This window comes from Panthera uncia, assembly GCF_023721935.1.
Source record: "Panthera uncia isolate 11264 chromosome B2 unlocalized genomic scaffold, Puncia_PCG_1.0 HiC_scaffold_25, whole genome shotgun sequence".
NCBI lineage: Eukaryota > Metazoa > Chordata > Mammalia > Carnivora > Felidae > Panthera > Panthera uncia.
The window spans coordinates 18,959,076-19,103,254 of NW_026057581.1; the positions used below are offsets into that span (position 1 = coordinate 18,959,076).

Consider the following 144,179-nt stretch of genomic DNA (forward strand, 5'->3'; position numbering starts at 1 on the left):
GAAATGATCTCATAATCGAATATAATAAATCAGAAGAAGAAAAAGAATGTATAAACAAGCTATATTTCCTAGGAGGTGAGAATTATTATAAAATAAGCTTATTCTTCTTAAGTGAATAAGGATATAAAAGAAGTGATAGAACCATAATACAAAGACCAAGAACTACAAAAAGGAAGAGGACAGTTGAGAAGAGAAATAAACAGAACTTTTATAAATCCAAATGAGGAGCCAAAGAGACAATTGGTGAACTGAATAATTGATCTGAAATAATAACCTGAAATGCAGGTCAGATTAACAACAACAACAACAAAAATGTAGAAAATGAGAGAGAAAAAAATAAGATTGAGAGATAAGGATGTGTCCAATAGAATAACCAACAAAACAAGAAAGAAAAAGGGGAGGCAATATTTTAAAATATGGCTAAAGATTTTACAATATTAAAGATAAGTAAGACTCTCTTAGATTATAGAAAATGGCAAGTACTAAACAAAATAAATATAATCTAATTACACCTAAATATGTGATAGTGAGGGGGAAAAAACATTTAAAAAAAGAAAAATTTCTTACAGCAACTAGATACAAATTACTAATATATAAAGAAAATCACTAGGCAGACAGGAGTCATCTTTTTAGCAACAATTAATGATAACATATGATGGAATTGGGTGCCTGGGGGGCTCAGTTGTTTAAGCTTCGGGCTGTTGATTTCAGCTCAGATCATGATCTCACAGTTCGTGAGTTTAAGCCCTTTGTTGGCCTCTGCACTGGCAGTTTGGAGCCTGCTTGCGATGCTCTCTCTCTCCCCCTTTCTTGCCTGCTCTCTTTCTCTCTCAAAATAAATAAATAAATTTTTAAAAAATATATCATGGCACAAAATGATGGAAAGTGCTTAGGTAAAATAGTTGAAAAGCTAGAATTTACACTCACCTAAAATATCCTTCAAGAGTGGTAGACAAATAAATATATTTTCAAATAATTAAACACTTGGAATATGTCACTCTGGCCAAAACACAAATAAAAACAGCAAAAATGATAGATGATGATAGATAGATTAGATCGATACATAAAAATAAACCTACTAGTAATTGAAAGGTAACTGAAAAAAGAAATTAATTGAAGAAAATTGAAACTAGAAGGGAAGAAGTGATGGTGTAGGGAGCAAGGAAGACTTCCATTTCCAACCAGAATGGGTTAATAAGGGAAGGATTTACCCTCCCCCTTAAAAACTAAATAACCAGAAAACATGTGTGACACAGTTTTTAAACGTTGGATGACAAGGAAACAAAGGAGGTAAATCTAACAAGTTTTCCAGCGGTCTGGAGAGAATTTCCAAGCTGCAGCACATAGTGGGTAGAAGCCCAAACAGCACACCATGATCTAGCTTAGTTGAGGAGACAGTGTGCAGAGTTTAGAGAGATAGAAGGCTAGGATTTGAGGCCAAATGTCAAGGAAGGAAAGAGAAAGAACTCCTCTGGAGGTCTGCAGAAGGAACCCCTAAAGATTTTGGCTAAGAACTGATACAGATAAGTGTAAGGATGCTATGCAACACCAGGAAATATTCCACCTGTAAGAAGTAGGAAGAATGGGATACCTGGGTGGTTCAGTCTTAGGTTAAGCGCCCAACTTCGGCTGGGGTCATGATCTCATGGTTTGTGGATTTGAAACCTGTATCCGGCTCCATGCTGACAGCTTAGATAGAGCTTGCTTCGTATTCTGTGTCTCCCTCTCTGTCATCTCCAACCCCGTTCATGCTCTGTCTTTCAAAAAATAAATAAACATTAAAAAAAAAACAAAAGGAGGAAGAACAATCCCTTTAAGCTCAAAGAAAGCTTAGAATGGTTCATTTTTTCAGTAGCCAATGTGGAAAGACATCCCAATACACAGAGCATTCAGTATATGTGCTGCCAAAGCAAGCACCCAAAGCACAGAGCATTCAGCAGAGTCCTAAAGAGCATATTGTTCTAGGAGTGAGGTCAAATTAGCATCAGACCAAAGACTTCTCTGGACCAAACACAACAAAGCTTAAAAGTAAACCTAGAAATAATAAAACTCTTTCACATGACTTAATTTCACCCTAAAACAAATCCCAGTAGCATTGAATGAAAGATTTAAAAAATCAACACCAACTAACACAAAATTCATTTCACCCAATATCTAATCAACAATTATTAGGCATGCTTTCTGCTTCTGTGGTAAGATAGAAGAGAAACTCCTCCCTATTCCTCCAGTTAAGAAATCCTGAACATTGCACATAAAACAAACATAAGAAGATTTGAAATGTCGAGAGAGAAGGCAGACCAAGTTGGGGTCCAAGGAACAACGCATCAATGACTTCCCTAGGTTTTCATTTGGCTTAACATATCCAGACTGGCCCTGGAGGATCCGGCAAACCAGAAATGCCAACAGACGCAAATAAAAAACAACAAAGCTCCAAGAAAATTCTGCTTTTTTTCTCTAGCCAAAGGATCAGGAAAGTGAGACCTTAGCAAGAATACTTTTATGCAAACACCAATCTGTTCCAACTAAACTCTACAGAGAAAAACCTCACTTCCACACCTTCCCTCAACAAATGCTGCGTTTTCACTTGACTGTAATAAGTTCAAGTTGCTGTAGAGTTTCTGGTTGAGGACACGAAAATTTCGTCACTGTCCAGTACTATTTCCTCATAATACGTAGAGACCGTATTGAGGACAGAATTATTTAGGTAAAATTATTTACAGTCTTTTTTCTTATTTAAAATGATGTGAGCAGAACATATGAGAGAAAAAATATAGATACAAACAAGGCATTCTAATATGAATCTAATATTTTAACATCAATTTTGGTCTAGGTTAATGATTCCTACCTTCTCAGATATAGAACATGCCTCGTCCTTTTTTTGAGTCTCATGATGTTTTAAAAATTAGATTCTATTAAAATCAATTTATTTTAATTTTTTAGTGATGCATGTAAAGAAGTAGGAAAATGACACATAAACAGAAGAAAATAAAACCAATTAAATATGACACAGTTGACATGATAGAATAGCATAGAATTAGTCTATGTACTCAATGCGTACAAGAAGGTATAGGTGTCCACAACATGATGAAGAGGGAAATGAAGGATTTTAAGAAAGACACAAGTAGACTCTTGAGATGAGTAATACAATATCTCAAATGGAAAATTCCTTAGGATGGAATTAACAGCAGACTATACACTGGAGAAGAAAACATTATTGAACTTGGATCTATAGCAATAGAAACTACCCAAGGTAAAACGTAGAGGAAAAAAGAATTAAATTAATATAGCATCAGTGATCCACGGAGCAGATCTAGCAGCACTACATATGTAAAAATAGAATCCCATAAAATACAAGGGAGCAGATGATATTTTTGAGACACAGGGAATGAAAATTTTCCAAATGGTATTAAAACTAAAAACCAACATGTTCAAGAATTTCATGAAACTCAAGCAGAAGAAATGTGATAAAGAGTATGCCAACGTGCATCATAATCAAATTTCTAAAAAAACAGTGATAAAGAAAAAAATACTAAAACCAGTTAGAGAAAAAGGATGCATTACATAAGAGGAAGTATTGAAAGAATGAGAATAGACTTCTTGTCAGAAACTATGTAAGTCAAAAGACAATGAAGAGACAACTTTAAAGTATAAAGAGAAAAACTGTCAGCTAAGAAATCTATGCACATCCAATATAATTTTCAAAAAAAAAAAAATGAAAGGAATAATTTTTCAGACTAACAGCAGATGAGTGAAATCAGCAGCATCAGTACTGCGCTACAAAAAATGTTAATTTCTTCAGGCAAAAATAAACTGAATTTGGATCTCAACAAAGGAATAGACAGTAGAAATGGTAAATATGTAGTAAATATAGAAGGTATTTCCTTTATTGATTAATCTAGTTAAAAGATAATTGGTACTTTAATGGGAAACCTAAAAATGAATTGTGAGATTTATACTATGTAGAAATAACATGTATAACAATATTGCAAAGGACTAGAGTATAAATGGTAGTATACTGTTGTAAGATTCTTAGACAATGTGAAGTGATATAATACATTTAAAGGTATAATGGGGTAAGTTAAAATATATACTGTTAACTCAACTGAAAATTGAATCATAAAAAAATAATCTACTAATTCAAAATAAGGCAAGAAACAGGGGAAAGAGAGCAAAAAAGAGATCAAATAGAAAGCAGAAAGAAGGTAAATTTAAACCTAACCAGTGATGGGGCGCCTGGGTGGCTCAGTCGGTTAAGCGTCCGACTTCAGCTCAGGTCATGATCTCGCGGTTCGTGAGTTCGAGCCCCGCGTCGGGCTCTGTGCTGACAGCTCAGAGCCTGGAGCCTGCTTCGGATTCTGTGTCTCCCTCTCTCTGACCCTCCCCGTTCATGCTCTGTCTCTCTCTGTCTCAAAAATAAATAAATGTTAAAAAAAAAAATTAAAAAATTAAATAAAATAAAATAAACCTAACCAGTGATGATCACATAAATGTAAGTGGTCTAAATATTCAACATAAAGGACACAGATTATGAGATTAGATTGCTAAAACCAAGCTCTATTTATATGATATTTAGAAGAAAGCCACTTTAATTATAAAGATACAGATACATAATACAAATATAGAAGCTTAAATAAGCTTCCCTGATTATCGGTACTTTGTGCGAATTATAAAACCCTGATGTCAGGAGGGTAATATATCCCAAGGGCAATAGAAACTTCATGTTTGGAATTCTCCCAGACTTTGCCCTTCCATCTCTTTCTTTGGCTTATTTAATGTACCCATTTCCTTTGCAAAACCACAACTGTGAATATAATAGCTTACAATGAGTTATAGGAGTTCTAGTAATTATCAAACCTGAAGTTGATTTAGGGAACCCCCTTGAATTTGCAGTTGGTGTTGGAAACCTTGGGAAGACTTGGAAGTATAAAGGGGCATACCCTCAAACCTTGAAATCTGGCAACTCCAGGTAACAACACAGAAGAAAGGTACAGACCAATATCCCTGTTGAATATATAGGCAAAATCTACACAACTTTAGCTAACAATTTTAAATATATATGGTCAATTGATTTTCAATAAAGGCACCAAGGCAAATCAGTGGAAAGAGAAAAGTTTTTTCAATGTGAGATCCTGGAATGATTAGAAGCCATATACATAAATAGATAAACAAATATCAACCATTACCTCTCAGAAGAGAACTCATATTGTATCATATAACCTAATATGAAAGTTAAAATTACAGAAAGTCTAGACAAAAACATGGGGAGGAATCTTTGCAAATTTAGCAAAGATTTCTTAGAATGAAAGACAGAAAAGCATAAACCTACAAAACTGATACATTGGACTTTATCAAAGTTAAACTCATCTGCTCTTCTAAAGATAACAAATTAAAAGACAAGCCACACACTGAGAGAAAATACATATAAACCATTATATATAGAAGGTTCATATCCAGAATATTAAAAAAAAACAATTACAATTCAATAATAAAAAGCTAAACAATGAATTTCAAACTTTAGGCAATAAATTTGAACTGACACTTCACAAAAGTGAATATATGGATGGTAAATAAACACATAAAAATGCTGTTAATCATTAGAGAAATGCAAATAAAAACAATTTAATACCATTACACACACATTAGAATGGTTAAAATTTTAACTCTGACAATACCAAGCATTGATAAGAACATTGATCATCTGGAACTCTCATTCATACCATTATAGGAATGAAAAATGGTCCAATTATTTTGGAAAATAGTAAGACAATTTCTTATAAATGTAAACATCACTTGCTAGACATGCTAATTATCAATGTACCGTCTTAATTTCAAATTCATCCTCAGTAGAAGGCACAAGAGAGACATTGCTGGAACAAAGGGGTTCTCTTCTTTGTTCTGGTCTGCTTTTTTAATTTTCTCTTGTTCTTGCTAAACAACACATCAGCAGCAACTATCCTGGGGGGTATCCAGTGGTGTATGCCCCAGGAGCATGCCCAGAACTTTCAACCCCTTAGCAACAACTTGGACCAAATTGCTGCCTGGCTATGGCCTTCTTGATGTGGACACGATGTTCTGAAGACCTCTTGCTCACAACTGCAACCCTACTGCCTCCGTGCACCTGCTCCACGTATTCAGCTCACATATACCCCAGAGCATTATATCCTAATCGATTGTCAACTATGGACCAGTTCTGACCACAACAGCCCAGTGAACGCCTTCACCGTCCAGTAGGCCACAATAACACCTTGCCGAATGAAGTCTAACTCCAACTTTGGTGAAGGCTTCCGTCTTTCAACTTTATCATTCTGTGTGTGTTCACCCTCAGTCCTAGAATACCCTTTAGAGTTCCCTTTACATCTATAGAGTTACTCTCCCATTAGAGCTCAATAATTCTTTATACTTCCACACCTTAAATTACTATGTGGTTTCTTCTTCTGATTGAACCCTGGCTGATATGCCATATGACTAGTTCACCTGCTCCTAGGAATTTGCCCTATGAGAGGCACGTGTAATTTCTATTTAGTAGCTTTCAAGGTTTTCTTTTTACTTTTGGTTTTTGGCAGTTTGACTAAAGGTGGTTGTCTGTACTTATCTTGCTGGAGTTCTTGAGTTTCTTGAATTTGTATACTTAAATCCTTCTGCAAATCTGAACATTTTGAGCTGTGATATGATATCTTCCAACATTTCTTCTCCCACCCCTCTTCTCTGCTTCCTGAACACTAATAACATATATTTTAAACATTTTGATATTGTCTCTGTAACAAGAGTCTGGCTCCACTTTTATGTTTAATTGCTGACAGCTTTTTAAACCAAGCCCTTCTTTTTTTCCCCTTGTATTCTACAAATGGATAAACTGGTAAGAAAACTTCCTTAGGCACTAACAGGAGACTCAAATCAGATCACCTTGAGAGGCCTGCCCAGCTCTTTGAAACAGCCTTGTTGTATAAATAATAAACTTTTTCATCCCATTTTGGTGTTTGTGTGTGTGGTTTCATCAGTCTTTGTATTTGGATCACATTTGGGGTGGTGGGTCCATCTATTGTTTTAAGATGGCTATAGCAGACTAACACAGTCTTGTTTATTATTTTTTCTTTGTCTCTCTGCAAATTAAATAATTTGCATTAATCAGTTTTCAAGTAAACTAACTCATGTTTTAACTCATATATGTTATCAAGACACTTAAGGGATTATTTCTTAATTTGAGGAATGTATTTTTCTGTTCCAGATGTTGCATTTAGTCCTTTTTCATAGTCTGTATTACTATCTTGAAGTTTACTACACTTTCTTTCTTATTTATTTATTTATTTATTTAAAGAGCATGTACAAGCATTGTGGAGAGGAGGGTCAGAAATAGAGGAGAGAGAGAATCCCCAGCAAGCTCCATACTGTCAGTGCAGAGCCCGATGCAAGACTTGAACTCACAGTGAGATCATGACCTGAGCTGAAATCAAGAGTTGGATGCTTAACCAACTAAGCCACCCAGAAGCCCTGAAGTTTACTACATTTTCATTCATTGTGAGCATATTACCCTTTACTGTCAACATACAGTTCTGTACCCAGTTAAGTAAGCTATCTTTCAAAATGAAGGAGAAATAAAGAGTTTATCAGTATACAAATACCACATTTTTTTTTTAATTTTTTTTTTCAACGTTTTTTATTTATTTTTGGGACAGAGAGAGACAGATCATGAACGGGGGAGGGGCAGAGAGAGAGGGAGACACAGAATCAGAAACAGGCTCCAGGCTCCGAGCCATCAGCCCAGAGCCTGACGCGGGGCTCGAACTCACGGACCGCGAGATCGTGACCTGGCTGAAGTCGGGTGCTTAACCGACTGCGCCACCCAGGCGCCCCAACAAATACCACATTATTATGTTGTGTACCTGAAACGAATATAATATTGTGTGCCAATTATACTTCAATTTAAAAAATAAAATAAAGGGGCACCTGGGTGGCTCAGTCGGTTAAGTGGCCGACTTCGGCTCAGGTCATGATTTCACAGTCCGTGAGTTCAAGCCCTGCGTCAGGCTCTGTGCTGACAGCTCAGAGCCTGGAACCTGTTTCAGATTCTGTGTCTCCCTCTCTCTCTGCCCCTCCCCTATTCATGCTCTGTCTCTCTCTGTCTCAAAAATAAATAAATGTTAAAAAAAATTTAAAAATAAAATAAAATAAAATTCAGAGACATCTGGAAAAAAATGAAATAAAATGGTAAAGAGACTATTACTAGAAGACTTTCAATAAAGGAAAATTTTATGAATTTATGAACAGAAGGGAAATGATCCCAGAAACTCTACTCTGCAAGAATTATTGATAAGCAAAAATATTAGAAAATATGTGAAAAAATATTTTAACAATTGATAAAAGGAAGACATAAAAATAACTTATAATTTAGCTGGACCTAAAATACTTGTCAACAATTGAATATAGTTTCATGAGCCTGATCAAAATTAATGTATTCTAAGATGTTCATATGGTTCAGGGGTAGGGAATAATTATTAATTTTCTTAAGCTTTGTTAAGAATGCATGTTAAAATAGCTAGGTTAAAAAATAGACATAGACTTTCCAAACATGTTGAAGAGAAAAAAAATGAACAAAATGAATAAATGGATGAAAATAAATGAAAGTAAACCAAAAGAAGGCAAGGAAGTGGAGAAACAGCAAAAGAAATGGCAAGATATAATGGAAAGCAAAACATGATTCAACGCAATCCAAATATGTTAAAAGTACAATAAAAGTAAATGGACTATACTGTCCAGGTCAATGATAAAGTGCGCCAAATAAGATTAAAATTCAAAATATTATACACTGCTTTAAAAAGACACACTTAAAACATAAGGACACAGAAAACCTGAAAGTCTAGTAATGGAAAAGAGATATAACAAGCAAATACTAGTTTATAAAAGGCTGACATAACTATGTTAGCACTAAGCAAGTTACACTATGAAGTCAAATGCATTACCAGGATAAAAAGGTTGTTAAATATTGGTAAGTGGTTCAGTTCACCAGGAAAATATAACAACAACAAACCTATACAATTCCTAATAATATAGCCTCCAAATACATAAAGTTAAAATTGTCAACTCCACAATCATGATGAGAGATTTTAAGGTAATTATAAAATATAAAATGTCAATAAAGGTATAGAAGATATGACTGTACAATTAATGATCTTAACCTAATGGTTATATGAAACTGTACTCTAGATTTGGAGAAGTTACATTCTTTACAGGCCATGTATGAAATATCTATGCTGTGGAACACTATGAGCCATGAGTTAAGCCACAAAACTAGTTTCCAATAATTTTAAAGAGTTTGTATCATACGTATAGATATTTGGTACAAAAGCTAAGGAAACGACACATATTTGGAAATTAAAAATACTCTTAAGAAACGTATTTCAAAGGAAAATTCACAGTGGATTTGGAAAATGCTTAAGATCAGTAACATACTGCAAATAAAAACTTATGGGATATGGTTACTAAAGCAGTAATTAGTGGGAAATTTGTAGCATTAAGTATTACATATGTAAAAGAGGACAGATTAAGCCGAGGGAGTATAGAAAATGTGTAATTAATGATATAGAAAACAAATATACTATAGAGAAGATAAAGTGCCAAAGGCTGGTTCTTTGAAAAAAATTAACAAATCATTGGCAAGAGTTATTATGATAAAAGGTAGATTCTTTAAACTGTATTAAGAATAAAACAGGAGATATGCCTTGAGAACTGCATAGATTGAACAGAAAATAATATTATAAAGAATTTTATGCCAGTAAATGTGAAAATGAGATAAAATAAAACTAGATGAAATGGATAGATTCTTCAAAAGTATAACTTACCAAATCAACACAAGAAGAAAAACATATTACTAGTTCTATTATCATTAGAGAAATTAATTCATAACTAAAACACTCCACACAAATAAAATACTAGGCCTGGATGGCTTTACATTGATCTCCACCAAACAGTAAAGGAAAGGGCATATCTAAGATCCCTCTCTCAGAAAATAAGAAGAGCGAATTATCTCAATTTATTTGATGAGACTACATAGGCTTGATGACAATAACACAAACACCACAAACTATGAACATAGTCAGCAACCTCACTCATGTATATTGATGCTGAACTTATAAAGTAAATGTCAGGAAATCAAACTCAACAAGAAGACTTGTTTCCATTGTTAGGGCTGCCATAACAAAGTACCACAAGCTGGGAAGTTTAAAACAACAGAAACTTATTCTCTCATAGGGCTGAAGGCTAGAAGTCTGAGACCAGTACCAGCAGGCCATGCTTCCTGCCATGTCATTAAAGGAGGGTGCTTCTTTGCCTCTCCTAGCTTCTGGTGGTGCCTTGACATGTGGCAGCATAACTTCAGTTTCTGCTTCCAGCTTCATGTGGCTGTCTTCTCCCTGTGTCTCTGTGTCTTCGTACGGTGTTCTTCTCTCTTAGAAAGAAAACAGTCAGACTGGATTAGGGTCTACTGTAATGACTTCATCTTAACTTGATTACATCCACAAAGACCCTACTTCCAAAGGTCATATTTATGGGTACCAGGGATTAGGGGCTCACCATCTTTGGAGGGGACACAATTTAACCCATAACAATGACCAGGTTGCGTTTACCCCAAGAATACAAGATAAGTTTCATATCAAAAAATTGATTATTGCAATTCATCACATTAATGGACCAAAGGAGCTAAACCTTATACATTTTCTTAGTATACGCAGAAAAAAAATGATAAAATTCAACATCTATCTGTGACTACTAAACTAAGGAAAAGAAAGAAAAACTCTAAGTCAACCGTGAACAGAAAGGAACTTTATAAACTTGCTAGATGAAGTAAACATAGAAAACAAATCATGTATATAATTACTAAAATGGTAAAAACAATCAAAAAATACTTGCTGTTCCCATTCATTTTTAATGCTTAATGGCTGTTTTAGCCAGTGTAGTAAGATGGGAAGAAAAAAAGAAGAAGACAAAAGAACTGGTTAAAACAGAAACAAAACTTATCATAAGTTACATATTATTGTTTTTTTCTCTTAAAGAAAATTCGGAAGTATCTACAGGTAATTTTTTTATATCAACGGTAGCATAAATAATTTTAGTGGATAAAACATCAATACAAAAAATTTACTTGTGAATGTTTACTTCAGCAACAATCAAAACTGTAATTTAAAAAAACCTGCACAATAGAAACAAAAATAAATTGTACTTAAACATAGGGAATATAGTCAATAATATCATAATAACTGACCACGCTACACAGATGGTGAGCATTGAGCAATGTATAGAACTGTCAAATCAATATGTTGGACACCTGAAACTAATATAACATTGTATGTTAATTACACTTCAATTAAAAATTAAAATTAAAATTAAATAATACTTAGAAATAAATTCAATTAAATATAAAAATGTTTATAGGGAAAAAATTATGAAGTTGTTTTGGAAGGCATTCAATATTTCTAAGTAGATAGATATTTCATATTCTTGAAGAAACTCAATATCATGAAGGTGTATATTTGCCCACAAATAATTTATAGAGAATTCAATACAAATCCTAACCGGATTTGTTACTGTTGAAGTTGATTTTACAATTTACTTGGAAGAGCATCATCTGGAAGAGCAAAAGCACCCAAATAGCCACCACATTTGGGAGGACTCTTCAACTAATGGATTTGAAGACTTATTAAAAAGTTATATAATTAAGATCCTGTAGTATAACTAGATAAATAGACTCATGGAACTAAACAGAAAGTCTAGAAATGAATCCAGGCAAAATGGGCTACACTGATTTATAACACATTTAGAGCTTGATATCAGTGGGAAAAGGATGGGAAAACCTCTATATTCATAAAGGTTCTGGGCATTTTAATTACCCCTATTGAAAACTGTTATCAGGTTTCCTACATCACTCATCTCTCTTTCTCTCTCTCTCTCACACACACACACACACACACACACACACACACGCAAATTAGCTACTGGTTGATTGAAAAATCAATGTGAAAGACAAAAGCATAAAACTTTTAAAAGATAACATAAGAAAGTATCTTTATGACTTATGGAACTATTTCATAAGCAAGACATAAAACATACAATCTACAAAGAAAAATATTGATAAATTGAACTCTATTAAAAATCGAAGATGTCTGATGACGAAAACTTATAAAATAAACATAAGTGCCAAGCTAGGAGAACATATTTGTAACACATAAAACTCAAAAGAAGTTATATAGAGAATAATTCAAAAACTCTTGTGAAATCAAGGTGAAAAACGCAAACAACCTAAGAAAAAAAGATTTGGACAGGCACTTTACAGAAGGGAAAAAAACAGCAATAGATGATAGATAGATGATAGGTAGGTAGATAGATGATGGGTAGGTAGATAGATAGATAGATAGATCGACCAAAAAAGTGTTCATTAGTAATCAGAGAAATCAAACTTAGGCATAATGCAATATTGCTTTATACCCATGGACAGAAAAGCAATTTTTGAGTTCAGACAATACAGTGATGGCAAAATGTAGAGCTGCAACATCTCCCACATACTGCTGACTGGCACACAAATAGGTACAATCACTTTGGAAAACAGTTGGACATTTCCTGGTCATTTAAACACGTCCCCACCCTATGATTCAGCAATGCCACTAGTTAGTAAATACTTGGGAGAAAGTCTTGCACATACATACAGGATATGTATACAAACATGGTCATAGCAGCATTGCTCATGGTCGCAAAACCTGAAACAGTGTAATATCAGTCAACAGAATGGAAAAATAACTTGTTCTATCATATAACTGAATATTAGACAGTAGTCAAAATAAATTAACTATAGGTACTTACATTAACAGATAAATCTCAAGAACATGACACTGAGCAAAGAGAGCAAGTTAGAGAAAATAACATCCAATTTTTTCATTAGATAAATCTCATAAACAAGTAAGACAAAATAATATATTATTCACAAAGATAGGACAACTATAAAGAAAGACAAGGGAAAGATGAATACGAAACCTTGGTTCTGTTACCATTTAAAGGAAGGGAGAATGTGCAGAAAATGAAATCAAGGAGGATTATAACAAAAAGAATACCAAAGCAATATTTTACTTCTTGAACTGGATAAAAGATTCATAATGACTGTCATTATTATTCTTTACACTGGACATCAATTTTTATGTATTCTTTTGTATGCATAATATTTAACAATAAAAACTTTAACAAAAAAATAAGAAACCAAGAACAAAAAACACATTTTGAATTTAAAAAAAAAAAGAGAGACTCACAATCAGACATTAAAACTTTTCTAAAATTATCAATTTTAGGAATAGGATTGGAATAGACAAACCGAAGGATTAGTACAGATAACCTAGGAATAAAAAAGAACCTAGAAACATGTATGTGGGAATTTGTGATCTGATAGAGGGGCATGGGAAATTTCTGAAAATAGGGTTCATTAATTAGAGATGGGAAAATACATACACAAAAAGAATGTTAATTTTTTTCTTGGCATAAATTACATCTCATCCTGTAGGACAGGGAGAGTGAGTGGTTAAGTGCCCCATTCCAATCCCTCCTCAGATACACTAGAATCCAAGGCCAGGACAGGTCACCTTGCCCCTCTACAGCTCACCTCACCCATCAGTAAAATGGGGATGATACAGTGATAGTACTCAACTCCTTGTCTTGTTAAGATTGAGTAAAATAATCCATTCCAAGTGCCTCCTTTGGATGAAAGCTACTTTAGCTTGCTTCCAAAATCATTTAACATCACGTTCCTGAAATTAAGAAGTTAATTTGATGAGGGGAGGGACACGGTTTTCAAAACCATTATTTGTTACTTTTCTGTCTCAATCAACAGCCTTTGAGTTTGAAGAGCTTGAAAGTAGCAATTATGCCTATTCAACATCATACATTCAGCACCTAACACAGAACTTGCCATGAGATAGATGCTTAATAAATATGCATTGTGTTGCGCTGGTTTGAATTAAGAAGTGAAGGGAAAGTAGCATTGCTATAAAAAGGGAAAGAGTCAACGTGGGTGCTGGAAAATGCCACAGCTTTTCAGGACTGTGTGGAGAAAACAAAGCAGTGTTTTAAAGGCCAAATTTAATGGATTCCCAAGGTTATGCTACTGTGAAATTATACTACTGTGAAACAGGAATTAGAATCAGTCAATCCAAAATGTAAAATACCATGGAAGATAAGGTAATAAAACATAGTATACTTTAAATGAATAGTCCAATTAGCCAAACACCAGGGAGAACTTAAATCAGAATGTAACTTTATATGAGCAGAACAAAGAGCAACTATTAATACTGACAAGTAAAAAGGACCAAAAAAAGGGGGGGGGGAGGAGAGGGAAGTATAGTAATTATGTAGTAATATGCCATCTCATAGGAAACCTAATCACCAAAGAAATAGTCTAATGCATAACATAACTCTTTCGCAAGATACTTAAATATATACAATCCATAATTAAAATAATTCAAATCAGCAGAAATCAAACCTACTGAAAAACCATATGCCCATTTTCAAAGAATAGTATCTGAACTAAATTAGCAGGTGTCGTAGCAGAATAAAGTTCGGAGCTCCTTAATTTTATAATACGTTGATAGTCACCGATTTAAAGTTTTAGCAAAATAGGCATAAAAGAAATATATCACTTAATTGGCATTATTATTGAAAATACTAAAGAAAATATTTTATTTTAAAATGGACATCAGAAACAGTGTTTCAGGTGACATAAAGGGTTTCATAATTTCTCATCTAAAAATGTGATATAAATATACTATATATAAAAATTTGTAGCAAAATTTTCAAAATACTTTGTCTTCTTTTAGAAATATATAGCCAAGAGGTTTAAATGTCAGGCGAATTATGATGAGATACTTCTTTATCCTCCAAAAAAGGATATTTTCAATTTCATGACCAAGAAGAGATTCTAAAAAGCTCTGTTTCTTTTTGCTTTTTCATTATCATTCCAAAAATGATTGACCGTATATCAAAACTGGATCTTCCCAGCTATTACATTTCACCATCTGGTTAACCTTATCAGTAAAGCACTAGAAAACAAACCTCACACATTAGAATTTCATCCACTCCGCAGAGTTATCCTGATCATAAAGAGTTGCCCAAAACTGAGATAAATTATTATGGAGACCAGAAATGGGTTACATTAACTATACATGATTGAATTCAACTAGAAGAATGGCCCCTATAACAAACCCTAAGGTCTAATGCTGCTGGTGGTGCATGTGCAGAACAGAAATGCTGGCCGTTCAGCTCATGTTTACCCAATACAGCATAAGTACACTTACAATATATCCAGATACAAAGACATTTAGAGTTTTTGAGTTTTTAGCAATAATTATGCCTCATCCGCAAAGGCATCTCAATGTTCTGTACCACCCACACGCACTTCTCCAATGTTTCCAGACCAAATCAGATTAGACACAAAAATGATCATGATCCTAGAATTATGTCAAAACTAATGGCCCATAAGTAACAGCAACAACTCATGAAAACTGTAGAATTGAGTTTAGATTTAGGACGAGAGCCCAAAGCACTATCCACACTGCAGTCCTAGGAAATACATACTTCAGCCTGAAGAATTAATAAAATGGTCCCAGAAGATTTTACTGAAATTAAATGGAAGATAGCACCCAATATTCCTATATCATTTTCATCTTTGCCTGTATTAAGGTCAAGAAAGAAGTGGCTTTACAAGCGAAAGGTGGCACAAAGAAATTATTTGTGATCTGAAATATTCTGGGGAAAACACACAAAGAAGGCAAGGTGCAAATGTGATAGTGAATGTTCGTGTTGTTTACTTTGGAGAATGCAATTATCATGGCTGTGGTTATGATTTTTGGTAGTTCAAAAGCTACCTTATGATTTCCCTACACACAATATGAAATTAAGTTTGGTGTTTTGCCCACAAGAGTATTCATGTCACTCCTGACAGTTTTTTTTTTTCTCCTTTCATTCCCACAGAATGCCAAGAACTTCCAAAATGCATTACCATGCAAATGTCTTGGGTGACTTTACTACACATTTATATTGCGAGGTAATCAATAAATTATTATTTCAATATTTATTGGAATCTCAGAATAAGAAAGAAGATAGATTACACAAATTCATCTTCTGTGATTAATGGATGTTCCAGCAGAAGGCATACACTGATGGAGTAGGTCAGTATGCAGACTATATTACTGAATATTTCAACCCGGGTTGTAAATATAGTATCTGTTTCTCTTAGGGACTGTCACACTGAGTGCAGTATAAAAGGCAATAAATTTCAACAGATTAATTAACTCTTTGGTTACTGGGGCTGTGTGTCACCTATCCTGGCACCTAATAAAAATTCCTTTAATGCCAAGACATAAAGAAGGGCCTCTTTGGAAATGAGTTATTAACAGCATTTCGTGAATAGATGGAGAAATTGTAACCGAGCCATTTAAGTGTCATAAAGTGCAGCAAAGGCTGCTGGAGGCCTCTGAGGGACGCCAGGCAATACCATAACAATCAAATCTGAGATGGAAGAGGGATTGAGCTGTCCACTCAGAATTTTTATATTGTCAAAGAGCAGCGAGGAAATAATGTGATCAAGAAGTGAATTAACCTTGTGTGTGAAAGAAAGGGGATGATCTGATGGAAAAGGCAGTAAAGTAAAAATCACTCCATAATGCCTGCATTGCAGGCGAGTCATGAGGGGCTCCTAATGTCTGCAGGCTGTCAGAGAACGGATCCAGACCTCTAAGTACTCTAAACCCATTACCTGCATTAGCCTGTAATTGGAATACATTTATTCATGCTTTTTGAGTTCTTCAGGGTCTACGTCGTGTATACCCACAGAGCATTAATTCCTATAAATGTTCTATCTTTGCAGACTCCTGCAAACACGTAGACAGTCCTGGGTGGGAATTAACATTCACTGAAGCAAGAGAGGAAGAAAGTGCTGGGCACGGGGTACAAGATCTGGATATACGCCTTCTATTTCATACTATATTGTTTCATTTGGCACCTTGGCTGCCTCCTCCAAAAATTCTTTGGATGCTTTCTGATGAACGTCTAGCTACCATGTTTTTCAGATTTTTAGATTTCAAGGCAAGAGTTCCGACAAGCAGAAAATAATAAATATCAAGTACCAACCAGGTGTGTTTTTATTAATGTTTGCGTAACTATCTTTCAAAATGTAAATTTCACCTTCTCACTTGAGATTGATTCTCAATATATGACACTTTTTATCAAGTTCTACAGAAAACCCAAAAGGCATATAGAAACAATGATATAATTTAAATCAATCATTTTCCCCCCTAAAGACGGCACCTTTATCCTAGGTTACTTACTGGAACCAAACCCAGCAAATATCAGGAAGTAGATGCCCGGCACATAGAGCAGGCACTGCTCTGAACACCTTACATATATTAACTCAGGTCACCTTGAAGACCATCCTGTGAGGTGGGTACTTTTATTACTATCTCCATTTATAAATTAGGGAGGCAGAGCACCGAGAGGATAAGGAAATTCCTGAAGGCCACACAGCTGATTTGAACCCCAACAATTTGTCTCTAGGTGTCTGGATTCTTAGCCACTTTGCAAAATTGCCTCACCAAAAACCAGTCACTAGATCCAGCATACTACTTAAATGACTCTCCCCAAACAATGAATATCCTATTTGCACTATAATAATTAATTAAGCTTTAAATTACATATGAGTGTGTGTGTGTGTGTGTGTGTGTGTGTGTGTGTGTTGTTCTCAGGGATTTTACACTTCAGCTGGTCTTCATTCCTTCTATATATCAATCATTCTCTTTTTCTATAAAGGAAAATTCCTATTAGCATCTAGATGTCTAGATGTGCTCTAGTCTTCTGACTTTTTCCTCTGTCTCCTGGATCCCACATCCCCTTAGCGCTTGCCTTTGCTCCTTCGTGGCAAATCTTCTCTAAGGAGTTGTATTTGCATGCTATCTCTACTTGCTCATGTCCTATGCATTCTCCAACAGAGAATTCTATTCCACTCCACAGACACTGCAGTGCTAAATCCAAAGGTCACCTTCATGTCTTGCTTTTCTTTGACCTTTTGGCAAACAGGACATAGTTAACCATTCCCTCCTTCTGTCTTTGTGTCTTCTAGGACACCACTGTCAGCCTCTCTCCTACCTCCTGCACTCCTGGGTTTTCTTGTACCCAGTTCTGAGATATTGAGGTTTTCAGATTCCCTCACACTACCACAAAAAGCAAGCAAGCAAGCAAGCAAGAAAGAGAGAGAGAGAGACCACATTCCATCTAGTTGCTTAAGCCAGAAATCTAGGTATCTTCTAAAGCCCCTGCTTTCTCCATCTCATTTGCCAGATGTTGGCTTAAGGGCAATATTTTATCCAGTTCTGGCCACCATGTGTGAAGGAAAGATTTTCCATATCTAAAAAACGACACACAGGAGGAAATGAAAGACATCTCTCATCCAGGTGATGGCTGACACCACAGCTACAGCTTTGTGGTTCTATGAGGAGACATCACTGACACGACAAGGAGGACAGCAGAAAGTGGCAAGTACCTGGGTACTGGATTGTCTCAGAATTGACCAATCCTGGAGCCGCTCTACATCTGGGCATCTTCTTATGTACTACAACACAATCCTCATGATTTAAAATGGTCTTAGTTGGATCTCATGTTATTTGAAGCCAAAAGCAATCTGACCAACACATTCCTTCTCTATCAGCTAGCTGCATAACAAATCACTTCAAAATTTAAGGGTTCAAAACAACAAGTGTGTATGTCTCACAATTACTGTGGGTCATGAAGTCAGAACTGGCGGTTGTAGACGGATGTGATGTTGACTAGGGCTGCAAGTCAACTGAAGGCTTGGCAGGGGCAGATGAATCTAATTCCAAAACGGTTCATTAAAAAGCATCACATTCACAACTTGGTGCTGGCTGTTGGTGGGGGCCTCAGTTCCTTCCCAGAGGGAATTCTCCACAGGTCGCTGAGACACAATATGGTAGCCAACTCCTTTCAGAATGATCAATCCAAGAGCAAGAAAACCAGCCAAGCGGAAACCATTCTTTTCTCTTTTTTTTTTTTTATGACTATGCCTCAGAAGTCACATGGTATCACTTCTGCCACATTCTATTCATTAGACGAGAATCCCTACGTTTAGCCCAGATTTAAGGGAGGAAATTAGGCTCCATTTTAGGAAAGGAAAAGATATGCAGACATATTTTAAAACAATCGCATGAATCTTTTCTCACTGAATTCTATTCCCAGTGATTTTCTTTCAACTCCTAGGATTTCCTAGATTCCTTTCTACCTCAGAGCTCTTACACATGTAAACATGATTGCTCCTCCCTTGAATTTCTTCCCTTCAGGCCCTTTAGGCTGGCCATCTCTTTCTCACATGGCTTCCTCATCACATTAGATCCAGTCTTAGCCTTTATAATACTTTCCACAATTTATAATTGTTTTATTTTATTGCATTTACTTTTTCTTTTCTTTTGGTTGGTCTGTATTCACTCACTGGAAAGTATATTTCCTTGATGGAAGGGATATCTTTGTCTGGTTTACCATTATACACCTCAGTGTCTAACACAGTATCATCTGACAGGTAGTAGGTACTCAAAAATTGTGAGTGAATGAATGAATACATGAATGAGAAAAACTTGGGTATGCGTCCAGAAAATATTTTTAAAGAGTGGCATTAGTACAACCATTCACAGGAAGATGTCCAAGGTGACAAGGTGCTTAGGAAGTTTAATATGGAGAGAGACATTATAGCTACATTTTGAATATTCAGAGGACTATCAATGGGGAAAAGATTAGATTTATTCTTTATGATTCATGGGCTATAATTAGAACGAATGGGCAGAAATTATGGGAAAACAGAGTTTAGTTCAATAAAAGGAAGGCCTTTCCAATAATTAGAGTTCCCTAAAACGTGAAACCTGTGTACTTATAAGAAAATAATCTATCACTCCAAATGTTCAAACATATGCTCTAAGACCACTTGCCTTCAATGACAGAGAAGAAATTCAGATATCAGACACCAACCGGACCAGGTGACAATAAGCTCTCATAGTACATTTTAAAACTCTGTAATATAGACCTTAACAAAATATATATTAAAAACTGTCATGTGGGGCACCTGGGTGGCTCAGTTGGTTGAGGGTCCAACTCTTGATTTTGGATCAGGTCGTGATCCCAGAGTCATGGGATTGAGTCCCGTGTCAGGCCCTGTGCTGAGTGTGGAGCCTGCTTGAGATTCCCTCTCTCTCTCTCTCTCTCTCTCTCTCTCTCTCTCTCTCTCTCTCTTTATGTCTCTCTCTCTCTCTCACTGTCTCTCTCTCCTTCTGCCCCTCTCCCCCACTCTCAATCTCTCTCTCTCTAAAACAAAACAAAACAAAAACAAAAAAACGCTGTCTAGCAAACATTTTTTGTGAGAAGGAACAATAAAATAAAAAACCATAGAAAAAACTTTCTATCTATACTCTCATACTTTTGGAGATCTTGATTATGGAAAATGAAATCTTTAATGTTTGGTTTTATAATAAGAAAAAGAGAATGTTTATTTTCCTTCTTTCAAATGTTTATTTAAATTCTAGCTAGTTAACATACACTGTAATATTAGTTTCATGTGTAAAATTTACTGATTCAACACATATACAACTCCCAGTGCTCATCACAACAAGAATACTCTTAATCCCCATAACCTATTAAACACATCCCCCTACCCACCTCCCCTCTGGTAACCACTGGTTTGTTCTCTAGAGTTAAGAGTCTGTTTCTTGGTTATCCTCTCTCTTTTCCCCACTATGATTGTTTGTTTTGTTTCTTAGATTCCACATATGAGTAACTTATTCCACTTAGCAGAATACTCTCTAGCTCCATCCACATCATTGCAAATGGCAAGATTCCATTCTTTTTCATGGCTGAATCATATTCCATTGTATATAGAAACCACCTCTTCTTTATCCATTCGTCAGTTGATGGAGACTTAGGCTCCTTCCATAATTTGGCTATCGTCGATACTGCTGCTATAAAGATCAGGGTGCATGTATCCCTTTGAAATAGTATTTTTGCCTTCTTTGGGTAAATATCTACTAGTTCTAGTGGAGGATCAAAGATTAGCTCTATTTTTAACTTTTTTAGGAACCTTCATACTATCGTCCATAGTAGCTGTACCAGTTTGCATTTCCACCAACAGCACAAGAGTGTTGCCCTTTCTCCACATCTGTGCCAACACCTATTGTCTTTTGTGCTGTTTATTTTAGCCATTCTAACAGGTGCGAGGCGACACCTTATTGTATTTTTGATTTGTATTTCCCTGATGATGAGTGATGCCGAACATCTTTTCATGTGTCTGTTAGCTATCTGTATGTCTTCCTTGGAAAAATGTCTATTCATGTATTCTATCCATTTTTTAATTGTTTGTTTTAATTGTCTGTTTTTTGGGTGTTGAGTTTTATAAGCTCATAATATTTTGGATACTAACCCTTTATCAGATATGTTATTTGCAAATATCTTCTCCCATTCCATAAGTTGTGTTTTAGATTTGTTGATTGTTTCCTTTACTGTGCAGAAGCATTCTATTTTGATGAAGTCCCAATAGTTTATTTTTTATTTTGTTTCCCTTGCCTCAGGAGACGTATCTATAAAGAAGTTGCTATGGCCTGTGTCAAAGAGGTTACTGCCTATGTTCTTCTCTGGGGTTTTAATGGTTTCCTGTCTCACATTTAGGTCTTTAATCCATTTTGAATTTATATTATGTATGGTGTAAGAAAGGGTCCAGTTTCATTCTTTTGAATGTTGCTGTCCAGTTTTCCCAACACCATTTGTTGAAGAGACTGTCTTTTTTCCACTGGATATTCTTTCCTGCCTTGTTGAAGATTAATTGACCATATAGTTTTGGGTTCACTAATGGATTTTCTATTCTGTTCCCTTGATCTATGTGTCTATTTTTGTGCCATTACCATTTGTAATATAACTTGAAATCCGGAATTCTGATACTTCCAGCTTCACTTTTCTTTTTAAACATTGCTTTGGCTATTTAGGATCTTTTGTGTTTCCATACAAATTTTAGGATTGTTTGTTCTGGCCCTGTGAAAAATGCTGGTGGTATTTTGATAGGATTGCATTAAATGTGTAGATGGCTTTGGGTAGCATAGACATTTTAACAATATGTGTTGTTCCAATCTGTAGGCACGGAATGTGTTTCTATGTCTTTGTGTCTTCTTCAGTTTCTTTTGTCAGTGTTTTACAGTTTTCAGAATACAGCTTGTTTCACCTCTTTGGTTAGGTTTATTCCTCAGTATCTCATTGTTTTTGGTGCAATTGTAAATGAGATTGATTCCTTGATTTCTATTTCTACTGCTTATTTTTGGTATATAAAGATGCAAAAGATTTCTATACATTGATTTTGCATCCTGCCAGCAGGAGGAAGGAAATGATGAAGACTAGAGCATAAATAAATGATAGAGAAGCTAACAAAAGAAAAAATAGAACAGGTCAATGGAAACCAAAAACTGGTTCTTTGAAAAAATCAATAAAATGTATAAACCCCTAGCCAGACTTATAAAAAAGAAAAGAGAACATACCCAAATAAATAAAATTACAAGTGAGAGAGGAGACATAATAACCAACGCCACAGAAATACAAACAATTATAAGAGATTGCTACGAAAAACTACATGCCAACAAATTGAACCACCTAGAAGAAACAGATAAATTCCTAGAAACATATAAACTATCAAAACTGAAACAGGAAGAAATAGAAAACCTGAACAGTCCAATAACCAACAAAGAAATTGAATCAGTAATCAAAAATCTCCCAAAAAACGCAAGTCCAGGGCCTGATGGCTTCACAGGTGAATTCTACCAAACATATAGAGAACAGTTAATACCCATTCTTCTCAAACTATTCCAAAAAATAGAAAAGAGAGGAAAACTTCCAAATTCATTCTATGAAGCCAGCATACCCTGATACCAAAACCAGATAAAGACTCCACTAAAAAAGAGAACTATAGGCCAATATCCCTGATGAACATAGATGAAGAATTCTCAATAAAATATTACCAAACTGAATCTAAAAGTACATTAAAATCATCATTCACCACAATCAAGTAGGATTTATTTCTGAGTGCAAGTGTAGTTCAATATTCACATACTAATCAATGTGATAAACCACATGAATAAAAGAAAGGATAAGAACCATATGATCTTTTCAATTGATGCAGAAAAATATCTGACAAAGTACAATATCCATTCATGATTAAAACCCTCAACAAAGTATGGTTAGAGGGAACATACATCAACATAATAAAGGCCATCTATAAAAGACCCACAACCAGTATCCTCAAGGGGGAAAAACTGAGAGCTTTCCCCCTATGGTCAGGAACAAGACAGGGATGTCTACTCTCACCACTGTTATTTAACATAGTACTGGAAGTCCTAGCCACAGCAATCAGACAACAAAATAATAAAAGGCATCCAAACTGGCAAGAAAGAAGGATAACTTTTCACTATTTGCAGACAACATGATATTCTCTATATAAAGACACCACAAAAAATTTTTAGAACTAATACACGAATTCAGCAAAGTCACAGGATACAAAATCAACATACAGAAATCTGTTGCATTTTTATACACCAATAATGAAGCAGCAGAAAGAGAATCAAGGAATCAACCCCATTTACAGTTACATCAATAACTATAAGATAACGAGGAACAAACCGAACCAAAAAGGTGAAAGACTTGTATCTGAAAACTATAAAACACTGATGAAACAAATTGAAGATGACACAAGCCATGGAAACACATTCCATGATCGTGGACTGGAAGAACAAGTGTTGTTAAAAATGTCTGTATTACCCAAGACGATCTACACATTTAATGTAATCTCTATCAAAATGGATGTTTGTTTTCAAAATCTAAATATTGTCACATATTGATTTGATATTGATCTCAGAGCTAGAGATTTTATTTTTTTAATGGTTATTTATTTTTCAGAGAGAGAGAGGATGAGCAAGGGAAGGGCAGAGAGAGGAGGGACAGAAGATCCGAAGCAAGGTCCACATTCTCAGCAGCCAGCCAATATGGAGGTCGAACTCACAAACCATAAGACCATTGTTATGACCAGAATTCGTGATCCCCAAAGACCACTAGGGAGCGGAGTCCGATGCAAAAACAAAAGAGCCTTTATTCGAGCTAGCTCGAGCTCAATCCCCTACCTGCACCGACGAAGCGGTGAGATACCAGGGAGAGAGAGCGAGTTTCAAAAGCACAAAGGTTTTATAGGGGTCTAGGGGCAGTTGGTGAGGTAATGGCTGTGGCCTCAGTCAATTGGCTGGGGAAGGGTCGTGGCCTCGGCCGATTGGCTGGGGAAGGGTCGGAGTCCTGTTACGCAGGTCGCTAGGCGTGTTTTGATCAGGAAGTTTGAACGGGTGAGCGGGAGGTTACTCAAGGGGAGGAGGCGCGGTCTAAGGTTTCTGCAATTTTCCCGGAAAAGGGGTCATGTCAGGGACATAGTCACTCAAGGTGGAGGACACAGAACAAGATGGAGTCGGCCGGCGTAGGCCTGCCCTTTCATTCCCCCCTTGTCATGTAGCTTAGGGACCCAATCAAGGGACCAGCTGCATTTATGGTGACAAGGGGAACAGAGTTTGGAGGTTTACGCAAAGTTCTGGGAAGCAAGTGTCCCTGGGGTGGTTCTGGGAGGTCTGATTAAGTATTGTCCCCGAGCTGGTGTCTATGATCTGCCAGGTGATGTTTTGGGGGGCGTGGGGACTCCCGGCAGCATGAGCAATGACAAGCAGAGTTAACAGAGTTACCAATATTAGGTGGGTCGAATGCGCTGTAGCTTGAGCTTGAGCGGGTTGTGTTGGTCCCGACTGATGGCCCATCGCTTGACGAAGTCCTTCCGGATCGAGGAGGGGTCCGCTGGCCGAACGTGGGTGTGATGGACCCAGGTCACGATGCCGTCTACTTTGAGAGCAGTGGGGGTTGTCAGCACTACAATGTAGGGTCCCTTCCAGCGCAGCTCGAGGGTCTCTCGGAGGTGCCTCTTGACGTAGACCCAGTCTCCCGGCCTATACTGATGAGGTGTCGGGGTCAGGCCAGCCTCTTAGATGGCACGGAGACGCGGCCAAATGTCCTCGTGCGCCCTCTGGAGCCCTCTCAAGGAAAGAAAAAGTTCTTGATCTTTAAACTCAGCAATAAGTTCAGCTCGAAGGCTGGGAATAACAGGGGGTGGCCTGCCAAACATGATCTCATAGGGAGTAAAACCCAGAGTGTAAGGAGTGTTTCTAACCCGGTAAAGGGCATACGGTAGGAGAGTCACCCAGTCCCCGCCAGTCTCCATGGTTAATTTGGTAAGGGTCTCTTTTAGGGTTCTATTCATTCTTTCTACCTGTCCTGAGCTCTGGGGCCTATAAGCACAATGTAATTTCCAGTTTGCCCCCACCGCCTTGGCTACTGCCTGTGTTACCTGCGAGATAAAAGCTGGTCCATTGTCTGATCCTACCATGGCAGGAAAACCATACCTGGGTAAGATGCCTTCTAGTAGCCTCTTAGCCACCCTCTGAGCCGTTTCATGCTTGGTTGGGTATGCCCAACCAGAGAAGGTGTCTGTAAATACTAAAAGATATTTATAACCATACTTTCCTGGTGTGACTTCAGTGAAGTCGACTTCCCAGTGGGCTCCCGGTCTGGTGCCTCTGAGCCTGGTTCCTTTTTTATTTGATGTGGCTCTCGCGTTGGTGAGTTGGCAGGTCTTGCAGGCAGATACAACTTGCTCTATTTTGGTGTCCTGTTGGTGAATCTTGATTCCGGCATGTCGGATTAAGTCTTTTAATTTTCGGCCCCCCATGTGAGTAGACCGATGCATGTGCTCTAATATTGAGACTCCTAGCCAGTCTGGCAGCACGAGCTCCTTGTTAGGTGTATACCACCATCCCTTTATCTCCTGGGCCATGGGGAGTTTCTTGATCCGCTGTAACTCCTCCTGGGAGTATTTGGGCTGGTCTGGTAAAACTGGGTCTCCCGGGTCCGGTAGTTGTATGGTCATGGTGGGGACTGGAGTAAGGGCTACTGCCTTGGCTGCCTGGTCAGCCTTTCGATTACCTCTAGCTACTGGGTTATCAGCTTTTTGGTGCCCTTGGCAGTGGATAATGGCTAGCTTGGCAGGAAACCATAAGGCCGTAAGCGGGTTAAGTATCTCCTGCTTATTTTTTATAGTCCGTCCTTCTGCCGTCAGTAACCCCCTCTCCTGATGAATTGCCCCATGAATATGAGCTGTGGCAAATGCACAACGGCTGTCTGTGTAGATGTTAAGCCGTTTTCCAGCTCCCAGCATCAGCGCCTTGGTGAGGGCTATGAGCTCTGCTCGCTGGGCTGACGTTCCGGAGGGTAGAGCCTCCGCCCATACGGTGTCCGTTTCGGTGATCACCGCTGCACCCGCATACCTGTGTCCGTCTCGCACAAAGCTGCTGCCATCAGTGAACCAAGTAGCCTCGGCATCGGGGAGGGGCCGGTCGGTCAGGTCCGTCCGGAATCCATGTACTTCTTCCAGGATTCCTGCACAGTCATGTAGTGGAGCACCTAGGTCAGGGTCGGGCAGCAGGGTTGCAGGATTGAGGGCTGCACTGGGGTGGAACCGCACTCGTGGAGGGTTGAGTAGGAGGCTCTGGTAATGAGTCATACGTGTATTGCTCATCCATCTATCCGGAGGCTGTTTCAGGACCCCTTCAATGGCGTGTGGGGTCGTGATCCAGATCTCCTGTCCTAGGGTCAGTTTGTCTGCATCCTTGACTAGGAGTGCTGTCGCCGCAATAATTCTTAGGCATGGCGGCCAGCCGGCAGCCACTGGGTCTAGTTTCTTAGACAGGTAAGCCACTGGGCGGTTCCAGGGGCCTAAGGCTTGAGTTAGAACCCCTTTTGCTATTCCCTTATGTTCGTCTACAAAGAGGTGGAAGGGCTTCGTAATGTCTGGTAGGCCCAGGGCTGGGGCACTTAGGAGGGCCTTTTTTAACTGATTAAAGGCAGTTTCTTCTTTTTCAGCCCATTTAAATGTTTTCCCCTCTTTGGTAGCTTCATATAGGGGCCTGGCGATCTCAGCAAAACCTGGAACCCAGAGGCGGCAGTAACTGGCTGATCCTAGGAATTCCCTCACTTCTCTTCGGGAGGTGGGAGTAGGGATCTTTAGGACAGTTTCTTTTCTGGCATCTGATAACTGCCGCTGTCCACCCTCCAGGATATATCCCAGGTAACTTACCCTCTCCCTGCATATCTGAGCCTTCTTCGCAGATGCCCAGTACCCTAAGGCCCCCAGGGTAGCCAGCAGGTCCTGGGTCCCTCGCTCACAGTCTTTGGCCGTGTCGGCAGCAATCAGGATGTCATCTACGTACTGTAGAAGGGTGAGGCCAGGGTGTTCCCTTCTGTACTCACCCAGGTCCTCGTGTAGTGCCTTGTCGAAGATGGTGGGTGAATTTTTGAATCCCTGAGGTAGCCGTGTCCAGGTGAGTTGCCCACTGTAGCCCCCCTCCAGATCATGCCACTCGAAGGCGAACAAGGGTTGGCTCTAGGGTGCCAGCAGCAGACTGAGGAAGGCATCCTTTAAATCTAGTACAGTATACCAGACCCTGTAGGGCGCCAAGGAGCTCAAGAGAGTATATGGGTTGGGAACAGTTGGGTGTATGTCCGCTACCCTCTTGTTTACTTCCCGGAGGTCTTGTACCGGTCGGTAGTCATTTGTGTGAGGCTTTTTGACCGGCAGTAGGGGGGTGTTCCAGGGAGACTGGCAAGGAACTAGTACCCCTAGGCTTTGTAGTCTCCGGATGTGTGGCTGGATCCCCTTCAAGGCCTCCTGAGACATGGGCTATTGTTTGATCCTTACCAGACTCTCTCCTGGCTTGAGCTCTACCAGGACTGGGGTCCTGTGAGCGGCTAGTCCCATTCCCCCCCCCCCCGTCTCTGCCCAAACCGAGGGGAATTCTTGTAGCCATCTGTCTATATTATCCTCTCTCGGGAGCGCCTCCTGGTGGAGGCAGTATTCATCCTCCAGTTTCATGGTCAGGACCTGGATGGGGTGGCCCTTGCCATCAGTGACCTGAGGCCCCCTTTGTCTGAAAGTTATCTGAGCTCCAATCTTGGTCAGTAAGTCCTGTCCTAACAGCAGGTAGGGGCATTCTGGTATTACCATAAAGGAGTGGGATACCCGGCCCATTCCCAAATCTACTGTTCTTCAGGTAGTCCATGAATACTGGCTCATACCAGTTGCCCCTTGTATCCAGGACTTCTTGCTGGCTAGTTTTCCTTGTGGGGTGCAGAGGACCGAATGTTGTGCTCCGGTGTCAACAAGGAAGTCAACAGGGGTCCCCTCCATTTTAAGAGTTACCCTGGGTTCGGGGAGAGGGTCCGAACCCCGACTCCCCTAATCACTTAGTTCATCTAGCTCTAGGACTTTTACTCGATCAGTCTTTCTTCCCTTCCCGCCGGCCCTTTTTGGACAATCTCGGGCCCAATGCCCTATCTCCTTGCAGTATGCTCACTGATCCTTCTGCAGCCTCTGCTTCCCCCCCTTGGTGGTTCCTTTACCTTTTCTTGCGTCGTCTGCCAGCTGCTGGAGATGGCGGTCTCGTTCCTCGGGGAAGTCAGCAGTGGTAGCTAGTAGTATTCTGGCCAGGTCTCGAGTCTGCTTACTACTGCTGGCAGCAGCCATGGCGCGAGCCTGCTTGTCTTCAGGAGGCTCCCGGTTATTGTATACCTTTTCGGCTACCACCAGTAAGTCCTGCAGACTTTTTTCTCCTAGTCTATCTATTTTCTGTAATTTTCTCCTAATGTCTATGGCCGATTGGTTTACAAAGGCCATGATAACAGCTGCCTTGCTTTCCGGAGCCTCTGGATCCATGGGGGTATAGGTACGGAATGCCTCCATGATCCGTTCTAAAAAGGCAGCCGGAGATTCATCTTTTCCCTGTTGTACATTTCCTACCTTGGCCAAATTGGTTGGCTTTCTAGCAGCCATTTGGAGACCACCCATTAGAGTCTGGCGGTAGACCTGGAGCCTCTCCTTACCTTCTGCCATGTTGAAATCCCACTGGGACCGAGTTAAGGGGAAGGAGGCATCTATCTGAGCCTGGTTGGTGGTGGGATTCCTGTCTGCGCCCAGAACTAGTTTTTGGGCCCCATTGAGGATTCTTTCTCTTTATTCAGTCATGAAAAAGACCTGCAAAAGCTGCTGGCAATCATCCCATGTGGGCTGATGGGTAAAAAGAACAGAGTCTAATAAATCAATAAGCCCTGCCGGTTTCTCAGAAAACTTAAGATTCTGAGCTTTCCAATTGTAGAGGTCACTAGTGGCGAAAGGCCAATAGTGATGGGGCTGATTCCCCTCCGTGTCTGGGGGTCTGGTGGCTCGCAGGGGCAGAATAGTGGAGTCGGCGGCGGAGGCGGATTGCTCCCTCTGAGCCCTTTGTCTGGTAAAGGGCGGGCTTCCCACTGGAGCGTTTCCACCTCCTGCTCTCAGAACAGCATCTGCCTCCCCCGGAGGGGGAGGATGGTGTTCTTCTGGCATCCTAGAGGGGTTATACAGGGGAGGAAAAATTAATTCTTCTTCAGTACCCCCCTATAGGACAGGGTAGAGGGGTGCTGAAGTCTGGGTAAGACTTTTCTTCTTCTTTGTCCCCTGCAAAGCAAGAATGGGTTTTGGCTCTTGAGGGAGCGGGGCTAGGAAGGGCTTAAGCCAAGAGGGTGGATCTTCTACAAGGTCCTGCCAAGTGATAATGTAAGGGAGCTGATCAAGATGGCCCGTCTTAGCCCGAGAGATGATACTCCTGACTCGGTGGATGGTAGGGAGGTCGAAGGTCCCCTCTGGTGGCCATCCGACATTGAAAGTTGGCCACTCGCTAGAACAAAAAAACTGCCACCGACCCTTTCAGACTTCCACACTGAGGTTGTTAGCTCTTCCCCTCATATCCTTAAAGTGATCAATCATAATACTTAGAGGAGTAGTCTGAGTCTGTCCCATAACGTCCGTCCAGTAAGTCCACAGAACAAAACAGAGAAACACAAAAACAGAAAAACAGAGGGCCCCTAGAAAGTCTTCCAACTCCATGGAAGCAAAACTGAAAGCTAGCTTAGACCTTTGAGGGGATTCCACGTCCCTCCAAAACCGATGAGGGGATTCCACGTCCCTCCAAAGACGACGGCCTCACGCCGACCAGTGGGAACGACCCGCCTTGTCTCAGACCTTTGAGGGGATTCCACGTCCCTCCAGAAGGGAGAATTGGAACGTCTTCCGAAACTCCCGGCCCGTGGTCCTCCTGTGCGTCCACTTAGACCTTGTCGGGCACTACCAGAATTCCAGAAATGAGCTCACACAGAAAAGACAGAACAAACAGACAGACACTAACCGTGGCCAGTCAGGCTCTCCGGGTCAGGGGTCCCTCGGGGGTCTTGGGGATCCCGGACGAGCCCCCAAATGTTATGCCCAGAATTCATCATCCCCAAAGACCACTAGGGAGCCGAGTCCGATGCAAAAGCAAAAGAGCCTTTATTCGAGCTAGCTCGAGCTCAATCCCCTACCTGCACCGACAAAGCGGTGAGATACCAAGGAGAGAGAGCGAGTTTCAAAAGCACAAAGGTTTTATAGGGGTCTAGGGGCAGTTGGTGAGGTAATGGCTATGGCCTCAGCCGATTGGCTGGGGAAGGGTCGGAGTCCTGTTATGCAGGTCGCTGGGCGTGTTTTGATCAGGAAGTTTGAACGGGTGAGCGGGAGGTTACTCAAGGGGAAAAGGTGCGGTCTGAGGTTTCTGCGATTTTCCCGGAAAAGGGGTCATGTCAGGGACATAGTCACTCAAGGTGGAGGACACAGAACAAGATGGAGTCGGCCAGCGTAGGCCCGCCCTTTCAATCATAACCTGAGCCAAAGTCCAACACTCAACTGATCTGAGCCACCCAGGCACCCCAGAGTTAGACATTTTAACTAAATGGTTCACTATATTTTCTAATGTCTTTTGTTTCTGGAAGTAATAAATACACTAGCTGTAGTTTTTATTCCTATATTTAATTAATCTTTTAAACGTTGTATAAAGGAAAACAATATTCTTTAGTTTAGGCTCTCAATGGGTGAATAATGCAGTAGATCCCTACACTAGAATATTATTCAGCAATAAAAAGAAATGAGCTATCAATCCATGAAAAGACATGGAGGAAACTTAAATTAAACATGTTATTCAGTGAAAGAAGCCAATCTGAAAAGGCCACATACTAGTATGATTCTAATTATGTGACATTCTGGAAAAAGCCAAAGTTTAGTGAGGGAGGTAAAGAGGAATGATTAAGTGGCACACAGGGAATTGTTCAGGCAATGACACTCTTCTGTATGATATTGTAATGGTGGATACATGACGTGTCGTTATACATGGGTCCCAAGTCCATGGACACCAAGAGCAAATCCTAATGCAAACTATGGACATTACTTAATGATAATGTATCAATATTGCCTCATCAACAGTAATAAATATATCACTCTATACAGGAGGTTAATAATAAGGGAAACTGTGGGAGAGGTATATAGGAACTCATTGTATGTATGCAAAAAATACAAAGAATATAATGTATAGCACACATATTATACACTATATATAATATATATCATATATCATATATCATATATCATATATTATATATTATATATTATAATAATATATAAATAATATAAATACTAAATATTATTATATAAAATATTATATAATTATTATATTATATATTATTATAATTATATATTCTATATATTGAATAACAAAAGATTGTAATAATTTAGTGTAAATTCTATGGCATTAAGTATTAAGGTATCTAAAGACAGAGAAGGGAACAGACAGAGACAATGAGGTATACAAAAGCAGACCCCAAATGTGAAAAATTGTACAACTTGGAGGAAAATTGATAAAAAGGACACAGTGTCAGCCGGTGAAACAAAACAAATGAAGATTTAGAAGGAGAGAGGCGCCTGGGTGGTTCAGTCAGTTGAGTATCTGACTTTGGTTCAGGTCATGATCTCACAGTTTGTGGGTTCAAGCCCTACATCAGATTCTGTGCTGACAGCTCAGAGCCTGGAGCCTGCTTCGGATTCTGTGTGTCCTTCTCTCTCTGCTCCGCCCCCCCCACCGCTTGCAATCTGTCTCTCAAAAATGAATAAACATTAAAAAACTTCGTGGGGGGGGGGCACCTGGGCAGCTCAGTTGGTTAAGCAACTGACTGTTGGTTGATTCTCAGGTCATGATCTCACAGTTTGTGAGTTTGAGCTCCATATCGGGCTCTGCACTGACAGCTCAGAGCCTGCTTGGGATTCTTTCTCTCTCCGTTTCTCTCTGCCCCTCCCCTGCGTGCTCTCTCTCTCTCTTTCTCAAAATAAATTTTAAAAAATTTTAATAAAATTTAAAAAATTTTAAAAAGGAGAAATACTATTAGGGGTGCACTCCTACTGATAGTAAACATTGTAAACATTCATGGAGGATGGTGAAGAAATTGGCTTTGACTGAGCTTGTGATTTATTGATGTATTCAACAAATATTTATTTGAGCACCACTGTGATAGGATGCTACAGAATTTCCAGATGTATTAGACATCAACTCTGCTCTCAAGAAGCTTGCTGCAAAGTGAGAATTACAGGATTTTATAACCTAAAACTAGATCAGGAAACTAGTCTGCCCTGTTTTCCTACTCACTGTATGGGCACTAAGATTGGCATATACAGCCAAGTGCTTTTAATGGGGAAAATTATGTCCACATGGACTGTCCCTTTCAGCACAGAAATGGTTCTGTTTGGGTCTGAAATGTTTCTTACATTTTTCTATCATTTTTAACACAAAGGACATCCCCGTCCTTTTTCTATTATACTTATCTGTTAGTATGTAAGAAATCTGTAACCACTACCTCTGCCCACAATTGTGAGCTGTTGTTGGCATTGTTGATCTGTCGGTATGGCTCCTTCTACAGGGACATGCGTGACCCAAAAGGAGCAGTCTTAGCCATGGAGCAGCCCCAAGGGCTTGGCACTCAGGAGCACTGCTCTGGAAGGCAGCATGTCAGGGCTGGGAACTCCCGTGTATAATACAGTGATCCCTTGTATAAAATCATCCCAGAAAAAGGCCATTCCAGTCCCTGTTGTGCATTGCATGAGACAACCCATTTCATTTTGGAATGAGAAATGATGCATTCTATCTCTTAGTTCTAGGACTGCCTTCCAGAGCCACATAAGCCTAATTCCTTTTTCTGTAACAGACTTTTAATGATCTGAGGACAATAACTGAGTGCCCATTTATTTCAATGAGTCTGCTTTATGTCACAGTTTCTACACCTTCGTCCACATCATAGTCCCTCTCTTCTTCATCAAAATTTTTGTTGAAGCCCTAAGTTTAAGCTTCTAAAATGCCCTCAGACGCTTGTCCCCTCCCTTCTTCCTCCCACAATCAGTTTGAAAAGAAAAGTTGGTGAGGGGCCTGGGTGGCTCAGTCAGTTAAGCATCCAACTTCAGCTCAGGTCGTGATCTCACAGTTCATGGGTTTGACCTCCGCGTCGGGCTCTGTGCTGACAGCTCAGAGCCTGGAGCCTGCGTCGGATTCTGTGTCTTTCTCTCTCTCTGCCCCTCCCCCACTCACACTCTGTCTCTCTCTCTAAAAAATAAACAGTAAAAAAATAATAAATAAATTAATAAAAGAACACTTGGTCATACGGAACATGTCATGATTAAGTACATGATGACTGGATAGACCTAAAATTACGGGTAATGTAAATATGCATGAATAAAACATAAGTGTAAGAACAACAGATATAAAAAAATAAATATACACAAATAGACAAAAAAAACCAAGTTATATGTTTTATATATCCTGTGCCCCCATTTTGGTTGCACCTAGGGAACCTCTAAGATATCACGGGTGAAAAAAGCCAGGTGCATAACATATATATGATACTACCATCTTAAGTTTCATAAAGGAAAAATTATGCATGTGTGTATACTTATTCTGTATAATATAGCTGGAAGCATATTAAGATACTGGTGGCCTTGGTTGCCTTAGGAGAGGGAACTAAGTGAACGAGACCCATGGCGTGTGATCAACTTTTCACTACATTATGCTTTTGCAACTTTTGAATTGTTAACTCTATGGATATATTATACAGACATAAATAACATTAAAACTTAAAGAAGGCAATAAGTAAAGAAATATTTAAATAAAGAATCCCAAAGCGGCGCCTGGGTGGCTCAGTTGGTTAAGCACCCAACTTCTGTTCAGACGCTTCTGCTTCATGATCTCACGATTCGGGAGTTCGAGCCCCACATCGGGATCTGTGCTGACAGCCTGGAGCCTGCTTCGGATTCTGTGTCTCCCTCTCTCTCTCTGCCCCTCCCCTGCTCATGTTCTGTCTCTCTTTCAAAAATAAATAAACATTAAAAAACATTTTAAGAATCCCATGAATGTCGGAATAAAACATGCCTGGGGCATTTTCTCTGACAAATAGTCTGAAGCCTTGCCTAGTAATGAACCACAAGGGCAAATGAAATAATCCCAGAGTTGAGTTCAATCCCCAAATTGCTGACTCTTTTCCAAGATTCCCTACATATACATGGAAACATAGGAGTAAAGTAATCCTTTTGCTTGATACTCAAAATCACATTTCTATATTAAATATCATTACCTTTACATTTTTGTGTCTTTGTATATTTCAATCACCCAGAATTACATTGTGCAGGTATGTCCTGGTTGGAGGTTTCAAGAAAATTTAAAACTGTGGCATTGCTGCCCATTTCAGCAATGTCAGTAACTAATGTGTTCAATAATCTAATGAGATTAACAATGAGATATACATGTTTAAAGGCATGGCAAAATAATCTTCAGATTGTACTGTCTCATAAACCAGCTATAAAATAATTTCTTCCATTGTTGAGGTTCAGAATGTGACTGAATGACTATAAAATATTCCAATTGCTCTTAGTAAGTCACAAACCAATGAATAATGCACTTCAGATGTCCATGGCCAACCCAGCCAATCCAGGAGTTTGTAATCTGAAATAATTCAATAATAGGTTTGGGAAGCATTCACTCAACTACATGTATTACAGACCAATCGTATAAAGAATCGTGCCAGCTACATATCAAGTTATACACGGAAGCATTAGGAGTCATTAAACATACTCCATCCAAACTTCCTCATATACAAATCTGTTAATTTAGCACATGTTCATTGAATGCCACTATAAGGCAAGCACTGTAATAGGCAGAGACGAAAAATACACGTTAAATAATACACGCTATGGTCACTGCCTTCTAAAAGCTCACAACTCAGTAAGGAATGGGGTGCGGGAGGAAGAGAGAGAGACAGAGAGAGAGAAAGAGAGAGAGAGAGAGACAAGCACAAAAACTGCAAAACACTATGATTTCTGCTCTACTAGAAACCAACAGATGTGATTCATAAGAATTGCAGTGGCCCAAGACAGGGAAATGTTCATCTACTTGGCAAAGAGAGGAAGGGTGAGAGATCTTTAGAGGATCTACTTCTCGCTGTTACAGAGCATGGGAATGGCAGAGCCTTCAATCAAATTCAAATCTCTGGAGGGGAGCCTGGGTGGCTCCGCTGGTTAAGCATCTGACTCGATTTCAGCTCAGGTCATGATCTCATGGTTTCATGAATTTGAGCCCCACGTCAGGCTCTGCCTGACAGTGCAGAGTCTGTTTGGAACCCTCCCTCTCTCCCTCTCTTTCTCTATCTCTCTCTCTTGAAATAAATAAATAAGTCACTTTTTAAAAAAATTATCCCTGTATTTCCAATAGTATTCATTTTCCACACTGTCCCTAACAGGATGACCAAAGATCACCAATACTTACAGCTGTAGCACACACACACAGGAGTGAGATTTAATGTAAGCCATGTTTTCAAGGTGAGTCTTGCTAACAATCACCTGCTTCACGGAATTAAAAAAGATCTTTTGAACAACTCAAACCTTTTACCAAAAGCGTTTATGACTTACACACGTGCATTGTGTGATATAATGCACATGCAGTTTCACATAGAAGTTAACAGATACGCATAGCTAGCATTAAGTGTTATTTCAAACCACAAGTCCAGTTCAGCTTATTTATAATCACTTTGGTGCTGAAAGCTTATTAACTAACCAGCTGTCAGGCAGTGTTGCTACAAAACTCTTATCCCAGCAGGACGTGTAGATTGGAAACAAGGACGAATCTTTTCATTATTGCTGTGTCTCTTATTTAATGGAATGTGTTTCAGAGGGATTATCTGGTTTAATGGAGCTAATTCAATATAAAACTGAGTTGGCTACTTGGAATGTCCAAATAGCCTGTTCTTATCAAATGTGTGCAAAGCAGTGAAAACCTCTGTTACGTTTGACAAGAGGTGAAGTATAATAATAACACTGTATTCATGTGTCGGAGGCATTAGTAATAATAATGGATGAGGGTCAGTGAATATTGTCACCCATGGTAATGAGAAGGTGAAGCTTGTACATGGCTGTTGGTCTTCTCAAAACTCCCATCAAGAATGGCCTTTAAAGACAAATACCATATGATTTCTCTTCTATGTGGAATTCGAGAAACAAAACAGATGACTATAGAGGAAGGAAAAAAAGAGAGAGTGAGGGAGGCAAATCGTAAGAGACTCTTAACTACAGAGAACAAACTGAGGGTTGATGGACGGAGGTGGGTGACTAGACGGGTGATGGGCATTAAGAGGGGCACTTGTTGGGATGAGCACTGGGTGTTGTATACAAGAGATAAATCACTAATTTCTACTCCCCAAACCAATGTTACCACATATCTTAACTAATTAGAATTTAAATAAAACCTTGCGGGGGGGGGGGGGGGGGAATGGCTTTTAAGAACATTGAAGTATTATTTGTTAAAGTGATGTCCGTGCATCTTCCCAGAATCAGGTATTCGTTACAGAGGTTCTATTCAGCAGTGTACCCTTGGAAATGGGCTTGTGTGTAATGTTTAAGCACATCATGGCGCTAACAAAGTTCATTTCATTCCCCAGTTCCTCAGCCTTTTACGCTGTCACACATGCGGATGAAACTTCTTCTGTCATCTCATGAGCCTGATTTTATTCCATCATCTTTAGGAAACTTAAGGCAAACATCAGAACAACAGTAAGGAAGAACACCACATTCTACATCACAGTGTGCTAAAGTACAATAAGCCAAAATGCAACAATTTTTCTCCAAGCTGTGTTGGTCCCCAGGCTTTTTTATTTGGTGGACCCAATAGACTATGGTCACAAGAAGCTGTTTAAGTAAATTTCTCTTTTCATATTCGTTCAATTGCAGATAATACTACAAGTCTAAATGAATGAAAGTTGGCCGTTTTATTTCTAAAAGAATTTATATTGCTAAGACCCAAATCACATTAAAATAATCATACACAGTGTAAGCAGACAAACAGAAATATACACATAGAATACATATGAAATGAAAATTTAGTTCATGAATAATTATTGTGATGAAATCAAACTCAAAGCCACTGAATCACACATAACTTAGTTGTGATGAAAATTAATTGCGGGAGCCTGAGTGTCTCAGTTGGTTAAGCATCCAACTTTGACTCAGGTCATGATCTTGAGGTTCGTGAGTTCAAGCCCCACATTGGTCTCTGTGCTGACAGCTCCAAGCCTGGAGCCTGCTTCAGATTCTGTGTCTCCCTCTCTCTCTGCCCCTCCCCCACTCACACTCTGTCTCACTCAAAAATAAACATTAAAAATTAAAAAAAAAAGAATAACAAGAAATCGTATGAATATCTTAAGCAGATACCTATGTAGACCATGATGTTTTCAATACAAAATGAAAATAAGGGGACTCAGTCATTATTAACACACGTGACATAAAAAAGGGACTAATATTTTTCTAAGGTTATAAATTTATCATTTTTTTGGACTGCTTTTCTGGTCATTGATTATGAAATTTCATTTAAGCTTTTAATCCAAAAGAAGTAATTATTTCTTTAAATCTTACGTACAATATCTTAATATACTAAGGAAAATAGTCATGTCACATACGTCTCCAGACTTCATTTAATTATATTTATTTAACTGTAGAAACTTCTTCTCCGGAGTACAGAGAAAATAAAAGTAAGTAAAAATGTATCTCTCTGTCATGAATTGGTCCAATTAATACTAGTCATAAACAGAAATAGTATAGAATAGAAAAAGTTCCCCCTAGCTCTATGATTCTTTGTTTCTTTGAACTGCAAAAATGCAGTGTATTTAGAAAGTACTTTTTATGTCAATTATACATGGGTATTATTTCATATATTATAATATTAAATATATCTGTATATTATACTATTAGTTTCTTGGCAGACCTTCGGAATGCATTTTGCATGCTGATTTAAGATTTTTACTTATTTCTAAGTATTAAAGGTAACAAATTGCCTCAAACCACAATTACAATTAGCCAAATATTAGCGTGACTTCCACAAATCAGGCTAGAATAATAAAATCTTTCAACTTATTTATTACAGAAGTCAGTAGAAAAAAAATCTAAAATAACAAACCATAATAGAATTTATAGACAAATCAAGGCTTTGATACGAACTATAAACTTTTACTTATTCAATTGTATCAGTGAATCAAAACATCATTTCCATAAAGCATCTAGGGAAAAAATTGTTGATAAATATTTCCTTTTAATAGTTCTCCCCTTGATATGGGTACAAGACTAATTTGTCCGGCACTAGATTTTGCCAAGTAGCAACTGTTTTAACCCTGCTGGAATACTGTCTCCTAAAACAGCAACATAGGAGGCTCCTGAGTTACACAATGTACAGTTGCACATATCCAAAATTCAAAGTTCTTTATATCTCATGAGAACCATTTCTACTGAATTCATTTGAAAATAGAAAGCAATCGCTTTAAGCCAGGAATTTAAGTTTACCTTGTTTGAAAATAATGTATCTCTAGTTGTTGAATGGTCACGATCTGTGTCCAGAAAACATAGATGCAATAAAAACAAAACTCCACAAGAATAATACCTATCTTTGGTGTGTGGAATTACAAATTAGATACTTCATTTGTTTTTTTATTTAAAAAATTTTTTTATGTTTATTTATTTTTGAGACAGAAACAGAGCATGAGTGGGGGAGGGGCAGAGAGAGAGGGAGAAGCAGAATCCAAAGCAGGCTCCAGGCTCTGAGCTGTCAGCACAGAGCCGGACACAGGGCTCGAACCCACCAACTGTGAGATGATGACCTGAGCCGAAGTCGGACGCTTAACCGACTGAGCCACCCAGGCACCCCTAGATACTTCATTTGTAACTAATTCCTTCCAATGAGGTATCTATGTTGTTCCCACAGCCCCTTCTTAGCCAGATCATCCTCTCTTCTCTCTCCTTCCTCCCTTCAGCTCCTGAATTTTCTCTAGCACTTTAAACTCCGTTTCCCCTCCAAATATACCATCAGAATTAATTAAAATGCTCTAAAACTACTCTAATACAGTAGCCAACAGTCATGTGCTACCTGAAATGCAGCTAGTCTGAACTGAGATGTGCTGGAAGTATAAAATTGACACTCAGCTTTCAAGACTTTATGTAGAAAATATCATGTCCACCTAATCAGACCCCCTCCACCTCCCCCTAAGGGAAGGTGACCTTCTCTGAAAAGATCCTTTCTTTTGTTTTGCTAATAATTTCCTGGCCTGACCCTTCTTCCTATAAAAACCTTCCATTTTGTACAGCTCCTCCAGGAGTTCCCTTCCAGGTGCTGCATGGGATGCTGCACAATTCATGAATGGCTTAATAAAGCCAATTAGATCTTCAAATTTGAAAATTCAAATTCAAATTTGAATTTCTGCTGAGTTGAATTTTGTTCAACAATATTGATTACATGTTGAAATGACACTCTCTTGTCTATATTGGGTTAAATGAAACATTATTAAAATTAATTTCACTTTTTCCATTTTACCTTTTTAGTGTAACTAGCAGGAAATTTAAAATTGCATATGTAGGGGTGCCCGGGTGGCTCAGTCCATTAAATGTCCAACTTCGGGTCAGGTCATGATCTCATGGTCAGTGAGTTCAAGCCCTGCATTGGGCTCTGTTGACAGCTCAGAGCCTGGAGCCTTCTTCGGATTCTGTGTCTCCCTCTCTCTCTGCCCCTCCCCCACTCACACTCTGTCTCTCTGTCTCTCTCTCTCTCTCAAAAATACATAAACATTAAAAAAAATAATAAATAAATAAATAATAAAATGCATATGTAGTGTACGTTGTATTTCTAGTGGCACTGCTCTAAGAAGTAAAAGAAACTGAATATTAAAAAGATCAACCCTCTAGGGGTGTCAGGGTAGCTTAGTTGGTTGAGCCCCTTCTGACTCTTGATGTCGGCTCAGTTCTTGATCTCAGGGTTGTGAGCGGAAGCCCCACATTGGCCCCCCACACTGGGTGTGACGCATACTTAAAAAAAAAAAAAAAAAAAAAAAAAACAGACCAACCCACCATAGAAAGCATTTTAGGAATAATCTTGTAAGGGGCTTATCAAATTACTTATTACAAAAAAAAAAAAAACAACAAAAAAACAACAACAACAACTTTGTCCATAAAGGGATTCGCAAACTAGGGGCTGAACAAGTAAAATATTTCTCCATCCCATTACACGTGCAAATACTTCATGTACTTCATGTACAAATTACTAATGCTGAGAAAGAAAGGGTATGGGGGCCAATGTCCACAAGTGGCCCAGCTCTGCAAACCTCTGTGCATTTGGGAAAGAGCAGAGCAAACCTTGTAGCCCTGGAAGTCAACCATCCTCCAGGGGAATCGAATGCATAACCAGAGCCTTATTAACATAGCCTACAGTTCCCATCACACCCTATAGCTAATTTTCTTATCATTAATACTAATCACTCTGTAATTACTTGTGCAAGTAACTATCTCCAGCACAAGACTATGAGCTTTGTGAGAGCAAGAATCCACATCTGTCTTCCTCATGGACATGTCCACAATGCCCAGCAGCATGTATAATTGAATCAAGTAGTTTTTCTGTTCAGTGCACTGGAAGCCACATATCTACCAATGAGTGGCCTAGCTTGAAAATGCTATCAAAGCTTCTCTTTATGGCAGAGATAGAAAAGAGGCAACTGATAATACAGAAATGATGATATAGTGCAGGCAGCTAGCTAGGTATGTGCAGAGAACTGGTTTCTCTGACCATGAAAAAGACAGAAATCACCAACTACCTCCTCACTGAAGTCAGGGAAAACCTGGGGGAGCTCACATGAGCTCTTCCCTATAATCGCTGCCCTAAAGTAACCAATAACTTCATTGTAATACATTTGCAATGAGGTTTTGACCCTCCCTGCAGGGGATGACTGCTGTGACAATTCCAACAAGGACCATGAAGGGGCCAAAATCTCACCCTCCCAACTAGTAGGAGAGATCTCTTAGATGACTGGAGGCAACCTCAGTCAGAGACTGCCCTAATTTGTACCCATAACCCATACGGGTATAAAAAATAAGACAACCCTGGGCCTGCCCAATCGCCCACTTTGAGAGTGCACTTTCACTCTGGCCACTATTAAAGGATTGCTTGCTTGTGAGTTTGGCTCTGAATTCTTTCTTGGCCAAACTCAGGAACCAAGTCCAGAGAACAGGACTCACCAGTAACAATGATATATTAATATTGATAATTGATATAATATTTAACATATGAATATAATAATTAACAATAAAAGTTTTTTTTTAATTTTTTTAACATTTATTTATTTTTTGAGAGACAGAGCATGAGCAGGGGAGGTGCAGAGAGAGGGAGACACAGAATCGGAAGCAGGCTCCAGGCTCTAAGCTGTCAGCACAGAGCCCGACGCAGGGCTCGAACTCACGAGCTGTGAGATCATGACCTGAGCTGAAGTCGGTCGCCTAACTGAGCCACCCAGGCGCCCCTGCAATAAAAGTGCTTTTAATAAAAATGATAATAGGGGCACCTAGGTGGCTCAATCAGTTGAGCGTCCAACTCTTGATTTTGGCTCAGGACATGATCTCAGGGTCATGGGATCAAGCATCGAGCTCCATATTGAGCATGGAGTCTGCTTGGGATCCTCTCTCTCTCTCTCCCACTGCCCTTCTCCCCCATTCACTCTCTCTCTCTCTAAATAAAAAAGTTAATAATAATAATAATAAAGCTAACATTTACTGAGGGCTTACCAGATGATACCCATTGTGCTAACCATTTGGCAACATTTAATCCTTTTTCACTTAACACTACAACTAACCAGATGAGTACTATTATCATCATTTTACACACTGGAAGACTGGAATTTAGAAGATTTAAGTAATTTGCCCAAAGATACCCAACAAGCAAGTACTAGTAAAAGGATATAAATTTAGTCTGATTCTAGAACTTAAGTCTTAACACTATGCAAGATGATTCCCCAGGACATTTGAGAATCTGAGAAGCAAAACGCCTCCCAAAATTGTCCTGAGGGATAGAATGCAGGAGTATCTATCCATAGGTGTCCATCCCCCAATGGAGGGTCATTGCTCTGTCAGGCCTCTGCCGCATCAGAAAAACAGAAAGCAAAAAACACAACGTAAGCTTGAGGCCAGACACTGGCAGCAATAAGTGATCAGGTGAGATTGAGAAGACAGATGCATCTCTACAGAATATCTAATTCCCAAGGCTTAGTAGAATCAGCGAGAGAACCCGCTGCAGCAACTTATGCTGAGGCCATAGTTGACAGCCATCTTCTTCTTCTTCCAACTTTCATTCTAGATATATTTCACCCTTGGCCAGCACCACAGCTGACTGCTTACCTAGTGGGGTGACTGAGACATTTGAGCCCTTAGTTGCTTTGCCCTCATGAGGCTATTATTGCTGTAGTTGCCTTCACCAATTTGACTGGGCATGGAAACACCAAGAAACACCTCAATGAATCCCCTAGCTTTGTAGACATAGATTCTCCTTGTCCTCACTAAATAGAGTAGCATTTGTAATGAACAGGTCTGAGAAGAATCCAGGTCTCTTCTCCACCTGTTCGCCCCACTAGTATGAGGTACCCAACTAATCAAGCTGTAGTTATAACTTCAGTTTCAGTGGCTCCTATTATGGTCTCTGGTAGGAGAGTTCTTCCGTGGAGATTAGAACCTCTAGTAGAAGAATAGGAAGCAGAAATTCTGCAGTTAAGTCACTGGGAGTCAGTGTGAGAAAGGCCAATATTATTTCCACTTCTTGGTTCCCAGACTCATATATTCTAGCTCTTTGGGGGCACAAGATTGTATCTATCAGCTGTTTTTGTTTTGTGCATGTAAGTATCCGGGATGATGGCCTTCCAATTCGATCAGGATGCCTGAGTGGGACATATGATGGACCATGCCAATGTCCTATTAGGCCAGCTGCCTCCAGGGGATGCAATATACAGTAGGACCCATAGAACCCATGGTTGTGTACCCATTGTGACACCTCTTTACCATAAAGTCGGTCCCTTACTCAAAGGCAATGTGTCAGAAAATCAGGTATCTTGTAAGTCCATCAGATTGTAGTGCTGTCAGAGGCATTGGGAACAGGACCAATCCATAACAAGGAAGGTGTCAATTCTTAAAGGATAAATCCCTTCACTCTCCAGGAAAGATGGGCTTTTCTGTAATCAATCAAGTGGCTGGCTGCTCTTCTTTCAGGATTTACTATCAATCTTTGCTGCTGACACACTGAACATTCCAAGAGCTATACAAGCTTTAGTAAGCAGGAGCTTTTGCTGTGGAGCCAGACATGCCATCATCATGGCTCCTCTGTTCATGAGCGTATCAGGCAAGCACTGAATCAGCTGAGGACAAAGGCTAACTAACACACATTGGACTTGCTTGCTGAGCGCCTCCTCTGTGATAAAGATTCTATATGGGGCATAAAAATAATATATAAAGGTTCATGAACTTTGTGCAGACACCCTTAGATCTATCCACATGCCTCCTCCAAAGCTCCTTGTCTCCAATCTGCTGATTTTGTACCTTCTTCACCCCTGACCAGAAATAGACACTAATTAGGAGGGAGAGGCCATTTCTCCCTCCATACTAAGTAGACAATCAAGTGTTCACGGCTCCATCCAATGGGGGCATTTCACCCAAATGTCTTCTTAGGGCCATCCCTGAGTAGGGCCGCAGAAAAACAATAATACATTTTCAGCTCAAACCAAGCTATTTAGCCAACCAATGTGTGTATAAGGTCTGTGTTGTTGCTGTTGCTATTGTTGTCTCTTTCATTACTTCATCTTCAGAAGCCTGTCCTAAGGCCATAGATGTGAACTGACTGAGAGGCACTGGGGCAATAGAGGTAGGTGATATCTAACTTACTTTGCCCTCTGGACCTCCTCAGGCCTGATCCTTAATGTACCATTTTCCTCTTACAGCAGATTGCTGTTCTACTTGCCTAACCTTATGACTCAGTGGGTCTGAATTTGACAACAGCTAGCTCATGATGGGCACCAGCGCTTTCATAGCCACTTGATATCCAGCAGTTAAAACCCAGTCTCTACCAGCCCCCAGGAGTATTGCAGGAGCTTATCAAAATCAAGCAGTTTTCTGTAGTCTACACCTTGGATCTTCTATTGTTTTCCAGAGGTTCCAGTTAACATTGTTATCTACAATAGATGCCTCCAGCCCCAATGAATCTACTGGGTCACACAGCTCAAGTGCAGAAAAGTTTATACTTCAGTACTGCCTGGATCCGCTACAGAGCAGATCTGGGCCACATTCAGAGCTGAAGGTTTTTTGAGTTATCTAATGAATGGATTGAAGCAGCATTCCTAAATGTGGTATATGTGGCCTCCCAAATCAAGGAGTCATCGGTGCAATTTTTCTCTCTCTATCTCCCTCTCTCTTTCTCTCTCTCTCTCTTCAATAGGGACTGCAAAGTGCAATACATTTTCCTTCACTTGAAAGGATGTAGCCAGTGCTTCTGTGCCCCACGACATGACATTCCATCAGCAAATCTCTGACTTAAGCCACAGCTTTGCTGAACATGTTTGTGGGAGCTCAGATCCACTTTTCACTTGCAATGTTTCAGCTCATGCAGACTCTGTGAGTCTCTCTGCTTCCTGCCCCAGGGTCTCCCTTGAAACTATCGGTGTCTTTTAGACAGGGCTCATGTATGTTCTGAAATCCAAACTCCGGTCCTTAACACTTTGCATTCCTGAGAGAACTGAGCGCTGTTGTCTGGAGCAACCACCTCTATATGAACCCCAGTACTGCCTCTCCTCATTCTCCCTCTTCCTCTCCTTCTTGTTTGCCCTCTGCTTCCTGAGATGGCTTTCCAAAGAAATTACCTGCACACAAGTTCTTGTCTCAGGTCTTATTTCAGGTGAAACCAAACTAAGAGAGGATGCCACCAGCTCCTAAATCATCAGATGCCCCCAAGTCAGGCAGATTCTAAATCCTCATAGGTTTTATCTCCCACGCTGTGGCACTCTCCCTAGAATATCTTCCTAGAATATCCAGCACTTGCCTCCTGTTATCTCTGTCCAATGAGCATGATGTCAATGATATAGAGGACGTCGTGACAGTCAAGGTTCCTGCAGGACTCCATACTGACAGAAAGCAGAAAAGTTATCCTATCCCTGGAAAAAGACAGTGAATATGTACTTAAGTCTTTTTCACAAAGGAGTGAAGTGCTTTTGTTCTGTTTTATGGATGGGACATTTGCCAGCTCAATAACCATATAACAAGTATGAAAGGCTGTTGTAGCTATTTTAATAAAAATATCACATCTGGCACAAGAGCAGCTGTTATTGGAGCTATCGCTTGGTTAAGTTTCCAAAATCTACCAAAATACACCATGCTACTACTAATTTTTTCAAATACCAAAAAGATGAATTGAATGGGTTATGACAGAGATCATCATCTCTACATTTTTTAAGTGTTTACTGATGCAATTTCTACAATCCCTCTCGGGTGCAATAAGCTTCCGGTTTTTTATTCTGGTCCAGGGAGGCGAAATGATTTCAGGAGCTTTACCTTGGCCCTTCCTAGCATAAGAACTCTTACGACAGGTCAGAGGGGGATCTATCAGTTGCTAAGCATGTCAGTACCAATTATACCTGGGGGAATCCGTAGACGCAGTGGACACACTATGACGCAGATTTAGTCCCTGTGTAATTCACTTTCCACAGTGTGCTTCTCCTTGGGCAAATGGCTTTTGGTCCCTTGGGGAATGTGTTGGGAACATTTATTGTAGGTAATTTGTAGTGGCATTGCAGGGTTCTTCCTCAAGGGACCTGGCTTCCCCCTCACTTGATGGGTCTGAATGTGAGGTTACTCATATTAAGGCAGTTAATGTCAGCCTTTTGCTCACTACTTCTTCTGTTTGTTTTTATGGCTACTCAAGGTGAACAATATGCTTAAATACACATCTGCCTTACCGTTAGAAAGACTTTGACTGTGAGCCCGCAGACCAAGGCAACCTGATGCCACTCTGGTTTTGCTACTAGTGTTAGTAATTGCATCCACCTTCTGTTGGCTAAATGCTACCACAGGGCTTTTGCTCTTCTGGAATCCTCTCACCCCTGTCATCCTCCACTGATTATTCGGGATCCTTGTTCCATGGAAGCATCTCCTACTTCAGCCTGGGCTTATAGAGGACCCTAAACTTCTCAAAGGATATTCATTATTGCTTTATTGAAGGCAGTGCCCACCTAGCCTTCCCAGGCAATATAGTCACATGTCGGGTTCTTTGCCCTCCCATTAAAAATTCACTCCAAAAATACCACCTCCCTGATTTCTTCCTCAATATTCTGTCAAGACCATTTTGCCAACCCTGTTTCATTTACTGGGGGCTTCCACTGCATTTAAGCTTCAGTGAACAATCTCAGCAGGGCATGGGGACTGCCTCTAGGTGACCTTGCCCAGCTATTAAATTGAATCATGGAGGGGCGCCTGGGTGGCGCAGTCGGTTAAGCGTCCGACTTCAGCCAGGTCACGATCTCGCGGTCCGTGAGTTCGAGCCCCGCGTCGGGCTCTGGGCTGATGGCTCGGAGCCTGGAGCCTGTTTCCGATTCTGTGTCTCCCTCTCTCTCTGTCCCTCCCCCGTTCATGCTCTGTCTCTCTCTGTCCCAAAAATAAAATAAAAAACGTTGAAAAAAAAATTTAAATTGAATCATGGAGACTACTAATATGTCATTAAATCCTCCCTTATCCAGCCTGATATTTTGTCCCCTTCCACTACCCCACAAAGTCCACAACCTGCAATAACCACTCCCAGAGTCTAGCCTGTGTCCTCTAGATTGCTGCCGGTTCTTATCGGCTAGATCTAGTGATTCTTTGGGTGACAAAACCATTTCCTGCCAAAGAAGGGACTGCACTTCCCCACTAAGGCTGTAATAAGAGCCCACCCTAATTTTTAGTCTGGAGGCAATGAGGAGAGATTGGAGCAGATCTTGAGGATAAGCATGACCCTGTCAAGCACCTGTCTCTGATGAGGTCTTTTCATGGTCTTCAGGTGGGGGTGGGAGTGATTCTCCCTAAACAAGGGTGTGTGTGTTGGGGGGGGGGGGGGGGGGGGTAAGGGTTGCTTCTACTAGCCCAAAGGGATTAAGGGAGTTTCAAGGTTTAAGGTTCCCAAGATCACCGACATAATTTTCCCCTTCTTAGTCTCAGGATCCTTCTCCTCCCCTGACCCTAACATTAGAGACCCGTCAAAGATACACATTGGATTACCAAGCAGCTCTGCCACCCTTAGAATTAAATCTTGAACATGATTTTAGCACCCTGTCCTGTGGCTGCAAGAGATGAGGGTCTCCTTAAATGCTGATACATCTCCCAGTGAGCCCTGAGCTGAGAGCTGGCTGACCATGAAAGTTAAAAAAAAAAAAAAAAAAAAAAAAGCCAGCGAATTCTGCCATCTTCTAAGCATCCTTATCTCTTCCCACTCAAATGCTAGAGCTACCATGCATACCAGTGTTTTATCTTCACCTTCTGTCCACCACATCTAAGAAGAGCCTTAGTGATGGTGATACCCCAGCACACCCGGACGTATCGGTGTCGCCATCTGACTAGTGAGTCACCTGAGGGGCTGCATTTGAGACTTTCTTCCTACACTAACTTTCTTAGCTTGGTTTCCCTAAAAAGGATAACCTAAGACAGCTGTGTGTGTGTGCCCAGGCCATCTGGAAGATGATCCCAGTGAGAAGCAGTGCAGGAATGAAAGGAAGGTATAGGAAATGGTCTAAGAACGCAGTTTGAAAGTTGCTGCTCTGGGCAACCAGGATGCAGTTTCCCCAGGACCTCTTGAGAAGCACACAGAATGGCCCTCCAGAACTGCCTCACTAAAGGGTAAGAGCAGGAGGCTTTACCCATCGGGGACTGTCACCCATTGGTTGAAGGCCAACCCAGGAGTGAGTTGTTGTCATGGGAGTTAGCAAACTTTTAGAGGAGACTCCGGGAAAACAGCAAAGAATGATAGAGAAAGGAAGCCATCAGGGAAAAGTGACAAGTTTGCATGAAACCGACCACGCAACCAAGTCCAAAATTGGAGGTGATGCTCAGAACATGAGTCAGGACACCACAGGCTTTTGACACAATAGGACTATGAATTTCTTAGGAGTCGACAGTTCATTGCTGCACATCTTCAGTTTCCCACGGTGGTCATCACTAGGGCATCACAGTGATGTAATGGAGTCAGTATTTGTTAAAAACCGACTCAGTAACAAGTACTACTCAGTCTGTCATTCACCTCACATCTGACATGTAAAAATATTGCACTGGCTGTATTTCTTTGCTAGGGCTGTCATAACAAAATACCAGAGACTGGGTGGCTTAAGCCACAGAAATTTATTTCCTCAGAGTTCTGCAGGCTAGAAGTTTGGGATCAAGGTATTAGTAGGGTTGGTGTCTTCTGAGGCTCCTCTCCTCTCTCTGGCTGTCTTCACATGACCCTCCCTCTGTACATGTCTGTCCCCAGATCCCCCTCCCCTTTTTTTTTTGACAACTGCTACATTTCACCTTTTCTCGTCTTTTCTGGTTTCTGTTAAATGATTGCTGTTCTTCCTTTAAATGTTTAGTGATTCCCTGGACAGTCATCCAGGTAGATAATGTGCAAACCCCAGCTTGTCCAAGAAAAACAGCTATGAGTCCTCCATAGCCTCCATAGCCTCCAGCTTCCATAGCCTCCTGGATGCAGACATTTCCTGATTCCCAATTCCCTGGTTTGTTTTTCTGGTTTGGGTTGGTCTGGTTTGGGTTTTGAGGATGTCCAGACATTAAATTCCATGTCATTTTCAGTATTTTCTTTTTCATAGCTTAAAACAAATTCCAACTATGCTCTAAATGTATTTTCCAGTCCGCCTGGAATTGATAATAGCTAACGGATACAATCTAGGAAGGATGGAATTTGCTAGTAAAGAGGGAAATGATACATGAGCCCTGGGTGAGGCCAGGCTGAATTTTCACACACCAGCTATTAGCTGCTTTCCTGTCTTAGTTTTGCTCGTGGAGATCAGCATATTAGCATTGCTGTAAATCCGATTACTGCCTATTTAATGTCTCTGTTTATTTTGGTTGATTCTGCTCGGACTGCCTTCCCTCCCCTTTCCCCCATTTCAAAGCCATTGGAATCCTCATCACCTAGGTTCTGCCCTTTAGAAGAAGCTTTCATAAGCCATGCCAGCCAATACTTTACTTTTTCTGGATTTCCATACTCCTGTCCTAACCCTCATTTGGCATTGCATCTTGGTAATTCACTCAGCAACTATTTACTGAGTGCAGACTGTACCAAGCACTCTGTTCTAGATGATGGCAATACAGCTGTGACTGAGACAAAATCTCTGCTCTCATAATACACGGGGGAGGCGCAAACAGCAAGCTGCTGAATGGAAACTGGAAGTAGAGAAATAAAGGGGAAGTAGAAAGTCCTGTCAGAAAGGCTATGGTAATTGTCCAGGCAGAAGTAGAGGGTAACTTATGATGTCTCTTGTACAATAAGTTGTTCTATGCTGACATTTACCTTTTCTTTTGTGTCCACAACTCCTTCAGGGCAAGGAACCCATACTTGTAATTTATGGATTATGTATGCAAACTCTGCATATGCCCATTTAATAGGTGCTCAATAAAGAACTGTTGTTCAAATGCCTTTAAGTCCACATTATTCAGGTAACAGTATGGCATCGTTAATGGCTTTGTCATTTACTGTCTCAGTGGGAAATTAAAATTCTCTAAGTCCTAATTTCAACATTTATAAAATGCTGATAACACTGACCTTGTACCAGGTTGGTAAGGATTAAATAAAAATGCCTAGCCACACTCACCTCGCTTATACTAGGAGATATCTGCCAGTCTTTGATATAAACCCTCACACCCAATACAAAATACAAATGTTGCCCTTTCTGTATAATGCCTGTGAAATTGTCAAAGCTGTGTGAAACTGACTTGATTTTAACATATACATTAATCCAATCCATCCCTTTATGGGTATCCAAATCATGCACTCAAAAAATGTTCTGGCTTCCTTACAGTAACCTTTGCCTTCCGGGCCACCTTAGTGTTACCTAAAGCTATCGCAGCTATCCCATCTTGGGGTTCATGTCATTACATCTCAGCGACCGTAGATGTAACCCTAAATGCAGGATAAATTAGTGTTGATGGCTGGCAGAGCTATGGGATGTATGTACATTCTGAGCAGTAAGTGACATTGTGTTAACAATGCTGTCAACTTTCGTGTCACGTTGGAAGGCCTGGGGTTGCTGTAGCTACAAGGTGAATTATAACGTCAGAAGCAACCCAAGTGCGACTTCAGTCCGCTGTCACCAGAAAGCAGGTGCAAGTCAGGCAAGAACATAATAGAGACAGGTAGGGTGACTATGCCATCTCATCTGGATCAAGAGGAGGGAAGAGGGAACCCCAGTGTTTCTAATTCCGGGTTCAACATTCTCCACTAGTCTTCCTTCCCAAATATCAGCAAAGGGTCATGGCAGTGGAAGTGGCCCCAGCGTGGTGGCCCACGGGGGGAGGGACCCGGGAGTACGAGGCCGAAGCAACCCGGAGGCTGCAGAGGCTCAGAGACCAGCAACAAGCGAGGACCGATCAAAGGATAAGAACACTCTACCCGATCGGCGCTCCCCACTCCTAAGCAAATTTTAGTGGGCGCAGGAACGCACTCCCGGCACCGCGGTGCCCACCTTGGCTGCGCTCTATCCAGGTTCCTGAGAAGAGAGAGCATGCGCGAAAGGTAACCGCGCCCTCGCCGCGGGAGACCCCAGGCCGGCGAGGGGGCGGGGCCGCACAGCTGCGCACGCGCGCGGGGACACGTAGGCGGAAGTGGCGCGCGGGCGCAGGCGAGGCGAACACCTTGCGAGGAGGCGGCGGCCGCTGTGGAAAGTGCAGGGGTAGGCGGAGAGGAGAAGGAGGTGATGGCGACCTGGGGAGGGGGAGACCGCTCCGTCTGGCAGGCGCCACCCGGGCTGGGGTCACCTTTTCAGGTGGCTTAACGGCTCTGGAGTGGACGTATACCCCCGGCTCTTCGCCGTGTTCGGGACCCAGACCTTCCCCTCCCCAGAGAACCTGGACACAGCTTATCTTCTTCATCTATAACGAGCGTGCGGCGAGGGGATTGAGGGCAGGACGGAGGGCGGGGATGACTTCCTTTTTTAAAGAACGGAAACCTGGCACGGTTTCTAGGGAGGAGTGTATGTCCCTCCTTGTCCCCTTTGCGCCCTGCGGCAGGCTAGAACCCCCTCAGGCCCCGGTCTGTGGACTCAGCGTGAGGCCACTTCCAGGAGGACCTTTTAGACTAGTGAGGGGCCTCTGGAGAATTGGCAGTCGCCTGGGTTCCCAAGACTGCTTTTGAGTGAAGAGCTACTTCCGGGTTCTGCGTTAGATAAAGTACTTAGGGTCTTCTGCTGTCCATCTGCTTTGCGGTGCAAGGTGATCGTTCTTGCCAGGTTATTAAATTTATGTCATAATCTTCCACTAAAAGTTATGCAGATTCTCCAGTCTTTGCAGCTTAGTTTTCTCCCCCGCCTTTTAATTTTTTTTTTTTAAAGACTGAAAGGAGGTGGAATGCTTTGGTGTGCTGACAGTGGGGTTTTTTAGTGTCGGGCATATGCATTTCTTCTAAGGTAGGGTCTCACATGTCGATGTCGAGGGTAGATTTTTGGATTCACGTTTTCCTAAGTGAATTGGGATAGTTTGGGCCTTGGAAGAGAGAGAGATACGGCAGCATTTGAAAATAATTTGGATGAGTGTTATTTGTACTTAATTTCTTTATATTAAATCCAAAGCTTAGATTTATCCCTTGGAAAAAAATTGAGTAACTGTCAAAAATGAGTACCCTGTTTGATCTTCGTGTAGTGAAGCGTGTACAAAGAAATGAGCCCCCCTTTTTTTGTTGTTTTGTAACCATAACCCATAGGTGAACAATTAATAGAGTCCATCTAATGTAGATACAATGGCAAGATTATTTTATTTGTAACAACGAGTATGACAAAATACAGAGTAAAGTATGTTCAGGTTATTTACACCGTAATGTAATTTCCTCATATTCTACCCTTTAGTAGTGGGAGACTTTTCTTCTAAAGACCGGAAAAGAACTAGATTAAGAAATGAACTGAAAGATTTTTAACTTAAGTGGGTCATTGCAAACCAATGTTATTACCAGTTATTTATAATTTTTAGATGTCAGTATATACTGAAAATGCTGACTTTTCCCATTTTAGCAGTTGCTTTGTACCAACAAGTAAAGTTAAATATATGTGTTGACTTTAAGAACAGGAGAGGCCTCAGGCAGTGATTCACACCTGTGGGGTTTTTTGTTCTTAGTTTAAGGCTTACTGTATTCACAGTCTAAAGCAGAGCAAAATGTTGATCATTTAATTTGAAAACAGGTTTAATTCTATGCTTGATTTTATTTTTCCTGCATCGAAAGGACATTGGCCTAGGTTCTTTGGATATTGATTAATATCCATCATTAATGTCTGAAACGGAAGGTGTGTGGCACACATCAGGATCACAGTTATTGGGTATCAGAGTTTACAGTGTCTTCCTTCATCAGTCATGTGACCTGACCAGTGATGTTCTGATTAATAAAACTGCATTCTAAATGCAAAGCTTGCAAGGCAGATTTTCTGGAACTGGTACCTCAAGTAAGCAAAAGAAATGAATTTATTTCCATGTTCATTTCAGATGCTTTGTGGGAAATTTCAGTGGAGATGTCAATATTTTGGCACAGATGTCCAAGAAGTGACAGTGCTGAAGGGATTTAACTCTACATGTCTGGCACAGATCTGCGGCTCCTAAGATTGCCAATAGGTGTGTTGAAAGTGGCAAATTGTTGGAAAGGAGCAGAATTCTGTTGATTAAATTGGTGCTTACTAGAGTGCAATAGACTCCTTCATTTCATATTTTACACTTTTGTTATGTGTTGAAACATAATGAAGATGATATCTTCTCTTCCCCTAAAGATTTCAGAAGCTTCTAAGAGAAGCAACCATAAAAGCAAAAAGTTATGCTGTTATGATTTAGGTATTTGTAAAAAATTTTATAAAATGCTATGAGAGTCCAGAGAATCACCCAGCTTGTAATGTATAGGGCCTTAATCAGAGGTATAGTATAGTGGGTATTCATGTTGAGCAATGTGAAAGAGGGATCAGAAAGGGAAGAAGAGATTGTAAACAGTAATCTAGTGATGCCTAGTAATCTAGGCAAGAGAAAACAGCTGCTAATGGTAGGTTCAGAAACAGATTTTAAATACATTTACAGGTGTAGAGTCAACAGGAACCTTGGCAAAATGTAACTTCGAAGAAAAGGAAAGAATCTAAGATAATTTACAGATTTTCTGCTCAATACCATAAGTGAGATTGGGAATATAGGAAGGGCAGGTTTGTTTGGAGGTGAACATAGTTCAACTTTGGACTTTTATTTATTTATTTAAGTTTATCTATTTTGAGAGCAAGAGAGCATGGGGGAGGGGCAGAGAGAGAGAATTGCAACCAGGCTACACACTGAGAGCATGGAGTCCAGTGCGAGGCTCGAACTCATGAACCCCTGAGATCATGACCTGAGCCAAAATCAAGAGTCGGAGGCTTAACCGACTTAGCCACCCAGGCACTCCCAGCTTTGAACATTTTTGAAATGAGGTGCCAGTGGAACTCATGAGTAGAAATGCTTTCAAAGAAGCATTTGGAAGCAGAGATCTGGATTTCAGAAGAGAAGTCCGGGTTGGAAGTCCCGATTCGTATTTCCAACTGCACATCAGAGGAGTGAGTCTCCCAGCAGCCGACCATATCGCACTAGCAGTGGTTCTAAAAAGTTGGATAATAGTTAACATTGGTGGTCTTACTGTATGCCAGATGTTTTTACATTTATTTCATTTAGTACTAAAATTCTATGATAGGCACATTTTTTACCACCCTCCCCTCCCTTTTAAAGATGTACAACCTGAAGTTCAAAAAGGTTAAAAGAATTTGCTTAAGGTTCTTCAGCTAATCAGTTAGCAAAGCTGGGTCGTGCACTCAGATCTGTCAAAATCCAAAGCATAGGGAAAGCACCATGCTGTACTGCTTTCTCATAAGGGTAGCTATAATTTTTTTGAGTCACTGCAATATGCCAGGCATTTTGCTAAATTACAAACATCTCAGCAGAATATGGTTGGGGACAAATTTTTGATACTAACAAAAGCAGGAAAGGGGTCTTCTAGAAGTTTTATTTGTTCTCTCGTGTAAATATATAATCAATATTTGCACATCCTACTCAACCTGTTTTCCATAAGATTTTTAGTTTTGCTCACAAAGTTTGCCACCACCACAGTACATTTGAAAAATCATACTCAGGTAGACAGAGTGATTGCAAGCTGGGGTTTCAGGACTTCCAGACGAAGAGCCAATTTATTTGGTTCCTTTATTAGGATGCAGAGTATGCCGGATCCCAAGAACGGAGAGATAAGTAAGATTTGAGTCTTGCCTTTTCAGTTCTGTTCTCTCCCAGCTGGGGAATTAGAGAGGGTATCACAAAGGAAGGAACGCTAAAGCTTATTTCAAACCCTGACCTAGAGAAAGAAGACATCAGGCTGAAAGAACATCATTAACATAAGGTAGAGGTGTTTGAAAGTCCATGGTCTATTTCTGGAATGAAATAGTAGTCCATTGTGGGCAGTTTGGGGCTTGATTGAAAGATGTGGAGGGAGGAGAAGCTTAAGGGGGATGAGATTTATTTGAATGGTACTCTGTATCCATGCCTGCACATGTGGAAAGTAGTTACTCAGGTTTTTGTTTCTTCTACATTCAAGATCATTTGAAGCATGATTTATAAAGAAAGTCAGATCTCAAGGGTGTCCTGCAAGATGTCTTAAAAAGTCTTAACTCAGAGATGGCAGTGATTGAAACATAGTGTGGGAAGGAAGAACAATATATAAAGAAGAAGAAACAGGTAAAGGAAAAGAAATACAGTAAAACTTTTTAAAATTATGCTTTATCTCTTCAGAAATTTGGCGGGTGTTCTTTGATGCCTGAGTATGGTTAGTTACAAGTTGTATTCAGAACATGGATCCATATTTAAATTACTAAAGATGGCCTGCTTAATCTCTGTGATCAGCAAAGGAGAAGTGATCACAAAGTGACTAAGTCTTGCCATTTTAAGCCATCAAGACAGTTTTGTCAAAATTATCCTTATCCATCCTCTTTACTCAGCTAGTCTAAATTTTAGTCCCCATTGGGGTTGTGAAAGACAGTCTTTTCTAGGATAATTTTTTCATCATAAATGTGTTTAGTTGTCCTAACTCTGCTCTCTCCTCACCCTGTACTTGGAATTCATTTTTCAGTTTATATAAATCCAAAGAGAAACTGACAGTCATCTACAGAGTCCTCATGACTTTTTTTCACAGACTAACAAAAAATGATGTTTTCCAGCTTTTTATAATCCCAAAGACTTCTTTATGTCTTTTTTTTTTTTAAACAGCTGTATTGAGGTATAATTTTTATACAAAAAAAACTACACGTTTAACATAACACAATTTGATGAGTTGGGACATATGCATATACCTATGATACCATCACCTAATAATCAAGGTAATACATATATCTGTCATCTCTACAAGTTTCCATGTGTTTGCCTGTGTGTGTGTGTGTGTGTGTGGTTAAAAACGTATAACATGGTATCTACCCTCTTAAGAAATTTTTAAGTGCACACCACCATGTTGTTAACTATAGGCACTATGTCCTATAGTGAGTCTCTAGAACTTACTCATCTTGTATAACTGAAACTTGAAATCCATTGAACAACTCCCCAAAGACTTTTTAAATTAAAATGATTTCCAAAGGAAGGAAACATCTTTTAACCTAAGAAATGCTGTTGCTAAAGCATATCATCCTTTCTATAGTCTCTGACAAATCTAGCTTTTTTAAAAGTAACTTAGAGTTGTTTGAGTTTATTTTAAAACATCCTTAGCAAATATATTTTAAATTGTATTAGTATTTAAGGGAGCATCAGTTTTTTTTGTGCAATTAAAGATCAACTTTATTTTTTTTTTAATTTTTTTTTTTTTTAACGTTTATTTACTTTTGAGACAGAGAGAGACAGAGCATGAACGGGGGAGGGGCAGAGAGAGAGGGAGACACAGAATCCGAAGCAGGCTCCAGGCTCTGAGCCATCAGCCCAGAGCCCGACGCAGGGCTCCAACTCGTGGACCGCGAGATCGTGACCTGAGCTGAAGTCGGACGCCTAACCGACTGAGCCACCCAGGCGCCCCAAGATCAACTTTAATGTTGAAGATGTTACTCATAGACTGTCATGGGCTTTAAAAATTATATCCTTAATACATATAAAAACAATAAAAGCATATTTACTTCTTTGATAAGTAAACACAAAGATAAAAAAATAAACACTAAGTTAGCTTTTGATGTTTGCTGTGGGAATGAGAATGGCATTATGTTTAGCGATATTGGTCTTTACCAGGCAAACATAAATTGGAGAGTAGACATTGTTTTTGGTTGCTTAGAAGTTTGAATAGAGGAATTACTATATTAATATCTAGAGAAAATGAGATTCGCCTGTATAATTTTTAAAGTGTGATGTGAACTATTACTTGGAGCATAGTATCTTATCCAAAGGTTTTGCTTTAATTGCTAATTTCCTTCTTTAGGACTTGGCTCAGCAAGCAAAAGAAACACTGAACAAAGGAGAGGAAACCAACAAAGATAAATTTGGAAGCACTGAATGCAGCAAAACAAGAACAATGGATCTCAAGTTCAACAGTTCCAGGAAATATATTTCTATAACTGTCCCTCCCAAAACACAGACAATGTCACCACACATCAAGTCAATAGATGACGTTGTAGTGCTTGGCATAAATCTCAGCAGATTTAACAAACTTACTCAGTTTTTCATATGTGTTGCTGGAGTTTTTGTATTTTACCTAATTTATGGATATTTACAGGTAAAAATATTTATTTACAAGATGCTAATTATTTATAACAGTTGAGGTCAATAAGAGCATTACTAATAGTTTTACCCAAGGTAGTTTTCTCCATAGGATACCAGTTTATTCACATTTTTGAGTTTTTTAAATACGGAAAAAGACTTTCTAAAAGTTAGTGTGCTCCTTTTTTCGGGGATCAAAATTTCACAGTTGAACATTTCAGATGGGAGAGGAACAGAGACCATCTTAAAAAATTAAAATTATGAACACAATTTGAACTATTTATTGTGTTTAACAAAATGGGGGTAATATGCACCCATGTGTTTGTAAAGAGTGATTCAAGTATTCGCTGATATTTTGGAACATAATTCTCCAATAAAATTGAATAATAACACAAAAGTCATATTCTAGCCCATGGTTGATTCTTGGAGCTCATTAGAGTGATCTTAAAAATTATTGTATTCTTTTCGATTATCATATATAGATGAAATATAAAAGGAAGTATAAATAAAGAAGATGGTAGAATTGATTATTCCTTACCTTGTAAAAATGCTATGAGGAGTATTAGAGTGAAATAAAAACATGAATTAAAAATCTTAGTATTTATAATAACTAATTTCCCCACTAGAAGATGATACAAAAATTCAGATATCACAATGAAGAACAATGAAAAATAGTAAATTTTATCAAAGAAAGGTTGCAATTTCTTGTTAAAAAATATTTTATTTCTTCTTCAAAATACCATTGTTACCAAATAGTTTGGGAGCAGAGTTAGTCATTAGAAAGGAAAATGAATTAGAAGTTTGCTGTACAAATTTATATTAATCTTTTTCTGTTTGATTAATGAGCAGAGACTTTATAATCTATGCAAAAATTCTTTTAAAATTAGATAAACATCACTTTCACTTTGTGAAAACTGATGTTGCTAGCATATTAAAATAGTTTAGGGGCGCCTGCGTGGCTCAGTTGGTTAAGTGTCCGATTCTTGATCTCTGCTCAGGTCATGATCTCACAGCTTATGAGATTGAGCCCCGTGTCAGGCTCTGCACTGATAGTGCAGATTCTGCTTGGGATTCTCTCTCTCCCTCTCTCTCTCTGACCCTCCCTGGCTCGTGGTCTCTCTCTCTTGCTCTCTGACTCTCAAAAATAAATGAAAGAAAAGCTTTAAAATAGTGTAGAGAAAATGGTGGGGTTTTGTAATGGAAGTTATATATATATATATAATATATCTGAATGCTAGCGTACTTAATAAAGCTATTTTCATGTTTTTTAGTTCGTGTGCCAGAAAATTCCTAAATACCTTGCAGACGTACTTGAACATGAAGTAAATTTGGGGAATTACACAGTATCTAGTTCAGAGTTTATGAGGGAGGGTGATTTATTGGATTAAGCCAAATAACTATTGGAATACCTCTTAATGACTTGTTAATAATGGCTTATTAACAATTAATATAAATGTTACTTCATGACACAACATTGTGTTTAGATAAGTAACCATTTACAAGGAGAAATTTCATAAAATCCGTGGCCCAGATATTCTAAAAAATAGCATTGGTTTGAACTGATTAAATTCCTATAGAAAAAACAGGTCTGAGATAATAAACTAATGAAATATATTTATTGTATCATAAAGGAGTTCTTGACCCAGGGACCTTTCTCAATGTTTGGGGGCAGTTTTTAATTTTGGCAATCTTTTTTTTTTTTTTTTTTTTTTTTTAAAGAGCAAAGCATAGGATAATGTTGCTTTATAGCCAGCCTTCCTCCCTTTGTTTTTCTCACTCAGTTCTTTGGAAAGGCCTCCTGGACTTCTCTAATTTTACCTTTGAGGTGCCTTGTGATTTGGATGGTGTTTTGATTTTTGGTGGGTTTTTTTGTTTTGTTTTGTTCTGTTTGTTTTTTTGGTGGTGGTGGTGGTGGTGAGGCTTGGTTTCTTTTAAAATGTTGTGTTTATAGGGGCGCCTGGGTGGCTCAGTTGGTTGAACGTCCAACTGCGGCTCAGGTCATGATCTCACGGTTTGTGAGTGCGAGCCCCATGTCGGGCTCTGTGCTGACAGCTCAGAGCCTGGAGCCTGTTTTGGATTCTGTCTCCTTCTCTCTCTGCCCCTCCCCACTTGTGCTGTGTCTCTCTGTCTCTCAAAAATAAATAAATGTAAAAAAAAAAAATTTTAATGTTGTGTTTATAGGAATTTATTGTGAAGAAATTGGTTTGCCCAAGAACTTAACAGTATTCATGTATCTCTTGACAGGAATTAATATTTTCAATGGAGGGTCTTAAGTCCTTTGGCTGGTACCTAACTTTAGTACAGTTTGCATTTTACTCCATATTTGGCCTAATAGAACTTCAGCTTATTCAGGACAAAAGGAGAAGGTATGTAGCTTGTTTTTATTTTTTTGACAGTTAAATTCATTAGTAGTAGTTAAATTTTTTGTTTTGTGTTTTGGGAATATGGGGTATATTATACATGCAATATACATATTTCCTATTAATAAAACATATCTAATACCCAAGAATTTTTATCAGTATAATCAACTTACTAAAAAATACTAAATATATTTCCTTTGTACCCTGAAAAAAAGTGGTCTCTCTTACAGTGTAATGTTATCAGAAAAATGTAGTTTAGGCTCAACTTACAGTAAATGTATCTTCTTGAAACAGGAGAAAGTATCAAGTGTACATAAGTGTTTTTATAAATTTCACTGAAGTGGGTGTGATTACTGAAAGACTTACAGTGCTACTAAGATCAAAGTGATGAAATGAACTATCAATGCCACTTTTATAGTGGTCTTTGAAATGTACAGTTAATGTTTGGTGGGATATGCTGTGCTTAATATTGTTGTATTTGTAATGTCCAGGACCTGAGACTGCATGTTTAGACATCAGAGAAATTTCATAACGTGCGTTTTCATCAAAACCACAGGAGCTTGTTTAACAGTATATTTTAAATTGACCATCTAGATTTGAGAAATATCTCAAAATATTTTTAATGGTATACTGAACAATGTGCAATAAAAACCTGATTATATACAAGAGGAGGTTAGGAAATTGAATGTAACTTCTGTAAGTGTGGTTATCCTGTCATATCAGACTTTAATATGTGAACATTTCATGTATGTATCGGGCAGTTTAAATGTAGTAAAGGAGCTATAATACTGACATTCGATCTTCATTGATACAAATGTTCAATCTTTCAGTAAAAATAGGATATTTTCACAGCTGCTATTTTTCTTACAAACATATTTTTGATATTTGTAAGAAGATAACTATAAAATTTTAAATATTTAAGTCTATACCACTGGTATTTCTTCATAGTTCTAATTCGTAGTTCTCAACCTCTTTACTGCCAATAAATTTTTAGAGCAGTCATAGTAAAATGTTTGAATCTGAGGATAGCATTTGTATTATTTTCATGCTCTAAAACTGCCATTCTCAGTCACAGGTGATAGAATAAAAAGTAATTAAATATATCTGTCAAGACTAATATGTAGGAAAACCTGATGATTCATTACCAATTGCAAACTGCTGGACGTCTGTTTTCAAAGTAAAAGAATCTAACACTGTCTTTCTTAAATGGAAAGTGATACCAAGATATGCCTCCCTGTCATCTACCCAAATGAGATGGGGAGTGTGCCTCCGGCCATGTTTATCCCTGCCTTTAAACCACATGACTGTAACATGTTTAAAGATAAAATCATTTCTGTTTGATTTAAACATAAATGAAGGAGTGTAGGAAAAGAATTTACAGATGAAGATAATTATGAGTTGAAACCTTTTCATTTCCATGGCACGTTAAAAACATTTTTAGAAAAAGTCTTTAAAGGTATGTTACAATGAAAATATGCTCAGTCACATATTTCTGAATTTATTTAAATGCCACTGTTCTCTAAATCTTGAGTTAGCCAGATTCTTTGCTTAGTTTTTTTTCCCCCCCCTTTCTTCCTATGTTTATATGAATACCTTGTACTTGAAAGAGAAAAGGATATGGAGTCAGAAAACATGTATTTGAGTCTTGGCATGGCCTCTAATTAGCTGTCCTAAGACCTCAAGGGAGTTTCTTAAGTTCTCTGACCTTTGAGGACCACTCCCTATTGTGTGGTAAAGCATATTGTAAGTTGCAATACCCTGAACCCGCTACTCGTTATTTTTCACCAAAGATTACCTTGTAACTTTGTTATTACTTTATGTGAGTTTTTAAGGAAGATCTGTCAAATTGGTTTTGAAGGGGCTATTTAAAGTCACAATTTCCCCACCATGTCTAAAGAAGTAAGAAATTGAGATACTAAATAAAACAGACCCAGTGAGCACCCCAGAGGCAGGATGATGAATCTAATAACCTCCTGGTTTCACCAGTGAGCGAACACCCCTGGAGGAGGCTGGGGCCTTCATGAGTCTCTATGGCAAGTTGCTCTCAAGAGTTGCGACCTTCTGAATATAGGTCTCCTGGTTTTCTTTTGACCTGTGTTGCGGTACTTTTTAATCGACATCCCTTATGATTTTTCTGACTTGAGGTTTTTTTTAATTTTCTGGCCACTATTTGCAATTTATCTCTGAGGAAATTTGACCACTGTGACTTCTGTCATTACCAGGAAGAGTAGTGCTGTCCTTCCCTGATGATGCCTCACTGAGGATTAGACCCCACAGACAGCATGTAAATCAGTGTTTGTGTTCTACACTGATGCATATGGGCATGCCACGTTATTTCCACACGGACTTTAAATGTTGACTACTCTATTAGCGGTTGAGTAGGAAAGGCCTGAAAATTGAAATGTAAATGGGAAGGATACATTTCAATTGAATTTTCCAGTAAATTATTTTGCCTTATATCTAGCCAAATAAAAACTATGGAGGAATTTTGTTGCCTTGATTTAATCCCAAAATGGAAGCTACATCTAAGTATGCAGCATAATCTAATTATGTGCATAGTACTTCACGTGTTAGTCACACCAGTGTACAGGGTTATTTTAGACCATTAAATATCCAGTCAAAGTGCACAATAATAGTGCAAAATTCTGAAGATGTCATATTAAAATCCCCTTTAGGAAATTCAGATAGGACCCCAGGTAGTGATTTGGGATCATGAGGAGGGGAATCAGATACCTCATCTTGAAGCTAATTGTTGTAACATTTTATGGAATACAGAATTAGAGTTCACCCATATGACATTGTGGTAATAAAAATCACGTGCAGCGTTTTAAACTGCCATGTACTTTTTCTGCAGGTACTCTGCTCAGGTTATTTTAGCAGAAGGGCTAGACGTATTTTTCCTAATGCTAGATGGGAACATTAGGAAACAACAATTTAGAAGTTGAAAATTAGTTAAGGTTCCTTTTACCATTATGGAGGTCAATATTTTTTAAAACTCTTTTTTCCAAATTTAGTCAAGATGGTTTTTATACATAGGTAGAACTGCTGTTAAAAAACTTCTTACCAACGTTTCAGACCATCCAGAAGAATCTGTAGAACTCTGTGGTACACCGTGTTTCACACAGCTGAAAGTTCTCACTTGTGATCAATTAAATAAGGGTAAATTGTTGCTTTTACCAACATTCTTTTGTATGAATACAGGGTGGTAACCTTTAGTGATATTTCACCAGTATTTGTAGAAATATTCATCAGAAATTAGACATTTACACATTGTAAACACATTATCTTATAATAGTGTGAATTGGGTCCCAAAATGAAGATTTTAAAAATTGTCTTTTACAGAATACCAGGAAAAACCTACATGATAATAGCTTTTCTAACTGTGGGTACTATGGGGTTATCAAATACTTCCTTGGGCTACCTGAATTATCCCACCCAAGTCATCTTCAAGTGCTGCAAATTGATTCCTGTTATGCTAGGAGGAGTTTTTATTCAAGGTATAGTAATGATATGTTTTCATACTGTTTGAAACTAATAGGATCTGTTATGGCATCTAGCATTAGGAAAAACATGAAACTCCAATTAATATTTTTTAATGAACATTCGAAATATCAGAACAATTGTGAGTGACATTGTATCAAAATAAGGTATTATAAAAACACTGATACTTCTGCAATATCCCCTAGTCTTTGCCGTCAGTAATTTGGACTGGGGAAAAATAAAAATAGTACTTTTTTAAATTATTTTTTCTTTTAGTCGGGAATCCATCACATTTCCAGAAATACTGCATTCATCTATTGAAGACGTAGCTCAGAAATACCTAGAAAACTCCTCTTTTCAATTCTTTCATTCTTCTGCTCTGCAGGGCTCCTCTCTCTACCTCCATCATACACACGGACAGTTCTCACACTGAAGTAAAGGTTAACCTGAGCAGAACTGCTTTTTTACCAACTCTGCTGGCTCACTGACTTCCTAGAGCCCCAACTAAGTTACAGGAAATAGGAGCGAAAGAGGAAGCAATGATAGCAAGTGGAACACATTTTTGTTGTTTCTGTAACAGTCATGCAGAATATTCATGTTTTGACAGTCAAGGGTCTCTATTTCACTAAAGTTCTTATACAGCCTGACTTCATTTTTTACATTAGAGGCCTTCCCACAAAAGCCCTTTGAGACGAAAGTATGGATGTCAACTACTTCATGTATAATTTCAGGGTAACTGTTGATGCAGGAAAGAGTACTGATACCCTTCCCTATTAAAAACCACATGCATGTGTAATACGTCCTTAACAATCCTTACCAAAAAGTTACACTACATGATTTTATTATTTAGATGTGGATCTACTAAAATAGGTTCATTCGCACCAATTCTGATTATGGTAGTTGCAAACTTAAACAGTTATGCAGCCTGAAAAATTGCTCTGGTTACTTTGTAAATGTATGGGCTGTAAGAAAATTCAGAATCTTCTAACATACACGAAGTAAAAAAGGCACTCATGTCCATGCACTTTAAATGTTCATATTTACTCACCGTAACAGATAAGGTAGGATCTCATATCTAACTCCTAAGGACATGTTGCTGCTCATTGGTAATCTAATTTTCCGAAGCCCTTCTGTGACTGTCTAAGGCACTGATCTAAGCATTCTTCATATGTTTTTGACTTTGGATATAAAAAGCAGATCCTGCTATACTTGGTTAGACACATAGATCTAAAACTGTGTCAAGTGGGCATGTGCATAATGAGGTTGGCTTACATTTATTTTACACAGGGAAGCGTTACAACATTGCAGATGTGTCTGCTGCCATATGTATGAGCCTTGGCCTGATATGGTTCACCCTAGCTGACAGCACGGTTGCACCAAATTTCAACCTGACCGGTAAGGAAATTGTTTGTGCTGCTCAGATTTTACAGGCATTTGGGTTTAGAGTAAGAACTTTTATAATTTCATGAGAATTTTAAACGATAGTGTGACATCTATGATTTTCGTATCTGACATAAAGCTTTCGGACTTTCTGTATAAGATGTAGTAAAAATATTACAACCCTGCAAATGTAACAGTTCTTTTTAGTGCTCTGGTATCTTGACATGACAAAAGGCTGTGCGGCCAGTCAAAACCTTCTGTGATCCAGTACATGATAGATGAGTTTCTTATGGGCTGAATCGGAAGTATACACATTAGTTATAGGAGAATCACAGTAGTAACTTTTTATTCTTTTTTTAAAAAAATTTAAATTGCACATTTACTTGTCATTATTTTAGCTAAAGAGGAAAAGTTATGCTATATGTTAACATAGAACTGTGCACTCTAAATATGCCTATAACCTTACAGTGCTTGAAGTTTCCACCATGAACAGTTTCCTCCTTGTGTGTCCCGTGGAATTTTGCAAATAAAACTTAGATTTTTCAAAGGCAAAATAGGTATTCTGTATATTTAGAACTAAATAAGAATAAAAAATGTGTTATAATATTTTTATTCTAACGACCTTGAAGAGAAATTATTATATACACAGTATTGTCATTCTAATACTGTTGAGTTTTATTCATAAGCTTAGTATCATCCCATCTCCTAGCCTGACAAAAGTAGTATTTAAAATACTTACGTGTTCAGGGCAGGTCTCGGTGGCCAGAGGAGGAGTAGGTGCAGGTAAAGGTGGCAGCAGCCAAGGCCACGGACTGCATCATGGAGGTCACCTGGGGCCAGGCAGAAAGCAGCAGGAAGCCCAGTGCTGGCATGCGAAGATCACTACTTTGATTCCAGTGCTCACTTTGGCATTTCGAAAGAGATGCTGAAAGATGAGGCACTCACCCTCATGTACCAAAACTCCATGTTTCATAGCCGACACCTGTTTGTGGACAACATGGTACTGGACGTGGGCTCCGGCCAAGGGATCCTCTGTATGTTTGCTGCCAAGGCTGGAGCCCGCAAGGTCATTGGTCATTGGGATCCAGTGCTCCAGTATCTCTGATTATGTGGTGCAGATTGTCAAAACCAACAGTTTAGACCGCGTGGTGACCATCACCAAGGGGAAGGTGGAGAAAGTAGAGGTTCCAGTGAAGAAGGTAGACATCATCATCAGTGAGTAGATGGACTGCCGCCCCTTCTACAAGTCGATGCTCAATATGGTGTTCCAGACAAGTGGCTGACACCTAGTGGCCTCATCTTCCCAGACTGAGCCATGCTGTATGTGACAACCATTGAAGACCGGCTGTACTAAGACTATGAAGATCCACTGGTGGGAGAACATATATGGCTTTGACATATCTTGTGTCAAAGACATGGCCATCAGAGAGCCCCTGGTGGATGTGGTGGACCCCAAGCAGCTGGTCACCAATGCCCGCCTCATGAAGGAGGTGGACATCTACACTGTCAAGGTGGAAGACCTAACCTTCACCTCCCCCTTCTGCCTGCAAGTGAAGCACGCCCTGGTGGCCTACTTCAACATCAAGGTTACTTGCTGCCCCAAGAGGACAGGCTTTTCCACCAGCCCTGAGTCCCTGCACATGCACTGGGAGCAGACAGTGTTCTACATGGAGGACCACCTGACAGTGAAAACAGGCGGAGAGATCTTTGGCATCATTGACATTCAGCCCAGTGCCAATAATAATCGAGATCTGGACTTCACCATTGACCTGGACTTCAAGGGCCAGCTGTGTGAGCTGTCCTGCTCTACTGACTACCAGATATGCTGAAGTAGCACCTGGCTTCTCCCACAGGCCCAGGGGCAACAGTGTTCTTAGGCAGTTCTTCTCTTCCCTCCCTCAGAAGGGCTTTTTTTAGGGCCCGGGCTGAGGGGCGGGGCACATCATGGCTATGTTTTTCATAATTTATGCTTTTATATGGTTGCATTTATTGCCAGTAGATCCTCAATGGGGGGGAGGAGAGTAAAAATAAAATAAAATACTTACATGTTCATAGGAACTCTGAAGAAAGGGGAAAAATTTATTCATGAGAAAAAGGTACTACATAATGAAGAAAATGATTTACATCAGCTTTGCTATTCCTAAGAATCAAAATTTTTCTTCATGGCTGTTAGTCAGCCTTCTTTATTTACTAACCTGGTTAACCAGGCTAAGTTAATGGATTTAAATGTAACCAGCACAGCCTCTTGGAGTAACCCTTCAACAACCAAAAGATTCTGATGGAACCTCTTACAACATCTGTTTCAACTTTGCTCAGAGTACAGGTGATCATTACTTCACTGAGTTTTCCTCTGAGAAAGAAGCTTATAGTTACAGATGTGTCTGACATGGTGTAGATTTTTCAAGAACGCTTCGTGTCAGCAACTCTCAAAGGAAAATTATGTATGGAAACTGAGGTAATTGACTCTTTTACTTATTGAAAAAGCAGTTTTAGAGAAGGCACAATTTGCAGTCAGAATCACAGCTTCAAATTCTGTTCAGATCACCTAAAATTATAACCCTGGCTAAAGTGCCAGACCCCTTTGTACTCTCCCCTTAAAACAGAGATCATGATGATAGCTTGCCTCACACAGAGGTGGTGGGAGGGTTGACTGGGGTGATGGAACAGTGGGTATGAATGAAAGCGCATGCGCATGCTGAGGGTGAAAGTGACAATAAAGATGGGCTGAAGTGGTGTCAGTGGTGTCTGTGGTCCCGCAACCTCTCAAGGTGACATGACCGCTGACCTTTTCCAACTCCCATGGAAATATTTTGTAAGAAAATTAGAACATGGTCATACTTCATTATTAAGAATAACTGATGAGCACTTATCATGGTCTCTGATCTGTAATAATATATTATCTAAAGGAGATTAGATTAACTGTTTAGTTATTTAAGATAGACATAAATAAAACTTTGAATGTGTAAAGTGAATATATCAGAATTTACTTATGCAGATAAATGTCTGCCTTTAAATATTCCCCTTAGAATGTAGTTCAAGCATTTTCATGCTGTGTTGCCTTTGTTCAGAGCATTTTTAGAATGTCTTTGAATAGCCTGCCGGGAGCGAGGATGTTGTATTCAAGTCTTCAACAATAGCCCATCTTTGTTTCAAGGACAGGTTTCATATTTGAAATAAGTAAAAGAGCATTCAGGATCAAGTTTGGTGAATAAAAATGTATGATTAGGTAATAAATACCACAAAGTTAGATGATGAAAAGGCAAACTGAAGAATAAGTATGAAAACTTGAAAATTCTCAAGTGCACACACATGCACATATATTTTTCTGCTCCGTGTAATTGCTTCTGCATTGTTTAAAAAAATGAAAAGGGGGAAACTCCCGTAGGTCCCAGCAGACTCACAGACGTGACCAAGGCTGCTTTTTGTTCTTTCTGTAAAGCACATGGCTGGTGACCGGTGTCCTAAACACTTCAGGTAACCAACCGCCTGCTTCTTAGGTAGATGTGCCTATTCGCATTGGTGTGTTGATTTCCAGATTTGTACATGCCAGTTGTACTGTTACAACTAGGTAATAATATTGCTTGCATTGTGCAGAAATGAAAGACACCTGGGTGGCTCAATCGTTGAGCGTCCGATTTCAGCCTAGGTCATGATCTCACAGTTCACGAGTTCGAGCCCCACATCAGGCTCACTGCTGTTGATGCAAAGCCCATTTCAGATCCTCTGTCCCCCTCTCTCTGTCCCTCCCCAACTTGTGCTCTCTCAAAAGTAAATATATTTTTTTAAATTGTTTAAAAATGAGTTTGAAGAGAGAATTGTTTCTGTTAATTGAAACAATATGGTTGACTAGTCAACAGAATCAGTGTTGAATTAGGTGTGGAGGAAACAACTGTAAAAATAGCGGGATATCATAAAAGCGTGAAGGGATTCTACCCCCTGTGTCTGAAGTTCCTGTGTTTTCCTGTATGCTTTTTAACGAAAACAACTGGGAAATCATTAACGGTGTGTGTTATGAGTATGGTTTTCGTTAGGACACATATTCAAAGAAAAGACCTTGGCAACTATGTGTATGTTTATGTGTTTTAAATGTTTTAATAATGTAGGTAATTTCTTTTATGATTTCCATCCTCATCTGATTTTTTCAATTAACTAACTACCAGTCCCGATAGAGCTCCTAAGAATTTCTTCTGTATGTGTTTAATAGAGTATTCCTTTCAAACATTTAACCTAAACAGAACTATTATTTTATATAATAATGAAACACAGCAAGGTGACAACTTTAATGTAGTTTATTAGTGTCCATTACCTTTTTTTTTGACGTTATCATCTATGCGCCCAATTATAGCTGGTTGTGGATGAAAATAATCCATTTTTACTGAGCAAATGTGATTTAAGATCTGCTTTGGTTTTTCAGCCAAGTTAAATCTCTGGTAAACCTTGAGTGTCATTCACATGTTTAAATAAGGAGGTTGTATTTTTTTGCACTTTCTTGAAGGTGTGATCCTTATTTCCCTGGCACTGTGTGCGGACGCCGTCATTGGGAACGTTCAAGAGAAAGCCATGAAATTGCACAATGCTTCCAACTCAGAAATGGTAAGTGCTCTGGTGTTTTTTCTCCACGACGGACAGGCTCAGAAATGGTGACGTGCTTCATTTTGCGAACCACTTCTGGTGTTGAAGACTGGCACGGCATTTTCCAACTGGTTTGTCATCATTATTTTCACAAAAGTAATCCATGCAAACATTACAGGAAATGAAAAAGTAAAAATACCATTACCACTATGGAGCTTATTGTATAATATTTGATGAATATTTTCCCTATTTCTAGAGTTTTTTACATATTAAAAAAATCCTTTGTTACATCACTTTTCTCCTCTCTTTGTATTTGGTATTATCTTCCATTTAGAAGCTTGTGATTTTTATATGGTTGATCTTTTCCTTCATGGTTCTGGAAACATATTATCATTGAAAAGGGCTTTCCCATCTCTTAAGATTTAAGAATTTTACCTAGGTTGCCTATCCATTTTATGATTTCCTTTTTAATTAAAGCTTCGATCTAGCCAAAAATTTAAAAGATTTTTCTTCCATATGGCTATCCACTTGCCCCAGTTTCATTTATTGAAAGATCCACTTTTCAGCCTAAGTGCCTTCTTTATCATATCATAGTCTAATGTAGGATTCAGAATTATATTCTTTTGATTTCTTTCTGCACCCAAACCATGTGATGACAGCAGCTTTGTCATACATTTACCATCTGCTAGGACTAGCCAGCAATGTTCCTTTTGTTTTTCAGAATATTACTACCATGGTTATTCTTGGGTGTTCATATCCCCAAATAAACTAGAAATCGCATTGCTATTGTGATTGGTATAGCACTGAATTATAACTTAATTTAGGGAGAATGACATCTATACACTTGATTCTTTCAGTCCAAGAATAAGGTATGACTTTCCTTTTATTCAAGTGTTTTTTTTTCCAATGTCCCTTAGATTTTAAGTTGTTTTTTTTTTTTTTTTCATATAAATCCGTATTTCTTATTGAAGTTATTGTTAGGGGTTTCATCTTTTTGCTGTTGTTACTGCTAATAATGTTCTTTCTTTCCCTATACCTTCTACCTGGTTGGTATTTATATATAGGAAAGTTACCATATGTATGTTTACATTAATTTTATAACCAACCTCTTGCTAGACAGAATGTACTACATTAAGAGTATATAGGAATGGTCTTTCCTGTTACTTTGTCAGCAGAGTGAGCATCTTAAAGGAGTCTTTAATCTCGGTCAGAAGTTTTCTTGATGATCGTCACCACTCTTCCTGGGTAAGGTCAAGATCAGAGAATTAAGGAAGTGTAAATAGTTAGAAATACTATGGTTAAGAGCTTAGGCTCTGGGCTAAGATCACCTCAGTTTATATCCCAACTTGGCGAGCTCTCTTATTTGGGGAAAATGACTTACTGTCTCTAAGTTTTAATTTCCTCATCTGCAGGTTGAGGCGTAAGTGGAATTATTCATAGAGAGCGTGGTTGACACGGTACCTGCAGCATCACAGGTCTGTAAATTTGATGACGATGCTGCTGCTGACTGTTCTGAGAGTATACTAAACTGGGATAGAAAGATTGGTAGGAAAACTGGGAAATGAAGCAATAGATATGCCAGATACTGCTTATTTTCCTTATATTTTAATTTCTTTGCAAATTTAACGTTTGGGTGTTTTCATGTTTAATAAGTAGCTTTAAAGTTATTTTGTTTTATTTATATGTGTTTTTAGAACCCCAACAATAAAATGTGGTTTGAGTTCAGTAATTAAGCCAGGCAAAAAAATGAATATTATGTGACCGTATGTATGAAAGGATCAGTACTGCTGTGTTACCTTATATGTAAAAAAAGCTGTAAACTTCAAAACAGGATCCGTCATCGTCTCCAGAAAGTTAGGCCGTATTGAAATAATGATGTTACTTAAAAAATGGTTTGTTCTTCACATTTAATTAATTAAGTCATATATTAAAAATCCTTCATTTTCTGCCTTTGGTTTGATAGCATTTTTTTCCACTATATTTTTATCTACTATAGGTTTTGTATTCGTATTCCATCGGTTTTGTGTACATTTTACTGGGATTGACATGCACTAGCGGATTAGGCCCTGCAGTAACATTTTGTTCAAAGGTAAACACTAATCATATTTTTAAAAATAAACATCTCCCATTAAATAGTTTCCTCTGTATTTCTTGTTCAAAAAGATTATTTTTATGTAATTTGATAACTCCTTTAATATAATGTATGCAGATCAGAAATTATTTCAGAAATGAAATGATTTATATTTAAATTTATTTTATCCTTGCTCTACCCTATAAGTTAATTTTTAAGCGATGCATAATGTGTAAAAGTTGGGATTTTTAATTTCATCATTGTTTTTCCATTAAATCAGAACTAAATAAGAATCTTTGCTTGACTGCATTGTTGAATGGCTTATTACTACTCAGGAGGTTGATTAAAATCTGTAGTTTTATTTCATTTGTAATACCTCAGGGTTTGTTTTGCATTTTCCTAACAGGCTTTTTTTATATGTTGCAGAATCCAATTCAGACCTACGGTTATGCTTTCCTTTTTTCCCTCACTGGGTATTTTGGAATCTCCTTTGTTCTGGCTTTGATTAAAATTTTCGGTGCACTTCTTGCTGTAACAGGTATGAATGATATACTTGCTTAGATTATGAAATAAACATTTAAATTTTCTCTGACTCTCATTTTCAAAAGATATGGGCAGCGTCTACTCTGCGTTAAAAAGAAAATTGTTGCATTTCATCAATTTATTTTTTGGCTTATGGTATTTCTTTAAAATTCTAAAGAAAATGTTTCCTCATAATAATTTATTTGAAGGTTTAATTTTAAAATCAAATATGTATATGTATCTAAATAGTAACTTTTAAATGCATTAAAATGATTTTTTATTAAAAAGTGTGATGGACTATGGGGCGCCTGGGTGGCTCAGTCAGTTAAGTGTCCAACTTCAGCTCAGGTCATGATCTTGCAGTTTGTGATTTCAAGCCCCACATCAGGCTCTGAGCTGTCAGCACAGAGCCTGGAGCCTGCTTCAGATTCTATGTCTCCCTCTCTCTCTGCCTCTCTCTCTCTCTCTCTCTCTCTCTCTCTCTCTCTTTCAAAAATAAAGTAAACATTAAAAAAAATTTTTTTTAAAGTGTGATAGGCCAAATACCTTCATATAAAAATGCTGCTTTTATATACACTTTTAATTTATAACAAAAATTCTAGTTTTGATGCACAGAAAATATGGCAGCTATATTTCAAACAAAACTTTGGACCTTCATTCGTACCCTTTCTGGGGCATTAGCCAGATTAGCTTCTCTTGTCACTAATAATTATTATGCACCTGCTTTGTGCAGGAACTCTGCTTGCACTTTAGAGGAATGGAAGTTATATTTGTTACGCTTTGGAGGAGTCAGGAAAATAGATGAGAGGCTACAGGTGAGGCCCAATGAAAAAGATAGATGACTCCATGTGCTAACCTCGTACCATTTGCCAAGTGAATGGTCCAGATGACAAATGCACTCAGCATCTCCCATATGGAGAGAGCGCTGAAAGGAGCCCAGGTTTGGATGCAGTGTGGCTGGTTTGGGATGTCAGAGAAGGTAGAGCGTCGTCCCAGCTCAGATGCTTAATGGCATGTGGCCTGGAGAGTAATTCTTTCCTCTTCTCTGGCCTTCATTTCTCTCTTGGAAAGAGACTGGGTTGGACTCGAACATTTCTATCAGAGATTTGTAAGGTTTGCATCATAATGCATACACACATTAGCCATTTATAGCTGAGTTTAACATTTCATACTTTTAAGGGAATACTTAGTTTAATACTACAGAATAAATAAAGCAAATGGATTTAAATCCTAAACTTTCTCTTTATTTGCTCACATATGACTCCCCTGCTAAAGTTTGTATTGCTAATGGTAAACAGAGGGCATAATTATAGGTGAGGCCATATGTATAATCTGTCAAGTTATCTCATACTACCAAGAAAGATTAACAAATTCATCTACTTAGCTCGGGTTCCAGTTTCGCTTAAAGATGATAACTCTTCAAAAGGGAATTGATACCAATTGATACGTATTATCTAAACCCTGTAGTTGGTATAAAAAAATATGAGATGCAGTCCTTTTCTTAAAGGTGCAGACAGGTTTATTTCTCTTCCGTGTAAAAGAAATGCGCTGGCAATAATAATAGCCAGCATGTATATAACCTTCATTATGTACCCAGAGCCATTTCACATACATTATTCATTTTCATCTCGCAATAATCCTGTAATAAAGTAGGCACTGTTATTGTTCCATTTTACAAGGGGTAAACAGAGGCACAGAGAGGTTAAGTGGCTTGCCCAGTGGTCAACCAGCTGGTAAGCTGCAGCATCAGTATTCCAACGGAGGCAGTCTGGCTCCTGACCTATGCTCTTAACCCATATGTGATCCTGCCTCCTGAACTGCTGTGGTGGCTCCACGTTCATCAGGAAGCCAGACTCCTGTCTTCTCTGCCGGCTTGTCCTCATCCTCATTTCAGGCAGTGGGGTGGAGAGAAGATGAAGGGCACACCTTTGTCTTCAGAAAATCTTCCTAGAAATCACACACCCCTAGAAACAGCACTTCTCACTTTTCACCGGCCAAAACCTAATCACATGACCACACCTGACTGTAGGAAAGGAAGGTATGCCCAGGTAAAAATAGAGCATAAAAAATAACACAGAAGGAAAAATAGATCTGGGGAGTCAGGCTCTGACACATTTCCAAAACTTTCTTCATTTGGAGTTCATTTATTCATGCATTGGACATTGAGTGCCCGGGACTGTAGTCTGGGGATACAAGGATGAGTAAGACAAGGAACTAAGTAAGACACACAGTCCAGAGAGAGGATAGCAAGTAATAATGCAGGCGGGGAACAGGGCTACCATGGAGATATTTGCCGAGTCCTACCTCTACCTGGCTGGGACAGGGAGGAGGGCTTCATGCCTAACAGCAGGCTTAAGATAATACTTGAAAGACCGGTAAAGGTTAATACAGCCATGTCAAGATTATTCATGGTCTTACCCAGACATGACCAGTAGTATTAGGATATTAGCTTACTTTATCCTTTAGCTTACTACTTTCATTTGTTTATTTATTTTTAATATAATTTATTGTCAAAGTGGCTAACATAACAGTGTGTTCAGTGTGCTCTTGGTTTGGGGGGTAGATTCCCATGGTTCACCGCTTACATACAACGCCCAGTGGTCATCCCAACAAGTGCCCTGCTCAATGCCCATCACCCATCTTCCCCTCTATCCCACCCCCCATCAAACCTCAGTGTGTTCTCTGCATTTAAGAGTCTTTTATGGTTTGCCTCCCTCCCTCTCTGTAACTATTTTTTTCTCCTTCCCTTTCCCCATGGTCTTCTGTTAAGCTTCTCAAGTTCCACGTATGAGTGAAAGCAGATAGCACTCCTAGGAATTTAGCTTACTACTTTTAAAGAATAATACCTGTTCTACCTAATCATACCTTCCTCGTGAAAGCCTTTCTTTCCTGCCAGACTAAGCATCTCTAAGGGATTGACATGCCTCCCTAGTGTCGTGGCCTTTATCAAGTACTCATTACAGTTGTACTTTAACATTTAACTGTATGATTTAATGTCTCTACCCTTTACCAGACTGTTAACTCCATAACCCCAGCAGCAGCTTTCTGTTTGTTTTTTGGTTTCTGTTGTTTTCTTAGCGTGTCATGTAGATCTCGGCACATAGCAGGCTTAGTTAATATTTGTTGAAATGATTTCCAAAATATTCTAAAAGATAGATATTAGTGGGCACATTCTAAAGCAACCTTTTTTTCTCCCTACAGTGACAACCGGAAGAAAAGCAATGACTATCGTACTTTCATTTATGTTCTTCTCCAAACCATTCACATTTCAGTAAGTAGTTTGTAATTCAACAAACTGCAAGGTACTTGCAGGTACCTGGTTTCACATTTCATATTTCCTTAATTTCTTTATAAAGAATCAGTTTTATCTGGAGCCATACTTTATTGACGTCTCTTCTGCTACTTCAGAAATGCATGTAATTATTTTGAAGAAATCATGTTGTACACTTGAACTGCCTAACTGGAGTTCCAGTGCTAGCATGACCCTGTTTCCAGTATAAGTGAACGTGAGTGATGTCTTGAGATGAAGGGATTCTGCCTTGCCCTAGTACAAGAGTATAAATTATATGTGTGTAATACATAAATTATATACGTTATATATATACGTGGTTTTTAAAGTTACTAAGTTTAGGGGCGCCTGGGTGGCTTAGTCAGTTAAGTGCCCAACTTTGGTTCAGGTCATGGTCTCATGGTTCATGGGTTCGAGCCCTGCCTCGGGCTCTGTGCTGACAGCTCAAAACCTGGAGCCTGCTTCGGATTCTGTGTCTCCCTCTCTCTCTGCCCCTCCCCTGCTCACGCTGTCCCTCTCTGTCTCTCAAAAATAAACATTAAAACAAAAAAATAAATAAAGTTGTTTATTGTTCCCCTTTCCCACAAAAGATTTGAGGTAGAGATCTATTCTGTAAGTTTATTTAGTTTATGGCTTCTTATAAAGCATTTACTGTTTCTTTACTGTCTGGTATACATTTAAAATTAGTATCCTTTCAATTTATGCTGCTTAGTAATTGAGAAGATTCAAACCTAGAAATTATCAATGTATAAGTTTAAAGTTAACCACAGATAAATTTCAGTTGGTGTATTTGTTTTCTGTATTTAGTTTCTCTTTGTGCATGTGCTAGGTATACATTATAGCAACCCATGTAATTCCCCTACTTTCTCAGGATGTGCCCCTTTTTACCTCTGTATGTCCCACCCAACTGGGATAACTGGGTAGATTGTTGAATTCCCAAGATGGCCACTGGCAGATTTACACATTCAGTGCTTAGACTCTTAAGACTATGGGTTAGGACATGGACTTGAATTTGCTATTATCCTCAAAATTCAAATGAACTATATTTAATATTTTGTAAAATATCTTCTCTGTACCTATACTTAACATAAATAATATGGAATTCTATCTAATCTGGTCTAAAAATACTATTTTGTTTTTATTTTAGTGTCATGGTGGCCCTCCAATAACAAAATGTTTATTTTATTGCAGAATTATTGTTAACTCATCACCAAGTTCTGTGGTTAACAGTAAATCTTTACCGTGATATTAATATTTTTTCCTTCCTTCTTTCCTTAGGTATGTCTGGTCTGGTTTGTTAGTTGTCCTTGGTATATTTCTCAATGTTTACAGCAAAAATATGGATAAACTAAGACTACCAGCACTATATGATCTGATAAACAAAATAGTGGAAATGAGAAAGTCAAGGACGTTGGCACAAACCGTATAGTGAGTGATTCATCCTGTTTAAAACAGAACTCTAAGGGAGTAATCATCAAGTAATTAACTTTCCAAAGGGATTATTATAAAAACCAAAGGATCTGAAGGCATGCTACCCATTTGTGATGGGTCACCTACGAAGTCAGCCTTTTCTTCAGGATACTTGTTTAACCGTTTGACTTCTGAAGCAATCAAGAGAGCCACATCTGGCACGCCTTAGAATCAAATGTCAGTGTGAAGGACTGACATTTCTTAGCAACCTGTTGAGAATTTCACTGGAAATGGACCATGTTGCAAAACTAATTGGATATCATTATGACATATCAAAGAAATTGATATAATAATATCAATTAATAGATTGTTTTGTTTTCATTCCATTTTGGTGGTGTTATTTAAATGATTCTCTGTTATAAGAGTGAACTGATGATTTAAAGTCTAGAAAGAATAACTTCATTATAAATAAAAATTATTCTGTGATTTTTTTAAATGTGTTATTAGAATTTTGTTATGAAGAGGGAAGTGAAGGTTGGAGTAAGTCTTTACAGAAACTTTAAAACTTAGGCTTTTCTCCGATAATTTAGTAGGAGTATTTGTTAGAGGAAACGTGCTTTAAGTTTCCTGTGAAATATAGACAGCATAATAAAAGGAGTCATCCTGCAACCTGTAAGTATGTGTCGCAGAAAAAATTGCTACTATTCATCAAAGAAGTGCTAAAAGATTTAATGATTTGGATTTTTTAATTGAAGGGAAAATAATGCATGCCTTAAATTATAATAAAATAATAAAATCATAGTTTTTCTCATAAAAGTGAAATTTAATTTGGCAGCTTAAAGATTAAATAGGGTAAACGTGAGAAACACAAGTAGATTTTACCAAATTTGTACAGTATCTTGTTTGCACAGTTTTGAGTATAAACTCGTAAAGATTTTGGCTCTTATTTTGTAGCAGTTGAGTTTTGGAATTGCTTCCACTGTATTAAAAAAATCCAGTTAATCTTCATTTTCAGCATAAGTAATGCTAGTTAAAACAGCTTAGTTTCTGTGTTATTGGTAATATCACTTATATTTTGTGAGTATAATATACTTGGAATATTAATCTTGTTCTGAAAATTCCATTGTATTCTGATGGTAATTTTAACCTGTTATGTGCATATGTGGGTATAACAGAGCCCGTGATAATTTAAGGGTCTAGCCATAAGGAATTCTGACTGAAAATCAGTTACATGTTAAAATACTGTGAGGGTATTTTTCCCCAAATGGTAATCATTTTTTAAGTTTTCGTATTTTAAAATGAAAGGAATGTTAATTTATATTTCATTATGCCTTCTTAAACTCTTAAGATGGTAAGGAAATTTGTGCCATTAAAAAAAATCAGTTTTCCCGAGTTCGTGATAAAAGATTATAATTTTAACTTTTCAAGGCATCCTTTTATGTACACGCTTTTCTAATTTTTTTTGTCTTTGCCTGTTAAGAATTCCTCACCCCACCCCCCAATTTTAAACAGTTGAGCACTGTTTAAAAATTGGTTTGCCAGCCTAACCCTTTTACTCCCATTTCCTTTTTTTACCTGCTATCAGATGGAAGCAAACTTCATCTCACTTATTTGTGTCCCTGGAGTACCCTTAGTGAATAGTTTGAAATACAGAATACTTTTCTATGGTGAAGGAAATCAATATTTGAATGTATACTTTGTGTCAGGTTTTCTAAAAGCATTCGTAAATATTATGTGATCCCAACAACCCACGTATAAGTAATATAATTAATAAAGGAATTAAAAATAATAATTACTAAAATCACTAAAATTTAAGTGCTTATTAGGTGCCAGGCACTGTTTTAAGTGAAATACTCAACAGTTTATTTAATCCTGACAACAGCTCTATGAGGGCAAGTATTATCCTCATTTTACAGATGAGGAAGCTGTGACCAGAGAGATTTGGTGACATTTCTCACCTAGAAAGAACCAAAGCTAGAAAGAACCAGAGCTATCTGTCAAGCAGCCAAGTCCCACAGTAAGGCTCTTAGCCATGTTGCCTCTCTAAGTAGATGTGATGGTTTATGTTCATGTTTTGCAAATACAGAGGTTGAGGACCAGGGTAAGTACTCACTAGCTCACAGTTAATTGGATTTCAAGCCCCTTTCCATCATACCCCAAAGCATATTTTCTGTACCCCACTATGAGCATTTAGGTAATAAGTAACGTAATGATGAAATTTTTTTTTTTTTTATTTATTTTTGAAGGAGAGCATGAGCACGAGCAGGGGAGGGGCAGAGAGAGAGGGAGAGAGAGATTCTCAAGCACACTCAGCACGGGGCCTGATGCAGGGCTCAAACTCACAAGCCATGAGATCATGACCTGAGCTGAGATCAAGAGTTGGACGCTTAACCGACTGAGCCACCCAGGCGCCCCAATGATAGAATATTTTTTAGTAAAGAATTTGTGAGACATACTTTAATGAATAGGCAAAGATGATTTGATTGGACCGTTAGTTTGGTGCAGATAGATGTATTTGTTTTAAGCAGTATGTAAATATAGATTGTTTCCTCAGCTGTATTCAAATTAGGTGCCTATCACATAGTTAGCACTCAGTAAATACCTGTGTTATCCAAGACTAGTCCTCAAAGAATACCATGAGGCCAAAAACTATATTGGATAATATATGTTCTGAATTCTTCCAGCAGTGTCCCTCTTTTTAGCATAATAGTCAGTGCAGCAACAAAATAATAGCAGAAGAATCTGGCCAACTCATGTGGATCACTCTATTTGATCTTACGTACAGATAAGCCAGCCTAGCCAGAATCCTTAGTAAGGCCAACTTATATGATGAAGTTGGCTGGCCTTTCCTTGGTTCCTGGTAGGGAGTTTCCAATCTTTGGGATTTCCCAAGTGATGGGCATGTCTTTGATATTCATGGTAGGTCCCTAAATAGTTCCAGAGTAGGGACTGACCATGTTAGAATGACTAACCATGTAACTGTCTATGGAGTTGGGGTTTTGAGCCACATCATACCAGCCCGACCTCCAAGGATGGCAGAGGATTTGGGACTTCAGTTCAGGTGTATAGCCAATGATTCAGTCAATCATGGCCATGCGGTGAGGCTCAATAAACACTATACCTGAAAGCTTGGGAGAGTTTCTCAGATTGGAGATGCACGTGGATGTACCAGGAGGGTGACAGGAGGATGTGCCAGAGGACTTGGAAGCTTAGTGTCTGTCACCCTCCCAGACCTTGCCCCAAGGATTTCTTCTTTGGTCTGGTCCTGATTTGTAACTTTGTAACAAAACAAACACAGGAAGTATAGCACTTCCTTGAGTTCTGCGAGTTGTTCTGGCACATTCTCGAACCTGAGGGGATAGTGGGAACTGCCGAGTTTGTACCCAGTGGGTAACAAGTGCGAGTGGCCTTAGGATCCTAGGGCTTGCAGCTGGTGTCTGAACTGAGGGAAGTCTTGTGGAGACTGCTTGTGAAATGACCTAATCTGGGTTGTTACAATTCCATTGTGGGCTTTATTGCTGAACAAATGCTTGTAAATAACTATTAGCATTCTCTGCACTATTCTCAAAGCCTCTTGAGTTTTCTCAAGTGATTTTCATCTTCAGCCCACTTTACATCCTAGATTCCTCCTTGATCAAAGAGCATAGAGTTCTAGTAAAATTTGACCAATATTTGGGCCAACAAATAATAGGGCTTAACATAATGAAAATATTTTTGCATTCCAATATCACGTTTGTCCTTTAAGCTACAGTTTTCCAATTACCAAGTTATGCCCAGAATGCTCAAAACCTTTGTATGCTTTCTTCCTAATTAAGCACATGACCTTTTTTTTCCCATTGTGTGTTTGAGCAAAAACATTTTCTCCTGTTTTTACTTACTCTGCTTTTTACGTGTCCCTATTGAATGTCCTCGTTCTTGCCCATGGGGCCAACCGTCTTAACCTTTTTAACAGATTGTGTAGCATCACTGACTTGACTACTCTTATTTTTACTTTAACATACTTTCCTCTTCCATTCTCACTGGCTAGATATGAGCCAGGCATTATACTAGATGCTGAGGATGAGGAAAATAATCAAATAAACCCTAACTCTTAAGGAGCACCTATTCTATAGAGAAGATTTGCTGTGATCGCTACGTAAAAATACATAAACTTCCTGTCACAGAGTAGCTTATTAGCCTTAAGTTTTCAAAGAACGCCCCAAGGTGGTAGTGCTTCTAAAAGTTATATGTGCACGTAAGTCACCAGAGGATCTTCTTTTAAAAGATTTTAATTTAATAGGGTTGTTTTGGGGCTGAGACTTTGCTCTAACAAGATGCTGATGCTTTGGTCTTTGGACCACACTTGAGTATCAAAGCCTTAGAATACCAGATCTGTGTCCTGCTCTTGGCGTCCAGACATCTTAAGCTATTTGAATAGCTTCCACCTCATTCCCTTCCATTTGCTTTTCAAACTTCCCATTCTGTGGGACCTACCTCACACTATGTAACATCTCTAGGTCTCTTTGTTCAAACTGAACAAAAATCTTACCATGTTGCAGAGTTGCTAGCGTAAGTAAAAAGAGTTCTTTAATCAGTGTAGGTGTATGAAAGATTTAATATTCATTACTTTCTCCATAAATGTGGCTTTTTTTTTTAAATCTTCACGAAACTAAGATAAACCCATAATTTCCTACCAGTCATGGTCTGTTGTTTTAATTTCATGGCATGTAGTTAGAATCCCTTTTACGCTATTTTGTAGTGACATTATGAAGAAAATGTTCACTTCAGTGATTTACTCCGGCTTCAGAATGAACTGTATTATAAGGGGTTCAGGAAGTAGGACTTAACACTTAAGGGATTCTTCTGAGACTTTAATCACAAAAATGTGTTTTATTAAATATCTTAATCCTATGATACCCCCAAATGTCTAAAACATTTCCATTTTCATCAGTTTCACACAATTGATACGATTTAAATAGGTGAAATAGGTAAAGTGTGGATAATTATCACAATAGATAATGATAGAAATGAGACTTTGGAGTCTGATTATTAGAGATTTCCTTACAGTACTCACCTTCCATGTTTTCTCCTAATGCCAGTCACAATGAAAGGACTAAAAAGCATATTTCTGACTCGACAGAAAATGAACATGTGGGAATTCATTTTTTTATATGTTATGAAAAATTGTCCGTTAATATATATCCTATTTTTAATTGTGTAGGATTTGTACGTGTGTGTATACCCAGAGATGACTCATAAAGGTGGGTGATTATCTTTTCTCTAGTTTCTAACTACATATTAATTGACATAATGTTAATCTGCAATATATGTGCTAATCTCAGGACTGTTTTGGTATTTGGGTACCTCTCATGAAAAGAAAAGTTGATTGAAATGTCTGCCCTTACGAAGGTTTGATCTAATAGGATGGGGTGGGGCTGGGGGTAATTTCCTGTAAAATACCTACAAACACATCCACAGCCAGTTCAAGCCTGTCTTTAAACCACTAGGGAATATTGGAGGATCTAGGAGAGGCTCGCACCAGAGGAGTGCGGTGCCCCTGGGGACACAGGTTGGCTCATGGAGCTAGTGCACAGTTAACGGGACTACTTCAAATGTGCCTACATTAGCTGACAGTCAAACACTGAATAAAGAAGCTCCTTATTTTTTTTTTTAAGGTTTATTTATTTTTGAGAGAGAGAGAGCCCGCGCGCACCAAGTGGGGGAAGGGTGAAGAGAGAAGGGCAAAAAGATCTTCAGAAGATCTGAAGCAGGCTCTGCACAGACAGCAGAGAACCTAATGTAGGGCTCGAACTCACGAGCTGTGAGATCAGGACCTGAGCCGAAGTCAGGCACTTAACCAACTGAGCCAGCCAGGTGCCTGGAGGAACTCATTCTTTAAGATCCCAGCTACTCGGATTCTCAAACTTAATCTTACTAAACATATATTTAATTATTCATTCAATTCTTGGCAGTCAGCCATTCTCATAAAACTGAGCCATGGGTAGTTTTGTTTTTGTTTTTGTTTTTGTTTTTTCCCTTAATTCTCAGGGCTTATCTATTTACAAAATTTCTAAGAAGACCTGATAGTTTTTTGTTTTTGTTTTGTTTTTATTTTTGTTTTTGTTTTTGTTTTCTTTTCTTTCCCTCAAGGACTCCTAAGAGATGCCAATTCTACTTTTGCCTCACATATCCCTGAGCTGTTCTTTCATGGTTTCCAACTCTTTATTCTTTCTTGCTGCTTCTAGGAGAGTTTCTCAGTCTGATCTTTCTGCTTGTTCTTCATCCATTCAACCTACTATTTATCCCATTCAGTGTAGTGTCATTTTTTTATATCCCAGTTATTACATATTCATACCTAATATGTCCACTTGGATTCTTCTAATGATTTCTTGGTTCTGCTTTATGTTAACAATATTTTCCCTTATTATAGTTATCATGGTTATTTTAATTTCCTGGATTCTCCATCCTAATCATTCTGTTTCTGATGATAGATGTTTTTTAAGTTGGTGGTCTTTTACTAATTATACACCTTTGTGTAGGCATTGGCCGTTCAGCCCAGCCTTCTCGCTGCCTGCTATAACACATTCCCCCACATACCTGGCTCCCACACACACCAGGCCCCTCCCACACTATGCTCTCTGGCACCGTGCTCCTCCTCCATACACCGTCCCCTAGGCACATTGCACTCCTTTCTCCACGCTGCAAGGCTTAAGACTGTCTTGGCCTCCCCAGGACATCTCACTTTTCTGTTTTTCTAGAATCCATATGTCTGTCTCCCTATCTGCCTTTCTCTCTCTTCAATAATTTCTCTGGGGTGGTTTTAGAAGAAGCCAGCAGCCTGTGCTAGTTCACCATTTGATAGGAGCTGAAATTAATTAAAAAGGAAGCTCTCTCAATTCTGTCTCTCAGTGATTCACACTAATGATTCTCTGATTTGCCGTTCCAACCCCTATAAGTAATAGTTTGCTGGCTGCTATTTTGATTCAGTGTATTTTACAAATACTGGTTCATTTAAATTGGTAAAAATTCAAATTTAAGCAGTAAGATTTATAATATTCAACCATTTGAAAGATTTCACATCTTTTGAAAGGAAAATTAAGTAATGGAAACATAAAATAGAATTCAGTCATTACAATAAACTTAAATTTTATATTATAGTTAATTAGATGAGATTTTTTTAAATTAATTTATTTGGGGGGCAGGGTGGCAGAGAGAGAGGGAGAAAGAGTATCCCAAGCAGGCTCTGCACTGTCAGTGCAGAGCCCAACACGGGGCTCAAACTCACCAACTGCAAGATTATGACTTGAGCCAAAATCAAGAGTCAGAAGCTTAACTGACTGAGCCACCCAGGTGCCTGAAGATTATTTTAATACATCTGCATAATTACTTGAGATTGAAAAACTTCACTACACTTAAAGCTTTAATTTTGAGATGATACTTATTCATATACCTTATAAAATTCTCCAATTGTGCTGTTGTCTAATGCACAGCGAAGTAATCATCACTTGTACAAAATTCTGGGAACAGAAAAGGCAAAAATGATTTCTGTTGTGCAGACATGGAAACGGGCCTTGGCAAGACAAATGTGGCTAAAGTTCACATGTAGTAAAGAGGCAAAATGAAACCACACCCAGTGTCTTTCACTCTGTATCCTAATACCTTTCTGATAACCCACGATTCCTGAACCTCCACTCTTTCTAGCCACCACAACACCACATTCAGATTGGCATCCTCTCCATTGTTCCTGTGGTCTGTCAAAGGACTTAATGCTGCCTTCTTTCTCTGTCCCACTTACACTGAGCAAGACTTTTTCCAAGGAAGGGATTTTATGGACAATTCTGCTTGTATATTACCTATTAACACATCTCAGGAGACTGGCCACTTCAGCCAGGTTTTAAGAGAGATACCCAGACAGTGGTGAAAGAAAGGATTTTTCTGCCTTGTGTCCCTGAGCAGGTAAATCCACATATGCATCAGTGAGATTTTACAGGTAGGCACTTAGGGTAGGCTACCAGCAGGTAATGGAACCCAACCGGAGGAGAAGTTTTAGGGACAAGTGGAGGTGGGGAATAGAATTAAAGGATGAGTCAAGGGAGCCTGGGTGGCTCAGTCGGTTGAGCATCCAACTCTTAATTTCAGCCCAGGTCATGATCTTGTGATCATGAGATTCTCTCTCTTTTTCCCCCACCCTCAAAAAAAAAAGAAAAGAAAAGAGAAAGAAAGAAAGAAAGAAAGAGAAAAAGGGAGAAAGAAAGAAGAAAGAAAAGAAAGAAGAAAGAGGAAAGGAAGGAAGAAAAAGAAAAGAGAGAGGAAAGGAGAGAGAGGAAGGAAGGAAGGAAGGAAGGAAGAAAAGACTAGTCAGAATGTGAGTTTCAGCAGAAATGCTGAGCACAGAGCTAAAGTGTGGTCAAGGTTGAGAAGACATCACTGGAACAGAACACATGGCGGAAGCTTAATCACAAGGGAAAAAATAGGAAGTGTAGGTGCCAGGGTCAGAGGAAAATGAAATGGGATCTGGCTTGCTAAGCTGTGAACTCCAAGGTCTATTTGCCTCCCCCAGTAAGAGATCCAGAAGGGACTAAACGTAAAGATTAAAGGTCATCCACCATGGGAATTTCAAAAATATGGCCTGTAAGAGCAAGATCAGAAGTTATGCTTAATGATTTTGTGTGACTCTTCTAGGTTAGGTCAAGACAATGTTACCACCATAAGAAAGGGGGAGAATCTAGAATTAGGGCTCAATACTCCTGAATTAGTGTCAGTAATGTGATGAGAGTTAACATAAATTGCTTGATTTTACTGTATTTTATTTGCTGCTTTGAAAAAGGGATGATTAAAAACACGTTCACCACAGAAGTGAGATTTCTTTCTTACAATAGTTTTGTTAATAAGTGGTATATAATTTGAAATTATAATATTCAAAATTCAAATTACATGATCTGAGCTTTTCTAAGCATACAGCTTCAATAGTATTATGATTTGGCGATTATCTTCCAAATAGACATGAATATTCAAATGAGGTGGCTATAATGTCAGAAGGCTTCATTATAACTGCATGAACACAGACTTTTCCTGGAGAGCAGAGATGGTCATATTCTATTCATGTTCTATTTTAAAGTGACATTGACTCAAATTAATAGTGCCATCTGAACTAACTGACTTTTCTGAAAGGTTAATAAATAACAATCCATAGACCCACATGGCCCCTCCACTGAGAAGTATGAATTATCAGCAATTGTGATAAGCGATGAGAAAATAGTAAGCGTTTCTTTTTTGTTTTTTGATGAGATCCATTGACCCAAATGTCACATTGCTTCATCCACTCAACAAATGTGTACTGAGCAATTTGAAAGGCTCTCAGAATATATATTAGGATATATATAAATGCCATAGCTCCTTCACTCAATTATCCTACAGGAGAGAGGCAGGCATAGAGTTATGGTATAATCATTTCTATAATGTGATAATAATTTCTATGATGTGAATACATATAAGTGTTCAGAAAGACTTTCGAAGAGGAAGTATTTAAGAGAATCCATATAAGAAATTATGAGGACATAAATAAGTACTTGGAAATTGGTGCTGGAGAGAATGGAACCAATATGAGAGATATGTAGGAGGTGATTAATACAGGGGGTGGAAGGAACAGAAGAATTCCAGGGTAACTTTTGAGGTTCCCTCTACAAAATAACTGACCAGTCAGTATAAAGGTCATGAGAAACAAAGATTTAGAAATTACCACAGGCTGAAGGAAACCCAGGAGACAGGATACCATCATGGTATCCTGGATTGGATGCCTGAACAGAAAAAAATACAACAGTGGACAAACTGATGAAATCTGAATAAACTCTGTAGTTTAGTCAATTGTATCATACTAGTGTTAATTTCTGAGTTTGATAAGTGTTTTGTTTGATAAATATGTTAATACTGGAAGAAGCTGGATGAAGTGCATATGGGAGCTCTCTATAACTCTTCATTAAATCTGAAATTAATTCAAAATAAAACTTTAAAAATAGAAGGTTGTTACTCATCAAAAGATACCACTAAGAAAATAAAAATATAAACTGTGGAGTGGGACAGTGAATTGACCACACACATAACCAAAAAAGAACTTGTACATAGGATATGAAGAGAGTCCCTTTAATGAACAAGAAAAAGGATAACCACACAAAAGCTGGGAAGAGACTTCAGGCATTTTACAAAAGAACATAGCCAAATGGCCATCAACATATGAAAAGGTGTTCAACCTCAGGGAAATATAAATTTAACCTCGATTGGAAATCTACAAATTTACCAGGAAGGATAAAATTAAAGAAGACAACTACTGCATATAGACAACCATGTGGAGAAAGAGGGCTTCTCATGCACTGCTGGTAGAAATATAAATTTATGCAACCATTTCAGAAAGCAACTTGTCATTATATCTACAAAATTTGAATGTATGCTTCCCCAGTGACCCAGAAATTCTACTCAAATGCACATACAACAGAAATGTAAGCACATGTGTATCCAAAGACACAAGAATATTCTGAGCAACATCATTTGTAAAAGCAGAAACTGAAAGCCACTCAGATACAGCAGCCACCTACAATAGAATGGGAAACAAGACAAAAACAAAAACAAAACATGGTATATACATATAAATGTAATGAAAATGGACGATAAGAATAAATTTCATATTAATGTTGGATCAAAAAACATAGTACAAAAGAAGAGAAATGTCTGATTCCATTTATACAAAGTTCCAAAAAAAAGACAAAGCAAAACTGGAATGTTTAAGGATGCATGTTTTGGTGGTAAAATTATCTAGGAAAGCAAAGAAGTGATATGGACTTTGTGGGGCACCTGGGTGGCTCAGTCGGTTGAGTGTCTGACTTGACTCTTGATTTGGGCTCAGGTCATGATCCCAAGGTTGTAGGATCAAGACCTGTGTCCACTCTGAGCATGGAACCTGCTTGAGATTCTCTCTCTCTCTTTCTGCCCCTCTCTCCCATCCCATACTCTCTTTCATAATAATAGAAAAGAAAAGAAAAGAAAAAAGAAAATACTACTACATTTTGGGGGTACAGAAGGCAGGAGGAATGGCAGGAGGAGGTTCATAAGGTGCTTGGCAATTTTTTATTGTCCTCTGTGGTAATTTCACTACTGTGCCATTTCAGATAAAGCATCGAGCTGTATATTTTTTGGTACAGTTTTCTGTACGAGTATTACATTGCACAATTAAACAGTTCTCTAAAAGAGGAAAGGTGGGGGGGGGAACAGAGAATATATTCTTTAGAATATAAGATGACTCAACAGTTCTCTAAAAAATGGGAAACTTAGGGGTGCCTGGGTGGCTCAGTTAAGCAACTGACTTTGGCTCAGGTCATGATCTCACGGTTCGTGGGTTTGAGCCCCACGTTGGGCTCTGTGCTGACAGCTCAGAGCCTGGAGCCTGCTTCAGATTCTGTGTCTCCCTCTCTCTTCTCCTCCTCCAATTGTGCTCTGTCTCTCTCTCTCTCTCTCTCTGTCTCTCTCTCTCTCCCTCTCTCTCTCTAAAAAAAAAAAAAATTTAAAAAAAAAAAAAAATTTTAAATGGGGAATCTTAGACCAACCATGATTATTTCTATGTCTTAAGTCTCATTTTCCTCTTTCAGTGAAAAGATCTATCCCTTCATTTTGGACTGAATCAGACATTTTTAATAAAACATAAAATTTTCTTTTCACAGTGCCTTCTCCTTCCTTATCAGAGTATCTTTAGCAAGCTAAAGGTCCTCCTGGAAAGAGTTGTTGTTCCTTAACGACAGCAGCTGATTAAATGGATGTATGCCTACCTTTAAATATGTGTTTATTTTTTAAACCTCCCTTCAAAGTCAGTATATTTGACTGGAAGGGATATATTCAGTCATTAAGATACTTTTTCATCACATATCGCATTAAGTGTTTTCCATTTAGAAGATAGATCTAAAACACTAGTCTTATCATTCTTCTGTTTGCAATTTAAGTATAAAATCCTGCCAGTGTTGCATTCATTAGAATAAAACAGTCTTGGAAATTAAGCACTAATTTCCCCCTCAAATGGCCATTTCTGGGTTTTTTTTCTTTCTAATTACCACTGTAATGAAGTGGCCAGTATTGTGGTAGGAAGTGATTTCAAAGGCAGCAATTTCTTATTATGAATCATATACTTTATTTCTTCCCTAATGTGAGTCAACCCCAGTTATAGAAAATGCACATGCAAACTCCCATCTCTGCTGAGACTAAAATCGTTTTGGAATAGCAAATCATACTTTCAGCTCAAAGAGTTAGGCTTTCAAACATTCCACTAAAGCAAAGAGGAAGAAGAAAGCCATTATATTTTCGCTCTGGGATCATTTCTGATCACTCTAATCTATTGCACTCAGAAGCAGATTTTCAATATCTTAAAACAGTGCTATGCTAATAACACATCTGGTAAGGCTAACTTGTATCAAAATAAATATGAGAAAACGCACCAAAAAAAGAGTGTTAAGTATGCACTCCATTCTTTGGTATTAGCACTATCAAATTTAAATGAGAGTGGCATCTAGAAATAGGTTAAGTGTGTCTATTTGAAAATAAACAGTGCTAAGCTTTGGACTCTCACAACTGAGATTTTTCTGATGGAAAAATATAGAATAATACTGACCATGACTGGACACCTGGTTGGCTCAGTTGGTTAACTGTCCAATGTTTGATTTTGACTCAGGTCACGATCCCTGGTTCATGAGATTGAGCCCCGTGTCAGGCTCTGCACCAAGCGTGCAGCCTGGTTGGGATTCTCTCTCTCCCTCTCTCTCTCTCTGCCCCTCCCCCCATCCTGCTTGCTCACTCTTTCTCTCCAAATAAATAAATAAGCATTAAAAAAAATATTATGATGGTAATTGCCTAGATTGTGCACCAGATTATTTTATCATTGCCACATGTTAGAAATTGATAAACTCTTACTGAACTGTCATACATAGCTGCTTGCAATATGGTAATGGATAAGAGAAATCAGTGTCCCTCATGGGCATTTCTGGGTCTATCTGGACCCTTATTTCTTCCCAAGGGTCTTTCTTCTTCCTATAGCTTGAATACATTGATCAACAATGTATTCACTATAGGTTCATGGGAGTAGAAAATGCAACCTGGTCGGTCCTTGAAAACCCTCTACTGCTCACTAAAAAACATTCAACCTGTATTTACTATTTGTGCAAAATAATTTACATTTCACGAAGCTATTCTTTCTTTGTTTTAAGAAAACAGAGGTCTTGGGGTGCCTGGGTGGCTCATTTGGTTGAGCGTCTGACTTCGGCTCAGGTCATGATCTCGCAGTCCATGAGTTCAAGCCCCTCATCAGGCTCTGTGCTGACAGCTCGGAGCCTGGAGCCTGCTTCGGATACTGTGTCTCCCTCTCTCTTTGTCCCTCCCCCACTCATGCTCTGTCTCTGTCTCTCTCTCTCTCTCTGTCAACAATAAACATAAAAAGAAAAAGAAAAAGAAAAAGAAAGAAAGACAAAGAAAGAAAGAAAACAGAGGTCTGCCTAAAAAGAAAAGGCAATTTGAGCAATCCATGGCTCAAAAGATAATATTGGAGGACAACTACAGTGGCAGTAAAAAGATAAGTGGTTGAGGAGGAGGAGAGGGAAGGGAAGGATGAAGAGAGGAAGCACAAAGGAAGCTATTCTGTGTGAAACTGTCATGTTGAGTACATGTCATTACACATCTGTCAGAACCCATAGAACTGGACGTCACAGAGTGACACTTAATGCAAATTAAATGGACTCTAGTTCATAGGAGTATATCAATATTGGAACATTAATTGTAACAAATGTACCTCGCTGTGGAAGGTTGTTAATAATAGGGAAACTATGTGTGGGGAGTTGGGGGTGAGAATGGGGGCATGGGAGGAGGAGTGGGGTGTGTATATGGAATACTTTTTACTACCCACTCATTTATTCTGTAAATCTAAAACTATACTGAAAAATAAAGCTATTATTTAATTTTTTAACATACGAAAGAAGACGGGAATGAAGAAGCAACCAAGGTAGACAAAAAATGGCCGAATCTCTTCCTGGAGATCTGGGAGTAAATCCACAGCTCCCCAAGCTTGCTTCAAGGTGGTGTGAGTTACACATACAATTAAAAGACTTGAAAATATGAATAGATTTAAAAGAATAACAACTGTTTTGAAGTTTTGTAATGCCTGTATTCACCTGGACCATATCAGAAAAATAAAGAGAATGTCATTACATATTCATTAAGGTATTTTTTTCATTAAGGTATTTTAATAAAGTTTAGACATTCTAATTAAAAAAAAATTTGCTTGCTCACTGTGAAAAATTGGTGGTGGGGGAGAACATAAAATAAACAATTTTAAATGTTAAAAAAAAAATATATATATATACATATATATATATATACATATAAACATATATATATATGTGTGTATATATATATATATATATATATATATATATAAACACTTGCTCAACAGATCCATAATGACAAGGACAGTGAAGGCAAAGAAAGACCTAACAGCCCAGTACTAAGAGGTTGGGCGGAGAAGCAGTGTAAGCGAATAATTGGTTAAACAGCAAAGGGTGCTCAGATAGCTGCACGTAGTTCACTGCAGCTGAAACTCCGATTTCAATTAGGGTTAAGCTGCAGAGGGAGATGGGGAAGGCTTGAAGTTGGGTGTTGCCCTTTGGGAGTGGGAAGCCATTGTGGGCCTCACAGCAGGAAGCAACATGACTTAGTGTGCCTGGTGGGGGGTGGGACAACCACATACGAGGTGATGTATCAGAATAATGCAGATTAGACCTCATGAAGGGATATACAGAGGAGGGGATGACTTTGAGAGATATAAAGCAGGCAGCACAGTAAGACAGTGGCAGCTTGGGTGGGAGGAGCCAAACACTTGAGACGGCTCCCATGTGCCATCTGTGACATGGGGAGTCTAGCAGGAACAGGGGAGGTTCAGAGCACAGCGTTGGGAAAGCACTGGATTTCTTGCGGGGCATGGTGAGATTTAGTTTTCTGTGGGTCATCTGGGCCTCCTTGTCCAAAAGGAAAGAAATGGGATTTATGCCAGTCAAATGGTCTGTGCCAAAGATGAAGTCATCAGTCTACAGATGGTAGTGGAAACTGAATGCGTGAGATCACCTAGGAGATGTTACATACAGTGAGAGGGAAAGTTGCCCAAGGACAGAACTCTGAGAAGCACCCACATCTCATGGAACAGCAGAGGGAGATGATCCCACCCAGGGCTCTGCAAAGAACTGGAAAGGAAGGGAGAACCAGTAAGCAAGAGGAAAAAAAAAAAAAAAAATGTTACTCTCTGGTGAAGAATGTTACCAAGTATTTTCCTTCAAGATGTTTTCTCATTGCTAGAATATTTTGAAAAGTCACAAAAGAAAATAAAATTTTGTTCCATGTCTTCTAACTCTGAAATATTAAAAATATAGCTCCGTTGGGATGCACACAGACTGTTATATGTAAGTGATGAATCACTAAGTTCTACTCCTGAAATCATTATGACACTATATGTTAACTAACTTGGATGTCAAAAAGGTTTAAAACATTAAAAAATTAAAACATAGCTCAGTTAAATCAATCTAATTATAATGGAATGCCAAGTACGAATTAATTTAAAAAGTGTTGTATTCAACTTAACAGCACTAGTGACCAAGAGAGGAAATACTGCTGGCTTCTCTTCTCGTGGTAGATCATGCCTCCATCATGGCTTATACCCTTACTGGGCTTCGAAGAGAAAAAAATAAGACAGTATCGATGTGCACCAGCCTTCAAGTAGGTAGACCTGAGTTTAAATAAAATTCCCGTCACTTATCAGCTTGGGCAAATCATTTCACCTATTCGAGGTCCAACAGAGGGGGCAGCAAGTTCTGGAAACTTAATGCTTGGAGTATCTTTTTTTAGAGTTCAATTCACATTCTTCAACCTTTGGTATTCGTTGCGTACTTTCAAATACTGAAAAATTTTATGGCGTTCTAGAGATTATCTAATATTTTCTTTTAGCATAATTCCTGTTTAAAGGCACACAGGGACCCCTGAGGTCACAGTGGCTCCTTCTCTCTTCCTTGAAGACTCTGGGGCAAATGCCGTGCAGGGGGGCCCACTAGCTGAGAACTACCTAATTGTGCCAATTCTTTGTTAAGTTTATTTATTTATTTTGAGAGTGAGAGAGAGAGCAAAAAAGTGGGGGGGGGGGGGGAGGCGGACAGTGGGCAGAGAGAGAGGGAGAGAAAGAGAATCCCGGGCAGGCTCCACACTATCAACACAAAGCCCAGTGTGGGGCTGGAACTCACAAAGCATGAGATCACGACTTGAGCTGAAGTCAGATGGTTAACCAACTGAACCACCCATGCCCAACCATGCCCGTTTTAAGTGCAAACATGGGCGTGCAACTTAACAATTTAATTCAACCCAAAGATTTTTTTAATGAAGTTTCTCCAAAACCATCTGTAGATCTGTTGAATTTTTTTTTTCATCCCGCAGGTTATCTGATATATAGTAGAAACCCCCGCAGGTTATCTGATATATAGTAGAAACGTAACAAAGGTCTTTGTCTCCCCCGTCTCTCCCAATGCATTAATGTCTCACTGTTGTATCCTAAGCCTGCACAGTACATTATGGTAGAGCTGAAAGTCCCTCCCCGCAACAAGTAGACAGCTACACAATACCCCATCCACTCCCAATTACCACAGCAAGAAAAGACTGGAAGCCCACTTATTACCTTAGTCATTTTGAGTAAAAAGAAAGATAATTTGATTCCTAAAAATGATGGAACTGAAACAAAATACATATCCCTTGATACACTCAGCTGGAATGTTGCTTGTCTTTGTTTGTTTTTTTTTTTTTTTTTCCCTTGGATTTACTGATGTATCATTTACCTATAAGAAAATTTGTCCTTTCTTGGGGCGCCTGGGTGGCGCAGTCGGTTAAGCGTCCGACTTCAGCCAGGTCACGATCTCGCGGTCCGTGAGTTCGAGCCCCGCGTCAGGCTCTGGGCTAATGGCTCGGAGCCTGGAGCCTGTTTCCGATTCTGTGTCTCCCTCTCTCTCTGCCCCTCCCCCGTTCATGCTCTGTCTCTCTCTGTCCCAAAAATAAATAAAAAACGTTGAAAAAAAAATAAATAAAATGAAAATTTGTCCTTTCTTATATACAGTTCTATGAATTCTGGCAAATATTACAGTAATGTAGCATATACTTTAGAAGAGCCAAAAAACTCCCCCACCCCCCAAATTCCCTCCTCTCCTTGTAGTCAACTTATCTTCTCCCACCCACCCCACCTCTTGGCAACCAATGACATGTTTTCTGTCTCTGTAGTTTAATCTTTTCCAGAATATCACTTAAAATGGAATCAAGGTGTCTGTATGACCTTTTGAGTCTGGCTTTTTTACATAACCTAATGCATTTGAAATTCATCCCTATTGTGGACAATGCAAGCTGTCCCTTTGCATCATTGAATAATATTTTATTGTATGAATGTGACACAGATTATCATTTCACTTGTGTTTTTTTTTAATGTTTCATTTATTCCTGAGAGAGAGAGAGAGAGAGCATAAGCAAGGGAGGGGAAGAGCGAGAGAGGGACACAAAATCAGAAGTAGGCTCCAGGCTCTAAGTTGTCAGCACAGAGCCCAATGCAGGACTTGAACTTACAAGCCATGAGATCATGACCTGAGCCAAAATCGGACGCTTTACTGACTGGGCCACCCAGGTGCCCGTATCATTTTACTTGATGGATATCTGGGTTATTTCCAGTTTTGGTGAATGTGAATAAAGCCACTACAAACATCTATGTATAGGTTTTTTCATAAACAGAAGTTTTATTTCTCTTGAATTAATGAATACCTAGGAGTAGGATATTTATACTATATGGTAAGTATATGCTTAACTTTATAAGAAGCCTCCAGACTGTTTTTCACCGTGGTATTCCTATTAGTAATGTATGACAGTTACAGCCTCTCTGAATCCTCGCTAACACTTGAATATGGTAAGGTTTTATATTTCAGCCATCCTAATATGTGTATAAATGTATCTCATTGTGATTTCAATCTGCATTTCCCTAACGATTATGACATTGAGTATCTTTTCACGCACTTACTTGTCATTTATATATCTACTTTAGTAAAGTGTTCAAATCTTTTGCCCATTTTTTATTGGCTATATTTTTTATTATTGAGTTTTAGGACTTCTTTCATATTCTGGATACACATTCTTTATCAGATACAAATTTTGAAATAGTTTCTCCCAGTGTGTGGCTTGTCCTCGTTTTCTCAACAATATTCTTCAAAGGGCAGAAGCTTTTAGTTTTGATGATATTCAATTTAACACCATTTTCTTTTGTAGATCATGCATTTGACCATTTCTAATAAATCTTTGCCTAATCTGAGATCACAAAATATTTTCTTTGTATGCTTTCTTCTAGAAGTTTTATAGTTTCAGGTTTTACATGTAGGTCAGGTTATTCTTTTTGACTTAATGCTTGCTTATAAAATAAGGCATGGCATCAAAGTTTGTGGTTTTGCATGTCGATATTCAATTGTTCCAGCACCATTTATTGGAAAGACATTCCCTTTTCCACTAACCTGCCTTTGCACTTTTGTTCCAAAATCTGTATGCATGTGTCTAATTATGGACTCTATATTTTAGTCCATCAATTTCTGTGTCTGGCTCTGTTTTTCTTCACCAATATTGCACTGTCTTGTTTATTTGAACTTTAAAATAAGTCTTTAGGGTGCCTGGGTGGCTCCGTCGGTTAAGTGTCCAACTTCAGCTCAGGTCATGATCTCACAGTTCATGGGCAATCTAGAAGAAATGGACGAATTCATAGAAACATAAAGTACCAAAACTGAAACAAGAAGAAATAGAAAAATTGAACAGACCCATAACCAGTAAAGAAATCGAATTAGTAATCAAAAATCTCCCAAAAAACAAGAGTCCAGTACTGGATGGCTTTCCAGGGGAATTCTACCAAACATTTAAAGAAGAGTTAACACCTATTCTTTTGAAGCTGTTCCAAAAAATAGAAATAGAAGGAAAACTACCAAACTCATTCTACAAAGCCAGCATTACCTTGATTCCAAAACTAGACAAAGACCCCACTAAAAAAGAGAACTACAGATCAATTTCTCTGATGAACATTGATGCAAAAAAACCTCAACAAGATACTAGCCAACCAGATCCAACAATACATTAAAAGAATTATTCCCCGGGGCGCCTGGGTGGCGCAGTCGGTTAAGCGTCCGACTTCAGCCAGGTCACGATCTCGCGGTCCGTGAGTTCGAGCCCCGCGTCGGGCTCTGGGCTGATGGCTCGGAGCCTGGAGCCTGTTTCCGATTCTGTGTCTCCCTCTCTCTCTGCCCCTCCCCCGTCCATGCTCTGTCTCTCTCTGTCCCAAAAATAGGAGAATAAAAAAAAAAAAAAAAAAAAAGAATTATTCCCCACGACCAAGTGGGATTTATACCTGGGATGCAGGGCTGGTTCAATATCTGCAAAACAATCAATGTGATACATCATATCAATAAAAGAAAGGACAAGAACCACATAATCCTCTCAATGGATGCAGAGAAAGCATTTGACAAAATACAGCTTCCTTTCTTGATAAAAACCCTCAAGAAAGTAGGGATAGAAGGTATGATATACCTCAAGATCATAAAAGCCGTATATGAAAAACTCACCACAAATATCATCCTCAATGGGGAAAAACCTGAGAGCTTTCCTCCCAAGGTCAGGAACACTACAAGGAGGTCCACTCTCACCACTGTTATTCAACATAGTATTGGAAGTCTTAGCCTCAGCAATCAGAAAACACAAAGGAATAAAAGACATCCAAATTGGCAAGAAGGAAGTCAAACTTTCCCTCTTCACAGATGACATGATACTCTACATGGAAAACACAAAAGATTCCACCAAAAAACTGCTAGACCTGATCCAACAATTCAGCAAAGTTGCAGGATATAAAATCAATACACAGAAATCGGTTGCATTTCTATACACCATAATGAAGCAACAGCAAGAGAAATCAAGGAATCGATCCCATTTACAATTGCACAAAAAACCACAAAATACCTACGAATAAACCTAACCAAAGAGGTGAAAAATCTATACACTGAAAACTAGAGAAAACCTATGAAAGAAATTGAAGAAGACACACAAAAAAATGGGAAAATATTCCATGCTTACGGATTGGAAGAACAAATATTGTTGAAATGTCAATACTACCCAAAGCAATCTACATATTCAATGCAATCCCTATCAAAATAACACCAGTATTCTTCACAAATCTAGAACCAACAATCCTAAAATTTGTTTGAAACTAGAAAAGACCCTGAATAGCCAAATCTATCGTGAAAAAGAAAAGCAAAGCTGCAGGCATCACAATCCCGGACTTCAAGATGTGTTACAAGGCTGTAATCATCAAGACAGTATGGTACTGGCACAAAAACAGACACTTAGAACAATGGAACAGAACGGAGAACCCAGAAATGGACCCACAAACATATGGCCAACTCATCTTTGACAAAGCAGGAAAGAATATCCAATGGAATAAAGACAGTCTCTTCAGCAAATGGTGTTGGGAAAACTGGACAGTGATATGCAGAAAAATGGACCGCGTTCTTACACCATACACAAAAATAAACTCAAAATGGATGAAAGACCTAAATGTAAGACAGGAAGTCATCAAAATCCTCGAGGAGAAAGCAGGCAAAAACCTCTTTGACCTCGACCGCAGCAACTTCTTATTCAGCAAGTCTCCAGAGGCAAAGGAAACAAAAGCAAAAATGAACTATTGGCAATTCATTAAGATAAAAAGCTTCTGCACAGTGAAGGAAACAATCAGCAAAACCAAAAGGAAACCAATGAAATGGGAATAGATATTTGCAAATGACATATCAGTTAAAGGGTTAGTATCCAAAATTTATAAGGAACTTACCAAACTCAACACCCCGAAATCAAATAATCCAGTGAAGAAATAGGCAAAAGACATGAATCAACACTTTTCCAAAGAAGACGTCCAGATGGCTAACAGACACATGAAAAAAATGCTCAACATCACTCATCATCAGGGAAATACAAATCAAAACCACAATGAGATACCGCCTCACACCAGTCAAAATGGCTAAAATTAACAACTCAAGCAAGGACAGGTGTTGGCAAAGATGTGGAGAAAGAGGATCTCTTTTGCACTACTGGTGGGAATGTAAACTGGTGCAGCCACTCTGAAAACAGTATGGAGGTTCCTCAAAAAGTTAAAAATAGAACTACCTACCCTATGACCCAGTAATTGCACTACTAGGTATTTATCCAAGGGACACAGGTGTGCTGTTCCGAAGGGGCACATGCACCCCAATGTTTATAGAAGCACTATCCATAATAGCCAAAGTATGGAAAGAGTCCAAATGTCCATCGATGGATGAATGGATAAATAAGATGTGATATATATATATATATATATATATATATATGAAAAATATATAACGCATATATATGTATAATGTATATGTGTATATAATATATATATAATATATATATATATTATACATATATACATATAATGGGGTATTACTTGGCAATCAAAAAGAATGAAGTCTTGCCATTTGCAACAACATGGTTGGAACTAGAGGGTATTATGCTAAGCAAAATTAATCAGAGAAAGAAAAATATCATATTACTTCACTCATACGTGGAATTTAAGATACAAAACATATGAACATAAGGGAAGGGAAACAAAAATAATATAAAAAAAGGGATGGGGACAAAACATGAGAGACTCTTAAATATAGAGAACAAACTGAGGGTTGCTGGAGGGGTTGTGGGTGGAGTAATGCAATAAATGGATAAGGGGTATTAAGGAAGACACTTGTTGGGATGAGCACTGGAATCTACTCCTTAAATCATTATTGCACTATATGCTAACTAACTTGGATGTAAATTAAAAACTAAAAAAAAAATACAATTGATTTTTCTATATTTAGTGGCATTTTATTTCCAGTTACAATTTTTCCCCTGGTCATATATATATATATATATATATATATATTTGAGGACAGCGGTCCTCAAAGCTAGATGAGGGTGAAAATCATCTATGAAACTGTACATATACAGATTCCCGGATTTCATCTCCCACAGGTTTTTATTCCACAGTTCTGGGACAGTCCTAGGAATTTATGCTTTAAAATATTTCCGAGGCAATTCTGATCCCAGTGAGGTTTGGGAATTACTCTTATGGGTTTGTGGATATAAATTAATCAATAAACAAATATGATAGCTAGCAGTTCATTTCCTATACCAACACTACTGACTTCCATTCACTAGACATTTTTAGTTGGATTTCTGGTGATGAATTTGCAGTGATAAGTCTTTTCAGAAAACTAGCTGCTCCTTTTTAAACAATGGCATGTATTTGCTGGAAATTGTGCCAAATCACTAACTGGTGCATTAAATTTTAGTCAGTAAATGAAGCATTCAACTCATTAAGTTTCTGTCTATGGCCATGCTTGGCCAGATTAGCACAATATTGTTGACTGCTTGAGCAAACTATATACAATTTGGTGGGAAGAGAAAACAAGTAAGAGGACACTGGCTGAAAAGGCAATAAAAATTTGGTAAATTCTAGAGTGGTTTGCCAAAATCAAGTGTGGTGAGGAAGGAATTATTGAGTGCAAGTGCTACACAGTCATATTTAATTAGCCTTGTCAAGAGGTTTATCACTAGGACATCGTTGTTTCTCTTAGAAGAAGAACCCAAGAGCAGGGATTGCAAACTGACTGCATCCAAAGGGACTGGAAGAAGGACAAAGAAAACCTTCAGGATCCAGTTGCTCTTCTTCCTTCTCTTCACATCACCATTCTTGCCTCTGTCTTGTTTTGTTCCTGCAGAGCAGCTCTATTTCCTCTTAGTCAAGAATATTCCTAAAGGAGATCATGCTCTTTATATCTACATGACCCAGAAGTCACACCAGTGTCTAATTAACCAAGAAGCTCTCTGGTGAAGTTATGAGATTGACTTAAATTATATTATGTGACCACCTCTTAATATCGACTGATAGAGGTGCTGATAAATGACATTCTGAGAAAAATATTTAGAAACGTATATAATTTTATTAACACTTGCCATATATGGATGCCATATATGGAAACTCTTAAAAAGTATGAAAAACTTATAGTGATACGGTGTGTGTTTCTACCGTGTCGTTCTGTGGTGATGACATGATATATCCAATGCAACTATAGATATTTTGAATTATCTAATAAACTAAGAACAGTATTTGTCCAATGAAACTCTAATGTTTGTAAAAAAAAAAAAAAAAAGAAAAAATAAATTCCATTCTCAACACATAAAGCTTAAATTTAATCTATCCTTTTAAACATGAGCATTACAAAAACAGAATTGGGGTAATTAAAATGAAATTACTTCTAAATAAATGAGCTAACTACATAACAAGGCCATGGAAATAAGGCCATTTACTTGGATTTTATACTATGGTTTCTTTCCCCTCTTCCTCCCTACTTCTCAGATTACAGTGATTTCCAGATTATACCTCAGAATTCAATCAAGTTGGGCATAAAGATTGGCATTGTGGAGCTACTTACACCTACGAAGAGAAGAAAGGTTTCTATATGTTACATGGCAAGTGTTCTAGAAACATTGGAACCAGAATATGCATTCTCCAGAAGGAAGTCTTAGGGAAGTCCAAGCCAGATGTTAGGAGTAGAGTAGGGTTTTACTGCTATGTACACTTCATTTAAATTTTTTTTTAATCTTTATTCATTTTTGAGAGGGAGACAGAGTGTGAGCGGGGGAGGAGCAGAGAGAGAGACACAGAATCCGAAGCAGGCTACAGGCCCCGAGCCGTCAGCACAGAGCCTGACACGGGGCTCAAACCCACAAATCGTGAGATCATGACCTGAGCTGAAGTCGGACACTCAACCAATGAGCCACCCATCGCCCCAACATACACTTCATTTTAAAGAAGAGGAAATTGAGGACTCCAAGGATTATCCCAATTGTCTAAGGTTTTACTCTGAAGGATCGGCACGACTAGGTGGGGAAGAGTAGAGGTAGCTGGGCTCCCTTCTGTGAAGCCATGTTTGTCCACTTAAAAGCTCTGGTGAGAGAAAAATGACAGAAGTAAGCTTTTAAAAACCAAGCCTGTTATTCTCCCTGAAGAAACAAGCCTGAATAGGGTTCCTTCCACTCTCACCCTACTGCTGATTCCCACACCTATCTAGCTATATTCCTCTCCTTTATTAAACCTCTCCTCCACCATCTGAGCGTCCCCAGCTAGACTTTGTATCCACTGCTTTATTAGAATTCTCCTTTAATCTCCAAAGAATTATGTCAGTGTTGCTGATATTCTTATAAATTCATCTAGAGTTTCCACATAATACCTGGCATAAAGACTTAGATAACTAAAAATATTTATATATAAATACCTAAGAGAGTAGAAGAAACTATCTTAGAGCTTTAATGACTTAATTTGTGGTTTAATTGTTCTCAGAGTTGATACTGATGAGTGTTATGGGCTGAATTTTGCCGCCTATAAAAAAACACTTATGTTGAAGCCTCAACCCCAATGTGACTATTTGGGGACAGGACCTATAACACAAGCAACTAAGGTTAAATAAGGCCGTAATGGTGGTGCCCTAATTCTGTAAAACTGGTATCCCTGTAAGAAGAGGAGAAACATCAGAGACCTCTCTCTCTCCACACATGCACAAAGGAAAAGCCATGTGAGTACAAGAAAGAAGGCAGCCGTCTGCAAGCCAAGAAGAGAGGCCTTGCCAGGAAGCAACCATGGCACTTGATCTCTGCCTTCGGCCTCCAGAACTGGAGAAAATAGATGTCTGTTGATTAAGCCACGAGATTGTGTGGTATTTTGTTATGGCAGCCTGAGCAGACTGATACAATGAGTCAAGCTGCGGGCTGTGTTGAGAATCGTAAGATGTTTTCCGAACAACTATGCAAGGAAAAATAGCATAACAAAAAATAACATGAGCGTATCTCCAGAACTTATAATATATATTTTTAAAGGTTTACTTTCATTTTCCAATGTCAGCACTTTTAAACCTTATTGGAAGGTAATATATTTGCTTGTGCTTCTTTCTACCGTGACATTTTTTGCCAGATTTTTTTTACATGACCCAGAACAATTTGGGAAGGTTTTGCATTTTTTAATTTTATATTTATTTCAGATGTACCATTTACTAACACTTTTCCATTGGATCCCCACTCGTATTATTTTTTCAATAGTTTCTTTGTAGATTTAATCAAATATTGTGACCCATAATCTGCTTTTTCTGAAATCAAATTACATGCTTAAAAAATCCTATTTTTCCATTGTATAAAAATGTTAAGCAGTTTAGATTCATTTTCATTTTAGCTTGATCTCTTAACTTTCCCTGAAAATAAGCTTTTTTTTTTGTCTCTTGCATGAGCCTGTTAGGTTAAAGAGATACTACCTGTCTCATTTTTCACCATATCCAGACCCCACTCCTAAGTTGTAGGAGGATCCATACGGACAATACTTATTTACTGACTCCTGGAAGATATAAATCTCCAAATGACAGTACATTCCATTTTCAGTCATAAATCCTGAAGTCACACAGAAAGTTGCCATTAGCTGCGTCATACATCCCTGAGGCATTTGTGTGGGAAAACATTAAGGGCATTTTACAAGCTGGTAAACTGAATAGCAAGATTATATGAATTTATTTTCAGAGCCAGGCTAAGGGATTACAATGAAATCCCCTACTCTTAGTCCCTCCTGTACATTTCCATTTTCCATTACCTTACAGTTAAAAATCATTCAAATGTGCTTGATTGATTGAGGTCAAGAAAAGAAGACAATGTCCACTGACTTTTTACAGTTCTGATTTGGTGCTAGTCAATCAACTTCTAAAGATTTTTCAGTCTATATATCATGATTAAGATACTAAAACAAAAAGAGTACCAGTTATGATGCTCAGATTCACTTTAGAAACTGTTATTTTATGTAAGGAATTTGAATGCATGAGGAATTGGGACAAAATATTATTTGAGAGAGATCAGCATTAGTTGAGATATTGAGGATATAACATTTATTTTCTACTTATTGTTAAATGATGCTAGCAAAGTCAAAGAGTATGACTGTGATTGCCCGGGTTCACACAATCTGGTTTATTTGGACTGCATATTTTCATGTGCATGAAGCTCATGTCAAATGAGTCTCACAAAAAGAAATGCCAGAATGAGAACATGAACCTCCAGTGACCAGATTATGTTCCAGCTCAAATCCAAACTTCTGTGAAAGACACGCAAAATTCTCTATTACCTTCCCTTTTCACACTCTCCCTTTTCTCAATCTCTCTCTCTCTCTCTCTGTCTCTCTTTCTCTCTCTCTCTCTCTTTCAACTTCACAGAAGCCTGTGCTCCAACCAGGCCTCCTTCCTTCTTGCTCTTTTACGAATATGGTATTTGCTGCCGGCTGCTTCCAGAGTAACATCAGAATTCTTTGGTAGGATTTCTCGGGTTCTCCTCAGCCTGGCCCCGGCCCGTGTCTCCAGCCTCACCCCTCACACACACATCACACTCCAGCCAGACTGAAACAGGACGAACTCTCCTCTTCTCTCTTTCCCACTTGTCCTCACCAAATGATTCCCTCTGCCTAGGATGTTCTTCCTCTCCTTCCGCTGGCTAATTCCTTCCTGGCTCGAGATTCCTATTAGGCATGAACAACTCTGGGAAAAGTTTCTTTGTACTCCTGTTTCTCCCCCAGTCATGTCACGTGGCCCTTCTCTGAAGTCAATGAGCATACCACCCTTGGCTCTTCCATGGCACCCATCACTCTGTATACAATAGCCTGCTAGGGTCTGTTGGACTTTTCACTCTAGAACAAAAACCATGGCTTTTATCTCTGTGGCCCTCCCATCTAGAAAAGTGAGTTTGAGAGTAAATGTTTATTCAATTTATTTATTTTTTTTAATGTTTTTATTTATTTTTGAGACAGAGAGAGACAGAGCATGAGCAGGGGAGGGGCAGAGAGAGAGGGAGACACAGAATACAAAGCAGGCTCCAGGCACAGAGCCCGACGCGGGGCTTGAACTCACGAACCGTGAGATCATGACCTGAGCTGAAGTCAGACACTCAACCGACTGAGCCACCCAGGCGCTCCGAGAGTGTTTATTAAATAAATACCCAACGTTGTGCCTTTGTTCATATCCTTCTTCTTGGCCAGAATCCCCTCCTTCCTTTTGTTCACCCATCCCAATATTTCTTTCTCTTCTACCAAAATCCTACCTAAACCTCATCCCTCTATGAAGATCTTCCCTTCTCTGTTTGTGGTTTGCGCTTTTCATTGTTTTGTGAAAGTCTTACAGACCCAAATCCTACTAGAAGACATTCTAGGCAAAGGTTATGTCTGTATTACTTCTGCTCAGCTTGATACTGGGTCCAGAGAAGTCTCCTCATACTCATTGACTGATTTGCCTGAATGGGAAATAAAACACTCTGGATTAGGGTAGAGGGCCAACCCCTTCAAAAGAATAATGATCTGTACAAGGCCATGGCACCCTTTTAAAATAAAATAATTCCTTTTGTTTAGGGTAAGTGCTATTATCATTATTATTTGTATTATTATTATTACTTGCCAAATAAAACACATCTATCCTGAAGCCAAGAAAAGCAATAAGACTAGTGACATGCTTTGAGTGCTTTTATTAGTCAGAACACTGGTCTATTACATGCTCAAGTCTTTAATATGCATGAAACAATATTCTCTGATGCAACAGATGATTAAAGAAATATATTAGAGCATTCATTCTGAATGAAAATACATGGACAAGGTAATTCCCAAGGCTCAGAGCAAATACAGGGAGGAATATAAGCTGAAGTAGGTCATTTCTCTCCAGAGAAATTCTATGGAGATTGCTTTCAATTTTGGTTTTAAATTTAAGAAGTTGTGGCAGAGAATCGAAAAATACGGTTTCTGGCTTATTCACATGCAAGCTCTGGGTTTTTGTGCTTTTTTTGTTTTTGATGGGGGAAGGGTAGGGGGCGCGAGGCGGGGGGGGGGGGGGGGCGCGCATGAGATCCTTTTCTTTTTTCTTCTATGAAGACCCTTCATTGAGAACTTCATCACAGGACCTGTTTGTTGTCAAAGCGCCAGGAGCCTCCCACGTGCCATTCTGGCTATTAACTAGTTCCGGGCTAAACCTCCTGACCTTTCTGAACCTCCGCTTTTTTTACGTTTCATATAGGAGCAGTAACATGTTTGCTTACCCCACATTGTTGTGGGAGTGGAGTAGGGCTGGGAGGTCAAGTAAAATAAGGAGTTAGATTTTTTTTTAATTTATTTGTTTTAACTTTTATTTTAGAGGGAGAAAAAAAGTGAGAGGGACAGAGGCAGAGAAAGAGGGAGAGAGAATCTTTTTTTTTAGCTGTTTATTTATTTTTGAGAGACTGCAAGCAGAGAGGGGCAGAGAGAGGGGGACAGAGGATGTGAAGACGGCTTTGCGCGGACAGCAGCAAGCCCGATGTGGGGCTTGAACTCACAGACTTTGAGATCGGTGACCTAAGCCAAAGTCGGGCACTCAACCAACTGAGCCACCCAGGTGCCCCAGGAATTAGAATTTTTTATTCAAAGAGAAGGCATTAAGATTCACTTATTCCCACAGTTTGGCTGCCTCCCAAACTGAATTTACAAACACTTATGTTAAATCATGAGATTAGCACTGATACAGGCTTAACAGGGGCAAAATCTGTTTTGCTTTTCTGGAGGTAGAATTGTTCTTTGGCTGGCTAGCACACTTGACTGGGATTCTTCTTTCAACCAACCAATCAACAAGTTTATATTGATTAACTTATTCACAAGCACTTGTCTGGACAATGGACAGTGTATAGAGTTTGCCCAGTCTCCAGAACCATAATACATAATTGAAGATATCAGACATGTATGTGTGCCAAGTTAATTAAAACTCCACCCAATGTAGTTGTGTAGATTGGGGTTTGGGGTGCGGAATAGGGGCCGGAGGAGAGAGCACTTGAAACTTCCTGAAACCAGAAAGACCAAGTATTAGTCCTCTGGGCTCCTCTAACAAAGACCACAGATTGGGTGGCTTAAATAACACACATTTATTTCCTCCCAATTCTACAGTCTGGAAAGTCTAAGATTAAAATGATGGCAGATGGGGTTGGTTTCTTCTGAGGCCTCTCTCCTTAGCCTGTAGGTGGCCGTCTTCACCCTGTGACCTCACATGGTTCTTCCTCTGTGTGTGTCTGTGTCCTGATCTCTTCCTTCTTTCCTTTTTTTTTTAAAGTTTTAATGTTTTATTTTTATTTTTGAGAGAGTCAGAGTACAAGCAGGGGAGTGGCTGAGAGAGAGGGAGACACAGAATTCAAAGCAGGCTCCAGGCTCCGAGCTGTCAGCACGGAGCCTGACGAGGGCTCAAACCCACTAACCATGAGATCATGACCTGAGCCACAAAGTCCAATGCTTCACTGACTGAGCCACCCAGGTGCCCTTCTTTCTGTAAGAACACCAGCTCTCTTGGATTCAGACCCATCCCAATGACTTCATTTTAACTAATCACTTCTTTAAAGGCCCTGCCTCCAAATAGTCATATTCTGAGATACTGAAGGTCAGGACTTCAACACATGAATTTTGGGAGCATTCAACTTAGCCCATAATTCAGATAGATACTTGGAAGGAAGTGAGGAAAGGTTTTTCACAGATAGGGACAGGTGAGAGGCAGAAAAGGGCCTGGGTGAATGGGGACAGTAAGTAAACCACCATCATATAATTCAAATCAGCAACATGCTTCACAGTCAGCAGAATACACTGTATTATTTCCTCTTTGCAGCAGTCCTAAGAGAGAGATTATTCTTTACAAAAAAAATGTGAAAACTGAGATTTAAGTGGCTGGCCCCTCACCTTCCTCCTTAAACTGTGTGTGCTTGGGCGACCTCATTCTCATTTTACTTATTTAGGTCCTTTCTCTTTTCTTTGTGGTAAGTCTGGCTAGAGGTTTGTCAATTTTCTTAATTTTTTCAAATAATAAGCTCCTGTTTTCATTGATCTTTTCTGTTATTTGTTTGAAATTTTAGGATTTCTATATCATTTATTTCTAATCTAATCTTTATCATTTCCTTCCTTCTGCTGGCAGGATACAAAATCAACATACAGAATTCTGTTGCATTTCTATACACCAATAATGAAGCAGCAGAAAGAGAAATTAGGGAATCAATCCCATTTACAATTGCACTAAAAACAATAAGATACCTAGGAATAAACTTAACCAAAGAGATAGAAGACGTATTCTGAAAACTATAAAACACTGATAAAAGAAATTGAAGATGACACAATGAAATGGGAAGATACTCCATGCTCATGGACTGGAAGAACAAATATTGTTAAAATATCTATACTAAATGTGTATACCAAAGCAATCTACATATTTAATGCAATCCCTATCAAAAGACCACCAGCATTTTTCGGAGCTAGAACAGACAATCCTAAAATTTGTATGGAACCACAAAAGACCCCAAATAGCCAAAACAACCTTGAGAAAAAAAAAGCAAAGCTGGAAGCATCACAATTTCAGATTTCAAGTTATATTTCAAAGCTGTAGTAATCAAAACAGTATGGTACTGGCATAGAAACAGATATATAGATCTGTTTCTATGGAACAGAATAGAAAACCAAGAAATGAATCCACAACTATATGGTCAATTGATCTTCAACAAGGGAGGAAAGAATATCCAGTAAGAAAAAGACGGTCTCTTTTACAAATGGTGTTGGGAAAATTGAATGGTGACATGCAAAAGAATGAAACTGGACCACCTTCTTACACCATACACAAAAACAAATTCAAAACGGATTAAAGATTTAAGTGTGAGACAGGGTACCATCAAAATACTAGAAGAGAACACAGATACTATCGTCTTTGACATTGGCCATAGCAGTTTCTTTCTAGATACGTCTCCTGAGGCAAGGGAAACAAAAGCAAAAATAAAAAATAAAACTTGAGATTTAATCAAAATGAAAAACTCTGCACAGCAAAGAAAACAACCAACAAGACTAAAAGGCAACATACAGAATGGGAGAAGATATTTGCAAATGACATATGGGATAAAGGGTTAGTTTCTCAAATCTACAAAGAGCTTATAAAACTCAACACCCAAAAAAACAAATAATCCAACTTAAAAATGAGAAGACATGGACATTTTTCTAAAGAAGACATGCAAATGGTTAACAAACACTTGAAAAGATGTTTAACATCACTCATCATCAGGGAAATGTAAATCAAAACTACAATGAGATATCACCTCACACCTGTCAGAATGGCTAAAATTAACAACACAAGAGACAACAGATATTGGCAAGGATGTGGAGAAAATATTCTCTGCATTATTGGTGAGAGTACAAACTGGTGAAGCCACTGTGGAAAACAGTATGGCGGTTCCTCAAAAAGTTAAAAATAGAGCTACTCTATGATCCAGCAATTGCACTACTAGGTATTTACCTAAAGAATACAAAAATACTAATTCAAAGGGATGCATACACCCTGATGTTTATAGTAGCATTATCTACAATAGCCAAATTATGGAAAGAGCCCAAGTGTCCACTGAGTGATGAAAGGATAAAGAAGACATGGTGTATATACACAATGGAATATTACTCAAGCATAAAAAAAGAATGAAATCTTGCCATTTGCAATGGCATGAATGGAGCTAGAGAGTATTATGCCAAGGGAAATAAGTCAGTAAAAGAAAGACAACTGTATGATTTCATTCATATGTGGAATTTAAGAAACAAAACAAACGAACAAAGGGAAAAAGGGAGAGAGAGAGGCAAACCAAAAAACAGACTCTTAACTCTAGAGAACAAACTGATGATTACCAGAGGGGAGGTGTGTAAGGTGATGGGTAAAACAGGTGATGGGGATTAAGGAGGGCACTTGTGGGGAGCACGAGGTGCTGTATGAAATCACTATATTGTATACCTGAAATCAATATTATAACTGTATGTTAACCGGAATTCAAATATAGACCTTAAAAATATTTTTTAAAAATAAAAGAATATGACAGGAACAGATTACAAGTTTGGTGTTGAGTCTTTGGTATTAAAACTGCTGTCTCAGATCATGGGTTAGAATTGGTATTATCTAGCAAAAGTCAAGGAGTAGCAATGATTTGCTAACTCATAGAAAAACAAATGAATGACTTAGATGGGGTTTTCTCAATTAAAATTTTTCTCCCATTTTCTTTAGACATACAAATGGCCGATACCTATATGAAAAGATGTTCAACATCACCAACCCTCAGGGCAATGCAAATCAAAACTGCAATGAGATACTCCGTCACACCTGTTAGAATGCCCATCATCAAAAACACAAGAGAGAACAAATTCTGATGAGAATGTGGAGAAAGGAAACACTTGTGCACTGTTAGTGGGATTGTAAATTGGTGCCGTAAAGAAAAAAAAGTTAAAAACAGACCTACCGTGTGATCCATCAATTCCTCACCCAGGAATATATCCAAAGGAAACAAAACACTATGGTAAAGAGCCTCATATTCATAGCAGCATTATTTAGAAGAGCCAAGGCATGAAAATAACCTAATTGTCCACTGACAGATAAATGGGTAAAGAAAACGTGGTATGTATATATGCAACAGAATATTATTCGACCACAAAAAAAGAAGGAAATCCTGCCATCTGTGACGATGTGGATGGACCCAGAAGGCATTTATGCTAAGTGAAATAATCAGAGAAATACAAATACTGTGTGTCTGATTTCACCTACATGTGGAACCAAAAGGAGAGAAAAAGAAGAGAAAACCAGACTCACAGAAAAAGAGATCAGCCATGTGGTTACCGGAATATCAAAGGCAGGGGTTGCAGGGAGGGGGTATTGAAGGAAGATGTTCAAAAGGTATAAATTTCCAGTTATAAGATAAGTAAGTGCTGAACACATAACGTACAATATGACAAAAGTGGTACACGTTGCTGTATGTTGTATAGCAAAGTTGCAAAGAGGGTAAATCCTGAGTTCTTATCACATGAAAAAAAAAATTCTTGCTGGCTCGATTGATTGATTGACGTATCTGTATGAGATGGCGGATGTTAATAAATTGATTGTGGTGATCATTTCACAATATATGTTAATCAAATCTTTGTGCTGTCTGTACGCCTTAAACTTACAAAGTGCTGTTTTCCAATTATATCGGTATCAGAAAAAAATGTTCCTTTAAAAGTTTTACACTTCACTGAAGTGAAAATACGAGTAACAAGAAATTTCCAGAAAATAGCCAAGCATGCTTAATCTGACAGCATGTTCTTAAGGGAGATGTGCTTCGGTCTGTAATTTTTATATGCAGTAGAAAATTTTCCTGCTGCAAATATTATTCTTAATCTGTTTATTGGAATTAAATCTATCATTACTCGATGGTGCTCTTCAGACAGTACGCGGATTTCCAGGTGAACACGCTGGAAATAACTCCACAGGAAAAACAGAACCACTTAGGACTACTGCCCAGGATGTGGTTTGATGGAACAGGCTTTGGGGAGGCTGAATAAAGGAGCTTATGCAGGGTGGGTGGGTACAGAGAGGAGGAAGAGAGGTTGAAGGCAAAAGGACTCAGCATGAATTGATGAAGTTCTGAACAAAAATGCTAATAAAAAGCAAAGGATGGAACCTGAATTGTCCAGATTGGGGGCCTGAGCTCAGTCCGACAGTGTTATAGTCTTTGTGCTCCGAAGGCATGAATGGACTGCCAAATGTGCTCATCAGATCTCAATTAAGAAACTGACTCCAGGACGGGGCACTCGGGTGGCTCAGTTGATGAAGTGTCTGGCTTCAGTTCAGGTCATGACCTAGGAGTTCGTGAGTTTGAACCCCATGTCCGGCTCTGTGCTGACAGCTCAGAGCCTGGAGCCTGCTTCAGATTCTGTGTCTCCCTCTCTCTCTGCTCACTCTCTGCCTCTCAAAAATAAATAAATGTTAAAAAAATTTAAAAAGAAGAAAAGAAAAAGAAACTGACTCCAGGGAAAATTGCCTCATAAGATTTTGAGGTGTATTCACAATTTGCGGTTAGAATTAACCTGAGAAATGAATGTAGCCGAGATATCCTCACAAGTAGTCGTAAAACTGCTTTCTAAGTTACTATTTTCTTTAGGCTCCATAAGAAAAGGGGGTGGGAGAATTGAGGAGACGCATTCATGATCAATTAAATTTGGAAAATGTGAGATACTATAGTCCCTCTTTATAGATTTGCAATGCACATTTGTTTATTAAAAGTTCTGAGAATCCCACTATTAACCAAAAAATATACCAAAAGCTTCATTAAGCTCTAACACAGCATTTCCTTTACTGACCACATAATTCTTTTTATGATAAACGCTCCACTAACATCAGGCCCAACTCATGTTCCAAGAACATATCTTAGAAACCCCTGTTCTAAATGAACTAGCTAAACAAACACTTTTGTTCTTTGTAGTTTGTAAACTCTTATATAATTTCTCCACTACATGATTTGGGAGAAAAATTTGCTATCTTTGTAAAGCTTGTATGAAGAAACCAAACTCATGGGTCTCGAACTCCTGAAGCCAGTAGCGGATCCTTCTATTGAACTTCAAGTTGGCCAGCCCATCATTTACCATTCAGCACATAGGTTTGGGTATTCACTTCTGTGTAAGGAACCGTCCTACATACTCTTGTAGCATCTAGTAAAGCAGTTTTCATGTTCAAAATCTTTAGAGGGAAGAAGTGAAGACTGTCCGTGACTATAGCCAGGAAAGCACAAGAGAAAAGAAGGTAGATGATGTGATTTTGAAGAGGTCACAGCCATTCAAGAGGATCAGAAAAGACGCCGTAAACTGGTGACATTTGAATAGGAAGGTTTGACAGATAATCCCATACAGCGGTACCCTCTTATTCGTGGGGTTTCACTTCTGTGGTTTCAGTTACCCCACCCCCACCCCACACACTGCCCCTGCAACTGCAGTCTGAAAGCAAAGGATCCTCCTTCTGAGGTGTCGTCACAAGGTCAATAGTAGGCTAAAACTATTGTTACAATGCATATGTCAACGTCTTGCTTCATCTCCTGAGAGAGGAATTTTATTATCTCACATCCTCACAAGAAACAGACAGTACAGTAAGATATTTGAGGAGAGAGACCACATTCACCTGGCTTTTAGTACAGCATATTGTGATAATCATTCTACTTTATTATTAGTTATCGTTGTTAGTCTCTTAATGGAGATTAAGTTTCCAGCAGCCAGTGGGGGCTTGGTAGGTGTTCCCCACAGATAAGAGGGGATTACCGTAACATCGTCCAAACCTAGACACTTTTGAAAATGAAAGGGGGTACCACTGGTATTTGCTCTAGGAAATAGGCATAAGCTATCAGTCTAATTTTGGAGGGAATAATTAGTCAGACCCTCCATTTGCAGAGACTCTGAGGAAAGCAGAGAACAGGGAAGGGTTTCACCAGGCCAGGACATTGGGCAGATGGTCTAGCTCCCTGCTACCTCTGGACCATGTCTTATACACCTTAGTCTCCACCCTCACCACCACCCCTAGACACAGCAAACAAGCTCTCCTTAGGGTGTTTGCACTTGTTTTCTTTATATATCCATATGGCTAATGTTTTCATTTCATTCGTGTCCAAATAAAATATCCTTACTGTGACCTTCTGACTGTGATGGTATGTCACGGAAAGGGAGTGATGTGTTCTGATTTATGGTTGAAAAGGACCATTATGACTATGTGTGGGGAGTAGAGAGACCAAAGAAGAAACAGAGTTAATTTTGGAGAACAGATCTGAGATAGGAAGGAGAGACAAAAGGAAAGGAAACAGAATGTAAGCAAAGCCGGAAGTGGAAAGGGCTGGAGTTAAGGATATCCGTACAATCTCAAAGAAATGACAGGTAAGGTGACTTGTAGAGAGGGCGGGGATGGGTGTACACCTGGGAGCTCCGGGGACTGGAAAAGGTAGACCAGATGCCAGAGCTGGAAGGGACCTTGTGTGCCACTTTACAGTATAAATCCTTTATTCCAGGTTGCAAGCCTGGCTCTCACCCAAAGAGGCAGCATCTGTGTATCGATAGCTGAAATGTTCTCCTCACTGGGGGAAGGAGGAAGGGCAGGAAGCAATAAACACTGGTTGATGGGTTTTCACCAACTCTTCAACGCGAAGCCTTTCCGCTGAGTCAGCTAATCAGCCAGTTATTCTCAAAGTGAGAGGCACCAGGCTGGGCTCTGAAGCTACAAAGATAGAAATACTCCCAGTCTCTACCCTCAGGAAGCTTACCATCTAGCCAGAATCTAAGCCCAAGCGTTAGCTCAGAACTTCAGTGCTTTATCCTCAAGTTCAGTGCACTAATGATCAGAGCCATCAGCAAAACGGAGTAGGAAAGAATAGTGTTTGTAAACCACTGGATGGCAAAGCTGGCCATCATGGCACTTGGACCACTTCTACTGTATATTTTAGACTGTATTTTTATTAGACATTAAATGATGACAAGTTAAATTTATGGACTTGCATTGCAACCCATCACAGTTATTTTTTAAATACAGTATTTGCATAAACAATTGTATCTTTGCTATGCCAGCCTTCTCCACTGTAAATTATTTCTCTGTGCCTCCTTGCTGCACAGTAGAAAAAGTAAAACTGAAAATAGCCCTAAGAGTGAATCAGGAATTAAGACTGGCTATAACACCGTGCCTTTTGATATAAAAAAATATGTATCTGAACCAGTTAATTACCAGTTGATTATGTATTTTAAATAAATGAAACTCTATCCACATATATCCTTTTCCTAAAAAGATCTGACAAACAGGACATCTGGGTGGCTCAGTCGGTTAAGCTTCTGACTTTGGCTCAAGTCATGATCTCACAGTTCATGGGTTCAAGCCCCGTGTCAGCTCTGTGCGGACAGCTCAAAGCCTGGAGTCTGCTTTGTATTCTGTGTCTCTCTCTCTCTGCCCCCCCACCTCTTGTGCTCTCTCTCTCCCTCTCTCTTTCTTTCTCTCTCAAAAATAAATGAGCATTAAAAAAATTTTTTTAATATCTGACAAATAAGAGAATTACAAATATAAAATTTTAAATATGAATTAAAAAGAGAATGATGAACATTTAAGAATTAACAATGTCAGTCTATAAAGATGAGTAATTTTCAGTTAATTAAAGACCCACTCTCTTTTATTTTTTTTTCCTCTCTGAGAAAACAAATATATTATCTATTTTTTAAGAAAGCATTTTTAAGCCCTTTAAACCTTGGAAGGGGGATATCTTGTTTTGGGTGCCCCCATTTTGTATACTAATCTAAACTGTGGTATGGTCAAATAGCAATCTTTCTGGATCTTCCTAGACCAAAATAAAACATTATAAATTAAATACTGGTGACATAAGAATATCGCTCTTGGCATTCATAGCTTGCGTCCCTCTGGAGTGCTATTCCCAGTAATGTTAGAGCAGTATTTTCAGAGGTCAAACGTCTAGCTTGTGTTTACATGAGGGTAAAAAATAATAGTAGTAGAAATGATGACCGTGAGGACGACGACGATGATGATGATGATGAAGAAGAAGATGGCAATGATGGTGGCTCCAGAAATGACAAGTGTTCTAGCATTCCTTGCTCTGTTCTGAGTTGGCCTATGAGGAAGCCCCTCTATGTTTGTGTTTTTTTAGGAAAGCTCTATCACCTAGTTTGGTCACTTGCCTTGCCAGTTACACACACGCACACGCACACACACACACACAGAATCAAATGAGCTCTCCACACTCCATTCATGTCAGAACTCAACAGCTTGAGTAGCACAAATATTCTGCAGTCACTCATGAAAAGAAATTTTTAATAATAAATATCTAACAATTAATGGGCTGGTAGCTGCAATTGTCTTCAGGGCATACTATCTAATTTCCTTGCAATGTTTCATATCCTTACTTTTCACGCTGCAACAGTCTATCATTAAAACCAAATGCAGGTTTCTATCACTTTTATTTATTTTTCAAATCAACTTATAAATCAGTGCCAGGCCTTGTTACAGATGAGTTCCAATAAATTATCGGCTGTGGACAAATTCTGAATGTTAAACACTTCCTTTCTCTTCCTCCCACCCCCGGTCTCTGTCTGTCTCTTTCTCCGGAGTGCTCTTCCTCTCTCCTGTCCTGGGAGCCAGTGCCTCTCCTGGGCCCTCAAGGCCTACATAGCTCACTGGCTGTGCTCAGGGTACAAATAACAGAGAGCCCTTAGTACTTAATTATGTGCTATTTAAATAATGCAAAAAGGCATTTATTTTTCAGAGAAAAATATAGGAGACAAGAGTCATTTTACAGTCCTTGGGAAATTTACCTTTCTGAATTTCAAAAGTGAAAGCATTCTTGTTAGAGGCTTTTTACATCAGCAGCTGAAGACTGGTGACCTGATGTCCATTTTTCAGAGACGTCAGTCTGTTTAGGCAGCTTGCCTCCTTTTCCAAACCATCCTGTCACCTCTAAGAAGCCCTTTTGGCACACTGTATCAGGCTCCTGTCAACTCTCCCTGGGAGGGTTGGGGACACAGTATCTGGGTTTCTACTCCTACTGACCTAGGGTCTATAGCACATACAGGAAACCTGAGACACCCTTCCTTTTTTTTTTTTTTACCTTAGGCAATTTATTAAATTATGAATAATTTTTTTAAATATGAAATTTACTGTCAAATTGGTTTCCATACAACATCCAGTGCTCATCCCAACAGGTGCCCTCCTCAATACCCATCACCCACCCTCGCCTCCCTCCCACTCCCCATCAACCTTCACTTTGTTCTCAGTTTTTAAGAGTCTCTTATGCTTTGGCTCTCTCCCACTCTAACCTCTTTTTTTTTCTTTTTTTTCCTTCCCCTCCCCCATGGGCTCCTGTTAAGTTTCTCAGGATCCACATAAGAGTGAAAACATATGGTATCTGTCTTTCTCTGTATGACTTATTTCACTTAGCATCACACTCTCCAGTTCCATCCACGTTGCTACAAAGGGCCAGATTTCATTCTTTCTCATTGCCACGTAGTACTCCATTGTGTATGTAAACCACAATTTCTTTATCCATTCATCAGTTGATCGACATTTAGGCTCTTTCCATAATTTGGCTATTGTTGAGAGTGCTGCTATAAACATTGGGGTACAAGTGCCCCTATGCATCAGCACTCCTGTATTCCTTGGGTAAATTCCTAGCAGTGCTACTGCTGGGTCATAGGGTAGGTCTATTTTTAATTTTTTGAGGAACCTCCACACTGTTTTCCAGAGCGGCTGCACCAGTTTGCATTCCCACCAACAGTGCAAGAGGGTTCCCGTTTCTCCACATCCTCTCCAGCATCTATAGTCTCCTGATTTGTTCATTTTGGCCACTCTGACTGGCGTGAGGTGATATCTGAGTGTGGTTTTGATTTGTATTTCCCTGATGAGGAGCGACGTTGAGCATCTTTTCATGTGCCTGTTGGCCATCTGGATGTCTTCTTTAGAGAAGCGTCTATTCATGTTTTCTGCCCATTTCTTCACTGGATTATTTGTTTTTCGGGTGTGGAGTTTGGTGAGCTCTTTATAGATTTTGGATACTAGCCCTTTGTCTTTTACCATTCTGTTGGTTGCCTTTTAGTTTTGTTGATTGTTTCCTTTGCTGTGCAGAAGCTTTTTATCTTCATGAGATCCCAATAGTTCATTTTTGCTTTTAATTCCCTTGCCTTTCGGGATGTGTCAAGTAAGAAATTGCTACAGCTGAGGTCAGAGAGGTCTTTTCCTGTTTTCTCCTCTAGGGTTTTGATGGTTTCCTGCTGAGACACCCTTCCTATAAGACTAAGGAACAAAGATTCTAAAGAGACACAGTCTATTACAATAACCCATGATGGTCACATGTTTACTTACAACTCACACACACATTCACAAGGTGTACCTGAAATATTCATGTCTTAGCTGGAAACCAAGAAAAATGCTTTAAGATCCTTCAAACAGCAAGACCTTTTAACAAAAGCCATTGTCAAAGTTGGTCTACCTTGTTGTAAAGGAAATAGTACAATGAGGGGTGCCTGGCTGTCTCAGTTGGTGGAGCGTGAGACTCTTGATCTCAGGGTTGTGAGTTTGAGCCCCACATTGGGTGTAGAGATTACTTAAAAATAAAATATTTTTTAAAGCTTATTTTGAGAGAGAGAGGGAGAGCATGAGCCATGAGTGGGGGAGGGGGAGAGAGAGAGGGACAGAAAGAATCCCAGGCAATGCTGTGTCAGCACAAAGCCTGACGCAGGGCTTAATCCCAGGAACCACAAGATCATGAGTTGGATGCTTAAGTGACTGAGCCACCCAGGTAACCCAAAAATGAAATCTTGAAAAAAGTAAATAGTACAATGCATTTTACTTTATTACATATTTTTGCCATAATTGTAACTACTGATCCATTTTATAGCAGCTAAGATCTATGTAGAGGCTATTGATATTGTTCATTTGACAACCTCAGGAAAGATCTCTAAAATGTCATTTGTGGGGTGCCTGGGTGACCATCCAACTCGTGATTTTGACTCTTGATTTCAGGTCATGACCCCAGGGTTGTAGAATTAAGCCGTCATGTCAGGCTCCACACTGAGCCTCTGCCCCTCTCACCTGCTCCTATTCTCTCTCTCTCTCTCTCTCTCTCTCTCAAATAAAAAAATAAATAAATAAAATAAAATGCCATTTGTAAAATATGAAGTTCTAGTAGGTTCCTGTAACAGACTTCCAATGTCCTGTTTTTCAGGTTTTAGCAAGGTCTTTCTCCTAGAAATCTATAGCAGCCTGGGACAGGGACCATCTGAAAAGCTGAGGTCTGGAGAGTAATCCTGGAAGCTTGGGGACAGGCCTCAAATATAGTCCTGGGAAGCAGCACTCAAGAGATGTGACCTGTAGGTTTTTACCTGCAGAACCTAGAGATATCTTTCATTCTGCTACTGGGTGTCTCCTTGTAGGCAGAGAATGTGTTCATTCATTTCTGTTTTCTTCACGGCACCTGAGCGCTGTGTCTTAGCACTGTTTGGTATTCAGTGGTATGTTTGATAGGTGTGTAAGGGGAAAAGTTTGGAGTAGGTACTTTATTGGGAAAAATCTAGTTGGGTTTGTGAGTAAGGTACCGGGTTCCTTGGTGGGAAATAAGAGGAACCCGAGTCAAACGAGGTCATTTCATCATTTTGACCATAGCAAGCTTCTAATTACAGTGTATGCAAAAGCATTCATTAAATACACATCTGCCGGGCATTATGTTTGGTATGAAGATGAGCAAAACAAAGCCCTTGCCTCCATGTAGATCAGAATCCACAGTGAGGGACAGTGAATAGTCACAAAGCAACCTTGTAAGTGTTGTGCTGTAGGTTTATACATGATGACTTTGGAGTGAGGATAAGGGGAACCCGAGTAAAGAAAGAAATTTTTCAATCAAGGAAGTAAAACCTAATCTCAGTCTTAACAACTAGAGTTCAAATAATGGGCAGGGAAAGAGAGGGCAAATCAGAGGAAATAAATCACACACACACACACACACACACACACACACACACTGTGTTGTAATGTCTGTAAATCTAGGCCCTGTCTACCTCCTGAGACTTACCTACATATTGAATTTCCCATTGGACATCTCCACCTGGATGTTCCATAGGCACCTCAAGATTAACCTAAGCAAGATGGAACACATAGATTTCTTTCCACCAACCAGTTTCCCCTCCTCCTATGTCCCTTCCTCATTGAACCAGTATCCACCCAGCTGCCCAACCCAGAAATCAGGAGTCATTCTTATCTCCTGTGTCTCCTCCAAAATACCTCTTCTATCAAATCTATCATGGATGTTTATAAGTTCTACTCCCTAGACATTTTCCAAATGCTTAAGGCCATCACTCATTTTCACCCAGGTGATTGAAACTGCTCATAACAAATCTCCCTGAATCTATTCTTGATTATTCCCATCTCCAAGTAATTTTTCAGATTGATGAGGGGGAAAAATGCTATTTACATATGGTATTATGTAAAGTTCTCACCCTTTCACATGGTGCAGAAGGCTTGGGTGACCAGGCTCATGCCTCCCCCTCCAGCTGTGACCTGGTGAGCCAACCCAATTTTGTTCAGTTTCTTGACTCCATGTGCTCTCCCTTTCTTACAAGCCATTGCATAAATTCTTTTCTCTGCCTGGAACATTTATATTCTCCCCATTCCACCTTACATGGCACCTTCTGGTCTCAGCATGGAGCTCACTTCCATTGTGAAGCTACCCTTGATTCCCCAGTTCTAATTAGAGGATGTCCTAAGGCTTCCTTGGTATACACATTATCATAACACCCAACACATGGTTTTGTAATAGATTCACAGCTTTCTCAATTCCCCACTAGACTGAGCTACATAAGCTTTGTTTATTGTTGAATTCCCAGTGCTTCGCATAATATTTGGCATATAGCAGGTTCTTAATACATACTATTGATACACCACTGAGAGAGAGGAAGGGAGGGAGGGAGATATGAGAAAATCAGCTGCTTTAGTAAATTGCAAGTAATTTGAAATGACTATACTAATGCATCTGGAAGAATGGTAGGGACGAGACCAAACCAGCAGATACTGGCTTTTGGACAGACAACAGGGATGTCTTTGAAATCATGTAGAGCTACTAATGAAACTTGCAAATATAAAGTTCTACCTTTATAACTCTTAGAGGAAATTTGATATAACAATTCACTGAGGAGTCCAAATATACAGAGAACTTGGAGAACTTGAGAATAAAATAAGAGGACAATAATCAAGTTTAAGTGGTGTGGTACATACAGTAAGTGCAACAGAACTCTTGGAAGAGAGATATCAGGGTGAGAATAATCATGGAATAAATGTGACTTGCTAGGCTTTGGGTAGGGCACTGGGCTTAGAAGTAAGGACATGGAAAACAATAACAACATGAACAATAGCACAATAAACTGATTGAGAACTGTGTGCCAGAATTATACAATACTCTTTCGTACTCACAGCCCATGAGGTATTTATTATCATTGTCTTGACTCTGTAGCTAAAACACTTGAATATTGGAAGTGTTAACAGCTCAATATTTGAGCAAGTTCTCAGACCCGGGACCGCCTGACCATCAAAGGACATAGCTTGGCCACTGGGCTGCAATCCTTCTGGATACAGAGTGTGGGCTTTACTGACAGATAAACCTGAGTTTGTATCTCAGCCTCACCATTGCTGTGGGATTTGGGGCAAGTTGCTAAAGCTCTCTGAATCATCAAAAGATAACTTTTTCTTATCCCCCCTTGAAATTGAGGTAACACCTCCTTTTCCGATTGGTTTTGAGGATTAATTAAGGTTAATGTTTCTAAAGGCCTAGCACAATGCCTGGCATATTAAAGGGATACAATGCACATTAGCTATTTCCAGAATAATGTGACAAGTGGGCAGGATTTGATTAGACAGCGGGCAGGAAAGGCTGAAAAGCTGAGGAACACAAACAAGTAGAGGTACATCTCCGTGCAGAGGATGCCTTCCCTCATAGAACAGATCTTAGAGGAACCTGCGGATGACCTGGTAGAGGAAGAGCTGACAGCAAAGGAAAGTGAGACCAAGGGGCTGAAGCAGAGGCATGACCAGGTTCACAGGATGGTCTGGAAACCAAGAGAGAAGAGTGCACAAAGAAATCTGACCAACAACAGAATCAAACATCAGAGACAGGTCAGTGAAAATAAAGACAGAGAAGAGACATCACATTTAAAAGTAAGGAAGTCAATAGGGAGCTTTCAGAGCAATTTCAAAGTGGAGAGGCAGGAGCCATGTCATGGGGGGTTAGGAAGGGCACTGGAGGAAATCAGCAGACGCAGTGATGGGTCAAGTTACCAGCATTTAACAGTTAAAAGAAAGTGCACAAACTAAACTAATTTTGAGAAAACCAGATGGTTGCCTGTATCCGATCCAGGCGTCACACCTGACTGGGTAATGGGAACGAGAAGCACATTTCTGCCCCGTTGTCCGTGGCTGGTGTGCTCAGCTGGTGCTTGCATGCAGTCCTGGGCACATGGCATGGGTAGCAGGGGAAGTCACAGCACCTGCACAGGCCCTTTCAGGTGCCACAAAAAGAGCAACTGCCCGAGTTTCCCGCTTGCTGTCCTGACCTACTAATTTTGATTGAGTACAGCCGCATGATTAATGTCCATGCAAAGGACTGAGGGCCAAGAACCCAGCTTGCAGTGTCTCTTGCAGAAATAAGAGGCATACATTAATCCTAGCCCGAGAGATGAAAAGCAATTGTGTTTTATTAACTAACCTGCTAGCATACCATCTACAAATAGAACCGGGAGGGAAGAAAATATTTTTTTTAAGTTCCACCACCAAAGACATCTTGTGGGTTTATTTCCCTCAAGTGCATGACTTTCTTAATAGGACAGAGAAGTCAAAAGTGCCTAACTGCCATTTAATATAGGACGCATTTATTGAACTTCCTGCCATAGGCCAGTCCTCCACAAGGTGTACAGAAAACCCTATAGGGTCTAGGGCTTTGTTACTTGGAGACTTCTGCCATGTTTGAAGCGGCAGACACTGGCAAACCTGCTTGGCGGGTCCACCTGCATCCAGCACACCTATGGAGCTATGCTTTCAGAGCACTGGTCCAGGGTGATGGCTGCCATGCTTAGAGAGAGTTGCGCCTTTCATTGTTCAGCAATCTGTCTTCACCCACCTTACTAAAAATATGGTTTTCCACACTTTAGCCATTTTGGTAGATGAGTGAATAAATTCTCATCTTGCTTTGAGTTGGCAAAACCAGTATTGGGAAACTGACATGTAACTAACCTGACATCTTGGGGCTGAGGGCTATGAAACTGGAAATAAACCTACACGCTGGTCACTGTTACTTAAACACTCAGTGACGCAATTCCATTTTTCTAAGATGGAGTTGCTCTAACTGGGAAAATTGTCAGGAGCAACTAACATACTCTGAAATGGGCTAGGTTCAGTGATAGGAAAGAAAAAAATTATCTCTTTGGAAATGACTCTCAAACATCTGTTACATACTTTAAGTTCCATGCTAGAAGATCTGACATCCAGCTTGTAATAAGTAGCCTGTACTCAAGATGGCAAAATAAAACAAAAACTTCTAAACCCTCCAGCTCACTTCTTTTTTGTTTAATGTTTTATTTATTTTTGAGAGAGAGCACGCAATCAGGGGAGGGGCAGAGAGAGAAGGGGACAGAGGATCTGAAGCAGGCTCTGCACTCACAGCAGTGAGCCCGATGTGGGGCTGAACTGATGAGCCCTGAGATCATGACCTGAAACGAAAACAGATGCTCAACTGACTGAGCCACTCAGGTGCCCCTCCAGCTCATTTCTGACGAAGCATCAGTGGTGGAGGCAATAAGAATGCTATGAATTCTAAAAGGAAGGGACTAAGTCCAAGGGTGGGGGTGAGGGTAACCAACTAGCAAAACAAATACCTAGAAGCTCATCACCACTCTGTTTGGTTTTGGTTTCCCTAGGAGACATTATCAAGAAAATTTAATGTTAACATTCATATTCTATTTCCAGTGTTCAATTTGAAAATCAACAACATTCAATACTATAATAATTTACTGAGCATCTGCTAGGTGTCTGCCTTTATAGAATAGATGATAAATTAACTAAATAGTACATGTCAGTCAGTACACAATATGTTAAGACGTGGAGCTTTCATTCCGATTCAGGAGATCGACAATAAACTAATAATAATCTAAATAATCATTTACTTACATTAGTGTTAAATGCTATGAAGGAAAACCTCAGCAAATAATGGAAGTGCACCACAGGGAGACTTCACCTTTTTTTGGGGTCAGATAAGGGTTCTCTGATATAGGGTTGTTTAGACTGAAACCCAAAGCAATGATGGGTTTGGTAGATTGTGGATGGGTTTGGAATGATAGTAGAAGGATGCCCATTGTTGCAAGAATGTAACAAACAAAGGGAAAATGGTATCAAATGAGGTTTAGGATGATGTAGACAGGTCACACAGGGTCTCCTGGGCCATGGCAAGGACTTTGGACATTGGAGTTGAAGAGGAGCCATTGGAGGAGTTTAACCAGAAGAGTATTTAACCTTTATGTTTCTCTAAGAATATTCTGATTGCAAAGTAGAGAATGAACTTTGGGGTGTGGATCCACACAACTTACAGAAATGATTTAGGGACTGTCTCAGTCGTTAGTACAAGGTGGCAGTGTTAGTACAAGGTGGCACAAGATAGTGGTGGCAGTGAAGATTGACAGAAATAGCTCTCTAAAGTATTTTGGAAGTAGAAGTGACAGAACTTGGTGACTGAGAGGCTGAGGGGGGATGAAGAAGAGTATAAATGATGACACCCTGAGTTCTGGAATGAATATCTGAGTGGATGTCAGTATCATTTATGAAAGTAGAAATTGTGAGTGAAAGCTAAGTTGAGAGAAAGATCAGTGGTTCCATTTTGGACATGTTGAATTTCAAGAGTCTGCAAGTGGAGGTATTGATCACAGAGTTGCATATGTGCATGTGAAGCTCATTGGAAAAGTCTGGGCTGAAGACACATTAGACATCGGGGAGTCACTAGAGAGTAGGTGGTAACTGAGCTCAATATTATCACTTAGAAAGAGAAGGCAGAGTGAGAAGAACGCGGAGCCAAACATGGAGCCCAAGAACGCTCGTATCTGCAGGTTAGATAGAAGATAAGGTACTGGCAACGAAACCGAGAAGGATTGGGCAACAGAGAAATACGGAGAGATGTGGTGTCAGCAAACCAAGAGAGAACTATTTGGAGAAAGTGGAAGTGGTCAGACGTGTCAAAAGCTTTCTGAAAGTCAAATAAGATGAAGACAAGAGTTTTAATCTGGATTTTCTGAATGGGGATCAGGGAGAACCTGAGGAAAAGCTATTTCGTGAGGTAGGAACAGAAATTGGAGACAACATAAACATTTTTTATTATGAATAATTTCAAACCTACGAAAGTAGAGACAACACACTGAAGCTAAATAACATGCTATGAAGAAAAGAACGGGTCAATGAAGAAATCAAAGAGGCAATAAAAAAACACATGGAGGCAAATGGATATGAAAACACAACAGTCCAAAAGCTTCAGGATGCAGAAAAACCTGTCTTAAGAGGAGGTCTATACAATACAGGCCTACATGAAGAAACAAAATAAAAACTCTCAAATAAACAACCTAATCTTACATCTTAAGGAGCGGGATAAAGAACAAACAAAACCCAATGCCTGAAGAAGGAAGGAAATAATAAAGATTAGAGCAGAAAGAAATTAGAGATTTTTAAAACAACAACAACAACAACAACAACAACAACAGAACAGATCAATGAAACCAGGAGCAGATTCTTTGAAATTAAAAAAAAAAAAAAAAAAGTAGACCGAACAGAAGAATGACCCCCAATATCCCTAGAAGCCAGAATAATCATCAGGATTTTGCCACAGTTGCTTTATCTACCTTTTTGTTGCTATTTTCTCCTCTTGTTGTTTCTGGAGTTTTCTTCAAGCAAAGCCCAGACTCATGTTTTTTACCTTCACTGTACATCTTTGAGGATTATAGAGAACCGTAATGTCATCATCAGACCAACAAAAGAAATGTTAATCCCTTGGTATTGTCCAATAGTGAAGTCATATGTAGATTTTCCAGATCGTGTACACACTCTATACAAGTGTGGGTCACAGATCAGCAGCATGGACATCACGCATGGAAGCTCATCAGAAATGCAGAATCCCATGCTCTAATCCAGACTGACTAAATCAGAACCTGCATTTTCACAGCATCCCTGGGTGATTCCTGTACAGTGCATGTCCCCATTCCTATTCCAAATCCTGTCCTTTTTGCAAGTTTCCGCTCCCACGCATGTGCACACACACAAACACACACACATGCACTGGTAACTACTATTACTAGTTTTTTCCCCCCTTCCCAACTTTTCTTCTTGCATATATAAGCAAATACAAAGATACACATATTTCCTACCTTTTCTCACCAAAGCTAATTATTACTCATTGTTACGAATCTCGCATTTTTAACTGACTAAAATTAGTTTTAAAGGACTAAATGCTCTTTTCACATTTAAAAATGATTTACTATAAATACTGCACTTTTTCACTTTCCACCAGTCCTTCTTTTCTTCACTGGGCACACAATTGTCAGCATTACTGGCTAGTTGCTGTGAAGCATGCATGCTCTTTCACCTTAATTAGCCACATCACATGATTGCAAGATGAGGGCTAAGCTGATGACATCACCCATGACTTTCTCTTAATATGCAATCAGAAAGCCAATATAGGAACTGGGCCTATTCCCACTAGAACCTGACTCCACCTCAAAAGACTTTTAAAGAAAAATTACAATGAGGGGTGCCCCAGTGGGTCAATTGGTTAAAGCATTTGAGTTTGGCTCAGGTCATAATCTCATAGCTCGTGAGTTCAAGACCTGGATCAGGCTCTGTGCAGACAGCTTGGAGTCTGGAGCCTACTTTGAATTCTGTGTCTCCCTCTCTCTGCCCCTCCCCCACTCACATTCGGTTGCTCTCTCTCTCTCTCAAAAATAAATAGACATTAAAATTTTTTTAAAAAGATAATTATAATCAAATGACTGTTCTCTGTAGTTCAGATCTGCACTGAAGGGAAGTTGAAGGTCTTTTATTTTATCCCACGTACATGATCATTTACATCTTAGATTTTCCAACCTCTGAACTTTTACCCACGCTGTTACCCCTGCTGGAACTACCTACCCTTGAAAATTGAAATTCTCCCCATATGTCAAGATTCAACTCTAATACCATCTTCTTTGAGAAGCCTTTTCTGACCACCCCAGCCAAAAGGTGTTCCTCTATCTTCTGAAACCTAAAATCGTTTTCTGTGAGTGCCAGCTCTCTGACACTTCACACATTCAGCATAATTACCTACGAACAGAGCTTTCACTTCAGTTAGCTGTGAGCTCCTTCTGGCCAGAGACTGTCTTATAAAAATTTGTGTATCCACTTTGGTGCCTACTGTTTTACAAAAATACAGCATAGGCTCTTGATAAATATTTGTTAAGTGGATGAATGAGACTGTATACAGCACCTTTTCCATGTAGCCTTATGCTCAGTTCTGTATTATCTCCTCCTCTTTTGCTCTGTCGGGCCCCCCAAATTTGTTCTAACCCTCTGTAATCAGACCACAACACTCAGCTGTGAGAGCAGATCAACCATAATTCATGCATCACTTCAATGTTAGATTATTAACCAAATTAGTATTTGGAATGCATAGAAAACCTTTTTCCCTATATACTAAAATATCTTAAAGATTATTATTTCATTTACTCTTAATATCTCTGTGAGATAGGGACTTTTAAAATTATACATTACCTCAATCTAAGAGATCTGAAATTTAAATGATTGATTCATACAGAACCCAGAGATGTTACAGAAAGATGAAAAGTGTGAATATATAACTCCCAAAGTTCTTCCAATTTAAGATTCAGTAATTCTTTGATGTGCTTGAACCAGACTTGTCATAATCTGACATTTTTAAAAGTCAGCTATAACCCACACTTGATAAAATTGATAAAAATATATACAACATTGGATTTGGCACCAATGTTTGTAAATGGCATGATAAATATGTATAAAATAAAGGTTAACAAAAAGTGTTTCAAGAACTTTATATGTCACAGGTAATATACATACTATTACACATACTATATATTTCTATATCTACCTTCAAGATGGAAGCAAAGAGTATAACACACTGTGCAATTAAAATAATTCTGCAATTTCGGAATTTGCTATGTATATCAGGGCCACCCTAGATAGATTTTTCATAATACAATCTTATTATTTCAATTTTCTGTCTTTGGAGAGAAAACAAATAAACAAACATTCATGGATGCCATCACACACCTCAGCAGGAACAATGAACTTCCCAGCTATCTCCCTCTCCCCCTAAAAAGCAATTTAATGCACCACTGGAAGTTGCCTATTAATTGGACTAGAAATAAAGTAGCCTGTGAGTGTTGGCAGGAGAAAACACAGTTTGTGTGTGTGTGTGTGTGTGTGTGTGTGTGTGTACATATATACAAGTATATATGTATGTAATATTTCACCCACAAAGTAAACAAGCAACACTAGTGCGTCATTTTCGAATTACAGGGCTGTTTCATAAACTATAAATGCTAACATGGGAGAGGTAAATCATAGCAATTTAATTAATAAAACAGTTTAGACACTTAAACCCATATGTGCACCCCTGGGGGCACCACATCAATAATAGAAGCTTGCAGGCATATTTTAGAAATTTTATGCAATCATTTGCAGATCTTGTAGTCAATAATTGTTACAAACTGCATTAACTCTTGCCATACCCAAGGAGTGAATTTTCATGTGTTAAATGTTGTTGTTCTCTTTGGATGGTCTCTTAGAGTTGCTAAGAGTGGAGGAGCATATGGTTTCTTTCCCTGAATTAGCAGGGCTAGGTAAGGTAAGACAACCCTCTGGCAACCAACGAGCAAAATATGGGAGGTCAGAATCCCGGGAAGGCATTCTGAGAGACAGGACTGTCCCTCTCTCTTTCCACTAAAGGAGAGATGTAAAAGGTAACAAACTTCAGAGAATGGAAATTCAACATTTTAACTTGTATTTTTTTATGGCTAGATATTTCTCTTTTAAAACTTCTAAAACTATGTCTATAGACATAGATATATATCTATAGAACCCTCATGTATTGCCAGTGGGAATGCAAAATGGTGCAGTCACTTTGGAGAACAGCTTAGCATTCTTAAAAAGTTAAATATAAATTTACCATATGACCAACAATTTCATTCCTAGGAATTTCCTATTTCCACCGAAACATACATCCACCAAAAACCTTGTATGCAAATGTTCATAGTGACAAAAAGTGGGTTATTCATAGTAAACAAAAAGTGGATACAACCCAAAGAGTCATCAATTGATGAGTAGATAAGCAAAATGTGTATTTCTATATAATGGAATATGGTTCATCAATACAAAACAAAAATACTGATAATGTTCCAATATGATCAGAAACAAGTTAACTGTAAGAAGCCAGGCACAGAAGACCACATATTATATGACTCCGCTTGTATGAAATGTCCAGAAAATGTCAAATCACAGAGAAAGAAAGTAGACTGGTGATACCTGAGGCTGGGAATAGGAGCTGCGATTAAGCCTAACAGAGCACAAACAGCATCAGGGTAATGGAAATGTTCTAAAACTGTGTTGTGATGATGGTTTTACCACTCTGCAAATTTCCTGAGAATCATTTAATTGCACAAATTGGATGACTTTTTAAAAAAAATGTTTTTGAGTGTTTAGTTCTGAGAGAGAGTGAGTGCTCACCTGTGAGTGGGGGAAGGGCAGAGAGAGGAAGACAGAGGATCCTAAGCAGGTTCCATGCTGATAGCAGAGATCCCTATGTGGGCCTGGAACGCACGGAACCGTGAGATCATGACCTGAGCCGAAGTCAGATGCTTAACCAACTGAGCCACCCAGGCGCCCCTAAAATGGATGACTTTTATAATAAGTAATTATTCTTCAATAAAGTTGTTTTTTAAAATGTGCCTAAAATCTTATTGATGTTCCTTATCATTCCTGAAAAACAAAAAGGAATTCATATGGAACTATACTCATATAGGATTATTAGTAGATTGGGAAGCATTTAGTCACTGGATAACACTAAAGCTAAACAAACGCAGTCTTTCTGTAACTGTGCTTATCCTTGACACAGTATATACCCGGTTATCAAAAAATTCATTCTTTTCCCTTCTGCAGTGCTCATCAGAGAGATAATAATAACTACTATTACTGAGAAGTTACTAACTGCTATGCATCCTATAAGGTGTTAACTTCTCAATCATCTTCTTAATATTTATACATGAGTCATTGGAGGCAAGGAAAAACTGGTTAATTTTTCCCAGTTTTGCAGTTAAGTGGCAGAGCTGAGATTTGAACACAGGCAGCCGGCTCCAGGCTGCGCTCTGACTTGTCGCCATAGCTGACACCCACCATAGGGGCTGACTTCTCTCCTCTGCAATTGGAGATTGGTCATCAACTGTTTGTGAGCAGCTTTAAAGGCTGCAAATGCAAACCGAATGAGCCTCGGTCAAGAGAGAGGCTGGAAGTATGTAAGCACACTGTCAATGTTGGCTGCCCTAGGGGATCGTTCTGGAGGACAAGCGTGGGCAACTACATTTTTTCTTCACAAACCTCTGCATTGTTTGACCTTGTAATTAACACATATTATTTTTGTAATTAAAAATATAAACGAGAAACACTTTTCCCCCCAAGAAAAGAAGTAAGCAAATAACAAAGCCGTTGGCATGCATCGCTTTTTCTGCATATGATTATTCCCAAATTTACCAAGTTGACTATCTTCGGCAAGAAAAGCTGAATGATTGGGGTGTCTGGTTGGCTCAGTCGGCTAAGCGTTAGACTTTGTCTCAGGTCATGATCTCACAGTTCATGAGTTCAAGCCCCACGTGGGTTTTTTTGCTGACAGCTCAGAGCCTGGAGCCTGATTTAAATTCTGAGTCTCCCTCTCTCTCTGCTCCTCCCCTGCTTTCTCTCTCTCTCTCTCTCTCTCTCTCTGTCAAAAATAAATAAACATTAAAAAATCTAAAAGAAAGAAAGAAAGAAAGAAAGAAAAGAAAGAAAGAAAGAAAGAAAAGTTGAACAATTGTTTTAACCTTGTGACCTGTCATTCTCAGAGGTCATCAAACCTAACAGAAAGCAAGCCATGAATAAGATGACTGAATTTTACCAGAAATGAAAATCCCATCTGTGGTATTAGCCCTGCATTTCCATAGCACATGGCTGCTGTCTGTGCTGGGCAGCACTCATAAGGAGCTGTGCCTTGTGGCTACTGGGGATGTCTTTAACTGGGGGAGGGTCTTCTGCAAATTCTTGAAGATCTATGTTTTTGTATGTAACAGGAAAGTCTCAATTTACCAAAAGATTGCAAGTGTATTGTGAATATTTTTGTATCATTTCAATGGAACATATTTTAATCCAAGAGCAATAACATAAAGTGGTAGTTAGGTCGTCCACAGAGGCTGTATAGACTGACACAGAGAAGAAACATATTGACAATAAAAAATGGTGAAGAAAATGCTATTGCAATGTCAGTAACTAAAAAGCACACACAAAAGGACCCAGAACTTTTTTAAATAATTAGATTAAAAATGATTTAATTTAATTATTTAATTTAAAAAATCATATAAGTATTTAAAAAATTAGATTAAAGGTTTACGATGTATTCTCATGACCTGAACCTGCTTGATATTGAGGTATCATCAGAATGTCCCCTCTGTTATCATAGCATCCTCACATTTTTCTTATTTCCTCGCATGTGCTGAATTCTCTCTTCCCTTCTCAGTAACCTCCAGCCCTTCAGCCCTTCTGAACTCCTCATCCAGCCAATCACCCATCTATGTGTCCATCCATCCATCTATCCAGCCATCATCTTCCCATCTGTCTGTCCCATCCATCCATCCATCCATCCATCCATCATTTCATCCCTTCCTAACCTCACTTGATTCCTGTTATACTGTGGACCACATAGTTAACCATTTTAGGATGTCTTCACCACACCCCAACTAGCTCAATCCCTGTCCTTCTGCTATGTCCTATACAGCTTCATAAATAGAAGCTGACTGTCTGACTTCCTACCTCGGCACTACCTGTTGGTGGAAAAAGTAATAAAACTGTCTTAATTGAATCCATTAAAACATGCCGAAGTCTTATGTCAGCTGACCTTGCTCCAAAATCCTCCCGTTCAACTCCAGATGATGTATACTACCTGTCCAATAGGAGTATAACCCCTTTATACTCAACCCTGCCTGCCTTTAAAAAAAACTAGTCCCAAGCCCCATTCCAGACTAATTATTAAACCAGAATATCTAAGGTCAGAACCAAGACATCTGCATATGTAAAAGCCCCCCAGGGGATTCTCTTGTGCAGCCAAAGCACAGAAGCCAGATTTCCATTCCCATCTTTCTCACTCAGAATAGTGAGAGGAGCAAGCTGGGTCATTTTGTGTTATTGGGAGATGAAAAACATCTGGTATATGGTTCTTCAATTTCCCTCTTCACTCTACTAATATCATTTCAGAGCAGGGGTAAGCAAACATTTTTCTGTCGAGGGCCAGATAATAAACATTTTAAGCTCTCAGGCCAAGAGGCAATGCCCTTAACTCTTCCAGCAGCTATTATCAATGTTAAATGTTTTATACTTAAAACCACTGTTAACTTGTGCACCAGACAAAAACAAGCAGCAATCATAGTTGGCCAACCCGTGTTTTAGAGGCACTGATGATCTCCTAACTGACAAACCCAAAGATTTTGTTTTCTTTTGTTTTTAATATTTTATTCACCTTGATTCTGTGGCAGCTCTTGACCATCCTTTCCCTCTTAAAGCTTAACTTCCATGTCCTCAAACCATGCTGGTTATTCCACCTGTGCTATTCCTTCTCTGTCCCATGCACCTGTTCCTATGTGTATGTGTGTGGGTGTGTGCACATGTGTGCATATGTGTGTGTGCATGTGTGCATGGTGTGTATCCCAAGCTGCTGGCCTGAGCTGCTTCTATGGCCATGGTGTCAGTCAAGGTGGAGATACACTTTTTTCAACCAAGTTGTAACCCCCACAAGAGCCTGACAATGCTGGCCCCATCTGCTCCTCAGATAGACAGCTCTCATCAAGCTGTGCCTCCCCTACAAAGAAGGAAGAACAGTTCTGTGTCCCCCTGTAGTACGCACTGCAACCTAAGGCTGCCTGACCCAGGGTTTACTGCTCTGCCTAATTGAAACCCAAGGCCATAGCTATACGATCATAATTGGCAAGGACCACAGTGCATTTTGTTTCTGTAGCACCCCATGCTGCAAGAGTTTGCATTCTTATCAAGGTCAGTTGAATGAGTAAAACTTATTTCCTAATGTGGAAAACTGACATAGAATGTGTACTGAGAATATTTGTCAGTTGCTCAGTATATTCAAATCTATATTCAAATGCCATCTCTGTCGCAAACTGTTAGTGGCAGGGACAGCTGTGCAGAGGAAACTACTCTTCCAGCTGGGAACTGAGCCTAGGAAAGGACTCTCGCCTGATTTTGAAACTACTAAGCATTCTAATGAAGTTGACTTGATTTACATTTTAACAATATCACACAAATGTACTACATGGCACTTTTCCAATAACCACTTCAACATCATTCATTTTGACACCTCCCATTGTTATGAAAAGCAGAATGAATAAAGCAGCATTCTGTGATAGGGTGCATAGGGTGGGAGGTGGGGGGGGGAGAGCTAGATTTCATTTGATTTTTAAATCAGATAGCCCAAACACACCCTTTTGATATACAAGGTTCTCATGACTGAAATTCCATGATTTACCTTCCCCATCCACATGAACCTGAGCCCTGAGCTCTTCCTGCCCACCTGCTGTCCAGGACAGCTGTACAATAATTAACACTGGGTATCTGACTGATCCGTTCTGGGAGCGAAGCATGTCATACTTCCCCTATACCTCAGCAGTAGTCAGTCTTGCTTAAATCTATTGCTTCGGGATAGTTACTGTCTTCTAATGAAATAACCTGGTCAAGGCTTCTTATTTCTTCTCTGTGTCTTGACCAGAAAATGAAGAATCAATTCTACTTCCCTATTGACAAAACCCAGAACAGTTTATACATGGTCCCTGGAGGGTTTAATCAGAAATTTTAAAAAGGTTTGATGTCCCTAAAGAAGCAGCCCTCTTAACACTGATGGTCTTTGTGTTAACCTGTGCTGAGAGACAGATCCCCTGTTTTCCTTTTCTATCCTCTTTCCAATCCTAGAGGAAGAAGGTGGTATTACTCAGCATGCCTCAGGATATATCCATTTAGATGTTCTCAAGGTTTAAAATGTCAGAAGCCAAATCCAATATCCGCCTGCACATCCCGGACAAAAGAGTCTGTCTCCTCAGACCCATGAGCTCCCTCATGGACAGCTGAGGACTGACTCAGCTCTCCCTTTGGCTCAGCCTTTTCCTTCACAGAGCTGGAAATGTAATGTCTATGCAGTGAGTCCTTGTTTATTGCTGGAACATAATCTCAGGTTAGAGAGTACCAAAGAGAGGTCACCTGTTAACCATCATGCTCTGCATCAATCCCCTCTACATTACCATCAGGTAGGGTTAGTCAACTTCTGCTCTTGATACCTCCAAGAATGAGAAAGTCACTGCCATGTGAGACATCATTGATATTTTTGAGAACACCATCTTTCCTCCCCATCTTCATGGAAAAAAAAAAGAAAGGGGGACTTTTCTTCCAATTATACTTCTTATGAAAAGCAAGAACAAAAAAACATAGAAGCATAAAATGAGCCCTGCAGTGTTTTGTAATGAAATGAACATTGGAGTCCAGAGGAATCTAGGTTCATACTTTGCAATCCCTCAACATAGATGTCTGACTTTTAACAAGTTTATTTCTTTTTTAAAGTTTATTTATTTATTTTGAGAGAGACAGAGACAGCATGAGCAACAGGGGGGCAGGCAGAGAGAGGGAGAGATAGAATCCCAAGCAACCTCCCCACTATCAATGCAGAGCCCAATGCAGACTCGAACAAGCCATGAGATCGTGACCTGAGTCAAAACCAAGAGTCAGATGCTTAACCTACTGAGACACCCAGGTGTCCCACAAGTGCATATATATATATATATATATATATATATATATAACAAAAATTTTGTTGGCTATTTATCTCACTTATTCATTCATTCTTTCAACAAATATTCATGAATACATAATTTATGCCAGGCATACTCTTTAATACAGAAGATACAAGAACAAGCAAAATAGATAAAATTCCTGTAGTCCCAAAGCTAGCATTCTATTTGGGGAATTCAGGGGAAAAAAAAGAGAAAATTATATAGTATGAGCTAGATATGAGCTATGGAAGCAGAGAAGGAGAACAAGAAATAGGAAATTCGTGTTTAAGCAAATATTTGAATAACAAGGTGTAAGCCATACAGATACGTGGAGGAAGAGTACTTCAGGAAAAGGGAAGAGCAATTGCAAAGGCTCTGAGGTTGAAAGGTAGCTGGCATGATCCGGAAATGGTAATGAAGCCAATGTGTCAAGAGCAAAGAGAATGAGGGTGAAACCAGAAGATGACATAAGGGGGATTTGAGCCTTAAATGCACGGGTTTTAAGCAGAGAAGTGGCATGATATGAATTATATCTTAATAGGATCACTCTGTGAACAGATTGTACTGGTTGTACAATCACTCTGTGAATAGATTGTAATGGTCAAGGTGGAAGCAGGGAAACCAATTAGGTTTGGGTAGTAACAATGTTTGGGTAGTAACAATGAAGGTAGTTGGACTCTGGATATATTTTGTAGGTGGAGCCAATTAACTTTGCCGATGGATTTGCTGTAGGGTGTATTAGATCTCTATTGCTTCAGAACAACCCAAAACTAAGTGGATTAAAACAACAAACATCTCACAGATTTTGTGGGCCAGGAATTTCACACAGGTTAGCTGAGTATTTCTGGCTCAGGTCTCTCATCAGGTTGCAGGCAGGATGTTGCTGGGGGCTACTCCGATTGGGGCTGAATGACTGACTTCTAACATGGCTCAGTCACATCAAGCTGTTGATAGGAGGCTTCCGTTCCTTGCCTGAAGGACCTCTCAGGCTAATTGAGAGTCTTTATGACCTGACTACAAACTTCTCCCATTGTTATGACCTGAATGTCTGTGTCCTTCTCCCAAAATTTATATTTATGTGTTCCAGCCTCCACAAATGTGAGACACTAAATTTCCATTTAAGCCACGAGTATGTGATATTTTGTTATGACAGCCCAAGTAGACCAATATACCCAGAGTAAGAAAAGAGAGAGAAGGAAGAGGAAACCACAGTGTCTTTTATGACCTCATCTTCAAAGTTTCACACCTTTGCTTCTATTTTATTTTATTAGAGTCATGCCAGTAAGTCACACTCAAAGGGAGGGAAATCAGACTCCACCATTTGAAGGGAGGAGTATCAGATTTAGTAGGCATATTTTAAAACCACCGTATAGGGTACAAAAGAAATAGAGGCAACAAGAATCATGCCAAGATTTCTGGAAACAACAGCTGAAAGAACGGAATTAGTATAAATGGAAATGTGGGCAACAGTGAATAAATAGGAAGATCAGGAGTTTAGTTTTCAACCTCTTAAATTTGAGTTGCCTAAACACATCCAAATGGAGATGTCAAGTGGATAGCTGAATATGTGAATCTTGAGTGAGATGCATAGTCTGTGCTAGAGGTGTAAATTTCAGAATTTTCAACATGTAGATAGCATTCGAAGCCATGAAACTTTGTGAAGTGAAGAGAAGAAGAGGTCTAAAGACTCTGAAATATTCCTACATTAAGGGAAAGATGTGTGAGGACAAACAAGAAAAGAAGTTGTCTGTGGGGTAAGAAGAAAAGGCCAGGGGAATGACATTTTGGAAGCTGAGTGAAGATAGTGTTTCAAGGGATAGAGAGTGATCCATTTTATCAAATATTACAGATGATGTACACTGAAGACTGAAATTTGACCACTGGAATTAGTAATGTAGAGGTCACTGGTAACCTCAATAAGAAAAGGTTTAGCAGGGCATTAAAAGAACGACCTGATTATATTACACTCAAGAGAGAATGGGAAGAGAGGAAGTATTGACATGATTTAAACCATCTGGTATATGTTTCTGTCTTTACTGAGATTTCTTTATAGAGTCACTGATGATCTCCTAATTGACAAATCTAGGAGCTTTTTTATGAGTGTTTTATACACCTTGATCTTTTGGCAGCCCTAGATCACTGATCACCCTTTCCATTTTAATCCCTGATTCTCATGTCATTTAAACCATCTTGGTTATCCCAGTTTTATCCTATTCCCTCTTTTTCCCATTCACCAGTGGTGGTGTGTGTGTGTGTGTGTGTGCTTGTGTGTGTGTGTGTGTGTGTGGCATGGTGTGTATTTTGTGTTTGTGTGCATGTGCATGCATGTGCCTGAGCTATCTCTGTGACCTTGCTGTCAGCCACGCTTGAGATCCACTCACTTTCTTGACCCAGTCACAGCTCACCACCAGAGCCAGGCTGCTCCTCTTTTGCAGAGTTATAATGGGAAGCAGAGAAATAGGGGATCAGGGCAGATCACATGCAGCGAAATGTGGGATCAGGGCAAAGTTCTTTCCAGATGGACGAAATACTGAATGTTTGAATACCGTTCAGAGGATTAATGCAGTGGCAAAAACAGTGACATAGGGGACAAGGAAGAGAATATCGATGGTTATGAGACTTGTCTCCCCTTGTTGAGCAGGTCCCATGTGTTAGATATTATGTGAAATGCTTGTTATATCAGCCCACTTTATTCTACTTGAAGTCCTATAAAGTAAAGCATTGTTATACTCATTTGTACAGATGCTGATTCTGAGACTAGACAGATTAGGCAACATGCCCAAGGTCACCCAGATAACACACAGATGAGCTGATACTCATTTCTGCCCAACTCCACAGATTCTCCACGGTACCTGGCACATAGTAGGATGCAATGAGAAATGTTTTTTGCTTCTTCTAGCTCCCCTTCCTAGGTAGCATAAAGTAAAATGGTCAATACAGTCTGCTAATCGAAATTTTCTTAAATGAAGGTGAAAACTTACGAAAAAAAAGAGTATACATATTGAACTGATTTTGATGAAGTCCTTGAAGGATACCCTGCTATTAAAAAGCTCCTCCCAAATTGTATCTTCCTTTTATGAAAATAAAATAATTGAGGATATTATCACTTAATTTTGCTAATTTAAATTAGACTCTTTAATATATAACTTCATATTCAATAGCCGTGCAATTCAATCTTTAGAGTAAAATTTCTAACATTTGTACAGCAAATGATTATTTGCCTAGAATCATTGGGCATTAGGGAATCTGGTTGCCTGAATAATATGAATGAAATTTTATACCATCTGAAGATTACCAATTTTCAAAGAAAATACATTCAAAAACTATCCTTAGCACCAAAAATCACCCTAAGACCTTGATTTGCTGCCTATAAATGAAGTATTTCATGGCTTCTTCGGTGCCTCAGGGCTGTGGTTTTGAACATAAATTATCGTCATGTTTCTATGAAAAAGAAATCTAGGTATTTCATTTTCCTGGTTCTCTGAATTCTGAATCAATAGAATTCTGAATCAATGTCAGAAGAAAGTTCCGTTAGTCAACAAAGACAGAAAACCAAAGCAGCCTGGGAGTAGAGTATAAAGGAGTAAGAAAGTGGGCCCAAAAAAGCATCAGGCTTTTTCCAGGAGTACCACTTCTGCCCAGGACGCAGATTTGGCCATCCTGGGCAGAAGTTCTGGAGGCTAGAGGTCTGGGATCAGGGTGTCAGCATGGTCAGGTTCTAGTGAGAGCCCTCTTCTGGATTGCAGACCACCAACTTCTCACTGTGTCCTCACATGGTGGAAAGGGGCAGAAGAGCTCTCTCTCATAAGGGCACTAATCCCATTATCCCATTCATGAAGGCTCGGTGCTAATGACCTAATCACTTCCCAGTGACTCTATTTCCTAATACCATCACCTTGGGTGGTTTTAGTTTTCAACGTATGAATCTTGGAGGGACACAAACATGCTATCTATAGCAGCATGTTCTTTGTAGTTCCTGTAATCCTACAAAAATAATGATCACTTCTATGGCACCTCATGTGAGCCCAGTGCGTTGGTAAAAATTCTATGTCTATAGTTAAGCATTTTTACCATAATGTTGCTAGGTAACATTCCTGATACATTCAGCAATAACTGTGATTCTGTTGAAACTTTTCCTTATAAATCTCAAAGGTAGCTATACTGAGAAAGTCTGAACCAATTAGTTGAAGTGCTTTTGAGTAATATATGAATGTGGCAGACAAAAAAAAAGTAGTTTTCCTTTATTAAAAAAAAAATGCATCCAGAATTATTTGTTTCTTTTTAACTATGGTATTATAAGGTAGCAGCACCCTTGACTGCATTTAATTTTTTTTTTTTACTTAGCTTTGTAAGCTCCCTCTAAACCATATTTTAAATATATGCTAAGCTGTTCAATAAAGCTGATTTTTAATGATATTCAAGAGATTTTCCTTCAGTTCCCCAGTTGATGTCAATGTTCCTCAATGAGGAAGGAAAAATCAATTCAATTATCAAAGCACAGTTAATTGCTTTCAAGATTAGGGTGATTTAAAAAGCAGCAAAGTATTTTATCTGTACTCAGCAGTTTTGGCTAAGGATATTCTCCTAAGCACACTTAGAAAAGAAGTTTAAAATTCTGTCTGGTCACTTATTACACTCTTTCCAGCTTTCCTTCAATCTTGCTGTTAATAGAAGAAATGACAGGAGCTCTTGAACCCAACAACCACAACATAGAGGTATGGTTTCCGACTAGTACTGTCTGTTTCATCCTTCAGAAGACTGATATTTTTAGGCCTTTCTGCTTGGCACTCCTAACTTTTTCAATTAGCAAAATAGTTTTGTGAACACACACAGAATAGAGAAAAAAGCCTTTTATGCCAAGTATTGTCCCACCTCCTATATTCACTGCTGGCTAAAATTATTTTACTGATGTCATTTGAATTGAGTTCAATTTTTGCAGCTTGTATCATATTGAAAGACCCTTCTAGAAACTATTGATGTGAAGATGAGTAAGACAGGGCTCCCGCTCTTAGTGAGCTTACATCCTAGAAGGGAGTATAGACAAAAACACAAACCATTTCATTGCCAGAGGTAAAATGCAGTCAGGCCTCACAAGGCTTCCCCAGGGGGCTGCCTTTCCTGAGGGATGGAGGTTGGTGGGAGTAGGCAAGGGAAGGGAACCCATAGATAACCCACACGAACATTGTGCTGTTTTTTCCAAAAATCTTTCGTATGAATACATATACATTTGTGTCTGTGTGTATGTAAATTAATGATATAGAAAATATACTTTTTTAAAATTTTTTAAATTTTTGTTTATTTTTGAGACAGACTGAGACAGAGCATGAACAGGGGAGGAGAGAGAGAGGGAGACACAGAATCTGAAGGTTCCAGGCTCTGAGCTGTCAGCACAGAGCCCGACGCGGGGCTCGAACTGTGAGCTCATGACCTGAGCCAAAGTCGGATGCTTAACTGACTGAGCCACTGAGGCACCCCAAAAATATATATTCTTAACAGATGATCTTTGGACAAGGGAGAGCAGCCTCAATGAGAAGATGTTTGACAAGCCTGGTGGAAGGTAGAAGTGAACCTCGGGCATGCCCCACTGTAGGAAAAGGAAGGGGGAAAGTACTGGAAAAGGGGAAAAGTGAGGAAGAGCTGAGCTTCACATGTGTAGAAAGGGTCAAAAAGAAGAAAACCCATATTCGGATGCATGGTATTTAATTGGGATTTATTAGGTTGTTTGCTGTGTGATGTGAACTACTCCTCTCTCTCACTTAAATAGTTGAGTAAATTCTACATTGCTCCCTCACTTATGCTTTGTGCCAGTAGAGTTTTGGGGACACTGTTTTAGAAGAGGACAACATACTATTAGACATCCAGGAAACAGTTTTATATGAAAAGAAATACATATTGATCTATCTCATTTGTGGAATGGATGCATTATGATCAGAGAAAGTCTGTAGCTCTTTCTTATTTAGGGAATGAGCACATCATATTTTTATAAAACTTATATTTGGACCCATTTATTTCTAATTATCCCTCCAACACGTGAGATGAGAAATTAAGAATCTTTAGTGCCACTTCTCTTACCATCTCATGAATTTCCAGTTTCTGATGATATAATCTGAAATTTTAGACTTAAATGATTTTTAGTAGGGTATATTATATATCTTCTATTTCAAGAATTATTTTCATACTTAAATTAAATTTTATAACTGTTAAAATTATTATACTTAACTCTGTTTTTCTAGTTTTATTATTTAGTTTTCAATTATAAAATAGAAAAATATGTTTCTGTGTGTGTGTATAGATGATAGATGATAGATAGACAGATATGGATATATATATATAGCTTCCTATCTAGAATTCTTTATTTTGATTATATCTCTAATGACTAGAAAATAGTAATGTATATTTGAGTAAACTCTTTTCAGGACAAGTAAATGAACAAAATAACCAATATTTACTTAGTATTTATCATGTGCCAGATGCTGTTCCTTATCTGTATTAAATCATGTAATCTATACAACAACCCTATGAGTAAGTTACTATTATTATCCACTTTATATGGATAAGAGTGCTATGACACAGAGAAGTTAAGTAACTCATCTAAAATCCCAAATCTATCAAGTGGCAAAGATGGGATTTGAACCCAGGCATTATGATGCCAAAGTCTACATGTTTAATCATTTAACTGTGCTGGGTGATATAACTTAGGAACTCTTGCACAGCAGTGAAGACTTTTACTGTTATCCTCACTGTTAAACACTAAGAATAAGTGTAATGAAATAAGATGAGAACTGAAAACTTTTCATTGAATTGGTCAGTTAGGAAGTCATCAAATGACACAGCTATTTTCAGGAGAGCCACAGAGGTAAATGCCAGATTAAAATGGGTTGAAGAAAAGAGAAAATGAACTAGAGTGTACTGTAGGCCCAAGGAAGGGTGTTAGATATAGAAATATATCTAAATCTATCTATCTATCTATCTATCTGGCTATCATCTTCTATCTATATCTCTAGCCATCCATCCATCCACTTACCAACTTATCTATCCATCCACCCACTTTTTATATATCATCTATCTCCATCATCTACTATCTGTTATCTATCATCTGAATGTAGGTAGGTAGGTATGTATATATGTGTGAGTTTGTAACATACAGATGGTAGTTTTCCCATAGACAGATTGGAACAAGAAAGTTACAAATACATAAAGGGAGAGAGCCTAGTATGTTTACAGGTGGAAAGCACCATAAGAAAGAAATGTAAATAATTGAGGAGCTACAAAGTCAGGAAGCAGTGGAATCAAAAGCAAAAACAGAGAAGGTAGCTTTGAGTAGAAAAGAGTCTTCTTCCTCTGAGCCTGGAAAGAAGTGGTATAGGGGGGCATGGTGTGGTCTTATGGCTGGGGAGGACCAGAAGCTCAAGTGGCTCCTGCCTGGGGCCAAGGTTGTTGAAATTGAGGAGTAGAAGACTTCAATGGAGGCCTGAGGGGAGTGATAAACACTGAAAAGGTGTTCTGAAGAGAATGGGGGATGCTATGATGTGTAATAAGGGAAAGGGGGTCAGTTGTTCCCATGCTATAGGCTTAGTTGTGACTCCAAATACCTTGGAGACCGGGAATTTGGAAGGAATGTTTTTCAATGGAGATCTGTAGTTCTGTGGTCATCTTGATATTTATTAAATATTAATATGTGTTAGGCTTGGAACTAAGTGCTCTGTAGGCAGTATTACATTTAACAACTCCATGAAGCAGGAGTTATTACCTTCGTTGTAAAGATTCAAAACGCTGAGGCATAGGGAATCTTAAGTAAACATAACCTATGTCCAAAGCTCTAAAGAAGTAAAAAAGTGGGGTCATCTGGGTGGCCCAGTCAGTTAAGTGTCTGACTTCAACACAGGTCACAATCTCCCAGTTCACAAGTTCGAGCATTGGGCTCTCTGCTGTCAATGCTGTCAGCACAGAATCCACTTCAGATCCTGTCTCCCTTTGTCTCTGTCTCTCTCTGTCTCTCTGTCTGTCTCTCTCTCTCTCTCTCTCTTTCTCAAAAAATGAATAAACATTAAAAAAAAGAAGTAAAAATTGAACTGGGGGACTTACTATTCTCCTTAGTAACTAAAAGAGGTTGAAATCAAAATGTCCTGAACTCAAAGTAAATTACAGTTTATGGATCTAGCAGAAGAAACTGTGCTACAAAACATCAGTTGAAAAGAGCACAACCTGGAGTGCCTGGATGTCTCAGTCGGTTAAGTGTCTGACTTTGGCTCAGGTTATGATCTCATGGTTTATGAGTTCAAGCTCCACATGGGGCTCTGCGCTGACAGCTCAGAGCCTGAATGCTGCTTTGGATTCTGTGTCTCCCTCTCTCTGTCCCTCCCCTGCTCTCTCTCTCTCTCTCTCTCTCTCTGTCTCTCTCTCTGTCTCTATCAAAAATAAATAAGCATTTTAAAAAAAATTTTAAAGAAAAGAGCATAATGTGATGTGCTATGATAGGGAACCTCACAGGTCGTTTCTAACAAGAGCTTCAGGCTGAACTTATATCTAAATGATTGAGTCCCACACGACAGGTTTTTATGTAATTGTTTACACACGTACCACATAGGCATGTTTTCCAAGACTCTCCCAACCTGACCTCAACATACCTTCAATGCCTCATTGAATCTACCATTCTGCTTGTCACTGTGTTTTAGCCAAAACATTGGGAAACAGTGACAGCTAAGGTCCAATTTAAGAGGACAAGTCAATGTCATATTTAGAACTGACCTTTGATCACTCGTTTGGGCCATTTGGCCATCTGAACTAGATAATTAGTTGATTGCCTAACTAATCTTGTTGTTGCTTCCACAGTTCCCATGCCGCATTTTTATTACAACATCTGTTACATTCTCTTACAATTGTTAGTTTGCCTATAGTTCACCCCAACTCATGGAGGGTATGGAGAATATCTTATGATTATATCCATGGGATCTATCAGAACATCCACTAAATAGTAGGATGAATGAATGAATGAATGAATGAATAAAGGAATCAATGAACAAGCCAATGCTAGATTTTATCTGAACCAAATGTGGTTGTACAGGCAGGAGACTGTCAAAATAAAACATGATTACCCTAAGTTAGCAGGATATTTTACTATCTTTAAGCTTAAATATTTATTTTGAAAGAGAGAGAGAGGAAGAATGTGAGCGAGGTACGGGAAGAGAGAGAATCCCAAGCAGACTCCATGCTGTCAATGTGAAGCCCAACATGGAGCTAGATCTCACAAACCATGAGATCGTGACCTGAGCCAAAATCAAAAGTCAGACGCTCAGCTGGCTGAGCCACCCACCACCCCTAGCAGGATGTTTTAAAATGCAGTGTAGGGGCGCCTGGGTGGCGCAGTCGGTTAAGCGTCCGACTTCAGCCAGGTCACGATCTCGCGGTCTGTGAGTTCGAGCCCCGCGTCAGGCTCTGGGCTGATGGCTCAGAGCCTGGAGCCTGTTTCTCATTCTGTGTCTCCCTCTCTCTCTGCCCCTCCCCCGTTCATGCTCTGTCTCTCTCTGTCCCAAAAATAAATAAAAAACGTTGAAAAAATAAATAAATAAATAAATAAAATGCAGTGTAGTGTATAAAGTAGCTTTAAGTTTAATATTGATAAAGAGTTACCATGTAGAGGCTCTGATAGGCTTGCAGTAAAGGTGAGTTAGTTCTTTACCCCAAATTTTGAGGTTCTTTAACATTTGAGCTCAAACTATCTTCCTTAAGATAGTTCTTTATATTTTCTTTTTTTTTAATGTTTATTTATTTTTGAGAGAGACAGAGATAGAATGCAAGTGGGTTGGGGCAGAGAGAGAGGGAGACACAGAATCCGAAGCAGGCTCCAGGCTCCGAGCTGTCAGCACAGAGCCTGACGCAGGGCTCGAACTTGCAAGCTGTGAGATCATGACCTGAGCTGAAGTCAGCCGCTCAACCAACTGAGCCACCCAGTCATCCCAGTTCTCTATATTACCCACCAATCCAAACAACACTGATCTTTGTTTAAACCCTTACTTGTCCATATTTTCTCACTGCCTGGATCAACTTTCCTTTCTATATTTGAAAATTAAAATCTTCCCAAGCTCCAAACTCAACTCCTAACTCCCTCTTGCAGACTTCTAACATTGCTGTGGTTGAAAGAAATTCCTTTTTATGCACACACCTAACGCTTTTCACTTATTGAACTGAAAAATCTCATTGTGACATGGGCAAAGCATGCATCAGTATCTGAATTTAGGTTCCACCACTGGCAGATCTTGTGACCTTAGAAAAGTTACTTAGACTTTCTGAGACTCATAGTCTTCATCTGCAAAATGGAGAATAATACCTACTTCCCACTGTTGCTATAAACACTACAATATTGAATATCCTTCTTCAATGTCCTTCTAAAATGTCCTTCTTCCTTCTCATAATTGTTTGTGTTTGGGTAAGTTTCCAGTCTACTAGACTCAAGTTCTTTGACGACAGAACTCTTTGATGGATCTTTACAATATTCCAGATACACCATATTCAATGAACATGAACATGAATATGTAATCTGTCTGACTCCTTTTGATGTAAATAGACACTGTAAAGGTAATTAGAAACAGTTCTTTTTTCCTTTGTTATGTTAGCTATTCTTTCCTATCATCTTCATCCCAGTTTATTTTTTATCAAAGTCTCTCTTAAAAAAAAAAAAAAAAGCTAGGCTATGTTTAGTTAGTCATTAGCTCTGGATAAGTACTGATTTTATCTAGGAGGTTTTATTAGCAAGAAAAAAAAATATATATATATATGTTTTATATATATCCTATAGTTTTAAGATTTAGAAAAAAAAATGAAAAATCAGGAGAGGAATCTCAGTGTCCAGAAAGCATGGGTCATAGGTCGTTTCTTGAGGGCACTGCCATTGGACGAACATCTCTCCAAGAAAAATATATCTTTTGTCAAGATTTATCTCCTGGGAAAAAGAATCTTTTGGGCTTTGAATGAGTTTTATACTCACCCAGAGGAGCAAGGATCATGAGTGGCAGTACTTCCAAGCCAAATACTGGGAAAGCAACAGGGCGGGAATACACGTGACCTACAAA

General features: G+C 39.0%; 2 protein-coding genes and 1 pseudogene across 14 annotated transcripts; 2 read left to right on the forward strand and 1 right to left on the reverse strand.

Moving 5' to 3' along the window:
• Nucleotides 1–24,288: 24,288 nt before the first annotated feature.
• On the reverse strand, nucleotides 24,289–28,300 carry LOC125939585 (uncharacterized; the record flags this gene model as incomplete). The annotated part of the gene is given in 1 exon segment (XM_049655067.1): nucleotides 24,289–28,300. A coding segment is annotated over 1 exon segment (3,471 nt), but the record flags the coding sequence as incomplete, so codon positions are not given.
• Nucleotides 28,301–50,798: 22,498 nt separating this feature from the next.
• SLC35B3 (solute carrier family 35 member B3) lies at nucleotides 50,799–90,705 on the forward strand. Of its 13 annotated transcripts, none has more exons than XM_049655075.1 (12): nucleotides 53,116–55,390; nucleotides 57,102–57,395; nucleotides 59,624–59,745; nucleotides 63,082–63,236; nucleotides 64,507–64,614; nucleotides 69,095–69,192; nucleotides 71,168–71,260; nucleotides 71,669–71,780; nucleotides 74,966–75,035; nucleotides 76,332–76,481; nucleotides 81,664–81,703; nucleotides 90,443–90,705. In XM_049655075.1, coding segments are annotated over exons 2-11 (1,110 nt in total). In that variant the 5' UTR covers nucleotides 53,116–55,390; nucleotides 57,102–57,194; the 3' UTR covers nucleotides 81,665–81,703; nucleotides 90,443–90,705. The 13 variants fall into 13 exon arrangements, with proteins under 13 accessions (XP_049511035.1, XP_049511034.1, XP_049511038.1 ...); XM_049655076.1 differs by having other exon boundaries at nucleotides 90,446–90,705; XM_049655078.1 differs by lacking the exons at nucleotides 81,664–81,703; nucleotides 90,443–90,705 and adding an exon at nucleotides 50,799–51,197 and having other exon boundaries at nucleotides 55,251–55,390; nucleotides 76,332–76,959.
• On the forward strand, nucleotides 65,270–67,054 carry LOC125939588 (protein arginine N-methyltransferase 1-like; annotated as a pseudogene).
• Nucleotides 90,706–144,179: the final 53,474 nt, after the last annotated feature.

What these genes read in the sequence shown, in the direction of transcription:
- SLC35B3 (XM_049655078.1), top strand. Translation starts at nt 57,195, where the DNA reads ATGGATCTCAAGTTCAACAGTTCCAGGAAATATATTTCTATAACTGTC. An exon ending in ATTCAGGACAAAAGGAGAAG is followed by an intron (nt 59,746 to 63,081) that starts GTATGTAGCTTG and finishes TGTCTTTTACAG; the next exon opens with AATACCAGGAAAAACCTACA. An exon ending in ACCAAATTTCAACCTGACCG is followed by an intron (nt 64,615 to 69,094) that starts GTAAGGAAATTG and finishes ACTTTCTTGAAG; the next exon opens with GTGTGATCCTTATTTCCCTG.